Source organism: Plectropomus leopardus, chromosome 5, assembly GCF_026936395.1.
Source record: "Plectropomus leopardus strain MGB_pleo_1.0 chromosome 5, ASM2693639v1, whole genome shotgun sequence".
Classification (NCBI taxonomy): domain Eukaryota; kingdom Metazoa; phylum Chordata; class Actinopteri; order Perciformes; family Serranidae; genus Plectropomus; species Plectropomus leopardus.
The window spans coordinates 25,605,276-25,712,500 of NC_142180.1; the positions used below are offsets into that span (position 1 = coordinate 25,605,276).

The 107,225-nt window shown below is 41.4% G+C and overlaps 1 protein-coding gene across 1 annotated transcript; it reads right to left on the reverse strand.

Annotated features, from left to right (window-relative positions):
• Positions 1-10,671: 10,671 nt before the first annotated feature.
• On the reverse strand, positions 10,672-94,297 carry trabd2b (TraB domain containing 2B). The gene is made up of 7 exons (XM_042484051.2): positions 93,825-94,297; positions 90,730-91,299; positions 46,254-46,400; positions 37,268-37,442; positions 14,922-15,018; positions 11,806-12,090; positions 10,672-11,497 (listed from the first exon to the last, which is right to left on the reverse strand). Exons 1-7 carry the CDS (start codon positions 93,936-93,938, stop codon positions 11,263-11,265), a joined length of 1,623 nt encoding a protein of 540 aa, XP_042339985.2. The 5' UTR covers positions 93,939-94,297; the 3' UTR covers positions 10,672-11,262.
• Between the last annotated feature and the right edge of the window lie 12,928 nt (positions 94,298-107,225).

Genomic DNA, 107,225 nt, shown 5'->3' on the forward strand with positions numbered 1-107,225 from the left:
ACCTTAAAGAGTGTGCATGCATGCATACAGTGTGCGTGGCTTTGTGTGTGTGTGTATTTTGTGCACATGTGGATCAGCGCAGTGCATGGCTGTGTGTTTGTTCACTTAGCTTTTAGCCACAGTTAGCTGATCAGACCTCCGCAACCCTTTTCAGACACACACACATTCACTGTCCTATTAGCAGGACTTATCAGAGCCCATTTGACCTCCACCTTCTCCCTGACCTCGAGGAGGTGGAGGTCTTCATCCCTCGGGAGAGTGGGTCAGCGAGGCGAAAGTGTGTGTGTGTGAGTGTGTGTGACAGGATGGGGGGGCTGCTCTGCTGTCTGACTGAAAGCAAACACTGATGGTCAAACACACGGCCTCCTCCACCCCCGCGTATTCTCTCTCCGTCTTCCTCCTCAGCGACAAGCAGTGCATCCTTTTACTTCACTTGTTTTCATGCATCAAGTATATGTAAAAATTCACTTTCTATTGTAAATGTTACAGATACAGATCACTCCAGATGAAAAAAATCACATTTTTTCTCTATAGAGATTTCTGTCCTCTCTTGAATGTAATGAAACTAGATGGCCCTCGACGTGTGGTGTACAAGCATCACAAATTCATTTGAAAAACTCAAAAGTGATTTCTCTTCCAGAAACCATGACCCCGTAACTCAAGATAATCCACAGACCTTGTTGTGAGCAATTTCATGAAGGACGTATTTTCTTTCTACTGAACTATACCCACCAACCTTAACAGCCCCCACATACAAGGAAGCATGCATCTGCTACCAGCTCACCTAGCACCACTGAGCTAACGTTACAGCTCAGCCAAGGACAACATTATCATTGTTTACGTCTCAGACTGTCACAAGCTCGGGCCTCTCAATGCATGCTTCCTTCTGCATGGTGTTACAGCTACAAATGTAGTTATCTCTTTATCAATCCCTGAAGGATTTTGTGGTCTTTTTGGAGGATTGCTGCAGCCTAAAGTGCCTGTTTTTCTTAAAAATTGTTAGTAGTTTAGTTGGGGTTTTTTTTCCAATGAAATTTCAGGAAAAATTGCAAAAAAAAGTTGGGATTTGTTTGTTTTTTTTCATTTTAGAATTCATCAAGAATCAAAGATAACATGTTCTAAAATAAAGCCAAACTCTTCTTAGTTTATTACTCATACTACAGATATGGTATCACTAACCATGCATCTTTTAATCTCAATCACCTTGATTCTTTCAGCATGTGAAGTAGATCTGATGCAGTACATCCCACAAAATTAGAATCTATGTGGTTGTGAATCAGTGTGGTGGATAGTTGATGACTTTCACAAAGCCTGATGTTCTGCTATTCTACTTGCGTTCCAAGAGTGCGGTGCAATAAATAACCATAAAGGGTATATATATTCCAGTAGTGCTCGTCATGAACGGTCCAAAACTATAAACTATAAAATCAATACATGGCGGCAGATGTTTTAATTGTGTCTTGTCTGTTGTCCACACGTGTCAGCTATTCTTCAGGTGTGTTTTGCAGTAGAAAAGTTTGTCAAACAGCGAGTGTCTTGTGGTGTTCCACCACAACGTTGCACATGGTGCAACAAAACAGTTTATCCCCACTCTTGTGCAGAACATCAGGGAGTTGCCTTGCACGGTCTTTAGCAGCATTTTTTGTTGGTGTCTATGAGAAATCTGCATCATAAATGTCTGTATTTTCACAAACAGAAATAAGAAAATGAGTTTGGTGTCATTGTGTGGGAGACTGTGTTGAATGGTGAATCTTGTGTGATGCTACGGTGAATTTTTTGGGATAGTTGCTGTGACTGGAGAATTTTGCAGAATTTTTAGTGATTAGTTGAATTTGCATTACTTGGTGTGATTGTGATATTGCAACATCTCCGAGGGGCTGTTTTATCATGCCAAACTGTAGGTATCCCTACGATAGCTTCATCTAACATTTTTTTCCCATTTTAGCAACAGATTTCATACTGTCTGACAAAACTTGGCAACTTAAACTTGTTTTATAATATCCTAGCTTTGTTATCCATTCTTCACATTTGCAAAACACTGAGTTATGAAAACAACTGTAAAATTTAGTTTATACTGACAGGATCTGCTCCCAGCCATGCTGTGCTTTTTAAATCCTTCCTCCGTGCCATTACTGCTTCTTCTCCCTGTTTCTCTCATGGGACGTCTCTGTCTTTATCTGCAGAGAGCACTAGCACTCCAAAGTCAAATTTTCCCTCATTCATCTCCAACAAACAAACCTATTGCCAAATTTACCATGCATCCAAGTCTGCCCCGCTCACCAGCTTCCAGCACAATCATACAACCATTTCCTTTTTTCAAAACAGTAACTGACAATATATCAAGTTGTGGTCCCTTCCCTTGTGAACTTTGATTTTGTTTCCCTGGGTAATATCTGAAACTGTTGGAGCTTGACTGGAAAATGCAAGCATATTCCTCAAATTTCCATTGTGTAAACTTTAAACATAATATGTTCCTTTTAAATCTCTTACCTCCCACAATCAAGTTACCAGTTTTTCCACAAATGGGGCTTCTGAGGCGTTGGATAGAGCCAAGTGTTTGTGCTGCGGAGTCAGTTTTGCTTTCCAGATTGGGTGAATTTCAAATCAGGAAAAAATATCTGCTGCAGCAAAGAAAGGGGCCTAAGTTAGAGCCACAGAGCACAGCACATAGAGAACTCTCTTTGGAGGTCTTTTTTTCACACTCCTCCATCCTGTGTTCTCCAGCAGACAGGGTCTTCTATTGAAAGGGAACAATAGGCTTCTTAATCAGCAGACCTTTACCCCCTCGCCAGTTCCTGGGTCAACTGATGGCCCATGTTGCTTTGTCGCCAGTGAACGGAATAAAATATATGTTTATGAAAAGGAGAATTAATCACAGTGGGTATCTTTGGATAAAGTCATATTTGTTGTTTTTTATACCCTTTCTCCAGCTCTGTCTAGGAGGGCTTTCATGTGGCTGTAATTACCATATTTCATTAGCGTGTGGAGTGTCACCGCTGGAGCATCAAAGCGGTTGGCTCTTCGCATGTGCGGCAACCACTGCCAGGGAAGTACACAACTATCTGTTTTTTTCCCAGAATAAATTCGCCCGCGCCTGTTTTTGAGTGCACTCTCTCCCTCAAGCTGCTGTCGATATCAAAGAGAACCCATTCCGCATGTGAAGTGCCCCTTGTGCAGAATAATAAAGCAGTGCATCATGGCAAAAAACTGTGAAACACAACACTCTCACCACCATCCTTCAATGCACAACCAGGGACACACACGCACATATACACATGGACACACAAGCACACATGGTATTCCTCTCTCCTTTGTACCTACTTTGCTCTCCTTGGTACACATTCGCTCCTTCTACCTCTGCACTCAAAAACAAACTCTTTTGCCTTGCTGCATGTTGAAATACAGAACCAGCGGTGAAACATATCTGTATTTACTATCCATGTACTTAATTTGCAAGTTTATTTCCAACACGATATGCGTACAATTTCTACAGTGCATAGAACTGAATATACGTAATCTTTGGGGATAATGCTGGAATTATCTTTATCTTTTTATTATTATAATCCCATTACAGAAAGACAAAACCTAAACACAGCCTGATACAGCTTACGCCTCTGTCCCGTTTCCTATAAAGTACAAAAACTCTTTACTGCAAAGACAATGACCAGCTAAGCTGAGGAAGTGTAAACATGGAGCTTTGTCAGCGAGAATGCCTGGTGATGTCCTCTAGAGATTACAAATGCAGCGACAGAGTTGTTTCAGAATAAACACCAGTCATGTTCATTATGATGAAAGAATGAGTCACCCAGTGCTTCGGTGTGGTCCTTTTATGTGCCCTAAAGGGGAGCTATGCAAAAATTCATACATGTTATTGATATGGACCAAGACAGTCCATGAGTATTGGTAAACAAATCCAACATCCAAAAACTAGAGTGCTAAAACTCAAACTAAACTTGTGATGCCATAGCGTATGAAGTCAAGAGCAGCTCCATAGACAATAAATGGTTAGGGACAGATGAGTGCGGCCAGGGGAATGTTGTGAGTACATGGACAATTTCTATTTCAGAGAGTGAGAACATAACAATAGAATAAAGCTCATTTTGTATTAAAAAAAAGAAAGCAAATATTCTGTGGGTTCACAAAATCAGTTTCCCACTCATTGTCTGTGGAGCAGACTTTATACCCTATGACAACTTTGAGAATTTGTTCTTTGGTTTCTGGATTTTTAGAGAGAGTAGCTCATGTTCTCAGATATTGATTGAACTTTCTTAGGCCATGGAAATAACATATTGGGATTCTGAATACAAGTGGTGTTCCCCTTGACCCAAATTACTGTGACATTTCACTGACAACAAGAGTCACTTCTGAAAACAAGACAACTGGCATTTAATTTGAATTGCGAGGATGTGTGATATGTGTGAATTGTGAAGATGTGTGGTAATTTTAAAGATGTGTGATATAACAAAAAAAGAAACCAGCTGTATCATTTTGAGATATGTAGTTAAACACAGTGGTTTGAAATGTCTGAAGTACTGTGTTGCTTTGCTAGCGTCTTTGATAAAACTGGTACAGAAGCTATACAATTTACTGCTGTAGACTGAGCCACAGCAAAACAGGTTTTAGCCACCTAAAATAAAAAGTGTTTTATGTGGCATGTTTTCTTCGTGATACCTTACACAGTAACCAATCCAGGCAGTGGTAGACCAGCATTTGCAGTGTTCTGCTAAGTAAAATGATTGTTTTTTTCAATGGAGTCTGGTGGCTTTGAGATAACGGCCTCAAATCCCCATTGGAAAAAGCTGTCTGACGGCAAGGTGAAGCGGTGAAAATGTTCTAAATATAGCATACACTTTAGCTGATATTAATTTTCCCTATAGGTTGGACTTTAGTCGGGAGCGGAATCACATGAGGCCCCTCGATGTGATATTATCACGATACTTAGGTCACGATACAATTTCATATTGATTTTCAGCAAAATGTATAGTGAGCTAAAGAAGCATTTGCAATAATGATAATTTATATCATTTTTTAAAAAAGTAAATATTTGACATAGGTGAATCGATACAATATTGCCATGCAAATTGTCATGACACTATGCTGTACTGATTTTTTCCCCCCATTCCTATATTTTAGGTGGCTTAAAACTGACCAAATGAGGAATTGTTATTTTCTCCCTGGAATTTATTGTAAATTAACATTATGATTCGGTCTATACCTCTTGGATAACATTAGCATTAAATGGCATGGTCTTCCCTATGTTAGGCTGTAGTTATATAGGCAAACTTGCTATGCAATAATTAAATGAAATTAATTGCTGGTTTTCTAAAGGCAGTTGATAAAATTATGAACAATACCAACTTTATCTTTTAATCATTGGCTCTTCAAGCACAGGCTAATTTCCACAGTAAATTTAATTACACAAAACCAAAACCCAATAGTGCAGCGTGATTCCTTTTATTGTGAGCAGAGCTTTGATATACCTTCTCCAGATGGTGTTCTGCCTTGGAGACTTGCACCTGACCTGTGTTAAAGAACCACAAGGCCACAGCTCAATCCTACGGCTCAAAGCCACACATCTTCAAGGGGACTCGGACAATGGGAGAGAATAATGTCTCAACCAGCACAAACACTGATGAGCTGCGAGTTAGAGGAGCTCACCAAACAGCACCGCTTTGCCTCTCACTATCAGCAGGATTATCTAAAGGGAGAAGAGCTATCTGCCGCGGAGCTAAACACACTTTTGTTTTCCCAAAGCTTTATGGCTGCCCTTGGCTAGACAGAGAATCAAAGCTCTCTGTGAAATGTGGGGTAACGTCCACCACACAGGACATGGTTAGGGTAGACAGACGCTCCCAGTAACTCATAATTACAGATCCAGTGTTGAAAAATGACGTTTGGTAAACAACCAGACAGAGATGCCACTCCTTTGCGTGGCTTTCAGTGCACACACATGTTGCCACAATATATCTGATTAGCTGAGACAGTGCGTCGCTGTGAATGTGTTGTGTTCGGCGATGTGATAACAAACTCCTCTATATGTTATTGCTGTGATCAGCGTGCGAGCTGTGGCTCAACAATCAAAGCGACACACACTTGAAATGCTCTTAACGGCTCCAGCTGCCTGAGATCGATGTTCACCTTGGCTCCGGTGACTTTCACTCTCTGCGAGGTATTGATAAAAGATGAGGCGAAGGCACAGAAATTTGAAAACACTTCTACACTTGTGTGTCTTTCACTATTCTTCTTTTTGTTGAGCGATAATTTTTTGTGCCACGTGTCGTACACATTGTAAAGGAGGATGTGACAATAGCTTCTAGGCCCGAGACCTTGGAGGGAAGATAACAAATGATCCCTTATCTTGCTCCCATTTCTTCCTCTCCATCATGTCAGTGACTTACTGAGAACACCTTAACGTCCTCTCGGGGCAAACACAGCAGTTTGATTCTTAATCCTTTAACCAGAGGTGATTTTTAACAACTTCCTGGTCCCCTTTCAGTCAAGTCAATGGGTCTGAAGACTGATCCACTGCAGGCTTCCTCAGGCCCAGTAAGCCTTAACCTTGGACCCCCCTCCTTCGCCCCAAGAGGCCCAGGCCAACAGGGAAGGAGGTGGAGGGGGGGGGCAGGCCAGGGGGTGGTGGAGGTGTGTGGAGAAACCAAGGACCTGCCACATTATATGCTTTAACATGACTGGCAAATCCAGCACGGTTAAACAAACTTAACCTTCATTTGTGAAACGGTGCAAATCAAAGGGCAAAAACGACTTGTGCAAGTAATTACCACCGGGGAGAGCAACAGGGCAAAGGAAGGATGGAGGGAGCGGGGGTGGGGGTGGGGTGGGGTGGTGGGGGGGTGGTAGGTCTCAGGGACAACAGCTAGGCATTAACAGGTTGAATGGAAGGAAATGGGAATCATTTAAGGCGAGGGGCATTTTTAATGAGTTTGCTCAGAAATTGATTTTCCACTGTAATCTTTTATTTATATGCGGCTGGCGGCGTGTCCCCGGCAGAGTGAGGGTCAGCCCTCAGAGCGCCCTGTCAAGGCCCCCACTCCTTCAAACAACACCCCAAAGTCCAGGGAAAATGGTATTCTAGCTTAGGCAAATATTGTCCTGTCTTGGCTTAAGGGGCGAAAAAGCTGTTTGTTCTAAAAAACTTGCTCTTCACCACCTTTTTCTTTTTTCACCATTTAAGAGGAGGCTCTTTGAGAGGTGATGTCTCTCTTAAAAGATAAGTGTAAAGTTAAATTTGAAACAAAATTTGCTCTGTAATTATTTATACAGTTTAATTAATATTGATAAGAGGCATTTAATTAAAACATCTTAAGAGGTTTTGGTCCCATCTTACCAGTTTAAAGCTGAAACAAAATTACTGCACTTAAGATATTGTTAACTAAGGTATTTGGTTTATTTCACTTTATTGTACTGATTAATATTGTCACATAAATAAGTGTACAATTAAATTAGTTTAATCTACAAAATATGTTTTAATTATGGGGTTGACTGAATTCATTTTCTCTGCTCTTTTGATACATTGAGATGGATCTTTTAATTTTTTAATTGTTTTTTGAAACTGCTTGATTAATTCATGCCAAAGCCACACTGGAGTCAGGAAAATGTTTTTTGATTTAATCCTAATCCTAACCACAAGGCAGTGTTTTCTGATAAATTTAAATGAGTTATACACATTTTTAAAACTGCTGTTTATCCCATATCATAAAAGTGTCAGTAAAACAAACCATAATGTTCTTTCAGTTTTATTGAGTTATTGCACAAACATAAAATACAATTTGTTGTTCTGAATCTGCTCAGAAACGTTAATTGATGTTAATTGATAAATTGCATAAAATACAATATAACACCACTATAATACATTTTAACACAATTTAAATTGTCACAATAATGTGATAAACATTGTAAAATATGTTTGGTTAATTAAAAAAAAAAAAAAAAATTTCAGTAATTTTCATTCAATTGAAATTGGGAAATCAGAAAATATATATAATTGTACTTCTGTCTATAGTTTTGCACTGATTTTAAAATACAATATAAACACTATATAAAAGCTACGTTGACTCAGACTGAATCAGAAAAGGACGTCCAGTGTTCATTGGCTTATCTCAAATGTGCAATGAAATATTATTTATCAGGTTGATTATCACGTGACATTTTTTTGTGTAGGCTATTTTCTGGTTCAATTCTGAACTTTTTCAAATAAGATATAGTATCCAAAAAGCAAAGCCTTCTTCTGTCTCTGCTTGTCTTCAGTCTCAGTCTCTGCTCCAGAGGCCTGTCAGCTGTTTGAGGCAGCGGCTGTTGTGTGTGAGCCGTCACTGAGGTTTTTGTGACTCTAGCACCACTTAGTGGTAAAAGTGCTAACTGCAGAAATGCAACACATTTTTTAGCATTTTAATTTATATTTAAAAGTTAAATAATTTTTGCTTAACCGATGTAATTCTGTGTGTACAACCAGAATTTTCTGCTTTTAACCTTTAAATAGTTCAGCTGAAGCAACGTGGGGTTAAGCACAAAGGAATCTGACTGATGCTTGTAACCGCTGAGCGCTCATCTTATGCTTTCTTAGTCTGTATTTTTCTTCAGACTTCAACAGTGGCTGCTTCTCTCCTGTAGCTTCTCAAACTTGTAGGCTGTATTGTGGATGTTTAGTAGTCACATTTGCTTTTTTGTCGTCATAATAAGGTTAATTCTTTAAAGTAAATATATCATCTCTTTTACTCGAAGAGTAAAAAGTGATGTTATGAAAAGCATCAGGCAAATGTTCTGGAATTCTTCTTTTGGTGCCTTTAAACTAAAATCTGGAGGGTAAAATTATGCTTCTTCTGAAAATGAACCGACCATGACATGCAGTATGTCAAATGAGCGTGTACACACACTCATTTGGGGTTCAGACTAAGATTATTGCATCAAAAGAAAAAAACTGTCTCTGCAGAAAGACTGAACAAGATCATAGCAGCAAAGCCCTCTACCTTTCACTGACAGTTTAATATACAATTAATCAATCAGCTGCCCTCATGCCCTCAGTACGCCTTCGATTCATCTTGTTTTTGACCTTGAACTGTTGAATTGTTATCAAAGCACAAGATTCTTGAAAGAGTGTAGGCAGCCAGTACGTTTGTAGTGGCCCCTTTGAACACTTTCAGTTGGTTTGAGAGCTCTTCATTGAATAGATTAAGTCACCTGAAATTGCATGGAAGAGCAGAGCATTATTGCCATTTGTTTGTGACTGATATTATCTTCTGTAAGTAGAAACTGTCATCCATGCTTTAGTTTTATGTGACATCAAATCTTAATCTCCTTAAATCCCTGTGCACTTGTCTTAACCTGTCATGGAAAAGCTGCAGCCCTCTGACTTTACATGTGCCCTCCTCCACACGCCATTTTTCAAATCAAATCATGTTGATAAACGATCCCACCCAGAATCTCTAGAAAGCAACTAACAAATCGAAAAGATATATATTATTAGTATATAGAACATTAGAGAATAAAATATCTTATAAAAGAGCAGTAAAGCAATATAGCAGTACTTTTCAGAAAAAAAGTAACTAAAAAGCAGATCCTTAAATCAGAAATACTGTATTGCAGGTGGATGGATGATTATGGTGAATTATGAATTTGAATGACATTTGTCGTAACCTTTTCCCTCATGAGATCTGATGTTTTTGATTTTGTGTAGTACCCTGACTGGTACTTGATTCAACTCTAGTACTATTCGTGAGGTCTCAAAGCGAGTGTTTTATTACTTTTAGCCAGCAGGTGGCAGATTGAGCTCACCTGTTGCACATAGACTGCTTTTTGCATTCATGTTCAACTAACTGCTGCTTACTTTCAAGCTACGTTTTTAGGATATATTTTATGGGTATTTACTGTAGTCACGAGTTGTTTGACTGACAGTTTAAAATACATTTTTTTTTTCATGTTTATCTATTTACAGTCCATAAAAGCATTAGCATGTTAACACTTTAAAATTCCTTTAAAATATTGTGAAAAAAAAATAGCTGCAATAACATAATTTTTCTGAGGAATCAACTGTGTTCATAATTATGGTAATTAAGTGTATAGCACTTTTAAATTCCTTTTAAATAATGTGGAAAATTTAATTTTTAATAGTGATCAACTTAAAAACATGTTTTCATAATAATGGTAACAGTACATAACACTTCAAAATTCCTTGTAAATAATGTGAAAAACCTCATCTTTATGAGGTATCAACATAAAAATGTGTAAATATGGCAGTTAAATACCTTATTACCATAATTATGAACACACATTTTTGAGTTAATAACATACACCAGTTAATTTGTTCCAGCTAGTTTTTTCGTTTTATCTAAAGGAAATTCCAAAGTTTTAATTACCATATTTCTGAACACACGTTTTAAGTTCATTACCCATAAAAATTGTTCCAAAGGGAGTTTTAAAGTGTTAAACAAAGTATGACACATCTTAAGCTTCATAAAGTGACATTTGTTTTACATACACACATTACTACATTTATTTAAATTATTGTGATTAATCAATATTTCCAAAATTAAGCACATTGATGTTTCTCTTTGTGGCCTTAATTGGATTCTATTTTGCCTCCTACATTTGGCCATGAATGTCTGGTCGAAATCCTCTGTCCACTGAAAAAAATAAATAAATAAAAGAAACACTTCATTCATTTTCAAAGTTTATTTTTTGTATCCTCAAAAAAAACAAGAAAATATACTCTTTTCTTCCAGAAATAATAAATATACAATATTTCTTTATGAACAAAATGCACAATTTACAAAAAAAGTGGCAACTGAGTGCTCCACCTCCTGCATTCAACTCATTTATCACAGAGTTACAACTGCTATTAGTATGTCCTACTCTCATTATTAATGTCTTATTTTTTTCTACACAGTATTACAGATTTCATTAGGTAGAAAGTTCCACCACACAAACTCTTCAAAATTACAGGTCTTCATTGTGCTATGTGTTTCTTATTCTACCGTAATTCTTTCACGAGGTTTGAAGACTCTAACACAGTCCACTTGTTGCTTGTTTCGTGGCTGAGAGCTTATTCCACACATTTTGAGACATCTTTGTGAAGACTTCAGCTGGTTGAAGATGATCCTCCCTGTAGGTGGAGGCTGACAGCAGTATTTGTTCCTCGTCTTTTTTCTGCATGTGCTGATGGTCATTCCTTGTTTATCTGGTGCATTCCACTGCTCTGGTACGGACGCAGTAGTCTCTGTTTGTCTGTGAGATAACGCTGTCTTGTGGTCAGGAGGTGAACAGCATGTGTGATAATAGCCAGGCTAAAATACAAGACAGTGTGAGTGTGCTGTGGACCGAGGCCGGCTGGGCTGAGCTGGGATTGGGCGGAGTGGAGGAGGCTGGACTGGGATGTCGCTCTGCGGCGGAGATCTCCATCCGTCTGTGCTGCTCTTGATGGGTCAGCGGAGGCTCCACTGTCACATAGCCGTTGATTATCCTCACGTTAGGCGGTGGAGTGGTGCTGAAGTAAAGAGGACACAAGAAATCAGGCTTTAGCTCAAATATGTTTGTCACTTGTTACACAAATGCTCCAACACAGTGATCCAACTGGTCTGGTCCAGATTTTCTTCTTAGTCCCTAGTTTAAGGGCAACACATTTTTCTCAGTGGAGTCTGGCTTTGAAGAGAGCGATGTAACACCCTCATTTTGCCGATACCATAAAGATCAATTCAGAAAATCCAAACTGTCCATATAAGTTACTTTATAAAGCTCATATATTTTAAAGACCTTAAAGTCACTACAGGAAACAGATCATCATGGATATCTCACCTATCTCCGATGCGAACCCACAGGTCACTGAAGAGGCGGGGCCTCCCGTGGCCGCGGTGAGCTTTGCGAGGCCGCTTGTGCCGTCCGAATTCCTCCAGCTGACTCAGGCTGTCGGGGAGCAGAATGTGAGGCAGCTCCTCGTCTCCAAGGCCGGGCATGTTCTCTGGGTCTTCCAGCTCCACCTCCATCTCTGGTGGAGTAGTTGGCCAGCTGTCTGGAGACGTCGTGCTGCTGTCGGTGCTCTCCTCGCTGGACCACACTGCGGGCTCTTCAGCTGGTTTGCTCCTGGAGCAAGAAAAAACAGATATGGAGTCAGTTTAAACTCATAAAATCTCACTCAGGATTTTTTTTCACTGTATGAATCGTGTGTATTCAAAGGCATCACTGAAACGTTTGACCTACAGATGGAAAAATGTGCCTGAGATGATTGTAATTGAAACTACAGAATGAGGCTGTATAACTTTTTAAATGTTATTATTTGTGGTTTCTGACCACTCCATTGCTTCCCACTTACATCTCTTGACTTCAATCAAAGACATGGACGCTACGTCTTGCCCCATAAACACTGCGCTGAGCGGCATTAATACCCAGCAGGCACATTAGAGGAAGTTGTAACTCTTATGGCCGCACTGTAACATCAAAACTGACATCTGCCCAAAGCAGACCACCCAGAATCGTCGGCCTTTCCTCGAAAACTTCTGCCATGCTCCTCTTTCGTCCTCCCATTACTCATACTTTCTCCCCTCTTGTACTTTTCCTGACAATATGGCTTGCATGTGATTTTGTGTTTGACGGTGGGACATCAAAAAGAGCCAACTGTACTCATCATTTAAAGGTCCAGTGTGCAGGATTTCGGGAGATATATTGGCAGAAATAGAATATAATATACTAAGTATGTTTTCTCTTGTGTATAATCACCTGAAAATAAGAATGTCATGTTTTCGTTCCCTTAAAATTAGCCATTTATATCTACACAGTGTGCCATGTTGCACCGCCTTGTTTCTACAGTTGCCCAGAACGGACAAACCAAACACTGGCTCTTGATAGGGCCATTCGTTTTTCGACATCTGCCAGCATAGTTAGCAGCCCCTCTGCAATGAGCAGCTTTGGAAAAACACACATTTTTAATGTGAAACTGCTTTATTCAGTGTTTTTACCAGTTTAAATCACTTGATCTGTTTGTTTTGGGGAGGAAGAAACCTCTGTGGATTACTTCGCTCCTGGTAAAAACCTCTTGAACATGAACACTGAAGGAATCCTAACCGGGAGTTAATGCTTGCATGGGAGAAGTTTCAGCTGGTTGCAGTTTTGCAAATCTCACCCCTAGATACCTCGAAATCCTACATATTCCAACTTTAAGGGAGTTACACAGCAGTAGAGAGTACAGCATTTCCTATGCTCGTGTTAAATTTGATATTACAATTTCACATTGTTGAATGTGAGTGATATGATGGATCGTAGAATGAATCTTAGCCATGATGTCCTCTGCTCACTCATAATTACCGCACTCATTTTGTTCCTCCGGTGATCATAAATCTGATGGTCTGCACTTCTACTTTTACAGACATGAAAACCCCCCTCGGTCATGGTGATGATAGCTCCAGGCCTGCGGTCAAGCTACTGTGGAGCCAAACCCACCTCCAGTCTGTCTGTCAGTCATATAATCGCTCTGTAAGACCTTTGGCCAATCGGTCCGTAACACTCCAGGTCTGAGGCTGTCATAAACACCTCTCATTCAACCATCTCGTGGTGTTTTTCCTCGCCCGTCATGTCACCTTGTATCAGGGAGCTCAAAGTGTATGTGCACACGTGTAAGTGTGTGGTCATGTGGTCGTGTGTGTGCAAACGTACGTAAGTGTTTTGTGACCACAGTAAGTCAGTCCACTTGTCAGCTTTCAAACCAGAACCACTGGTTGAAGCCCACAACTTTGCAAACAGGGAGATAGAGAGTTTACAGCTGCAGTGTGCAGAGAGCAGTTTGTAAAAGCCCCGGATGGCTGGTTAGGTGGATGGATGGAAGGATGGATGGATTTATTGTTTTTAAAGGGATGCCCCTTGTTGTTTCCATTATCAGCCTGATTCAAGTGGCTTTTGTTCCTATTTTATGGGCCCATGGATCAACCCCCTAAGGTGAGAGGGGAGCTGCTCTGTGCCAAGGAATGGGCACACACACACTCACACACACACTGAGATATTAAGAGGGATTGTGGAAGTTTTTGTGGGGAACTGCTGCAGGACGCCAAGCCTCTGTGTGAGTTTAAGTGTGTGTACAACCCTGCTCCTTGGCACTGTGCATCTCTCCACTCACCCTGCGTACACATGCACACGTGTGTGTTTACCAGTTGTACCAGCAGTGGCTGCTGAGAACAGGCAGAACCACCGCTGGCAGCTCGCCTTTGGCAGGGTGGGGGGGGGGAGGGAGGGAGGGAGGGAGGGAGGAAGGTGAGGGAGTTGATGAGGTATCAAAGGATTCTTGCATAGCTTAGCTTTATTTGTTACAGAGCACAATTTGGACCATATCTGCTTTGCACTTCAATAAATCTACTGAGGTTAAATAGCTCGACTCTGGAGAGAATAAGACGGATGCGGACTGGCTGAGTTTCACTCTCTTTTTGATGGGCTCTGTTGATGGATGTCCACATGTATCTGCGCGCCTGCCAAAAACTAAATGTGCACAAATGCTTTGTTTCACAGTCCATATTACCATTACATTATTGGTGTGATGCTAGCACAAACTCTTTGTCTTTTTCCATTCATCATCTTGTCAAGAAGTCAACTTTAACCTGCGTCTGATTACTGCGCAAAACAAAAATAACACATCTTTTCTACTGTATTATCAACCATGTCAGATTCAGTTATGTCAACCAATATCAGTAATCAGTCATTTTCTCATAAATATATATATATATATATATATATATATATATATATATATATATATATATATATACACACACACACACATATCCACATGTATATATTAGTAACCCAAGCAGTCTTTTGCTTTTTCTGTTTTTTGACAACAGTTTTTTGTTTGTTTCTTTGTAACCGTGGCACTTAAATCAAATGACATGCTCTGTCATCTGTTCTCTGTTCCCATTTCTCTGCTTACTCACTCTGTGACTGGCTCTTGATGATCAGGTGGCATGTGGACAATCTCATAGCCCTCCTGCCTCAGGATGTCCAGCACACTGTGGTTACCCAGGAAGTGACCTAGCAGTAGACAAAAAGGCCAAATGTCACGATTAATATAAGACAAGCGATTCAGAGTTAAAGACAGTTTTTTGCTGAGCATGCCTTTGGTCTGTATGTCTAAATATAACCTGGAAAAAAACATTTTGATGCTGAGAACAGCAACTTAAAGGGACAGTTTACCTCCAAATCAAAATTACATAATTTCCCTCTTAGCTGTGGAGTGTTGGGGATATAAGCCCTGGAGATGTCTTCCTTCTCACAAATATGTAAGGATTAGATGGCACTCAGCTTGTGGTGCTCAAAGTGTCAAAATGCATTTGAACTCAACAGCAGTGTCTCTTTTCAGAAATCATGACCCGATTACTAAAGATAATCCACAGACCAGTTTAATGAAGGAACTATTTTTTTTCTACCAAACTATGCCTGCTAACTGTACCACAGTGCGGAAGAAAGCGTGCATCTACTCATAGATGAGAGGCTCACGCTCATGATAGCATAAGATGTAAACTTTAATAGCATCCTCCTCGGCTGAGCTGTAACTTGAGCTGCTAGCTCAGGTGGGCTAACTGGCAATGCTCGCTTCCTTCTGTGAAGTGATACGGTTTGTGGATGTAGTTCTATAGAAATAAATACATGAAAGTGCTTACAACAAGGTCTGTGGATTATCTTGGGTAACTTTTGGTTTGGTAAATTTTGGAAAAGAAATTGCTGTTGAGTTTTTAATATCTTTTTTTTTGGGTCTTTGAGCAGGATAAGCCAAGTGCCATCTAGTTCCAGTATATTTGAGAGCAGGCGAGCATCTCTACGGTTGATATCTCCAACACTCTGCTTGATAAATGGCACTGCAGGTAAGAGGAAAAATAAACATTTTAATGCTAATAAGAGCAACCTAAGAATATTTCTGAACATACATAAAACTTAAGTATATCTTTAAACATCAGACATTGGATTGACATACGTATGCACAACATTCAGTAGAGCTCCCCAACCAAAGACAACTTTATCCAGCCACGGTTTAGGGATTGTCATGCATTATGGGAGATGCAGTGCTGCTGTCAATAGAAGCAAGAAGCAGCATTGTGAAGGATCTGTGAGACAACAGAAACTTCATCTCTTCATCGACTAGGCCCACTTGTTGCTCTGTAATGATGTCGACACTTTACTTCCAGTGCCCTCTCCACCCCTCTGTCCTTCACCTTGTATGCGATTCCTTCAGACTAACATCAAACATGCGGGCCCCAGCCCCACGCTGATAAAAGCTTTTCTTTCTTTTTTTTTTTTATTTCTCCCATCAGCCGATAATCCTGTGTGTCACTCAACCCAGCAATAAGCTGTAATGTAGCTTGACATCACCCCCTCTACACACACACATACACACACTAACAGAGGAATTCATATTTGAGCACATGCAAAAATTTGCACACACGCAGGAATTCGCACACTCACACACCTCAGCTCTCTCCTGCAGCTTATTAACAACACGTTGACAATATTCAAGCCTCTCGCTCGCTTTTTTTTTTTTTTTTTGTCAGGGCCTTCTGCTCCCACTCAGCTCCTCACCCCCCTGCCAATTTTATCATTATAATGTTCCTGATCATTCCTGAGAGTCAAAGAAAGAGGCACGCGGTGTTACACTTTCTTGGCAGCCGAGTTCAAAGGCAGCGCTGGGATAGGCTGCGGAGTGAGAGGAGGCTTCTAACAACAGAGTGTCGGCGAGATCAGATGGGATTACACAGAGGGGAGAGTGTGAGTTTTTGTCTGGGTAAAGGTGTATGTGTGTGCTTGCGTGTGTGTTCTTGTTTTGCTATACTTGTGCAGACTTAATAGCCTCACAAGTGTGTTTTTCTTATCCTTGTTTTTTCCAAGACCTTTTTGTAAGGTTTTGGTACTTAAACTGAAATATAAGATAATTACAGCTACAAGTGATCTTATCAATGCAATGAAATGCAGAAAACAGAGTTCAAACTCAGTCCCTTCAATGGAACAGATAACCTCGTGGGTTTCCATAAAAATGTGGTGCCCCCCCCCACTTCAAGGGCCATCAACCGGCCGAATTTTCAGTTTGTACGACACTTAGGTTTTTTACCAAATACCTTCAAAACTCAAGACATTCTCATTCAGCTCAGCTGTATGAGTGTATGAAAGGTGGACGACATGTCCCCAATAACCCTCACTGTTTGAAAATGAAGCCAAAATATTATGGATATGGCTACCATGTTGCACTGGTGAGGTCAAATGGAGTCAGAGTCTGCACAGTAGCAAACGGGAACTGGAGCTGGGCTATAAAGTTCCTGCCATCCAAACCAGTCAAGAGCTGAGCCATTGATAAAAAAGACCTCCAAGGATCAAAAATCAAAATTTTATGAAAGATAGAATCATAACTCACCTTGATTTCAGTTCTAGGTGTCGTGTAAACAGTTTACAAACATCTCTTTTAAAATGGTGGTCAATGGGGAAAATGCTTTTCCACTGCAATACTGCAAAGGGCCCATGGTTATGACCTCTGTACTACAGCCAGCCACCAGAGCGGGATGGACATTTCTTCAGTTTCACTTTTGGGGCGCTGTCATGCCGTCCATCTTTACATACAGTCTGATGCTAATTACAGATGTTAGCATATAACACATGATGGTGGTCATGGCAAACATTATATCTGATTATCATCCGCATGTTGGCATTTCCATTATTAGCATCTTAACATGCTGACATTAGCCTTTAGCTTGAGTGCAGCCTCACAGAGCCACTAGCATGTCTGCTCTGTGTCTTGTTTTACTATAAAAATACCATATTTGGCATTTTATAAGTGTCTTGTTTGTGACGTCATGCTTGTGGAGAAATTGCAGAAGCTTTACTCTGTGGTTGATTTATCTTATACCATAACATATACAGTAAACCATAGCCTATAATAGATTAGATAAGATTAGATTAACTTTATTAATCCCAAAGGACATTGAATGGCCAAACGGCTCACGGTAAAAAGAATAACACAAGACAATAAAAACAACAGATAAAAAAAACGCAAACCTAGAAAACCCTAAGGGTCTAAAACCTAAAATAAAATTCAGAGGTCAGAGGGTCAACAGTAAAAAAGACTGAGGATAAAGCGCATCATAAGTGCTTCATTCCTGTGCAAATTAGCCTAGTCAAGCTTTACTCTGTGGTTGATATATATGTTTATGTTTTATATGTTTTATAACACATCATATATACAGTAAGTCATAGCCTATAACACTAATGATATATGTGAAAATGCTAAAATATACACACTCAGAAAGTACCTCTGCACAAATACCTATTTAATTACTACCAATAATGACTCTTCTCTCCTCTCTTACATTCTTCTCTCTCTTTCTTTCATCCTTTTCTCCTGACAAGACTCTGGGGGCCAAAGTCAGCTCATTCAGTGACCACACGCTGACAGATTCAACCACCCTCATATCTGTGTCAGGCAGCTATTTCATTAATTTCTGCAGGCCGGGGGCAGAGAAGAACACCTCCTGTGTGTTCAGCTGGGTGTGAGGTCAAGCTGACTGTTTGATGTGCTGACTTGATTTCCTCTGCTCTGCTGTCATGCAGAACACACTCAGACTGAGCACTGTGTGTGTGTGTGTGTGTGTGTGTGTGTGTTTGCGGGCGCGCGTGTGTGTTTGTTTGTTTGTTTGTACGACTTAAATTGTAGTTTTCCTTCGCAGCCTGCAGTGAACCACATGTTTTTCATTTCTGAGATACACCTGCTGTAAATCTGACATTCTAAAAGCATTCAATCTGCTGCGTTTCCCCTCCAGTTTGTTGTTTTCAGGATTCTATAAACACGCACCCACTCCTTAAACAACCGACTGTATCCACAAACAAACAGGCCAGCAATGCAAACACTTTTGACTGCAACACAGGGCTAAAAAAAGACACGGATAAACTACAAACGGCTACAAACATACTCTTACACACACATGCCTCCTCACACACACAAGCAAACTGTCATTCTCAGGTTGAAAACCACCACTTCTCAAATGTTGGTTACTCGATGTTTGAACTTAAATTGAGGGATTGCACAGTTCCCCATGAGTGGGCACAATTTGTCAAACAAAAACAAAAGTGTTTATTCGAGTTCCTCAAAATTTTGGAAAAGGCTTATTCACAAGCTTTTCATCTTACAACAGTGGCATGTGTATTGTTTGTCTCTGCGTGTTTTTGTGGTTCATCCCTGTGTGTGGGTGAGTGACTGGGTACAGAGATAATAGCTCTTTCCATACAGATGAATGTGTGTGTGCGTGCGTGTGTGTGTGGGAGGGGCTGAGCAAGTGTGTTTGTTTTTGGAGTATCCAGACAGTAAACAGTGTGGTGCTTCTGAGGCAGGGAGCGGGCCCGACAAACAGCTCCATTAGGCAAGACGTAATGAGAGGTCAGCTGACTCCTAATTGCTTTGCTCTTGCATTGCACTGGTAGTACACTGTAAAACATGCCACTGCTGCTGTGTATGAAACTCTTACTTAAGTTACTTATAGCGCTACTCTTTGAATATGAAAATTTCTGCTACCTCTTTGTTTTTCTGCTATTTGCTCCTCTGCTTAAGAAACTCAATAGTCCTCCTCCCTACTCCTGCAGTTTTTCACCGCAGGAGCTCTTTTAAGGGCTCTAAGATGCTTTGTGAATAATTTTATCTCATCCAGGACCTAGTCTTAACTGTTAGAGGAAATAAATTCTCAGAAAACGACATTATTCTAAGAATTTCCTTAGAGTTTTGTCACAAGGAGGCCCCTGATGTCCAAAAGGCATTTCATAGTCCTCTAGGACACAGGACATCATGCACTTAAATCAAAAGAAAGACAGAAACCAAAGGTGCAGGTTTTGTTTTAGCATTTTAGGGGACATATATTGGGGAAGGTCTGGGGATGTTCCACCAAGAAATTTTGACTGATCTAACACTTCATTTCTGGCATTCTGGTGAATTTTTATGCACCATTTATTTCTTTTGTGTATCAGTTTGGTAATTCCTGCTTCAACATTTCATAGCGGCGTCCTCTTCTTTCTGTTTCCGTGGCAATTGCAACTATTGCTTTTGGAGGTCTTGTACTGCTGCCACCGACTTCACCAGAGTCGTCGTTACTCTAGGCTCATGTCTAATGTCACGTTTACATGGAACCAGGCAGAGAGTAGAAAGTATGTCGTGGACAAAACGTTTGGATGGTGTGAGAATAAAGAACAAATAGTCCATCGGAATGGCAGAACATTAAAATAAAGCATGCATGTGAATGTGTTGCAATGGTGATGTTGAATTAGTGACAAAGAATGTAATAGATTATATAGAAATGATATGAAATAAAATGATTACATGTTCATTATGTAATTTTTTCGAGAAATTGCCCAGATCACCCTCATTTTCTCCTTGTGTAAGGGAGCCGTGTAAAATCTGTTTGTAAATTTCATCACGCAGGACGGCAAAAAGTTAAAATATTTTAACTCCATGTGAACAAAATCAACATCCTCTGCTACTTTCATGATTTTTTTGGCTTACACAAATGCACGTTCTAAATATTGAGAGGACCATGTCCCCTGTGCCCCCCCCCAAAAAAACAACAAAAAATCTATGCCTATGACAGATACAGTAGCTCATGTAAAACCGTTAGAAATCATCATGAACAAAGGGATATTTGATACAAACATGTATGTACTAGTATTTGCTAAATGTACTGTATTTTTCTGTTTTCCACTAACATACTTTAATTATACAGTGACCACATGACTTTGAAAGGCCTCTGCCGATCAAACTTAACGAGAGGGCAAAATGTTATTCCAAATATATAATATTTATTTTTTCCTCATGCTGTATCACCACGAGCATATTGTTTTAATATCTTGCAGCTGTGAGCAGTTCCTCTATTTCCATGATTAATGTTTTTTTGGTTATGTTCAGGCACTCGCTCAGAGCCCCTGGTGACAGTTAGGGAGAGATTACGGTTTTGATTAAATGCTGAAAAAGTAAAAAGGGACTTGAAGCATGAGACAAGATGTGTTAACTTACTCATTAATGTTTAATAAAGACCACAATCTTTCCCTAAAATTAATCAAAGAGAGTCTGTTGTCTGAGTTTAACAGGCTGGACTCAGGATGCTTTGATGCTCTGACAGTCGTTCAGAAGAACAACATATCTTCAAGGAGACAGTTTACTTCCAAATCAAAAATGCATGTTTTCCTCTTATGTAGTGTTATTTATTAGTCTAGAGTGTTTTTTAAAGATTATTTTTTCTTTGCTTTTTGCCTTTATTGTGATAGGACAGCTGGAGGCGTGAAAGGGGGAGAGAGAGGGATGACATGCAGCAAAGGGCTGCAGGCCAGAATCGAATCCATGCCCGCAGCGAAGACACATCCTCTGTATATGGGGCGCCCGCTCTACCAGGTGAGATAATTGATGCCCCTGGCCCCCTGGTTTTGTGTTAACTGTTTACACTCCTGGATGCTGCTATGGTGATGTCAACAAATGAATGAAGCAGCACGGTCCCTATGTTCACACAACAGCGTGGACTGTCACAACAGTGGGGATTACGCACCAAAGTCACAGATGGTTAGGTTTAGGCAAAAGAGGCACATAGTACGGTGTTGAAAACACACACACACAATTTCTGGCGTGATTTCTGAGTGCAATTTACTTCCATTTTATTGGAGAGAAGGCAGACATTTCTATGGCCGACATATCCAACACTCACACCAAAACAATTTAGATAAAGGTAAGAGGAAACTATGTATAATATATATTTTTGAATTTGGGGTGAACTGTTCCTTTAAGTACTGGCTTTTTCGACTATACTTACCTGTTATTGTTCATTAACTATATTCAAAACTTACTTGATATGTAGTTTAGAATTAGAAACAAGGTTCAGTCTTTATCAGCATGTACATCACCGTGTTTAATCTGCAGAGAGATCTTTGGTTTACTTTGACACAGAAGCAACATAACTTGTGGTAATGTGGCTTCAGACCACTTACAACCACTTTCACATATCACCCTCCGGTCTTTCTTGCCGTTTGGCTGTCATCGCTCTAATAAAGCAGATATGTTTTAAATATTTTCTTTGCTCAAAAAAAAAAAAAGCTTCAGGAGCAACCATGACTTTTTGCAGTGTGTGCACTACCTTACAGGGTGTTTCCCCTCCTGTGACTCCTGAGAGCAGAGTTAATGACCCAGTTACTTCTCTGTTTAATAACCTTTCCGTCCTGATTTCCACTTACAGTAGCGACTTAATGTACTCCACTTCTCCCCGTCTGTCTGTGTTTACTGAAGCCACCTCTTGTCTCTGGCCTATCTCTTTATCTGTCTGGCTTTCCAGACTTAATCATGTCTTTTTAAAGCGTCCGTGCTCGTCTGGTTGTCACCGCAGCTCTGTCTCTCATCCTCTGTTTGACTTTCTGTCTGTCAGTTTTTCCTTTTGGTCTCTCTCCATGCACATTTGTGTATAAAGGCATTAGTGTTTGTTGCAAAAGGAGGTGTTGCAGCATGTCTCTCCCTCTGTTTGCCAACTGGGTTCGACTCCAGCCATGTCAGCACCTCTTTACTCACACGCAGCCTGCACTCCTTCTATCTCTCTAGCCTCTTCTCCCTCTCTCCATTACCATGCCTCCCTTTATGTCTACTCATCCTTTCCTTTCTACGTCCCTCTGGTGCACAGACAAGTTGGTAGTAGTGCAGGAGAAGAATGGAAACACAGAGCCAGTTAAGCATTGGAGACTGGTCCAAAAAAAAGGAAGAAAACTCACATGAAGAGAATAATGTTATTTTTCATTTTTTGCACAAACAAATGTGTTTGCAATTACACTGTGTAAACAATGGATCAACTGATGTGCGCTTGCGGTAAAAAAACATCCCACATGGCTTGCAAGCAGACCACCTCCTATGAAAATTGCAATCAGAGCACAAACAGTAAGAAAACCAAGAGGGAAAACATGAGGGAGGACAGCAGAGATGGGCATTTTTCTAGTGGATTGAGTGAATATGTTATGGGCAGAATGGACAGATTTGGAGAATGGCTTTAGGGAGTGAATGGAGGACGTGGAGGAGGATTGATGGAGAGTGTGACCAGAGGGCGAGGATTGCACTGACGTACATCCTCCACCAGCCAGAATGCATGCTGGGTGCTGTTGCTACATTAAGGTCCAAACAAACACAAGCTGGTGCCCTCCAGCCGTTTGAACAACAGATGAAAGAGTGATGAGAATATGATGGAAAAGAGAGAGAGAGAGAGAGAGAGAATACAGTGAAGAGAGAGGAAAACTAAAATTTACTTTATAGTTGACAGGGGTGTGTTCCTCTTTAGATTTGTTTGGAAATGCGTGCCAGTGTGTGTGTGCGCAGGCTGAGGTGATGGGGAAAATTCCTCTCATCTCTATGTGTGTGTAGGTGTCAAATGGGTGACGAATTGAAGGAAAAACTAACATGTAAGGTGTTGGACCACCGTGAGCCACTAAAATTGCGTCAGTGCTCCTTTGCATCAATTCTCTGAAATCTACTGGAGCATCGAACACCAATCGTTAATAAAATAGGCCGTCATTTGGTGTTTTGGTGGTGGAGAATGCTGCCTACCGTGTCAGTCTGAAATCTCCTTTAGTTTTTAATGTGACCCGTTTGCTAAATCCAGCCCCTAAACTGAGACTGTCCAATCATAACTTAGCAACTGTATCTCACTATAAAATCCTGCTTTGGGTTGCAATACATCCTCACTCCTTGCTTGTCAAATACCAATACTTGGTCAGTGGCCTTAAACATGAAAATATGACGTGCTAGCTATGCCTCCTGCATTAGTTTTGTATGCTCAGGGTCAATGTATGCTCATTAATGCATTTTGTCTTTACAAAATAAATTTTAATTTTCATATGAAATGCACAGCCTCTGCTCATTAAAGCTATACAGTCTCTTTTCAAAATAAATTTAGAACATAGGTTAAAAAATTTAAGTTTTTAGGCTTACTTTTGTAGGTTTAGGCAACTAAAGCACGTGGTTAGATCTACAAAAAACTAACTTTACATCTCTAAAAGATGGACATACAACAAAAAAGAACAAAACATGACAACATCCACCAACATTGTTTGTTTTAGTACATTACTCCAAAATGTAATCATTTGATATAATCATAATGTAACTTGACATGTATTAAAGGGGGCCATGGTCTCGAGGTAATCCTAGAAATGTATGTAGTGTTGCTGACAAGTCATATTTTGTCTTCATGAAGTTTGTTACTAATGTAATTTGACATTACCTGGCATACGTTACATACCTTACGTGACATACATTTCTAGCATAGTATACTACACAAACTAGCACGTTATTGAAATAACTTGATTGACTTTTGGTGTCACACATGACAGGAACAGCAGGCTCCCGGGTGAATGTCCAAGGTTTGTTTGACCCATTCACCTTCTCTCCCACCTGCCCTATGCAGACTGTCTCGTTTGCACGGAGCACCAAAACGTCACTGCCCAGTTCATCTCATACTGCCATTAAAGAGTGCCATGTTGCATTGGTGTGTGACAGGACACCACCACAGGGCCACCGTCCAAGCATTGCTTTAAGATGAGTTGGGAGTGAGGTTGAGTTGCTCTAATTGCCCTTCCAAAACTAAAAACTCTACCAACTAGTATTAGTTTACCAAAATCAGTAAAAGAAAGGGGCAAGTCTACATTGTTAGGTGGGGTTACAGGTTACATTAAAACAATACCTGTTCAGGACTAAAATAGCCATCCTGTGGGATAGAAAATGCTTCTATAATGAGTTTAAAGTGATAATAACATCTCTTTCCTCCCCTTTGACCTGTTTTGGAAGCTTAAACCCCAGCAACAGTCAGTTGGAAATACAGGGTCTGCTGTTGTATATTTCTGTGTAAAACTGAAGACCCATTGTTTTAAAACATACTGCACATTCTGAATTGTAAATCTGCTACTATTGACATTGTTAAATGCATATGTGCCATGAGAGAACAAAAAGCTTCACAGGACTAGTGACTATAATTAAGTGTGATGGGGCTAAGAAAAGAGTTGGGACCCTCATTAAGAAAATTTTACACCATGTTTTACAACATTGTTGTTGAAAAGCTGATTAAAAGCTAAATTATAATCAGATGATAGCCAATTGGCTTTGAGATTGCATTTTGGCCAATGCTTTCTGCATGTTCTGCTCTCCCCAAAGAAATCCAAAGTCTGCCCAAACACGATCGGTCAATACTACTCAGACTATAGACAGAAACCAGAATGTTTCTCATTCCAAAATCTTGTCCTGTTGCCTACTGATTCTGCAGACTTATGCAGATATCTGGGTATCTTACAGAGATTAACTGAGTTGAGAGCTGGTGGTCATGAAACAGTTAATTGACTCGTCATGCCTTGTACAGAAGCATCTACAGGTTTTATGATTCCATTAAATTATTTGTGCTTTTCTTTAAATTCCTCTCACCTGTTAAATTGGTTAACCATTGTTGTTGTCTACTTGTAACAGCGGGTGCACATGTGTATTTGTGTATCTGCATTTTGGTCAGAGTCTCTCTCACTGACTTATCCTGCGTAGCACCGCAAATTCTCTCCTAGAACAACATATGAGTAATGCAACAAAGATTTTAATAGGCCCAGCATCCCTGCGCCTTGCTGTGCATTTCCATTTCCAGTTTTACAATACTGGGATCCCTCTATAAATCACACAGCGGCCTTTGGATTAACAGAGCTGAGCCGGAGAAAACACTGCCCACAGCTCTTCAGAAATACTTGAACCATTGCCTCGAAAACGGAGCGCCGCTTTCACTTAATGTGTAAATCTAACAAGGCAGGATGGTAAATTCCACCTCTCAGCTCGGCTTTGGGGGAATAATGACAATCTGGAGTCTCCCTCCTCACCCTCCCACATCTCACTCATTCCTCATCTCCATAATGACTTCACTTCCTATGCATGCGGCACGACGTCTGTCTGTCTCCTTGCACCATACTGAGGTGACAGCTGTTGACGGTGGTGCTCAAGTCCAAGTTATAGTTGACGTTCTGGTCAAATATGAAGATCAAGAGAGTTGGGGGGGATCGGATCCAGAGGCTGACTGCTGCATGCGGTGGGCCTGACACCGGTCCATGTCAGAAAGGCTGGAGGGCGGGCTCAGTGGTTCAGTGTTAGAAGCTTTAAAGTGATTCCCCACGTTTAAATATTTAGACTGTGTGAGCTGGCTGCTGCAGTCTGCAAATCTCTCATGGTGGGCAGAGAGAAAGTGGAGAAAGTGAGGGAAAACAGAAGGGTGCAGAGAGAGAGAGAAAGTGGAGCAGGAATACAAAAGCACAAAGAAATGCAGAGAGGAAGGGAGGTGAACTGAGTGCAGCTAACAAAGTTTAGTGGAAATTACCCCCATTGTTTGTTTTTGTTCCCGTCAGCTGCGGTCTTTACCATCTCTCCCTCCTTGGACGAGCGTATAGGGAGCAGCTGGCCAATAGTGGAGAAAGACACACTCACACGTGATGGAAGAAGTCTTGGTATCTTAACAGAGCTCTGTCTCATGGCGGTCTTTATCTCTCTCATCTCAGTCTTGCTCTATCGGTTCATTTCCTCTCCTCCACCCTTCACTTCAAGCTGCAGTTTAGAAGGAGGCATATTAAGTTTTCATGTGAGCCAGTAGATTTCCTTTCATTACAGAATACAAATGCTTACATACATATCATCTTGTTTATGCGTTTAAAGGAGGACATATTTGAGTGCATGTGTCGATGACTTGGTGTGTGTGTGTGTGTGTGTGTGTGTGTGTGTGTGTGTGTGTGTGTGTGTGTGTGTGTGTGTGTGTCTGTGTGTGTCTGTGTGTGTGTTGCTGGCATACATTACACAGATATGCTGCCCAGCAGGCATGAGCTCAGAGATAAAAGTGAGTGTGTAGGCATGTAATTGTGTATGTAGCTCACAGTATGTATGTGCATGCTTGTGTGCAAACGTGAATGTGTGTTTTGAGTGTGCACTGCTGTCTGCCCTGGAAAAAAAAACAACCTTAAGCTGTTTCTCAGGACCAGAGACTGGCTGGTTTTCATTTATACCATTTAATCAGGGTTTGCATACACCTGGTGTCCCAGGTGTATGCAATTACCAAAAAGGAAAACCAGCATATCAGTGTTATAGATTGCAGGAACTGAGCTTTGTAATTGTTGTTCTTTTGCTGTATGCATGTAAGACAATGTGAAAAAAGGTTAAAGCAAGCAAGACTCAAGCAGCAATGTGTTTGTGAAATGTAGCATTAAGCTTATTGGCTCTAACAAGGCTATGAGATATTCTTTCGGTTGCTGATTAATGAATGATGTAATATTTGAACAAGTTAATGAGCTGTGTTGATTTCATTAGATGTAGGAGTCCAAGCAGTGTTACCATAAGATGTTTTCACGCAGTTACATTCCTGAACATTTACAAGATGACATAAATTTACTGGGGTACCACAATAGAACTAATTTTGTTGCTGCCCACGTTATGTGTGCTTCCACCGCAAATCAACTTTGCTGACATTGGGAAAAACAAATTGGATTTATTTAAATATTTTCTGAATATTTTGCAAAAAGTGAGAATGCATGAAAGAGATTGCTACCATTTTCAAGGGACGTACAGTTTTATCAGAGAGAAAATCTCATCTATGCAGCAAAATCATTAAGGAAAAGGGTAAAATGAATTGTATCAAATACTACTAAATGACCGTTAAAAGATATACTATGGAAGATTTTCATATATATATATATATATATATATATATACTTCCTCATTCAGTGGCGAATGTGTTCATGAACAGTAACCATCAATCCTGTGTAGAATTACATTACATGTGTAAAAACAGCACAATGTGTTTGTAGATGATGCACTACATTATATTAACAACCCAAGTGGTTCAGTTTAGATGCATATACTGTACTGTATTTGCTTTAGGCATTCAAAAGATGGCAAAGTGAATATGTTTCTTTGCACATCATTTAAAAAAAGACAATAATGTTCACCTTCATTTATTTTTCAAGTTAATTTCAAATACATATGCACAACAAATCACTGTTATTGCCATTCTAAATGTATTTGCGAAAATGATTTTAAAAAGTTCTTTAATTTTTACTGTAATTTACTGTAATAAAAAAATGACTGTATAGGCATGTACAACATTTGGCAGGATAATTTAAAGTATACACTGTTTGTAAACGCACTGTGGAAGCTGAAGCCAGACAAGAAAAAAAGGCATATAGCATATTTCTGGGCTATGTTTTCATTTTAATTACTTGGACTTAAAATTATCTTTTGTGTATGACACAGAACATTCATGAATGAATATGAATATAAGGTTTAAATTCTTGTGGATAAGAGGGACTTAAAAAACACTTACTTAGACTTAGATTAGATGAGACGGGTGTATTACTGCTGGGAGGAACAATTTCACAGTGGACGTTGAGGACAGACAGAAGTAGCTCTATGTTAGACCAAAGACACATATAGACATACACTATCACCACGCAGCAAACAACAGTGGGTTCTAGGCCAAACCGCACTCCATTTGAAAATACATTTAGATGAGTGCCAAGTCCAAACTGTCAGTAGAAAAGCGCTAATATTATCTCTCCATCCCTCCCTCTCTATTCGTCTTCTCCACTGAGCAGAAGACAACGCATGACGCACACATGTGGCATCTCTGTCACTCCATAAAATGTTCCTGCAGAGGTTAAGCCAGCATGAAGCAGAAGAGACGGCGCAGTCAAGAGTGGCGTCAGTTTAATAAAGACGAGACAGCAGATGGACCAGAAAAATATCCAGCTCAAGACAGACAAACTGACTGGCAAGACAGGGAGACAGGTAGAAAGATGGAATTAGAGCTTAAGACAAGCTGGAGCGCAGGCAGCATACAAATGAGAAAAAGGGCTGAGAAAAGCAGATATGCACTAAGAGAGGAAGAGCCACGGAGACAAAGTGACATGCACGCCAAGCAGGCTCTCTCCCTCAGTCATCACTTCAACACCACAACACCACAAGCGACTGCAAAACACATGGGACCGCTCTGCCTGCACAATGGGCTATTATGGGCCTGTGCAGCAGAACATACGCACAAAAATCAGCTTTTAGCACACAGGCCCAAAGTGGCTGAGACTTCAAAACAAACAATGCTACATGTGTATTTTTGATTGTAACTACTCTTTTGGGCGATAAATATCTCTGCAGATCATCTGACTTTGTGTCGCAAACATACACACGTGCAAGTGTGTGTGTAAGTGCGTATGAAGTGGTGTCTAGGCCGTGGCAGCGTCAGGAAATTCCATGGGATGTTTTCAATAAAGCCGGGTAGCGGCAGCCAGAAAACTGGCAAATGAAAACCTGCTGAAGCACACCACCACAGAACTCCAACAACACACTGCGTACCCTCGCAGCGCTCATCCACTCTTCAGCACAAATGATAACTCTGCATGTGCTCAAAAATGACGAGTGTGCGTTTGTTGTTTGCGTGTGATAGAGGGAAAGGGCCACTGAGAATGCATATTTTGCTGAGTGAGTGATGGAAAAATTTCATTGAGGCTTGTATCTGTTTACAATAGCAACAGAACAAGTGTCCAATGTGTGTAAAGCTTGTCTGCGAGCATGCTTTCCCTTTACTGCTATCATCTGGTGCTGCTGTGTCACTCTGTCCACAGGGGAAACAGTGATGCGCTCACTTGGCCTCACTAAGGCCGCTAACGTCATGCTACGGTGGGTGCCTTTGGTCCCCATTACATAATACTGATAGCGAACAGCAGTTACCACAGTGGTGTAAAGGAAAAGGATGAGAGACTGTGAGGAGACAGACACTTTGACATTTCCCCCCATCTCCAGACTTTAGGCTGCTATTAATATCTAATAGACAGCTATGACAGTGGTATCAGTGTTCTCATCTAATGGTGCATTCTCACGCTCCTCGGTTTGCACAATTTCCCGAGTTGGGAAGTCGTTCGTCCAACTTTGGCGTGTTCAGCAGCTTTAGGAGGTAATGTGGAAACAACCCAGACACTACAAAGAAGATTGTATTTTATTGCTCGGAGCATTTAAATTATAGCTTTTTCCAGTATTATTGCTTAACCTGACTTGTTATCAGGATTAATAGTAATAAATAACTTTTTTAACTATGTAGGTCACTCCAGGTGGGAAGCAGCTAATGATTACAACTAGGGTGGAGTCTTATACTTAAATAAAACAACTATCCGCTACAGATAATGCACTTTTTACAAGTATGAATAAAATTTGTAAATATCCCTATATCCCTAAGGAAAAATCCTAATTTGGTTATGTGATAAACTTGCGATGAAAAATGATCTGAAAGTCCACTTTGGGATTGTTCTATAAATAATTTTCTAAATATAATAAATATAGCAACTTCTGATCAATCTAAATTACTGTCAGGCTTACTAAACATCAACTTACAGGTAGGCCACACCCACATCTGATTTAAAGTCAACCCAAGTTCAGCGTAAACCTGCTCATCCAGAATAAAAACACAGATACGGATAATTAAGTTGGTTTAACAGATTCATACACAGATAATGGTGTAACTGCTTAACCCTAGTAACAGCCCCTACCATATCATAAATTACATGTGAGCAAAAAAATGGATATGCAATATGTGAATCAATAAAAAGTTCCTTGCCATCAACCCAACATTTACTTTTTATCCGACATGTTTCTGCGCAATATGACGTCAACCTAGCAGGACATATAGCCTACCGAAATTTTATCTGACCTTCTGAATCGTTGTTTTCTGATTTGAGGGGGGCATTCACATGAATTTTCTCAATGGGGAAATTATTCATCCAATTATTCAGACATCACATCTCAGCAAGGATGCAAATGAGCTTTTTTAGCGGTAATTTTATTTTCACCTTACGATGTTGTTCTGGCTAACATGTTAACAAGCCGTTTCCATGCAGCAGATACAGAAGAAATATCATTTGATGTAACGTTATTGGCAACTCAACAAATATCACTGACAGTCCAATATTCAGTCAATAACAGTTTAAGCTCTGTTTTTAATTAGATAAATCCTGCTAGCTTTTTAACAAGCAAATTACTATTTCTTGTTTGTTCCTAGGCTAGTAGCGCACAGTGGCTATTGCTGAAGAAACTTTTGTGACTTAAAACTATAAACCAATTTACTTTAAATAGTTGTACAGCTGTAGGGTTAAGTAATAAGGTTCATAACTGCAAGTGATGTCTTTAAAATGAAAGGTCGTCATTTGATCCAATGGCAATAAAAAATACTGAATAGCGGAGTTTTGCTGATGTATTGTAGGCTTAATGTACGCTCACTGCTTAAGAATTCAACTATTCATATTTTCTGCATCGCTGACTGAAATATGACTGTAACATGTGAGACCGGGAGAGTCCAGTTGACTGAGTTGCTTCTGTGGACCATCTATATAAAATCTTGGCCCAACAGTGAGCTCTGGTGAGGGAGTAATACTGCTCAGTCAGTCTCTTTTATACTACCTGGGGTAATTCAATTATGCCTGCTGGAGCTCTTTCCCGTCTGTAATTTGTATTAATAACCTGTTGGCGAAAGTGAAGAAAATAAAGAATGTCTGTTACAACATGTGTGTGCATGCAGATGTGTGCAGGATGGAGGAAAAAGAGAAAGTGCTTTAGCAAGTACAAAAGCATACATTTTGAACATAAAAGTACTTATGCTACAGGAAGGTGTAGGTGTACAGTACAGCGAGAGGAAGAGGGGGAGGCTGGGAAGCAAGGTGGTGAGCTGAGCAGAGATGGATTTCCTGCCTGAACCACTTTATACACACGTCGTATAGTTTAATTACCCTGTGAAAAAACTCCTGGACCGGACTACGACATCGGTAACTCTAGAGGGCCTTGACCTGAGCGCTGCCCCGGCTCTTTCCCGACAGTCCTGTTTTCCTTCTGCGCTCTGGACAAGGTTCAGGCTGAAAGTGAGGGGTCCAGAGGAAAGGCAGCTAGAGGGGCAATTAATATTAATCTGTTGTTCGACAGAGACGCAACCCGATAAACACAAAAACAGCATATATAGACACAAATAGAGAAATTACTGTTCTGTCAGACAAAGCGCACAGGATCATCACAAGCTAAGACTATTCCATTGTATAATCCACAAGAATAGGCCATGTACTGCGCCTGCTGCCTGCATATACTCACGTCATGTTAATGTGATTTTTGAGATCTGTCCATAAAGATTGGATTTTATGTGATCACATTATTGTACGCCCACATTTGGCTTTAAAAAATAGCTGTTCTACATCTCCCAGGGCTGTATTTATTTTAAAATATGTCTGGACAATCTTAACCCTCACACCTCCTACTCTCTTTCTTTCTCTTCATCACTCTAAATATGCATTGTGGTTAGATTGTAATCAGACTATAAGCCTTTCACAAAGCAAGCTGACCACTTCCAGAACTACTTCTTAAAATCATGAAGTGCAAAGTCAGATTTCTGGGAGTCCAGGCTGTCACTTAATACGTCCTGGCATCATTGGATGATAAAATTTCATGGCTGGTTACAGCCGCTGGGATACTGGGACCAACAGGGACAGTTACAGGACCGTAAAGACATGAGTCAGCGTCCTAAAGACAGAAATAAGAGATGCGAGAAAGGAGGCTTTGTGATTAGAGCATGGGAGAGACTTTATTAAGCTTGATTTATTGAGCCTTTTTGCATCCTGTTTTTGGTATATCTAGAGAAAAGTGTGTCAGCTGAGCCAACCAATGGCGCCCCCAGAAATTTTTCATAGGGGTGGCAAGATGGGGCCAGTGAAAACAATTTAGTGCTGCCGCTGTGCTGCTTAGAGCCTCTGATACTTTATTGTGAGTGGTAAGTCACCAAAAGAGTCTTAAAAGTCCACACTGTTCATAAAACATTCAGGATGCTCAGGCCACTGCTCCTTTAGCTTTCAGCCACCCTTGTTTTTGCCATGCGTACTGGAATGACGCCATTATGTCAACGAATTGAAATATTGTTATTATTACGACACTAATATTTCTTATCGTATTAAAAATTATAGTGGCATTATCGTGGATGATAACTGACAACATCATTTGGAGCCAGCATCTGCGCGGTAGCGATCTCCATGGCATCGAGTTCACACTCATACACCAATTGCAAGTAGTGCCATTGATGGCGAGCACTCTGATTGGGACATACAACTGTCAATCATGTGGGGATGTTTTGGTTATGCCGTTGAGAATCATCGTCATGTCGTCCATCTTTATATATACGGTCATATGTTAGGCGATGCATTATTCTTCAAAAAGCCTGCTGCCCTTTTCCTTAAAGAGAAAAAACCCAAATGCACAGCTTTAATTTGAAGGTGATAGTTAGGTACAAAACATTTACCGGGAACAAGCCTTTTTAAGTTTAGGGGAGACTGCTGGCTAACTATAAAACCTGTTTTCATTCAGATATCTTGAGGTGAGAGTTCAAGGGATCCCTTTGAGAATGGCCATGCCAGTTGTTCCCTCGCCAAAATTTGTCCTAAATTTGGGGTGTTTTTACACCCCTTCTCGAACATCTATGCTAAAATGGTTGCAACAAATAGATGCCATAAGTTGTCTAGTTTGAAAAAGTAGCACTGCCTTTGTGCTAGCTTAAAAAATGAGTGCGCCACAGCCTCTTAAATACAGTGATATCAACCTCCAATTATTTTGCTAGTTGGGGGCCAGCAATTGTACAGTGAGGGCCATGGCCCCCCTTTGATTGCTGCTTGGGTGCACTTCTTTTGGATGTGCATTTTCAGGAGGTTAGAAACTACTGGTGGGAGACGCGATGAGTGTGGTAGACAGATGTGCAGCTGGATTCACTGTAAGAGCAGGAACACATTTGTGCTGGTATATTAAGTAAACGTTGTGGTGAAAAAGATTTCGTTTTAATAACCTGTATTCGAGATCTGCAGTGAATTAGTGACAGGTTTTAACTGTGTGGTCATAAAATTTGAACTTCACGTGGCATTGGTGAAAGCACTCAAGACATCACAGTGAGTAGCCTACATGGTTTTGAAAGCCTTTTTTTCAATTATTTCATCTAGTTTCCTTTTATAAAGTATGTTTATGACTTCCATTGCCACAACTTTCCAAACCTCTAAAAATCATTATCATTTGATCAGTATTTCAGTAATAGTTTAATCGCAGTCTTGGTAAATGTTTTGAAATGCTCTAAACATATTGTAATCGAAATGTATTTTTTTATTACCAGGTTTTGATTTCCTTTTTTAGCTTCAATGTTCTCCTTAAATGAACCTAGAGGGCAGCCCCAGTAACTAGTTGCGTAATTAGCCTGTAACGTAGTAAATCAGAAACTAATTACATGCAGATTGTGAGTGCAAAATTGAATGAACGTGCTGCACGGATTTTTCCCGTGCTCTTTCATGTACGTAAATCTGGCCCTCATTGCCTCTGCTTTCCCGAGGCCTTTTCTGAGTGTGCTGTGCTTACTCTGTGCGTATGTGTGTGCTTGTATGTACGCTATAAAGTATGCAAATTACAGATATATGCGCACAAGTACTAAATGCAAGTTTAAGTATGAACCCAGTGTGATCATGTGTGTGTGCGTGTGTGTGTACAGAGCAGGCTACAACTGTAATGGTTCTTATCACTTCACACTAGCTGTCAGTTCTCTCTCACACAACGCTGCAGCCTGTTGGTGACCCCACACACATGTTCACCTCCAGCAGGCCAGCTTTGGAGGACACAGTGGAAAGCTACTACGTAGCCGCCGTACTGACTGGCAACCTCTTGGAAAACATGAGGCTGCAACAGAGCAGATTTTTAACGGTCAGATATGCCTGCTTTATTCGGAAAAATGTGTGAGTGATGCACATGTAAAATTTCAGTTTATTGTAGATTGGTCTGAACACTGTAACATACCATCATATCGCTATCTTTTCCAAGTTGAAATGCTTACAAGGAACTGCTGGTAGTCTGTTTAATGTAAGCTGACAACGTGTGAGACTCAGGCACATACACAGTCACTTATTTATCCACACAGGATTTCTTGGCTGAACACCGTTCTTTTTCTCAGCACTGCCCTTCTACACATTTAAACAGATATACATATTCATATCCAGGAAATGCCCAGTAAAACAATCAATGGGAATTTATACTTAAGTGCCTTTTTAGACTTAGGCTCTCTCTATACATAAAATAGATGTTATGGCTTCTTGTTAAAATGTTAACTGTTATGTCACTAAAACTGATATTTAAAAAAATCCCTCTAAGGTGCAGATATTTAAAACTCTGGTTTCTGTCTGTGCAAGTGGAGAAGTCAAACAGAGCTTTCTATTTGACTTCTTTTGATTTAGAGCATCTGCAGTTTGAAATCTGTCAGAAACAGCGGTTTTGGATCGGACCTGGTCAGACCGGAAGATGGTGGGACACGTTCCAGAGTGGGAATGTTGCTGATGAGGAATCAAAGGTAAAACTTTAGCACGTCCAGTACACTGCGTGTATGTTTGATAGAGCTTCTTTGTCCTTACAGCAAACAGGAATAAATGGTGATGAGATCTCATGTAGGTGTTTTGAAAAAGGTAAAGCTAGCCTGTACCCTTTTCTACCTGTAAGATGATTTAGACTGCCTAAGACAGCAAACAGCGGCAAGCATTTGGGGTCATTTTTGTGTTCTTGTATGGAGGGAGGTAGTTTGTAAAACAAAGGTTGTTTGGACAGAATTCATTTTTTTAATGGAGAGGAAAAAAAGTTTAAAAACGATCTGTATATGTGTAGACAGGGCCTAAAGCACTTAGACTTTTCACACTTGGAAAAATTGTTATTTTACCATCTTTATCTGAGGGGATTTAGTCATTTTTTTAATTATGTAACTCCCATTCACAAGCTCAGTTTGGCGTGTCTGCTCACTTGCTTGAACTGAACTCTTACACAATAGTACAGTGCTGCATCAAAGCTTTAACTTTTCCTTAATAGTATACAAATCATACAGATGCTATCCTGCAAATAATCAAGTATAACATATGACAATAACATAACACCTCTTTGATCTCAAAAGTAACACTCAGTAATTTCAGCTTGCTTTCAACAAAAGCCAAAAAAATGGTCTCCCAGCCTGTGGCCACAGAAAAATGCTGTCATATCCGACCCATCCTTGTGCATGTATTAAACAATGCAGAGTTGTTAACAACTTGTAAAAGGAAATATGACTCTCCACTTCAACTTTTTAGCCGTAGGAGCTGGACTGAGTTTGTGGACTTTCTGAGGTTCACATGATTTTGATTGTTTCAAAAACACAGTGTGTAACATGAGAGGATTATCATCAGCCCTTATTGCTTCATCTATGCACACTTCAGAAAAACACTTATTTAAGTAGTATTACACAAATTCATTCCTTTATCGCAGTCTTAACTTACAGTGGACACAGAGAGAGAGCAGCTGGATGGTGCAACAGCAGCCTTATCCAAACAGCACAAAGAGCACAGGGAGCAAAAAAACTGCTCAGAGGGAGGACCTAGGCATTTAACATTAATCATACACTGTGGCACACACACACATGCACACAAACACACACACACATGCACACCCTAAAGGCGGCACCACCCATTTTCAGATGCACAAGCACAGACACACAGTCATACAGTAAACAGACACCCACCCACCACCTGCTTTTGTGGGCAAACACTTACATGTGTACACACACAGACACACACACAAGCGCACACTCCCCTCAGGTCACACTACACCATTCAGGAAACATTAGCAACATTAGCCAGGAATGCTAATTGAAACAAACAGCTCATGGTTTCTTCATTTCTGAGGTGGGAGCTGGCTGTAATTGAGACTTCTGTGTGTGTGTGTGTGTGTGTGTGTGTGCGTGTGTGTGTGTGTGTGTGTGTGTGTGTGTGTGTGTGTGTGTGTGTGTATAGACACCCAGTTTTTCATGCCAGAGATCTGGGAACCATTGTACACTATTATTGTCCTGCTTTTTCTCCAGCTTTGCTTTCAAACACGAAAGAGAGCAAATTATTCACCATAAACACACATTAGTGCTGACAGATTCAGTGTTCCAAACCAAAGCAAACCTGATCTCTCTTTCACTTCACAATTACATGCAAACACACACTCTCAGCTCCAATGAGAATGTATTTGGAGAGACCTCGTTTAATGCAAAATAGAGATTCAGGTTGGAGATGGAGTCTTATATTGTTTGGCTGTTTAGGGAGACATCCTATAATCAGCAGGGCAAAGGCTAGCCACTGTGGCCTATAATCCTGTACCTCACCCTAAACATCCGCCATGATATATCTGATCTTCTCTTACCTGCACCAAATGCAAAAAAGTACGTCTGGTTGGGATTTCTCTGCAGCAAGGCGGATACACGGCGAGCCATTCGCTCATTGCGTTTGTAGATGAGCTCCTGGCGGAAGTAGCTGTCGATCTGCAGGGCCGTCATGCGGTCATGAGCTGGCAGGGAGCTGTTGATGAAGTGAGGCAGCTGAGAGAAAGAAGAAAATTTGAGTTAAAGAACATTCATGATGAAAATCCAGAGCAGAATAAAAAGCTCATGAATCATTTGAAGCACACATCAAACACAATAAAGAAAGAACTGGTGTTAAAGAAATTGAGAGGGATAGAAAATGAGACGGAGTGAAAGAAGAGGACGGTGTTGGTGACAACCTAGCAAATGTGCGTGCCTGTGTGAGTGTGAGAACTGGCAACCAGGAGCGTTCGTGACATGACAGCTTGACAGAAAATGACCAATGCAGCGCTCAGGCTGGTTTCTAAATGAGACAGCATCAATGAATGGAGGCGAGAGAGGGAGGAGAGAAAAGTGTCAACACCGTGAGTGTGTGTGTGTGTGCAGGCTGTTGTAGCACATTTTTGTATGTCACTGGGAACACTAATGTGTTTACATATGTGTTGGTGCACGTTGGGCTTGTGCTTGTGTGCATGAGTGAGTGTATCCACCAGTATGAGTGTGTGAACGTGTGTTTAATTGCTGTGTGATTTATTAAGAGCCAGGCAGCCAGAGACAGACCATGCTGGCTCCACTCCACTCTTGGCTGCATCAGTGGATTCAACAGGCTGTTAATCTGTGAGGATGAGCGAGGGTCTGTGGTGGGGTAGCTGGGGTTTGGCATCGGGGTCTCAGCTGTCCAACACAGAGACACACCTAAACACACACAGTCTGCATTTCTCTTTCTTTAGTTCTTTCACTTCCTGTCAGGGTATCACTGTACCTGTATTTGACTTTTTCTGGCTCTTATTTTTGATATATATGCAATAAAAAATGAAATATTACTGATAGGTGAAATCCCAGTACACCAAAGTACGTTTCATTTGGTCTGTTCCTTCTTCCTGGGATGCTATTTGCTGTCTTTTTTTGACCTAGGACTGTTTTTACTATTATGGTGCCGGAATTCTTTTCTGTGTGAAAATGACTTTTTTGACCTTTTTTTTTTGTTTTTATGCATCCCTGCTGGCAATAGCTGCAGTTGGAGGTCTTATGTTCTCGTGTTGCCCATCCGTGTCATTCTCATCAACGCAATATCTCAAGAACACCTTGAGGGATTTGTTTTCTCAAATCTGGCAATTTCAGGAACTTAATTTCAGGAATGAACTGATAAGATTTTGGAAGTCAACGGTCACTGTGTTTTGCAGATTGTATAGATCCTCTGTGCATTTGGGGGATACATGTGTGACCATGTTTTTACAAACATGGATGTAAACTGTGAGTGCATCTTGAGTGGTAAGCAGAGGCTTACGAGTGCGAGGCAGTACTTCTACTTTTTATCAGAGAATCAGAATGAGAAAGGATTAATTGAAAGCCAAGTAGGTTGTTACCTACAAGAAATTGCTTTTTGGTGCAGACATAAAACATAGAATAAACATATTAAGAGGAATAAACAGAAAACAAAGTACTGCAACACTCAAGGACACAAATATAAAATGGAAAAATAACAATAAAAATATGACAAAGATATTTCAAAAAGTTCTACCAAATATGTACAACATAGCTATTTCAGAGTCAGTATTGACCAACCTGAGGATAGAAGTGTCATAGTTATGATCCATGCTACCTTTGGAAGCATTTACAAGATTACAATAGAATTTGGCCTTGATATTTACAGTGATTTTGATATTACATCTAGCACTTAATTCAGATGTACACTTTGACCCATTACATGTTTAAATTCATATCCAATTTTTTCTTTTTTTTTGTCACTAGTTTTATTGAAAATCAGGTAAGGGTGCAGTAGGTTTCACTGCCTTTTACTCTGTATTTTCTATCCTCCAAACTGACCTCTGAGCAGTCCTCCTCCCCTGGTACTAATATTTCTGTTAGATCTCTGTTTCTGTCCTAACTTTGGCCATCTTCCTTCACTGGGCTCTCTTGTACAGTCAGGCGTACACGTGAGGCTACCTTCAGTCCAAGACAGAAAAAATTGAAAAGATGGAGGGGTCAGAAAAAAAAAGGTTTTTGTGTTGCAGCGTGTACTTGAGTCTCAATTGTGCATTTAAGTGCACATATGCAGATGTGTTAAATCTGGAATTGTATTTGAGTGTGACAAGAACACATGCATACATAACAGTTGCTGTCTAAAACTGAGTTACAATTTGACACAACAGTGGAACAGCTGTGAACGGTGCATAAATCAGTGTGTGTGTGTGCGGTTGTGTGTGTGTCAACGTGTGGTGTCTGAATACTGAATACATGGGGGGATTTATTATACCACATGTGAACAAGGTGCTGCTCTCCAGCATCCATCCAAAATCTGTTTCTGACACATTTTCTCTCACTCCCTCGTCCGCGCTCCCACAGTCTGTTTCACATAATGGTTGAAAGGTTCCTATTCACACCTTCATCAGATATTTATTTCTGTCATTTGTGATGAGCATTAAAGGGGAACTCCACCAATTTTACACTTCAAAGTCAGTTTACAGGTCTTGGGGAGAATTACTGAATACTTGACTCAGCACTGGGGCTAAAGACTGAAAGTCTGAAGTTTACTGAACTGCTGTAGCCCGTTTATCTCTGCTTAAGGCGAGCATAAAACACCCACACTTCTGACACAACTCTTGGCGATTGATTCGCATCGTGGGTTATGTGGGCATCAGGTTTTGACCATAGCCTTTTTTCCATCACCCACTGGTTTATGGACTACCGTTTGGAAGTCTCAATTTTGGCATTTTGGCTGGTGCCATCTTTTTTTTTTTTTTTGCTTGTTTGTTTTGATTTTAGCCAGAAGGGACTATATTTGGATGAGAGGGTTGAGCTGGGGAGAATACAAATTGCTACACCTCTATCCTGGTTGACAGGTCATTGTGTTAGCTTCTGGTATTGTCAATCACAAGTAACCAAGTCCTGAAGCGTACCCTGCTTTATCATCTGTTTTACTCTAAATGGGACTATAATTTACAAAATGAACATCATGCTGTATTAAAGAAGACTTGACGCTGGCAACTGAGATCATAAACTCATTAGGAAAAAGTTTAATGAGGTAATAAATCAAGTGAGAAGTTGGGTTATTTTCTTTTAGCCTACAATCGGACGTCTTTTTGCAACCAGTGGAGTCCCCTCTGGCTGGCCGTTCGAAAAAATGCAGGTGTAAGGCACGTCTGCATTAGCTTCACTTTTCCAACACGGTCTCAATCCGAACTCGTCACATGGTGACGCTCGATCAGTGACCTTCCGTTTCAACCTATGACGTTTTAGGTATCCCTGTGCGTCAGCTGTTTATGCTCTGGGATGCCGCTACAGTTCATTCATTCATCATGAACCCGCTTGTCCTTGTAAGGATTGCGGGGGGTTGGAGCCTATGGCGAGAGGTGGGGTACACCCTGGACAGGTCGCCAGACTATTGCAAGGCTGATACATAGAGACAGACAACCATTCATGCTCTTATTTGCACCTATGGGCAATTTATAGTCCCCAGTTAACCTGACCTGCATGTTTTTAGAATGTGGGAGGAAGCCAGAGAACCTGGAGAAAACCCACACAGACACGGGGAGAACACGCAAACTCCACACAGATGGCCCAGGATGCTGGAAGGTGACATTTTGTCAGGGAATATGGGACAGCCTTGTTGTCTGCCTTGTTGGGTTTCCAAAAAAAAAAGAGAACTACATCTATCTACTACATTTATCTTTGAATTTCTCACAAGTTTTGGGGAATTGGATTTTACATTTTCTATAGGATGAGCCTCTGCAATTTACAAAGATAAAACCATGTATGTAATTCCTCTGGAATTCTGTGACCATAATGATTAAAACATGATGTTATCATGATGTTATCTGCCACAGTGATTTTTATTCACATTTGGCAGGTTTGTGGTTAATTTCAAGACCTGTTCAAATCCAAATGGTTTGTGTGACATAAGCCACATTACTCACTTATTTTCCCACCGTTAGTCACTAAATGAGGAAAGAAAACCAGCAGGATAGAAATTCCCACAGGTATCTGTGGCCTGAAGCCTTGTATTGTCTGCCTGTGATTTTTCAGGGTCAGTGACCCAGGCTCATCTGGATCGACAGAGCTTCCTGATTCATAAGTAAAATGAGGCGGAGCTGGATGAATGAGTTAAAGAGAGAGAGGTGGAAAAGGAGTGCTTCATCATTGCTTTGATGAGTGGGAGATAGTGTGAGTGTTTCATGACAGGGAAAAAAGTGTCCGGTCGGAGCGGGGTCAAGGTGGGAGTGTAGCGGTAAATGCAGATAACTTATCACAAGAAAAGCCCATTAGCTGCTCTGTATCCCAACCTGCACAGGAAATGTGGAGTGACAGCGAGATATTTCCTCCCTTCCTCACTACTGGTTTCGCTCTGCACTCACTCGCTCCGTCTGTCCTGCCAGCAATTTACTCTCCATTTATTCTTCCTTCCTTTATGATTTGGCTTTTTTCTCTTATATTCTCTTTTCTTGTACTCTCCCTTCTTTACCTCTCCTTTCTTTTCTCCCAGCGTCAAACCATAGAAGCACCAAATTTTCATCACAACATTGTGGCACAGAACAAGTAGTTGAGGGAACAAAATCCGCTCCTTTGCAAACATCAGATCAAGATGAATAGAAGAATAATGTAGAGATAAGATCTGGACAGCTTCATCATGTCGACTTTTTATCTTGGTCTATCTACAGCAATTTTAAAGTGAACTATTCAATGGCAACATTTTTGTATTGAAATAACAATTAAATTCTTTGTAGTGGCTTCTTAACTTGTCTTTTGCCATTTTTGCGAGTGACTGATATTACCAAGGGACATGGTGATTTAGAAATTACCCCTATCTCCCACATCTGTGTTTACTGCAGCACATTTGCACACGATATTACATTTATCGACACTGTCCCCCAAATATGATGCACACAGTCATTTGTAACTCCACTCTACACCACACCACTAGCACTGAAGTACAGTGTTAACATCTTTTATTTTATTTTATTTGTTAAAATGTTGGTTAAACAGAGTTGATTCTGCCACAGATTGTCACGTGTCAACCATTTCATAATCTTTCTCGATTTTGCTCATCTGATTGATTTGAGCTTGCTCTTTCTGCGAATGGTTGTCCATGATGTGTAGTGAGATGAGTCTCCTGCACCCAAAAATCATGCATAATTTCCAACACAGCTTTGATAATTGTCTACTGGGAAGCGGATTTGCATTGATAGCAAAGAAATAACCCACCCTAGTCTCCCTGATTGGCCAGTTCTCATTGTCTTTGTTGGTTGGATTGGTTAGGTTTATGCAAGAGGAGTGAGATTGATTAGGGAAAGGGTAAGCCAATCAGAGGCAGAATGAGGCATAATAGAGCGGGTCATTCTTTCGCTGTCCTAAACGTATGCTTTCTACCAGGGGAAGGGGCAAAAGGAGGCACAGGGAAAAAAGGTAATTTGTGGTGGAATCTTTTTCTTCAGAAATTATGGACATGGCAGATTTGCGTGGAAAGATCACAGATGATCTCTTCGCAATTATTACAAATTTCCAGAAGTCCCTAAGCAAGCTGTGCGAATACTTTTGCATTTTTTAAAAAAATCTAAATCGTCTGCCTTTTGCTTATGTCCCTGTTCTTTCTTATCTCTCTCGATGAGTCTGTCTGTCTTTGACTTTATAATTGTGATGGATCTGGGACCAGCTGAGTGCTGAAAAGCATTACCCCGTCCTGCACCGCACCGCTATGCTATGCTCTGAGGCCCATCATCAGCCTCTTTCTAATATGAAGAAAACTGAGCCGGGAGAGCATCAGGGGTGTCAGGAGCCTCTGTATTAGGTCCAATCTATCATAAAACACCTGCTCTTTTATGGTCCTGGAAGTTCACACAAACCTGCTATAGATCACCAGGCTGCAGAGGAAGGCAGCACAGTCAGGCGTCTGATTGCTCTAGCATGTGCTGGCGACTGTTAATACATGTTATTATGACGGAGCAGGGGTGAAGTGGTATGATTTAAAGCGCTCATGCAGGAGACGACTGTAGCCGCGACTGCAGGTGAAGCTGTGGCTAACAAGCTCTTCATGGCTCCCACAGAGACAGAGATGGACAGACAATAGGAGGGGAAAAAAGGGAGATGTGTGTCTTTTCTCAGCGCTTAACAAGAGAGGCCTAGTGAGATGCGTCTGCATGCTTTCTCTCATTTTGTGTGTCTCTAGTGTAAATAATGTGGAATCTCTGCAGTTGAGCGGTGAGTTGAGGTTACATGGTGTGTTAGGTTTAATGAGACTTGAGGATCAGTGAGAGAGCTTGACACGCCATAATTGACTTATGAGGAGAGCTTTCGAGTACATCTGCATTCAAGGGTGAGCGAGAGCTACCGCGCCGTGCATGTGTGTGTGCTATATATTGAATGGCCTTTTGACAGCTAGCAGAGCCGGGTGTGAAGACCGATGAAGAGGCCATCGCTGAAGGAGCAGAGGCTATGTTAGGAAACACAAAGTTAGAGGAGGTCAGATGGCGTGTTTACGGCAGAGTCCAGAGCTATTAAAGTGCCAGACTATCAAGTAACTTGAGGCTGAGAGGGATTAAGATGGCAATGTGCAGTTTTGCGGAATTGATGTGCAAGCCTAAAAGTTTGAGGTGACGATAGCCTAATGGCAGAGAAGTGGGTATGAGAGGGCTGCCAACTCAAATCGAGGGTCTGACAGATTTGGGTTTTTGAATGCCATTACAGATGTTTTTGGACTTAAGCTGCAAGTAGCTGGAAATGTGTGTGACTATTTTATTATATCAGAAATTTGACCAACCTTTTGCCCAACAAAACAAGGCAAAAAAAAGTTACAAAGATTAATTTCCACTCCTATAACTATATTCTTGGCAGACAAAAACTCTGCCCTGGTTGGCCCTGTAAAGTGAATACAAAACGGAAAGTAGAATTTTATTTCATACCAGAGGTGTTAAGATTTTTTGAGATGGTCATTGAGTCAGATTGAGTTATCACTGAGTCATAAATTCTTGCTGTGACTCGGCCAAAAGACTTGGCAGTCTACCAGTTGGACCCTGACCAATCTGTAGGGCGTTCTGTGCTCCATAGAAGTTATCAAATTGGGCCTTAGAGGACAGATCAGGCACATCGCTTGTCTATTACAACAGTATGAGCATAGATTGTATAAATAATAGATGTAGTTACCATTACATGACTAATTGGTTTGTGGACTGTTTTAAAGCCTGTTTTAAAGCCTTGAGTTAGGCATATTGGCTGTTGCCATCGTGTTTTTTTGTAGTCAGCAGTGAAAATGTTTAAACGAGAGGTTGGAGTTGTTAAGGAGCAAAAGGTGGATCTGACTGAGACAATGTAGCAACAACACAGACAGCCTGCCACCCTTAATTATGTGTAACTTAATAAAATGTAGAGGGCTAAGTTGTAAAAAAAAAAAAAAAAAAAAAAATAAAAAATCACCCCTCAAACAGCTGTTGAAAGTATTGTCAGTAGCTATTGGGACCAAAATGCTTTTTGTACCAGGCTGTAAACATGTTTATTTCTTCTTAAAGTTTGGCATTTTAACATGGGGGTCTATGGAGCTGGCCTTAAGCAGCCCAGTGATGAGCTGCAATTTTTGGCACTTGTGCACTGGTTTCATTTTTTAGCCTCAGAGGTTGCCACTTGAGTATGGCACATTACACAGAATAAAGCAGTGTTTTTGTTCCTGACACAAAAGAACCAAAAAAACCTCTATCAGCACACATGTTTTTAGCTCCAGGTTTTTCTTGAAATCAACATGGACACGAGAAGGTTTCATGTACAAATAAAAACCACCTATCCATCATTTCAGCAACAAATGTTAGTATACAATTAGATAACAGTGTGCAGTTTTTTATGTGTGTGTGAAGATTATTGTTTACCAGCACCTGCAAAAGTAGACATGGAAGTGAATGATTTATGATGCGTATGATGGCGATTGCTCTTGTTTTGCTCCTGACAGCCCGTGTCTATCTGGCTGGTGTCTGTCTGATATCGTGCAGCCTGATCCAAGCCTAAAATGAACTTAATATGTAATGCGTTTTAGTCATAACTTTATGTAATCTAAAGAAACAGCTTGTTGGGAGCATAAAGGCAGCAAGACCTTGCCTGCAGATTGTTGTTGGATTATGTAAAACTTTGTAATGGGGAAAATATGGGAGATAATATGAAAAATTTGGGATGTTTGGCAAAATAAAATAATGGCATCAGATCTTTTGTGTTATGCTTGGCAGGCGGTTCATTCTCCTTTTATGGCTTTTATATTGCCCGTTTTAAAGCCAACTCTTGTGATTGAGTCTTTTAAAGAGTCAATCTTTATTTACGCATACTCAGAGCATCGACCGGATACGGTTCTCATCATGGAGGTGGCTGAGCCATTGGTGAACACTGCTCACTCCATAAACAGTTATAAACAACTGCAACAGTGCTGACTGAGCTGATAGTGTTAAACCGGGAGGAGGATCAGAGAGTGGGCGCCAGCTTCTGCACTGTCGCTATGCTGATATCAGCAGTAACTGCCGTATGAACTGCACAGATGAGCTAGTCAATGGTATACGCACATGCACTAACATGCACATGTGGGTGGACTGGCTTACCACAACAAATCCCAGAGAAACTTGGATTACAACACACACACAGGTAGCTCGACTTTGTCTCATTTTGCCGTTACTCCACTATATCTTTACCTAGCAAATAGGGGTTTGCTGCTAATGCTCTGAATTTCACATACAGGACATTTAATGAAGCTGCAAGTTATCACAGTTTTGTAAATAGGGAACATATTTGGATTTAGGAATGACTCTTTAAGGAATCATTTTTTGCAGGTGATAGGTAATCTAAAATCAGATGGAGTAGACCAACCTGTGAGGTGTCATGGTTGAAGATGATGGAGCTGAGGTCTCCACAGTTATAGTGGGTAATGAGGTCCTCAGTGGTGTAGGAGCCCTGCAGGCTGCCTGCTCGGACGCCCTCGTGCTGCAGCAGCGTCTGGTTCAAAGCAAACAGCACCTGCAGGGAGAGAGACACGGAAAGACAGGAAGGGCGCTGTTACTTTCTGCATCCACAAACTCAGTTTTCTCCGCTCTGCGCTCGACAGGAATTTGCCACGAAGGGGGAGAAATTGTGCAAGCGTGGCCAGTGTTCCTCTTTTAAAATATAATGTGACCTTAATATACAATGAAGCTGTTATTCCTGAGTGTCGGCGAAATCTAAGTTGTTTTGCAGCGTTTTCATTTCTTTCAGGATATTTTCATACACTTTCCATACAGGCTGACTACAGGTAAAAGCAGACCGCAAGAGACATGGCAAAAATCCACTGACTTTCTTGTGAAGGAGGGAGAAAACAGGGTAGGAAAGGGAGAGCTGAGGAGAGAGAGAGACCCTTTAAAAATAACCCTTCTTTCTTTTCACCAGGCCAGGGTGCCGTAAATTTACAGCAGCCATTAAAATCAAAAGTAAACCCTCTTTAGAGAGAATTTATAGCGTGCAGCCGCCAGCCAGCCCAACAACTCCACAGCTGTCCTAGACACCAGGGGTTAACCTAGCTGCTCCCGCCCTCTGCAATCCCACGCCACCTCTGACTGGTCTGGCAAGCGGGACTGAGTTGTCAATCATTGTTAAGCTCCCTTACAGGAACCAGAGGTGTGTTACAGCAGTTTTGTCTTTGTGAAGCAGATTTTTACATAGCTTTACATTGCACCTATAAGACAGTTACAGTGGACTTGATTAGACTCAGCTCATCATATCTTCAAACACCACCAAACTGATCCAGGTCTATGATCCTAATTACCCAGAAACCTGAATAGAGCTTCGGAAAATACTACAGGGAGAACGTCAGCATCCAGGCCCACATGATTTGTGGAGCAGCTTAGGGCCGATACAGCTGCACAACTGATTGAGCCCGATGTCAAAAGTCTGGGTCGTAATTCGTGCAATTAACTTATGCTTTCGCAATCATAAATGCCCATATCGTGCATATTGAATGTTTCAACTCCAGGTAACCCCTACGCTGGGATAATCACATCCAAGCTCTAAGCTCAACCTTGTGACTCCCTCTCTCCGTCTCTCTGAGGTCATTGTGTTTGCTAACCAGTCTTGTGGGTTCCTTTTTGCTTTCGTGTACTTTTTTCCATAATGCAAAGAGACAAGTGATGAGCTAACGGCACATATAACGCTCTCGTTATCCTGCTTTCTTGTCTCTCTTTCTCCACTTCCACTTCAGAAGAGATGTGCCCATCCTCTTCTCGTCTCTCTGCCAGCGCCGGATCCCCGAGTCCTTCCTCCCACTCTACAACCACGGACTCCAAGAGTCTGATCTTATTTATTCTTTTTGACATGTTTCATCGAGCATATTTTCTGCTGCGCTCAGCGCCGCCGTGTCGCCCAGCCAGAGGTGCATAATCTCGATCAAACCCGTACCCATTTCAGCCCTGAAAAAATTACTTTCATGCTTTTCTCAGCTCATATCTCAGCACCAGACTTCCAAAACCCAGAAGCCCCCCTGCTGCTTGAGTTATGACACTATACCTCATTTCACTTTCTATTTCCATCTCATGTAAGATTATTTTATAGCTCTAAACTAAAGGTCACGCTGAGGTGTGATGCCAGGTCCAGGGAGGCCTCTGCCTTGTGGCTAACTAGCAGTAGCTAATTCTGCTTCTGCAGATGCTGATTTTGTGCCAGTAAGTTGCCACTGCCCCAAGTCCTTGACCCACAGGGCGCTCTGCCACGTCTCAAAGGTTTTTCCAAGAGAAACAGCAGAGCGGGCCCTGGCTAGAGTCAGGGGCCGGAGCTGGCAGAGCAAACACACCTGCCAGGCAGTTTGTAACGCTGCCAGCTCCGGTAGTTTCCCTTAACACGGCAAACTGCACCAGACACGACAGACAGGAGGTGCTGAGGAGGATACACAGTAAGAGTGGAGTGGTGTGTGTGTGTGTGTGTGTGTGTGTGTGTGTGTGTGTGTGTGTGTGTGTGTGTGTGTGGTTGGTTGTGTTGTTAAGGGAGTTGTTATTTCAATATTGTCCGTCTCCGGGGGAAAGAACATCTCTGCAGCTGTAACCATGGCGCCTGAGTTTGTGCTGGGCTGAATGAAAGAGCACGTCAATCACTGCGGGAGAGGCTGAGGGGGAGAGAGGAAAAATGCAAACATTCTCTGTTTGTGTGTGTGTGTGCTTGCATGTATAATGTGTGAATATGTGTGTGTGCATGCACGCACGTGTTGGCTGACAGAGTGGGTGTTCTCATGCTGAAGTGGCCCACTCACTTTGACAGACTGGCTCTTTTACAGCCAGGCCTTTTCAAAGTAACGAACATTGACTCTGCTCACCACACAGTTTACTACTGCAGGTCTCTCTTCTCTCTCTCCTTTTTCTCATCTAATACATGCGTGAGAAACTCCCATTGTAATTAAACGAAAGCTTTATAAGTACAAAGCTGGAAGGAGCAGAGCACACGGATGGTCTCAGCGCAGCACTCCAAAAATTCATTAGCGAGCGTTGGAAAGAAATCAGAAAAAAAGGGGTAGGGCAGGAGTGGGAGCAACATTTAAAAAAAACACACAAAAAAAAAAACAAATCAAAGAGATCTTTCATGTTTCAGAAAATGTCATTTATCAACATGTGTGTGCATTGCAGCAATTGACCTTGAAGTGCGTTAAATCCTGGCTGTTTGCTAGCAATAGTGTTAGCTTGTTTGAAGGTTTTACGGGTCTGAAGCATGAGTAGGTGCCGATGACAAGGAGCTGGAACTGAGGGAGCTCACTCTTGTCGACTACATCACTCCCCTATTATACCTCCTTAAATCTGAATCGGAGAATGTGAGTGATGGATAGTGCTAAAGGGCTTCGGGCTGCGATACAACAGAAGGAAGTGTCAAACCGTGGAGGCCAAACGTTGAACTCTGGCAAAGAGGAGAAAATACAATACTCAGGATTGTTTTTTACTTTATGGCTGTAGGAGTTGGTAAAAGCAAATGAAAAGCACACATCATTAACAGCTGTAAATTCAAAGATATATCACTGCATCAATCCTGTCTGCTTTAATCTTTTATCCCTCCCTCATGTCCGCTTTCCCCAAGCCACCCTTTTAATTTCTCAATCCATTACTCACTTCATCTCTCTTAGATGTCTAAAACAATGAGACACTATTTCACCATCCTGCAAATTGACTGAGAAAGAAGAAAGAAAGAACAAAGGCAGGGAGGAGTGACAGCAGGAGGAAGACGGAGAGCAGAGAACAAATGCCGGAGAGAGTTGAAAGTGTGAAAGAACGGTATAAGACAAATAAAGCCTTGTTCTCTATGCGCGGAGCATGTGTTGTACAGATGGAGGTGATTCTTCTCCGTTTGCGCAGTGGAGAGTTTGGGTTAGGTGGTATACACATGTGTATGGGTGTAACCCTGGCATTGGCACCGGCTATAACGAGGCAGTCAGGTGCATGAAAGCAGGGTGGTGTGTGCCAGCGTCCGGCAAGAGATCTGAGAGTTTGTTCCTTCACATCTCCTTCTCTCTGCTAAGCTACTTCTCTCACTATATCTGTTCATCTCTTTTCTCCTCCGTGTTTTGCTCGCTTAATTTCTGTCCTCTCAGGTGTTAAGTATAACGTCATGACATAAAAAATTACCGCTACTTTATCTCCTGATCAGATGTTTAAGTATCCTGGGGTGGCTTTTTGTAATGGTTTTCAGTTAGAGTGAAGCCTTTTGCTGGCTGCTCTCGCATTGCTGATTATCTGGCATTTTTCCGCTCTATGCACGTCTGTTTTTTCGCTGAAGCCTCCTGAATGCCTCAAGTTAAAAAACTTTAACTCAGAGTGGAGAAGCACGCAACCTCAGTGGCGTTTTTTTCCCCCAATTGTCCAGTCTGATGAATTGAGAGATGGCCCCTCTGTGGCGACAATGACAACAATTGGTAGTGGACATGATTTTTTGTTAAGCCAACTTTAGCTCACTTTCACTGTTATCCGAGGCAAGCTGCAAAACATATAAGACAAAATTAGTCTTGACTAACTTCTGTCATTTTATCAACGGTAAATAGGCTTGATGATTGACAGCAGATTGTCAAACTGTCCCTGACTCATCCTAAAATAAGCCTTTAACAGGTCATCACTCAAGCAAAGGTCCTGGAACAGCTGGTGGTTCTCCATGTGATTTCTCCTTTTTTTCTGAGGGTCTCATGTAGCCACCATAGACTGCATCAAATATTGGACTTCTTCTTGGATTGGTTGGCTGCTGTTTAATTGCATAACAAAACTTTATTGGACGATCAGTGTATGCAGACCAGTGATTGGATTTAAATGATATGACTTAACTTGAGATGTAATGTTGCGTTATGGGACCCATGGGACTCAATAGCAGTATCAATAAGCTCAAACCGTTATCAATTTTCAGGTTTTGAAAAAAAGCAGAACCGGGTCCTCAATAGAACCGGGTGTGACTTTTGCCCTCAATAAAACGTAAATAGGTGAGTTATGAAAAAATCTGTCTGACTGGGGCAGGAATAAAAAAGGAAGTGTGCCTTGCCTTTTATTGCACTCTGAATGATCGGGGCCTAGATTGTCACATCAGCTGCCTCTGTGGGAAATCAGATGGACTATTTTACTGCAATAGTTGTGCACACAGTGAATGGTCCTGAGCCTCATGTTGGGAACCATTGCTTTCCTTTTCAAACATTCAACAATATGGAACAAGTAAAGTTCTACTATTTGGTGTTTTTTGTTCATTTAAAAACAAGCACTTGTGGAGCCAAAGGAGGAGGGACAAACAGCAACATTATCTCTGTGACAGAAAGCCCAGCAGTATTCTGTAGTACCTTTGAATACACACCATCCAAGCAGAGTGGTAATGCAGCTCTTTCTCTGTCTTTACGTCTGGTCATTTAATCAGCCCCTTGATAAAGAAAACAGTACAAACAGTTTGAGGGTGGCGCGTTCCCCTCGACCGCTCTCGTCTCCCTGAGAGCCGCTTATGTTCCATCGCCTGAGAAAGAGAAGAGCTAGACCCCTGACCCAGGACACGCACTGCTGGGTTCCTCTGGGCCGAGCCAGCTTCCTCTCTTGGGCTCTGGCTTCAGACGGCAAGAGGGGATTGGGTTCGCAGCACCCTGGGGTGACTGAAGGGAAGGAGGTAGGGAGTTGAAATAATATCCAGGGCAACCCAAGAATAGGAGACGTGCGATAGCTCATCCCTGTTCCCCACAGAGCAGCCCCAAAAAAGGGTGGAGACCAAATTTGTGAGAGTGTACTTTCCCTTTCATGGCCACAGTGGAGAACCATAAGAGACTCCATAAAAAAACAGCCTTGTGTCCATTTTCTTTTAACCTGTGCTATCTCAGTATGACTTCATGCTCCAATATGCATGTAGCAGTGGTGGGGGGATTTTAAAAGCCTGCTGTTGTCTGACCTTTTAGCCCATGCTAGCTCTGAAAGGCACCTTGAATACATTAGAGTGGAAAGATGGTGTCACACAAGACCACATCAAAGTCGTCTGGACAGTCTCACATGATAGCTTCCCTGTTGTCTCCTACAGTTTTATCAACAAGGTCCTGTTCTTTCTTATTTCTCTCCAAGGGAATCATGTAACCTGTCGAGGGCTTTAAAGGCAACATTCGAGCATTAAAAATGCCTCAAACGCGACCTCCAACGTCAAAGCATTGCCAAAATTGTTTTATGGCCCTCCGGCGCCTTTCTGCGTGTATCGTTTGCTTATTTGAAGGTAAGCAGCACTTTCAACTCGTCACATCTGGCTTGAGCTACGACAAGCCAGAGCCTCGATTTCTTCCAAATCTTTATCCCCGTTAATACCCATGATGCATGCACACTCACAAACACATATACAACCACCCATTAGCACATACGCTAATAATTATACACATCACGTTACTTTTTGAGCAATACCTGCACTGTTAAATATGACAAGTTGATTTTACTTTTGAAAAATCTATTGTGAGTATGTAAGTAAATATAACTATTAATCTTAATTGTATGCTTACTTTATAATTGTTAAGTTTACTTCAAAGCAAGTTATATTTACTTAATTTTGTGAAGTTGTTGCAACTTAAATATGACAGGTTTAGATAAACCAGTCTCTATAAGTTTTAGCAACTTCAGTAAACCAAGTTTACCATGCTATATATCTATATTCTGCTGGTTGCAAACTAGTCAATCTTATTTAGATTTTCTTGAACATTTTAACAAAACAGAACTAGTAGATTTCCTGACTTCATCATTGGCAAAATCCCCTCAGTAACAATCAAATCAAGCCAGACCAACTTGGTTTTTTGTAGTTGCCAAAACTTAGAGAGAACAAGGTAATTATATTTGCCATTTTTAAGTTGCAGCAACTTCACAGAATTAAGTTGATACAGCTAACTTTGAAGTAAACTTACTATTTAGTATAAAGTAAACATAAATTAAGATAAACAGTCATATTTACTTTACTTTTTCTAAGCAATCAGTTTCCAATATTATTTTATGTCAGATCAACTTGTCAGATTTTACAATGTGTATACAAATCCTATTCTGCAGAAAATGAAAGAGGAGACATTTCAGGTCTCCTCCACTCAGACAGCGCCAATATTTTCTCTTTTGTCTCTGCTTTTCTTTCTCTTCCCACTTCCTTTCTCTTCTCTCATTCTCTCTCTGTCTCTGTCCCACTAAGTCTCTCGCCCTGCCTGGTCTACCTCCTGTCTCAGCCTAGGAAATCCAGGGATTACCAGAGGGACAATCCCAGTGGCAGGGGCCTGCTGCTCCCAGCTTCCACAGAAAGCCCCCTATTCTTCCCCCTCCTTCTTCCTTCCATCCTGTCTTATTTCCTCTCTGAGGCAGGGGGTGAGGGTCTAATGATGGGTGATATCCCTCTCTTAGTTTGGAATGGTAAAAATCTGCTAAACATCCACCCCCTCCTTGTCTTTTCTTGCCCTTCCTTCCTCTGACTCAGTTCATTTCTCCACCTCCTCTACTGTTCTCTCTCTGCTTGCTCTTCTTCGCTTGTTTGTCCTCTTCTCTCCAATATAACCAGACCTTTAGGCATCTATACAAAAACACATACTGTATACATCCCTCCAGTCCCTAGAGCAGTGATACTCAACTTACAACCCATTGGCCAAATCTGGCCCCTAATAGGGTACTGGGTGGCACCCCAACCATTTTCTAATTCGCAATAAATATAAAGTGATTCACACCGGGAATTGTTTTTGTACTTATACAGTACAAAAGAGTACAGAGTGCACAGGGCAGCATCAAAAAAGAGCTTTAGAGCTCTTAGAGTTTATAAAAAAAAATTGCCAATGGAGGATCTCTGCATCTCCAACAGAGGTCCTAGCTAAGATCATAATGTCCTAAATCTTAGAAATGTCCAAAAACTCTTGAAATGTCATGAAACCCTAGAAATGTCCTAAAATCCTAGAAATGTCCTGAAATCCCCAAAACATCCTAAAATTGGAGAAATGCCCTAAAATCCTAGAAATGTCCTAAAATCCTAGACACCTCCTAAAATCCTAGAGATGTCCTGCTATCCAAGAAATGTCATAAAACCTTAAAACTGTTCTAAAATCCTAGAAATTTTCTAAATCTCTTGAAATGGCCTGAAATCCCAGAAATGTCCTAAAATCTGACAAATGTCCTAAAATCCAAGAAATGTCCTGAAATCTGAGAAATACCCTAAAATCCAAGAAATGCCCTAAAATCCTAGAGATGTCCTTTAATCCAAGAAGTCTCCTAAAGTATTAGAAACATATATAAGGCTGCTGTGTCCGGCCCATGGCCTCCTGTCATATTGTAGAAGTGGCCCAAAACTAAGGCAAGTTGAGTATCCCTGCCCTGGAGCCTCCTGTCCCTCCTCTTAATAAGAGTTTCCAGTGAATGGGGGGCTGGGTGTCACCCCTACACTTGTCCACAAATAAACCCCGCTGTTTGACTTGGCAGCACTGCTGCTGCGCCAGTCATCCCAGCTTTCCTGCCTCCCCGAAAACAGAGAAAATAATAAAGTATCACTTGATCCAGACTGAAAAAGCTCACAGCTGGTCCCTCACTGTGAATGCCCACAAGCAGAGGGTGTGAAAGAGTGGTGGAAAATTATGGAAGGAAATTGTGCTAATTTTTGTTTTCTTTCAACATCAAGGGGCCCGGAGCTGTTTAACAAGAATAAGTCTGTGTGTAAATACATGAGGACAACACAGCTGAACATTACGGGGGTTAAAGTTGGTAAAGGCGACAGAGGGAGAATGGGAAAGATTCCACCCAAGTAAATAATGATAAATAATAGCTGCACTAATCAGTATTTTTATATAAACAACAGATCAAAATGACTGTGTGCTTTGAATGACATCACTCATGACAAACCCACCATGAATTATCTCCAACTCTACAGTTCCCCTCTGCTGTATGGAGTGTTTTGGCGTCTTTTAGCTCATTGTGTCTTTTACAGCCTATAACAATCTAATGTTTGGGTTCAGCCTCACCAGTTATTAGCTTTGCTTCAAGCCTCATCAGGCAGTTTTCAAGGTAAAAGCTTAGCCCAAAACAGCAGACAGACAAGGTTAGCAACTAACTGGTGAGCACAGTTGAGCTAAATAGCCAGATGTTTCTCTGAGCAGCTTGTGGAGACCAAAACAGAGCTAAAAGAAAGTCAATATTGGACTTAAATTCATCAAGTGGCCAAAAACTCAACTCTGAGGACCTGATACATCATAAATAGTGTTAATATTAACAGATGCTAATTATCTATGGCGGTTATGGTATTATCAAAATGACATTTGCCGTATCTGACAGAAAGATAGAAGCTTGCAGTGTGTTAACAACTTTAAGTTTGATTCCATCAATCGATCAAACAAGTAACTGAGTAAAAAAGAAAACAGCTTCATTAAAGGCCATTACTCTGTACTGTAGGCTAACCTTAGCAGCCTGTGCTCTTATTCATACCCTGCCAGTCTGCACTGATGTAAGAGGTGCTGTGGAAATATGTCAAAATGCGCATCTGTCATACACAAATCAGCAATGACAGTGTATCCACAACAATGAAGTTAGCCAACAAAAAATCATCCCATCACTAGCAATTTCTTTTGTTTTGCTCGTTATAAAAAAAGACTGTAATACATTAAAATGACATTTAACTAATACAAGGGGCATCGTAATTTTTCAATAATGAAAAAAATTCAGTAATGGCTTTCTTTTGTTGCTTGTGCAGCTGTATTGCCAATGACTTCTCATCACACTTGATTATGAGTGTGCCTCTGAAAGACCCCCATTTGGAGGGCCATGTAGCCCAAACACCTCACGCTACCCCTCTATCCCAACAGCAATCAGGATACCCTAAACATGAATGTACAAAATGTGCTCAGTGGTAGGCGCAAGGGGTATATTGTGATTGAGTCTAAATCAATGCTAGTGTCAGCCCGTTCTCAATCCAAACTCGTAAAATAACGCCGCTCTGACAGTGCTTTTGGAAGCGCTGCCGGTAACGGATCCAACAAACCTCTGACTTTCATGCAGGACCCGTTGTTCACTTCCCATCTGAAATTGATGTTTTTTTTCTACACCTTACCATGTGCCTCCTTCCCATAATCCTAACAATCCGTGACTTTGTTGCCTAAACTAAACCATCTTTGGCATGTGCGTTTGTTGACGTCTTGGTGTCGGTTTCCATGTACTGTTGTTGTTTAAACATAACCACGTGCAGCGTAATCCCACTATTTGTTTGTGTTGACATCGCGGCATCCTGGAATGCAAAGAGCAAATGCAGAATGATACCTAGAGTGCAATACGACGGCACAGAAGTCCACTGCAAAGGGGCAATATGTGACTTAAAAAGAATTTTACAAGTTGTAGCACTGCCAGAAAGTTGCAAAAAAGTCAATTTAATTAAACGTTCTTTTTAAAAAAAACTGCAAATTATTGCAACTTTTATGACATGTTAAAAGTACAGCCAGTACTTTAGCTGTTAGAGTTGGTAATATTATCCCTCGTGAATCACAGAAAACTGAAGAAAAAACCGTCATTTCCATCGCTCTTAATAGGGTGATTCGCTTTATTTCATAGGATCACTGAAATAAATAAACTGCATATGAGGCAAATGAAATGATCTCACCCACCATTAGATCCATCAGAGTTCTTCAGCTGTTTTAAGGAAAAGAAGATTAAAGCACTTGCTATATCTGCACTCGATCAGGTCACTCTAACCTTATCTCCCTCAAAGCCCGCAGTCCACCTCTAACATAATGGCCTCCACTAATCCTAACACATTTTACAGTCTGCTTTTTTTTTCAAGGAAAAAACTCTCATTGAATTCCATTGGATTTATCCAGCTCTTATTATGATGTGTGATGCTATCCAAACCAGATGAGCGGGGTCTTCTCCGCTGCATGAGAAAGAAACAGGCAGAAACAGCCGTGTATGTTTAAAACATGCCTCCCCGGCCCCTAACCAGGGTCCAACCACTCTCTCTTATCTCCCCCTGCCTGCTTTGGTTGGACTAATGGCTTTAGACAGAATAATTCCCAAAGAATGATTTGTCCTTTGCAAAGTCCACATCTGAGGTCCGGCTGAAACATGAGAGCGGCACATAATATGCTGCATGAACATAAATTGTGTAATGGAGGAAAAACCGGATCCAGATTGAGAAACAGGGATTGTCTAAACTGTTTGTAGGAGCGGGTCCAGGTGACTGAATTCATTTCTGTTAAAGCCAGGAATCCTTGCAGAGGTTTGTGTGCGTGCCTGCAAGTCGAGCACGCATCACACATCACTGTCATGATGTTCGAATGATGTCAAACTGATATTTTCCTTCGTGAGTTTCTGTGTGCACCTCAGCAAGCATCCAAGACTGAATTGTTCTTGTTTGCACTGTTTGACAGGCAGATTGGATTTCCCCTGCAGTGCAGTGGACACTTTTGTAGCATAGAGTGTAATACAGCGGACCATAGCTATAAAAAATAGCATTTTTTATTTCAAAGGGATATGATTTAGAGGTTTTATGTATGGGTTAACATCTGCATGTTGTGCATGTGCATTTCAATAGAGGGGTGGAAGGTAAATGGCAGAGAAGGAGAAAATAAATTAAGTGTGAAAGATGGGATAAAGCATGAGAAGAAAAGAGGGAGAAAGAGGAAAAAATGGACACAGTGGGGGGGGGTGTAACGTAAAAATACGTAAAAAGACAAAAAGGCCAGATGTTTACAGTTAACCAGGAGAGGTAGAGAGAAGGGGAGGAGGGAGCAGACCTCTTGCCCCTCACCTCCTCCTCCTCCTCCTCCTCCTCCTCCTCCTCCTCCTCTGTCTAACAGGTCTGGAGCACAGCTGGGCAGTTTTGTCCTCCACCTTCTCTCTTCTTCATCCTCCCAAAGCCCCTCCATCCTCAGCTCTGTCCCCATCCCTCCAAAACTAACTCTTCATCTTCCATCAATTCTCAAACCCCTCAATCACCAGCCTTCTTCCCTTTCCCCACCCAGGTTATACGCTCTCAGTGACAAATCTCTAGATTATACAGTTCAGCAACAAGCCCTTCATCCCTCTCCCACCCGTCCCTCGTTCTCTCTTTTCTTTCATTTGATGGCGGCTCTCCTTCCACCACTGTCACTGATCTCTGTTTATTTAGCTTTCATGTCCTTCCTCCTTCCTGTGTTCCAGTTCACACACACACTTATACTTTGTGTGTGTATGTGCATGCATGTGGATACTGTGCTTGTATTTCCACATGTGTCTGTCTTCACTCCGGAGTTTGTCCAAATTGCACAGTGCTCTGACTGTCTAATAGAGTGGAGCAGCAAAAGGAGGAGGACTAAGTGGACCAGACTTCCTCTCCTCTCCTTCAGTCACGGATCTATTAGACTCGATGCTGAAGCTAACGCGGTGTAATCCCACACAAGCACACCATTTCACGGCAAATCAGCGGGAGAGATGTTCAATTTCATGCAAGCATATTGAGCCTGCAGGAAAACAGAGAGAGGCAGAGCAAAGATCGTAACGTATACACAGCGACGGAGACTGTGAACAAGCAGGATACATGTTTGAGCGAGTGTTGAATAAAAGTTTTCAGGGTGGGGGGATCACAATGAGTGAGGGTCATGCTGTCAGCACATCCGTGAGGAAGCAGAGTCCAAATCATCTCCCAGATGAAAACAAGCTGCTTTAGATGAAGCGTGGAAAGAAACACACAACAAATGTAAACAACCCTCCCAAATATTGCCTACCGAGGTTTGCCAACACTTAACAACTGTGGGACCACCAGAGAGACTTCTGATGTGTTTGACAGATATAAAAAGTATTTTTAGTGTTGGAAAATGTTTATTGGCTGCATCTTTTCTTACCGTAATGAGAGGGAGATTAACCTCCTGCCATGCCATACAAAGTCATTTTTTTGTGTGCGTCTTTGTGTTTTTTTGTCTTTATGCATTCAGTAGAGAGACCAGTCCAGGAAATATTCTGTAGCCTCCGCCAAAAGAAGAGAAACGTACCATCCAGTAAGTCCTAAGTTGTATTTTTTCTGCATGCTGTCTCCTTATCTGGCTAGCTGTTAAGCCCGCACTCAGGAGCCAGCTGGGTTTTGTTCAGAGAGTGAGGGTGTGTGAATCCTGCAGAGTGCTGCGTGCCGTCAAGGTGCTTAAGCTAGTTGTGGGTGGTGGTCATAAATGCATCCTTAGGTTACTTATTTTCTATTTCTTTATGTGTTAAATAGAGAAAATATTAAGCATAGAAGGTGTCTTATTAGATCTGGGCTGGGTAACAGAAAGCAATTTAACAAGCAATAGTGTGTCCAGACTTTTTTTTTTTTTTTTTTACAGGGGTAACCCAAGTGGGGCACTGACTTATGCAGGGGTGGCATGAAGTATGAGTGCTGCTGTGGGCATATGCATCAGAGTAGCTTTAATTTACCAATCACCAAGATAAATGGACCCACCAACCACAACACAACAGAGTGACACCCCACAAATGTAATATACGTAACACTTTTATACTTTTTTTTTAACAAAATTGTTCCTCCAAAAGTAAATAGTAGAATAGCAAGTTTAAAGTGCCAGCAACTTAAACTGCCAAAAAATAAGATTATACGTCTGTGTTAACAAACTTTTTAAGCTGTATCAATTGATTTAAAATTTGTCAGGCACTACTCAGGCACGTTACTGCCTCTCAGGTTTCAGACTAAATTTCACCTATGAAAGAAAATTCAGTGTACAGGTGAAACAGTTCAAACTGATTGGGCAGATTTCCAATCATAATGGAGCGGCACCTGCGGTGGCAAGGTTTTTTTTTGTTTTTTTTTTGTGATTTTGTCAAGTCTAAGTCATGTGACTTGATTGACACCTCTGGTGCTTTGTAAACAAACCCAGTATTTGACACACACGTATACACCATATGAGACGACCTTTCTGTGCTGCCCTGGTTTCATTACAGATGTGATGCAAACTCCTTCCTCCTCTCTTTCTCAATCTTTCGCTCTCCTCTGTTTCATTCTCTATTCTGTATGAATGAAAAGCAGATGAAGAGAAGACTAACAGTGAGTCTACCAGATTTCATGTCCTGGACTGAGTGTAGAAATCTTAGTACACTTGAACACTTCTTAATCCACTTCCACAGTACTTGGACTGATTATATGGAGCGATATCACACGCTCACACAAAACTCAGCCATCCTCACTGAGGCCTTTAAATGGCAGCCAGCAACCTTCACAGAAAAGTGAAAGCTCAGCTGGTGACTAAGAAGGAAAAATAAGGAGAAATGCAATATGACAGCTGAAGAAAAAAGGCAGGAGTGCATTGAAAATTAGGAATATCGAGGTGGTGTTTACATGCCCATGGCGTGCATACGGATTGCCTTCAAAATGCAGCATTAATTGTTTACGTTCACAAAATATTATTTTAAGCCCTTATTCCCAGAAAAAGACTATATTCATACTAAGCTGTTAACATGGCTAATGAAGTGTATATTCCACTGATATTCCTGTTTACATGCAACCGTTCATACTCTGATCAACGTGGCCTAACATGTTGTTCATCACCTCAAAAATTTGGAAAAGCGGAACGGCTGGAGCTGGTTGTGTCATTGCAATGCATCAAAGTAGGATTTTCACAGTTTTCCACTGGTGGCTGACTTTTTGGACTGTGTGAACACAGCCTCCCTCTTTTTTTCCTTCAACCACCTTCTTGAAAAGTTCACACTGCAATATTTGCACATATCAAATATCTGTTGATAGGTGTGTGTCTCCTTCTGACCATAAACTGGGCTTTTCTTTTGGACATGCATCTCTACCCCACACCCTTGCAAACTGTTGTTCTGTGTTCAACACATCCATGACAACAGCACACAGAGCTGACAGGCAAGAGACCATGTGTAACAAACTGCGGTAAAAACACCCAGAAGAGATGCATATTCTGAATGTGCTGTATACGTGGCCAAAGAATGCTGCTAAAACTCAAATGATATTGTCATGTCTCATATGTCTAAATCGGAAAATGCTTCATTTTGCACTGTAAAATCTGGCAAGTTGATTTTATTTTTAAGAAAATCAACATAAGTAAATGTAACAGTTATTCTTAATTAGTTTAATTAAATATATCTTTCTCAAATTAAGCAACTTGTAAACTAAGTTTATTGTGCTATGTATCTGTAATCTGCTGGTTGCAAAGTAGTCAGTCATATTTGCATTTTACACAGATAATTAATTTTACAACGTAATTAATTATTGGCAAAAAATGTTCTTGTCATGATCAAGTTAAGTCAGATTAACTTGGTTTACTTAAATTGCTAACAGAAAGGTAATTTCACTTGTCATTTTTAAGATTCAACAACTCCACACAACTAAAACTTAACAATTATATATGAAAGGTAAAATAAAGAAAGATGCATAGTTGTATTTACTTTACTTTTTTCAAGCCAGTTGGTTTCCAAGATTATTTTAAGTAAGATCAAATTAGACATAGAATATTGTCATATTACAAATTTGCCATCCAATTCAGAAGACAACAAAAACAAGAAAAAAAACAAACCATGGATGCACTGGAAATGACAACTTAGTGAAAAAATGAGATTTATGGTCTCAGGACATCAGCCAAGAGGCTTTCAGCATGCTTCTCTTAATTACTGTGGTTCATAACTTTTGGCCTCACCAGGCTGCAATTAATTAAGAAAACCTGCTCATACTGACAGCTGAAGCAGACATCGGGCCTGTGCCGAACACCGAACTGAGGAGGAATTAATCATTTTTACGAGCAGCCCGCAAATGATTCTGCCTGCATCATCAGAGCAACTAATCAATGTTGGAGGAAGGAGAATTGGAGAAAACAACGATTTGTGTACGTTTGTGTGTGACAGACAGAGAAAATAGAGTTGTGTGCCTGTGTGTGAGAAGGAGCAAGGCCAGAGAAAGAGGCAGCAAAGCCAACATGGAGACAGAGCAAAACAGACAAACAAACAGACAGGAAAACTCACAGAAGCAGCGAGTGGGAGGCGGTGAAGGCGGAGGGAGAGCCCAGTGATAGGATATGGGAAATAACTCCTCTGTGCTGCCAGTGGTTTGGAGGTTGAAAGCAGTTTCTCGACGGCATGTGGTGGAGGGGTTACAGGAACACTGGCCATAGATTAGTAGCTCTTCCTCATGCTGGCCTTGACTGGGAGCCGCGTTGGCCGTCACATCAGAGACGGGGCATTTAACTGCCCTCATAAGACTCTCATTATTTCATAAATCTGCAGTTTCGGCGCTCAGCTCTGTTGATTTGAGCCTACGCCAACTCTTAGAGAATGTTTTTACAATCTCCTTAATTTATTTACAACCTTGATTCATTTTTGTGTGAATATGTGTGTGTGTGAGAAAGAAAGAGGTCGAGAAAGTCTGATAATGGGAGCAGATGAAGAAGGATCCTGATGAAAGTGATTGAGCTCATTCCACTGTTTGCTTGTTTGCGTGGCCACCACCTGCATAATGTGTGTGTCTGCATGCACCATCCAACAGGAGCTAATGTGATCATTCTTACGCAGAGGAGTTAAATTACACCCTGTCTGGTGCACACATGAATATATTCCTTCATGAATCGGTGACGCATATTTCTATGACCAGCTTTATTTTGCTCTTGTCACATTCTTGGCTCCTACTTTATCTCTGAATTGTCTTTGTTATCAGGACTCTGGTGCTGTTACTGCATGCTTTAAGTCTGACCTGAAGCCTCTTCATGTCTGGAACCCAACAACTGAACCACAGCTTAAAAAACAGCACTACATTACTCAGAATTATCTACAAATAGATGTAGACATGGTTCCCATGGTCATGGAAAACCTGGAAAGGTAATGTAATTTCACAGTCACATTTTCTAGGCCTGGGAAAGTCGTGAATTTAGTAACAATAATTGAAAGTTTTGGAAATATCATGGAATTTTGCAGCTACAGCTACAGACCGTTGCTCTTGTGTGTCTGTGCAACGTAACCTCATAGAACAGTTTGTATGATATCCTACGAATTAGCACCCCACAAATGATGTTAAATCCTTAACTTAAAAGTGACAGTGGTTAGTTAAAGTTAAAAGAAACATGGTGAGGATGTACATGTAAATGACTCAAAGTTCACATGGTTCGAAACATGCAGCTGCCCCATTCTGCTCGGGACCTTCTTTACTTCCATCAGCGCACTGGTCAAATCTTTGCAGCCTTCCAAAATAAGTGTGTTATGCACAAATTACTGGCTCATGATTGGGTGGGATATGTACACATTTTGCCGCATTACACACAGCCCTAACCCTTTTGTTGGGGGAAACATGATTTATGAGAACAGCCTTGTCTGTGTGACAAGGCCTTGTTTACCGCCACTTAGGTTTCTTCATTTTCGCCCTATGCTCCGTCTCCCCCTTCATCTATGCCCGCTAGCTGAAATTCTATTTGAATACAGATTTTTTTCATCATAAGTCCTTAAAAAGCCATGGAAAGGTTTGGAAATGTAGTTCATGGGAATGTGTGGGAACCCTGTGTATATTGCTGAAGTGAAACTATACTTTATGTTACTGGCTTGTTTGCAACACTTCCACATATATTCAACCTACAACCACCCAGAGCTTTCAGCCCTGTAGCCTCCTAGGGAAAGTGCTTGGTATGAAGAAATCCAATATGATTAAGACTATGATTGCTGCCTCTAATAGTTTTAGCACCCATACCCTCTATTAAGGAAAACATTGGGTTTGGACCACAGCTCAGCACAGGCTTCTGACAGCAGGGATCAGCCTGTGGGAAAGACCCATAATTCACTGTTTTAGTGTGTGCATGTGCGTGTTCAGTAAGTGTAAGTTGTACATATGTGGGCACGTACATCTGTCTGTGTATAAGTATGCTTCTGTTGGTGTGTGTGTGTGTGTGTGTGTGTGTGTGTGCAACCCACAGCGGCTCAAGGGCAGACTTGGTCAGCCATGCTGAGGGTTTGTGGTCACCCCGACCAACAGATCACAGGATTGTGGCTTTAAATGGGCCGCAAATCATCAAACAGGCCACACGGATGGAGAGGAATGCTGGAGCAGACGGGAGGAGCACTAGATAAGCAAGATTACAACTTCTGTAGTTTGTCTTTACTGGAAGGCAAGGAATAAAACCCTTCGGAGAAACAGCTATTAGTGTCATTTACTGTAATAGGTCTATGGAAAGCTATAAAGAAGATATCAGAATAGTATATGGTTAGCTTATTGTGTGGTAGGGTGTGTTTTTTTTTTTTTATCTGCCTCTTTCCTTATGAAAATCATTTATTTATAGATGACATAATAGTGAAGCTCTAAGTTAGCAAACTCTTGTTAGATTAGCTTTGTCAGTAATGGAACAATAACGTGGCTGTTTATTCAAAAGGCTTACTTGTACCGTCAACTCTTGTCTGCAAACAGTTTCTTTTTTTGTTGAACAGTTAATACTCTGACATAGGAGGTTGAATTACAGTGAATGGTGCAATATTCTCTGATTACCTTCTCCATTTTGGTCTCTCCATCCCCTCAAAGGTCAGCATCAGAGCCCCTTCAAAGTGCAGTGGCCATTCAAACCAAGTTTCGTAAAGGCCAGACAGTGGAATTACATCTGTCACATGATGCTCTGTGGCTTAAAAAGATTTTTCTCCAGTGAACTCGGCTACATAGCGAAAGAGAGTTCTGTGAATCAGGGTAAGCATTTTTTGAGCATCACATGCCGAAATGACTTGGTTCACTCTCAGTCTAAAAACTTTTGGAAGGTCTAAAGAAGAGCCACACAATTGAATCATTTATCCCCATTTAGGTTAGCAGAGTGCTAAACTGTAAGTAGCCAGCTCAAGCAGCATGAGTCTCTTGTGTGCCTGCTCTGTATGGATGCCACGGAGGCAGTGCCGATCAGCTGGGTAATTTTATACACGGCACTTGAGCTTTTTAGTAGCTTCATGCGTCACTGAGCAACTTTTGTAAGAATGAAACTGGCCCTGCCTCTAATGCTGTACCCAGTTCTCTTAATACAGGAGCACATCCATGGTCAGCACTGTCAAGATGGCTTGCCATTGGTCAATTGCACATATTCACTGGTTGGATTTTACAAATATTAAATCGGTGCAAAACATTTGCATGGATTTACTTTTCCTATGAGCGAATCCATTAATTTTGGTAATTCCACTGAAATGACTTCAATCCACCATGAAATTTTGCCATTTTAAATGACTCTGCCTTTTAGTTTCTGCCTTTCATCTTTGAAACAAACCTTTACTGTTACATTTATTCTACATGTGGACAGGCGATGTTCCAAATCTGAGTTGGAAAACTGGAGCTGGTTTTGTGTTGTAGGAAAACACTAATTAAGAACTCGAAGTGTAGTTCCTTTCGGAGGCCAGTGTGATGGTGCACAGACACTGAGCAGTTGTTTGGATGGAAATGACCTAACATGTGCAGCCACAACTCACTTCATGTGAGGACAGTGGCCATATGCACACACACACACACACACACACACGCACACACACACACACCGTCTCTGTGACCCTGGTCCAACCTTTGCGTTATCTTGCTCTTAATCACGGCCTGAGACTTGAGGCCAACTGTCTGCCTGAACTGGCTCTGGAGCCACAGACACACAAATGAACACATTCTCAAAGTCCCACATACACATGTATGCACACACACACACACACACACACACACACACACACACACACACACACACACACACATCTCAGCTTAATTGTCCAGGTTTCACCACAGAGGAAACTATTTCTATCAAAGCTGCTGTGAGTTTCCAGAGCTGTTTATTGCAGGAGATGATGTGCCTTCTATGTTCTGAGAGCTATAAAAAATGACCTGTGTTACACCAAACTGAGCCTAATCTTGGTGCATTAACATTACGTCACCATACCCCTGTTGATTTATATGTGCATCACTGGTGGTATTGTCTAAACATACAAGCTTTTTTTTCCACGCCAAGCTCTCAGTTTCCATCTCACCACACTCCCTGCTGGGCCAAAGCCTATATTAATTAACACTGGGATTTTACTAGATCACTGTTGGTTTAGTACCAGCTACACATCAGCTGTGACAGTAATTAAGAGCTGAAGTCGAGGTTGAAGCTCCAGTGTGTTACTCAAAATGAGAATGTAGTTGTGTGCAGCAGTGGAAGAAGTATTCATATTCTTTACTTAAGTAAAAGTACCAATACCAAATTGTAAAAATACTCTGTTACAAAGTAAATAAAAGTTAAAGTACCAAATGAAGAAAAATCTCAAACAAACAAACAAAACACCCCCAAAAAGTTAAAACTGTAAAAAAAAAAAAAAAAACAACCCTAAAGTACCTCAAATTTGTATAATGATAAAATACTTGAGTAAATGTACTTAGTTACATCCCACTACCGAGTGTGTGCATGATGTTATCGACCGGAGGGTCACTGAAAACAATATCTGTCAAAGTTGGTTGAGTTGAAATGGAGCCACATCAAGCAGTGCCACAATGTGTGTGTGTGTGTGTGTGTGTGTGTGTGTGTGTGTGTGTCTGTGTGTGTCTGTGAGTGTTTATGTGTTCTCCTGCATGCATGAGTGTGTGCCAGTGACCCAGTCGGCAGTGTGTGGTTACGGGTGAGTAGCCGTGGTTTCAATGGCTCCACACACACACACAGAGGGGCTCACTGACTGATGCCTTACACAGTTCAGGGTTACTGGAGAAGAATAGAGGAGAATGATTGTACTCTGCAGCTCCCACAAATAAATACCCCGTCCACCACAGCCATTGTTGTGAAAATACCATAAAGGAAGTAACACACAATTAAACACACACTGGTATAAACATGCATACACAAACAAACACATGATCGACCCTAAGGATTAAAAAAAAATCCACAAACACAAACCAATGTTTGAAAAGCAGGGACATTACCTTTTGAACAACAGGAACAAGCTCAAGAATGTTTACTCCACCAAAACAAAACTCTCTCCTCTTTCTTCTCTTTGACTCAGGTCACCATCCCTTTCTCTCCACCTCATTTCCTCTGCCTCACTGACCCCCTGCTCTCTCTGTCTGCACCCCCACCCCCACCTGGTTCATTTCAGGCCAGGCTGACAGTGGCCATGGCAACTCTCCAAGAAGTTGGTTGAGTCAACAGAGAGCCACAGAGGCCCGTCTCTCAACCTCCGTCTCTGGGGGCGAGAGGGTGCAGTGAGGGCACCTCAACTTTTTACTGCAGAGATCCCTGAAGGAGAGGAGAGGAGGAGGTGAAGGGGACTGATGAGGAGAGGAGAAAGGTGTAGAGGAAATGAGAGGGAGGACAAAATAATGTCAAAACTTGAGAAAAAAGACATTTAACTCTAAATTCTCTTGATCTCAACAGCAAACACTCCTACAAATGTGTGTCACATTAGGTTGAATGTCAGTAGAATTTGTGCTATAAAAGAAGTCTGGAAATCCAGACTTATGTTATTTTGATTTTGGCTCGTGTGGACTCTGAGTTTTGAAAGCAGCATGAGCCAAATAAGAAAGCTCTGAAGAGGCCAAGTCATCTATGCAGGTGCAAATTTATTCAATAAGTCAAAATAAACAGCCCCAAAAGTTAACCTCAGTGTGCCAAACAAACAGACGTACAGTATGTGCTGGGGTTTAGTCATAACAGAATTTATGATGAAGAAAAGTTGATGAGGATTCACTCATTTTAAAAAGCTATTGGACATAGCCTCAGCCTGTTCAACAAATCTGTCTCAGTGACACAAATACATCTGAGACGTTGAAACCATATGGGATGTTGTTTTAAAGAAGCTGAGGGTGGTAAGAGTCTACTCTGAGGATGGTGTTAAGTGCAGTACTTTTCCTAAAAGGAGTGGTATGCAACTGGCCCTCAGTGCCCTTAAAAATAGTGAGGTCCAAAAAATGAATGCTGCGCTGAGAGTAATCAGTGGAGAGCTCAGTACTGTTAATCAAAGGGAGGCCTTTTGGATCCATCAGCTGGATGCTTTAAGGTATCCTGGCCTTAATGAGGACATTGATTTCACATGTTTCCTGTCTGATTTGTCTCTTTTTTATTCACAGTCTATGTGTTTTATGGATATATATACAAATATACATATTGTTTTGTGGGGGTTTATCTGATTTTATGTTCTCTCTCTTTGTTTTGTGGTTTGTGATTTATTCTGTCATTTCATCATTTGGGTTACGTGATCACTCCCTTTCGCTCTATAGGCCATATCCATAATGAATACGTTAATAAGTCCTGACGAAGATCAGTAGTGGTCAAAACATGTTGACTTTTTTAATGATTTAGCCACTGCAGTAAAGGCTTTTTATTGTAATTCCTCCTTGTGTTTCACGTTTTTAACACTTTCCTAGTACCTAGATTTCCCTCCTGTTTGATCCCGTTTTCCAAGAGCACCTGATAAAAGTTTGCGAGCTACATTTGATTGTAGTCTACAGAGCAACCAGTCACCCCTCCTTTTTTTTACATCTCAGTGTGTCTGTAAAAGTACATAGGCCTGCTATTGTTGAGCATTATACACATATTGTATGTGATTTCGGACACAGCGTTAGTTACTTCAAGGCTCCTATCTCTAGGTGTTTCTCTGTAATTTTATCCACTCCCTGTGGGTCAAAGTGAACAGTAAGTTGGAGGGAGGTGAGGACAGGACTAAAGGAGAAACGAGGAGCAGAGAGGAGAGGAGATGAAATGCTTTGCTGTCTGGCTCTAGTGTTGTTTCGAGGGTGTGATGGCTTTTGTCACTTAACACTCATGCGGTACGTTTCTCCTGCTGTTGCCGCAATGGTGGACGAGGTGTCGTGTCAGAGTGTCTGTAACGGTGAACAACGCAGACGCACAGAAATAGAGCAGAGTCCTGGGATGGGCGACACAGACACATGTTTATCATTGAGGGGATTGGTTGGATTCCTTTCATGTGAAAATGGCTGACTGTTCCCTCGCTCCCAGCCTGACCCCTCAGCTGCCTTTATCTCCCTCTCGCTCTCTGTCGGCCTCTCACTTTCTCTTTCTCTCTGACCTCTTTGCCTTCTCCGTCTCTCTCTCCCTGGGCTATTTCTCTTAAGCACTTTCACGTCTCTCCAGTCTCGATGTGACCTCTTAGCCTTCATCTGACTTTACACCCATTTTACTCCTCTTCATGTCTCTCTTCCTGTCTCTCTTTCGCTCCCCTCTGACCCATCTGCTTTTCATCTGAGCTCAAATAGACGGAGCGGAGAGAGCTGGTGGTTAGAACCACGATGAAGTTAGGTGGGGAGACGCATCCTTTAGATTATTATTGCTGACTGATTGATGCGTGCGAACAGCGTGTCAGCCCGATTGTGTGCAATTTAACACTCACGTGTGCTGGTGCGGGTGCATTCCTGCATGCAGTGCGTGTGAAAAAATAAGTGAGTTATTAAGCCTCACCGGGGATGTTTGCCTTCTCATAATAAATGCACACAGATATTTGGCACGCTCCGACACCAACCCCCCCACCCAAACCCTCACACACACATTTACACACAGCAGTTCTCAGTGCGATGAGCTGTCAGTCCCTGTTAAGCTTGGCATTCTCGTTAGCACGCGGTTTGGATCCCCTTTCAGAGGAGCTAAACTCAGGACCTTTTCCCCCTCAGCATTCCACAGAGCAGCGAACAAGACGGGAAGAAGACAGACAGCACCGCTCATGACATCAGAGATTTTTTTTATTTAATCATTTGTTGAAGTATCTCCTGGCCTGCATGTTTTTTATAACTCACAGAGTTTGCAAGGCCACCTTCACGCCACCTCTTATAATCGTGTCTTCGTCTAAACTGCTGCGTGATCACCCTCGGGTATATCAAAGGTCGCCTGTGTGGGGAAAGAAATCAAGCTTACCAAAGCACATTTAGCTTATGAATAACTTTACCTTAAGTTTCAGTTACATTCACTCCAAATGAGGCCCCGAAGAACCCACGGCTGATTAAAAGGAATTTATTTGTGTTTCTCCCGGAGCGAAAGTGGTATAGAGTCGCTTTTTACAAGAGCCAGATCAGCAGGTCCTCCTGGGTGGGCAGTGCTGCCCCAGAAAAGCTGAACCCAAACCAGACATCTTTCAAAATGATTTCATCCACAATCACTGGTGCGCTGACGACTGCAACCAATCCAAGAAAAGCTTTTTTGTTTTTAAAGAAAAGCGAGAAAATTGCTTAAAGTGAAGGGGAACTTCCACCATTTCAGCAGACATGCCCCGAAAATTTCTCTAAAACTTGGCGCCCTCCCAACCAAAAAACTCCCGTCTCGGCAGTCTGCACCATGCCAGGTTAGCCCGAGTGAAGACGGATGGAATTCCTGGAACATCTTGCAGACTTAAACCAGACTTCACACTTTCTGAGTCTTTTTTCTTTGCTTCACAGAAGAACCTGCTGATGGTTTTGACAAATACTCTGTCTGTGGTTGGGGTGAGGTGTGACGAGGAGCAGCTTAAATGCCATATTTGATGCCACAGGGTTTAATGGTTTAGGGGCTTTGGGCTTTCGGGCAGTCATTTTAGGATTAAAGGGAAGGAATGATATTTGTATACATGATAAATTAGTCAGAATTTTCTTGCCAAGCTTGCCAGCGGTTCATATTAACCAGACAGTACTCCCTACCATACACAAGTATCGGAGGAAGTAACTACTTCAACAACAATTAAACAGAAATGTCTTTGAGAGATACACATAAAAGTATAATTAGACACACAAAGAGAAACTCAAATGAAGACATTCACGTATCTTCCGTATTGTCGGACTTCTCTTCATCGATGTTCATTGAAATACAGAGGACCATCTCTTTGGAACAACCTACTTCCATTACTGCAATCAGTATTGACAATATCGTTATTTAAAACTACATCTAAAAAGGACTCTAATTTGCAAAGACTAATAGCACTTCATTGACTCATTTGTGTCATTTGTACATTTATGAACTTTGTATTATGGCTTAGTCTTGAAATTTTGATGTTATGCAATCTTTCCTTTTATCTTTTTTTCTTTTTACGAAAGAATATAGTTATTTGATAGGGGAGGTATCTCCATAAGCCATTTTTGGCTTTTAACCTCTCCTGTACAGTGTTAAGAATTTTAATTTTCTTTTTCTGTCTTTTCTATACATGTGTATTTGCAAATATACCAAACTTAAGCGAATTTAACAGTTTATCAGACATCTCAATCTCAAAGTCAGTCTGCGTTGAAAAGAAGCTACACGACTGTGTTTCACATGAAATGTAAACCTCAAAGTGAAAAAGCACTTTTTAATTTCTTGGTTTGTTTTCTTTCTCCTCTTTCACCACCTCCTGTGATTTCTTTCTCTTTCTTTCCCCTCCTCATCATTCTCATCTTCTCTTCCCAGAGTTTCCAGGGAGCCTTCCAGCTTTTGTTTGAGTCAGGGGCCGCTTTGTGTAAACAGCAGCCGGGTTGAGGTAAGATAGTGAAGTTTTTGCGGTTTATATGACCTGACCAGTTTCTTACATCAGTATTCCTCCTCTGATAAACATGATAAAAATGGATTCTGGCTTTCTGTGGCTTTCTTTTTTTTACACATTTGGAATGATACAATACATAGCTATTCATTACATATGCTGAGTTTTATGACCCCAAGGCCAATGAAGTGATTTACAAAATCTTCTGTTGTTCAGTCATAGCATAAGTACTCATTTATTGAAACCTTTTGGACATGCAAGTTTGCTTTTTCAACAGCAGCAATAGACTGCCTTTATTTGGCTTAACTTGCTTCCTTGGCATTGCAGCGCAAAACTAATCCATTACATGCAGGGAGTGATCCAACACACAAATGATGTACTGTACTATTTGTGAAGCATGCCATTTTTTAAAGCCTCCATGCCGGAGACAGTCCTGGCTGAGGGCATTATGTTTTCGGGTTGTCCGTCCATCCTGTTCTTGTTAACGCTATATCTCAAGAACACCTTGAAGGGATTTACTCAGATTTGGCGCAAATGTCCACTTGGACTTAAAGAAAAACAGATTTGGTGGTCAAAAGTCATTGTGACCTCACAAAACATGTTTATGGCCATAACATAGGAATTCATACGCTCATTTTTAGTGCTATCCCTGAAAGTCGGGGGTTTCGATTTATCAGTTGGAGACCCCTCAATCGACTAAGAAGCCTTCAAGTCGAGCAGCCGAAGTTTGTTTTGGTCAGTCAGTGTGCAGTGAACTTGAGGAAATGTTTCGGTCCCCAGATTTAACTGCAGAGTGAGTGCTTCTAGCTTTCATGCTATTATCCAGCACAGGCAGCTGCAGACACAGAGATAGATTCCTGGTGGAGGTTGTTCCTGTACAGCCTCCAAAATAACGTTCTTCTGCGTAAAAGTGGTGAACTTTCAGCTCATAGCAACATAATACCATACAGTCTCTGGCTTTTATTTGATATCTAGTGTCAACGAAAAATGTTGTTGCACATTTACAATCCAATTTTATCATAGTTATCTTGAATACTATATAACGAGAACGTCACTTTCACACTGAACATCCTGATGATCCCTGTTAAAACTCACAAACTCTATATTAAAAAAAAAAGGAATGAATGGTCGAATATTCATATCGAACAGCCAAATCTGATTGAACTGATATTATTCTGAGCAAAGAATACTGGTTTGGTTGAAAGAAACCCTTAAGTCACTGAGTTAGATGTGAAAATATGCTGTTTTCCCAGTGGACAGAAACACACACACACACACACACACACACACACACACACACACACACACACACACACACCATTGCCATTAGTCTTTTGAATAATCACTGATGCTCACACAATAAACAGTCATACCATATGTACCAAATTCTCCAGAAATTGGTTAAATGACAAAACAATGAGAGTAATTTGTGATAATTTTACTCCTACGCCTTCCTCTAACGTACAGACACATTTTCAGGCGTATTGAGTTTCAGACAGCGCTATTGTGCTGAGCGGCTTTTGTCTCGAGGCAGCTGTAGGAAAATGTAAATCAGCGCTGCAGTCATAATCAACTTTGTCAAGGCCAAGACCAAACAAAAGTCAGCTCCAAGTCGTTTTGAAGACAAGCCAGTGCCTTCCTTCTGACCACTGCCACAACGGGGTGCAAATTTGTCAGGATTGTTATTGATAGTAAACTGGACTTTGTATCATACTTGTATTGGACGGAATTTCTCAACAGCATATAAATCCAATTTGAGGGAGCGTGTAATCAGTAGCCAGCTGGACATTCATCTATAGACAGCGGAGCAATAAAGGCAATTACGCCTGTGATTTCCACATAATTGAGACTTCATTTGTGTCAGTCTCAGGCAAAATAACAAGACCTCAAGAAAAATACTGAGACAAGACCAAGATAAATGAGGTTGGAGTCAGAGAAAAGACCACAGCTTTAGAAAACAGTGATTGCTAACAGCATGATACCCAGACTGCACTCGGGTCCGGCAGCAGGAGAGAATACAGTGAGGGCAGCCACGATGCAGCGGTGGTCAGCTGGGACCTCGTGTCCAAACATTGCCGTCACTCTCATCCTCTCTCCATCCCTCTCATCCTTTGCCGTATCCCTTCATCCATCCTCCCATCCCACTAAATACCCCGGCTGTTAGCAGGCATTAAAAAGCCATTCACACTGCTCTCATGTGCTTGGGTTGGCCGTCACCAGAGCTGACTACAGAGGCTTTGAGGGGGCCTGGCCTCTCTCTCCGTCTCTCTTTCTCTGCATCTCTCATGCACTCTCCCCCTCGTATTTTGGCAAGCTGATAAAATAGACTTGTGTTTCCATTCCAATACTCACTCGCTCTCTGTGAGCTTTTCACAAAGATCTAGCTTTTGGCTGTCAACAGTGGCACGCACGCCTGCACCGTCTGTCCGTCAGGCTTCTGCCGGACGCCTGAGGCGTTGACACTACTACCTGAGAGAATCAACAGCAGAAAAATCTATCAAAAACACGGGATTTGTTCAAGCCAATGCAGAACATTGCTTGGCTCACGCAGCGCTCAGTCCATATTTTTCGTATTATCAGATACTGTAAAGTTGCAGCGTGACATAAGACGCTGAGGGTTACATCCGTTAGAGACCAGTGGCAAGGAAACTCTTTTCACCGCTGGCGGGCACTCCATCAAGATAAAGTGTGGAACAACAGGGATGGATGCCATGTTTGGCAAAAACCAAATTCCACTGTGAACTCCGAGGATGCAGCCAGACAAAACCAGTGGAAAAGTGCCCTCTTAAAAAGTCATTTGCAAACTTGACTCACTTTGGGACCACACGTGTTTGAAAATAGAAACATTTTGTTCAGTTTATCATTTGGATCATCTTTCTAACAGAAATACTGTAATCTTTTTAAGTGTACTGTGGGCCCTTCCTCAGACAAAATTGAGACATTTGGAGCATTTATTGTGTTATGTAGCCTATAATGTTGCCATGGACTCATCCCTGTTTTGCCTGTATACGTTTCCATTTTGGCACAATTAAAAATTTGCCAAATTAGCTCCTGTTTGCAATGTAAGCAGATTTAGATTTAGACAACTTTATTAATCCCACCGGGGGCAATTTGTTTGGTTTAGCTTGCCCTGTAATCATACTGTGGGAAATTCTGCAGAACTAGAAACTGGAAGGTATTCTGCGTAATGTCAAACATTTACTGATAATCAACACAAGAGATAATCAGTTCAGAAAACAACAGGGAAATAAAGCTAGAGTCATGAAAGGCTTCCGCCAACTCACTGATGGCCTAAACTACAAACTAAAACAAAAATTGCAGCATCCAACATGAAACACAATGTTATGAACAGGCACATTACTCACACATTCACAAAAAGTGCAGTTTGTATTTTAGAAAATAAAACAGCAACCTACAAATGTCTTTGTCCAGCACTAGGCATGATGGGAGCTGTGAGCGTTGCTACAGTATATAACATAGAGTAACATGTAGACACATAAATAGATGAGTAATAAATAAAAATAAAAATAGAATAAAAATATGCTGAGGAGTTCAGTGGAGTAAAGGAATATATAAATGGCAAAAAAGTTAATAGTTAATCAATAAATAATATTTTAAAAAAAAACTGTAAAAATTGTAAAAATGAATAATAATGTGAAGTGTGGATGTACACACATGTATCTCTGGATTGCTCTGATACTGTCAGTTTTTAAGTGGATTTCTGGATATTTACTCGATGGACTTTGGCGATAACAATATCTTCGAAAAGTGTAAGTCACACTGAATCTAAAAATATGCGCTTAAGGATCGGTAATGATTTTATCAGGGCCATTCAGGCATATGTTAGTGTTATTTGAAAGAAGTCGTACCAAAAAAACTTTCACTATTAAGAAACTGTAAGTCTTTATAGCTTGTACTAGAAAGTATCTCAAATGTGGCCCAAACTGAAAGCCTGAAAATGACTCTTTTTTAACAATGAAAGACAGGCATGAAGGGGTTGGAGTATTTCAGGGCACAATATGGTTGCCATTCACATTGGGTGGTATATTATGGGATGCTGTTACTAGCCGAAGGCAGGTGGTCTGGCACAGAGCTGACAGGGGCATCAGAAACCAATAACTGTGTCTGCTTACACACCGACTTTCTTCTGCCAAGTTAAACTCACATATCTGTCTGTTCCCAGAGTTGACTTTAGCTCAGAAGACCACTGTTAGTTTAACGGACAGTTTCTTTCCCCTCTATTCACTGAATACCTCAAAGAATTCCTTTGGGAATCCCAGGACCCTTAGAACCACACAATGTGGGTAGTTTGTGTAAATGAACTGCAGTAAACCTCCCTCCATCTTACCAGTGCCCAAATCTCTCTGCTCATGTCTCAGCTCAAATCAAAGGTTGAATTAAGAATTTTGCTGGAGTCTTGTTCTTTTGCTCAAACTACAGATTGTACTTCCACATGTTCGTATGCCTGCCACCACGGACAAAAAGAGTGCAGACTGACACTCAATGGTTAAATATAAACCAAAATTCTGTTATTATATTGCCCGCTTCTTGCCTGAAATGTCTTCAGAAACATATTTTATAGCACTTTTTGGTTTAAATGTGAGTATTGGTAAACATGATGTAAATGCCATACCGTTTCCTGTATTGCTAAAACAAAGCCTAAAATCCAACGGTAAAACTAAGTAATGCTGATCAAATATGAACCAAGATTCTGTTACGGTTTTCTACTGCAGTTAGAAATTGATCCCTACCAGCTAGCTGCCATATTGTTTCCTGTGTCAAAACAGCCAAGCTCTTTTTGCGCCACCCGCCAGCGGGAGCGTCTCTAGGTCTGCTGTAGCACAGTGCATTCTGTGAGAAATAGTTTTTCTTGAGCAAAAGTGAATGCCACAGTCCTTATTTTCTGTTTTCTGTGGTCATTTTGTACTAATTTCAAAAGTATTTGCTTCTGTCTACTGCACGGACAGCCCAGTTTTATGAAAAGACCTTTTTTTTTTTTAGCAATGAAATACTTTAAAAGTGAATGAGTGTATTTCCTAAGCTGTCAAACTATTGCTTTAAAACCATCAGTACCCCTAGTTATAGGAAAAAAAGGTTTAGGTTGGTGTGTTGTGTGTGTGTGTGAGCTACAAACACACCATGAGAGGTATTGGAAATACCAGATCACACAATGAACAGTGTGTTCAGTGCTGCAGCTTAGCCAGGCTTAATGGCAGAAACCAAGATTTGTATCCTCAAGTGTCCTAAAACCACACTAAACCTCAGGAATATGTGAGTGAAGTGCAAACATAATTTAATTTAGCAAATGCAAATGAAGCGTTGAAAATCCGAGTATGGATGAATATGTTCAATATCCATGTGTAACTGCGCAGAGAGACTTGAGTGGTAGACGTTCCCCGCGTGCGCACGACAACAAATTTGTCTGCGACAAACTCGACTGCCCCACCTGTTCACCATTAATAAAGGTTTTACTCCATCAAACTGTTTCCCACACAGTCCCACATCTGTAATTCACACAACACACACATTCACCTCCTTCAGGCTGACATGTTTCCCTGCTAATCTGTTTGCACAACTCTGGTGTGACCACAGGCCAATTACACATCGTCACATGATGCACACCCACAAGAGGGAACCAAGAAGAAAAACGAGCTAAGAGCCACCCACTGAGAGCCCCTCTTTTCTGAACTTCTCCCCATCTCAACCCTCTTTTCTCCCCCGTTCTCCCTCTCCTCCTGGCTCCCTCACTCATCCCCTCCATCTCCAGCTCTCCCACTCAGTTTGTGGCTGTAATTACAGCTGCCCATCATTTAGGCTCTCCCTAAACAACGGCACCCCTCAGAGACCACGGTCCCACCACGACTCTCTAAGTAAATTTGATTTCTCATCTCATTTACGTTCCATAAACTCTGCCATATGTTGGATATTATATTTAAACTGTTGCAGTGGATGCCAAGAGAGCGTACGCCTTGGGAAAGGTAGAAGAACTGTGTTGGAAAAACTGCGCTGCTGAGTGACAGGTGAAATTGCCCGTGATGCAAGAAAGAAAAAAGTCCAAACCAAAAGAAGAGAGAGAGAGAGAGAAAGAGAGAGAGAAACTTCACAGCAGCATCTTTTGTGTTTTTTCATTGTTGTCTTTTTTCATTTGGCAAAGAGGAAACTGTTGAGTGGAGAAAGTGAAAGGTTTCCTCTGTTATTGTTGCTTTTGCTCTCTCCCAGTACCACCAAATTGAACCATTTTATTTTCCTCTCCTCTTTTTCTCGTCTTGCCTGAGTGGCGTGGGGGTTACTGCACTCCTCCCCGCTCCATGCTTGTCCCTGTTCCTCCACTTCTCTTTCTCATAATCCCTTTTTATGTTTCTTTTTTCTTTTGGTCCTTTCTCTCATGCTAGGGATTGACCAGGTCACATGTCAACGGCAGGGCAGCCAAATTCATCATTAATTTTTATTCCTTTTTTGTGGCAGATTGATTTGAGTTTTCACATTAGACGAGTGCCAAAGAGTTCAGTAAAGTATTTGGATATAAGTGTACTTTTAGTCACTAACTTGAGATAGTCAACTCACCATGAAGTGTAAAAAATACACAAAAGAATCTCCATGCACTCATCCGTATTCACTAAACCGCTTATGTTGTTAAGACCAAATTTTCAGAAACTAATTGACTCAGGCCTGTGTCGTTTCAAGGAACTGACAAAGTCATGTTCAACAGCAGTGCAGAGGGGGGTTGGGGAGGGGGCGACTGGGGCTTCAGCCAAAAGGATGGGGTCGTCCAGAGGGCAAGGACAAGGGCAACTGGCTCTCTCCGTCAATCTGGCTCAGGGAAGTCCTAATTTGAAAGGTGAAACAGAGGCCTGAATGCACAAATGCTTGAAATCCCATAAGCTACTAAGGGCAAACTATTGACCAGGGACTGCAGGGTTTAACGAATACTGCAGGAACATACATGCAAATGCATAACAATAATGTGCATCCACATTCATTTCTATGTGTTTCAGTCAATTGATAGATCCTTCTGCTCTGTTACAGGGAGGAACTTGGCCGGCTGAGTCTGCAACGGGAGGACGAAAGCACGCACAGACGGTAACATTTTTCAGCTTGGTGACTCAGTTCGCTTTGACCTGTGAGGTTCTGTGTTTGTGTTTTCACTTATCTGCGCAGTAATCGATCCCTGCAAAACTGTTTGTGCTGGTACCAGAACATCTGTGTCTGAAGTCTCGTTAATGGCGCTGGAGCCTGTCTCCTGCCTCTTCGTCTCCCTACCTGCTGTCCTTTCTTGCTTTCCCCGGCTGCCTGCTGGTTTGTCCGTCTGCCTCCTTCGATTGAGAGGTGTGTAATGGGCGTCACTCTACCCAGATAGATGTAACAGGATTTATGTGCTCCCAGATACATGTTAAAGTTAAAGTGAAGCCTTTTTTCATCTTTGCTGCTTTGAGTATGTTTTATGTAAAGCTTTTTTTCATTTACTGAAGTATTTTTTATTCATTTATTAATTTGTAGCAGAGTATCTAAACACCTTTCACACTATTTCTGCCTTTACTTAAAGGTCCAGTGTGTAGGGGGATACATTTGCAGAAATGGAATATAATATAGTAAGTATGTTTTATTTAGTGTATTAAGTGTATTAGTAGTGTATTTTCACCTAAAAATAAGGATTATTTTGTTTTTATTACCTTAGAACGAGCTGTTTATAGGAAGCATTTTGATGTCAGCCACTGTTGTTAGCAGCCCCTCCAAGACAAGCCAAGCAACTGACTTTTAACGTGGAAAATCACCATGTCTGTGTGTTTTTGAGAGGAGGAGACCTCTGCAGATAATTCGGCTCCTGTTAGAAACTCGCTGAATGTCTGGATCTTAAGTTATCAGGGAAAAAAGGTGAGCACACATTAGCAGGTGCTGGCTAGCAGCCCGTCTGCAAAAAGCCAAACAGCGTCAGAGAACAACTGAAATTTAACGTGAAACTGCTTTATTCAGTGTTTACGCAGGCTTTGATCAACCGATCCATTTGTTTTGGAGAGAAAGATTCTTCTGGATATTTGTCTCCGGGAAAAAACCTCCTGAGCGGTGAACACTCACCGTGAGATGCCACTAAATCCTACACACTCCTCCTTTAAATAAAAGATCTGAGCATTACTTTCTCCCACCACTGGCTATATTTCTGAACATGTAAGAAATCATTAGTTTACAAGGCCAAACAGGAATATCGACTGCTTCTTGACAGACAAAATGTAATGTTACTCCGGCTCACCTGTTTCATGGCCTTTCAGAGAGGTTTATGAAACTTTACTTTGGGCCAATAATGTCAGTGGTTGAAGCCTTTATGATTGCTGGGAATACGGATCATGGGAGAACAGTATTGCAGGCCGTGCCTTTAAAGCACTGCCAGTGCTTATTGTTCCTCTCAGCTCCCCCCGTTTGACATTTGCAGGGTTCAAGTTAAACGATTGATTGATCCCATTATCGTTATCCTGAATAACCTAGGTGTGACCCAGATCAGCACTTTTTGAATGACACCACAAAGTTTAAGTGTTTTTCCAAGTGTGAATATGCACCACCTCTGTGTGAACGTGTGACACACGGTATTAGCCAAGAAAATGACGTATATGTTCTGCACAAGTCTGACTGGATAAATAAACATTAAAACGCAGAACTGAAACATAATTATTTGACTTGCAGGTGAATGCAAGTACAAGGTAAATGCTGTGAAAGTGAAAATGAGCGTGAAAATGTAGGTTTTTTTAAGAGGGCGGGTACAGAAAGGTGAGAGGTGTAAGCAGAGCTGAAGTGCTCCGCTGAGTTGTGTAAAATGGGGACAAGGCGAGGGGGGCAGAGAAGACGCATGGGTCACATTAAATGCGGGTTCAGTTAGAGGGCGCTGCTAATGCTACCTAATCCCCGACAAGCCTGACTCAAACAACACACACACACACATACATGCAGTTGTTCTCTTGTGGCACTTATTTATGACTGTTGGTCAATGTGTGTGTGTGTGTGTGTGTGTTAGAGGTGTGGCAGTATGTGTGGCTGATGTCACAGGCAGGCTGAGACGCTGAGTTCATCTCGGACCACCGAGCGTCCGACATGGAAAGTTGCATGCCATGGCGTCATGGCGATCTTTTTCCATGTTCGCCCACGCTGGCCGATACTGATACGCCACACCGTTAGGTTACTTGTCTGGTGCTGCTCTTTCACTCTTTCAGTCTGTTAGCGCAGATATACTGTATTTTTATGGCCATTGAGCATTTTGATTTGGTTCCTTAGTGATTTTCAAGATTGATGGTGTGGGTAGAAATCAGTTCACGGTACTCACACGACTTTGTCCCATTTAGCACCAATTGTCTGTGTCTGTTTATGCCTTAAAAATTTCGCTACTGCACTCCTGAGGAAGAAGAACTCAGGATTTCACACTCATAAACAATCATAGCAGTACATGTTTGGAAGGCCCTGGCCACATGTACACCGGGGTATTCGAAGATAGCACTTTTTCTATCCATTTTGGCCTTTTGTTCACATGCAAACACATGGATTTTTGGTAACTTAAAACAGACATTTTGAAAAACTTTCCAGGGTGAAGATTGTCAGAAACACAGTGTTGATGTGTAGACAGGGAAAACTGAATTTTTAGCTTGTGACATCAAAGTGTGCAGCATTATCTCCTTGTGAGGTGTCACAAATGAACATTGGTCATTTTGTGCAATGGCAGACGTGACCAAATAGTGCTTGCTCTAATGTTGCTAACAGGACTTTTTTAGAAGTTTACAGATAAATGTAAAGTAAATTTTCCATCATATTGAGGAACAGAAGCATCAGAATACGCTAAGGAGGTCACTGCTCCCGGTACCCTTCTGGTTGGTGTGTTAGAAAATATCAATAGACTTGAGTATTATATCACTATGTTTTGTTACTATGTTTGTTACTATTACTATGTTTTGTTCTGTATTGATTTTTACCTGTTTATACTTTTTTCTTATTTATTTAAGAATTTTGCAAGCACTTTTTTAATTATTTTTTTTACTGATATAGGTAAATGCTAATTCCTTTGCTAAAACTGCTCAAAAAGTAGAGTGATGCTGTCGGATGTCACAGGGACTGTAATAAATACAAATGCTGATCACACTAATAACTTTTTTCATGCATTTGTTAATGCGTTCTTTATACTATGACAACTGTATACTTGAAATAAAATTTAAAAAAACAATACATCGCCTTGCTTACAGTATTGCAGTATATTGCAATATACTGAATCGTAATCCATTTTTTGATTCATACTATATTGCCAGATTATTGCCAATACACAGCCTGACCTTCCACGAATAGCTTTTTTTTTCAGGCCTCTGATTGGCCAACATTTTGATTTTCATCTATTTGTGTAGCTTATGGGTTATGCTTACATTGTCGGCTTTTGGTTTGGCCTGCTTTTGACAGCACTTCGATTGTGTTTTTGTATTTTCAGTTGGATGGGGAATTTTTTATTATGTGTATGGATGGAATTTATTTTTAGAAAGAAAGAGGGCTAAACCCCATTCTCATAAATTCCCGTGAATGTGTGGCCTCAGACTGTCCTTCAAAGAAAAATGACAGCTTCAGACATTTCAGCAAATGCCAAAAAGCACCATGTGTTTAAATTCAAATGAATTTTGGCTGTTGTCTGTTGGGAGCAAACGAGGACATAGTGTGACAGTCTATAGCCAAAAACATCTGCAGAGGCAGGAGGTCGGGCAGTTTGAGGGGTGTAAAAAAAAAGGGACTTTTTTTTGTTGATACTCCCAATAGCTTCATCTGCTTCCTCTGACACTCTGCCTTTCCATTTCCTGCATTATGTGACCCACTGGCTACCTTACTAAATTGCTAGCCTCAGTGGCCTCTAGATGTCTCTAGATGTGGCGTCCAGATTGTCGTTGCCTGGCAGCGGTGCTCACAACTTAACCACTTGAATGCCAAGCATATCATCTACACGGCTTCCCATTTCGTAACTATGAGCTCATTAGTTCCATTTGAATGCAGCACTAGTCCGGACTTTTGTGAACCATCCATCACCCCAACCTGCCTCCTTACAAGATCGCTTGGGACTGCTTCTTTGTTTACTCCCATAGGCACACTGGTGACGTGATTGCAGGCTTGCAAAAGCCGTGGAACATGTTCAAGATTTTGGTGCTTTTCGTATGAGCAGTTTGTGAGAACAGCCTGACTCAGCAGCCACAAAAACGATGGTAATATATTAAGTGGCTGGTAGATTTTGGAATCCACAAGTCTGAGTGGCAGGTGGACAAAAAAGTTAATTTATTTTATTTTAAGCTGCATCTAAAATTAAAATTGGATAAAAACAATCAGAGAAGAATGTAATATTTAGTGTTAGGACCTAGAGAGAAGCACAATCTTAAGAGGCGCGCATCACATCACAGATACATGCAATGATCCCTGGTTTTAGCGAGGCTAACCTGGTTAAACAAAGGCTATAGAACAACAACGTCCCAAAAGACAACAACATTCCAGAGGGGCCAAGCGTGGGTCTCTGAGGAAATCAGTCAGTCACATTCCTGTCTGTGATCAATCAGCCCCTGGCCCAGACAACCTGAGATTAACCTCAGCCGTCCTGGAAACTACCTGCCCTTCCCACAGAAAACAACCTCCAGCTCTGTACAATTTACTGCAGTTTCCCTTGTTGTGATGAGCAAATATGTAACACAGAAATATAATGTGTGTGTCTCTGAGACAACCTGCCTGCAGGACAATACTCTCAATCATCATTCACTGCAGTTCCCACTGTTGGGATGACAAAATAATTATACAGAAACAGGGCGCAGTAAGTGTGTGTGTGTGTGTGTGTGTGTGTGTGTGTGTGTGTGTGTGTGTGTGTGTGTGTGTGTGTGTGTGTGTGTGTGCGTGCTTGAGTAGGCGTTACAGCTTCGGCCCTAATGTGAAGGGAAGATGAATGTGGAGTGAAGATGGATCCACAGTGTGACGTGAGGCCGTTTAAGCAGAAAAGGAACGCTCATTCTCTCCACCGAAGGGAGAATGTGGGCGAGGGAAGGAGGGAAGGATTTGGCACATTGAACGCTAAAGTATGGAAGAGCGTTCCGACCTGCCACGCTTAACTCACTACCTCAGAGGCACTCAGCTCAGTGACAATGTGGTGGAGTCATTACTGCAGGTCTCTTAGGTACAGTACTCAGAGTGAGGAGGGATGTGACCTCGGTTGGATTCACTGGAAGCAGCGGGTTTATAGAGGAGCGCAGAGATTACAGCGAAGTTAATAGTTCACGGAAGAATTCTTCAGAGTGAAAGAAAAAAACTACTTTCCCTGCATGTTTTACTTCAGTTGCTCAACTTAGCACCTTCAACTTCACTTAAATGAGTGAATGGAGCATCTATCAAGAGTCATGATGGCCGTGTTGACTCGAATACCCTAGTTAACCCCTAAAAACTCAAACAAATTGGCTTTTTTTAATTCAAAAATAACGAAGACTGTACCGATTTAAGATGAAATAATCCAAATGAGAAAGAAAACAGTAAAAAATGACCAGAAAAAAAATTAGAAAAAAAGAGGAAAAATAATAAATAATAATAATTCTCTCTCTATATATATATATATACTGTACATGTATGTGTGTTTGTATTTTTCCTTTAACATTATTTTAAATATTTAATTACAATAGTAATGAATATAGTTCTCTCTCTCTCTCTTTTTTAATATAATTTTTAAGAGATCCCTCGCTATTCATCTCTTTTTTTTCACCCTTTACAAATTTCTTGCAAATTTTGCGGGGGCATTTTTTGCCAAATTGCTAATTACCTTTTCCCCCATGATTTTGACAGAAAAAAACAATTTGTTCACATATAAGGTGTTTAAATGCATTTAAAAGGCATCTGAATGCAGCAAAAGAAAACTGATGTCGATCCGGGCTTCAAAGGGTTAAGGAATAATCCAAAATTGTTGCGCTTTGTTTAAGTGGAACATTTCTTGTCTCTGCACCGCACCATTTCCTGCTTTCAAACTCAATCACAGCTTTAACAGTATTTTTCTCACATTTTTTGCTCACAAAATATGAATCCAGAAAAAAGAAATTTTGATTCATTCCGCTGCCCCTGTTTTCACAGCGTCCATATCCAGCCTCTCTGCCTCCCTCCGCCTCGCCGTCAGCCTGCAGTGTTCTGGCCAGCACATAATTGTCTAAGTGCTTCTGGATGGCAGCGGGCTATTTGGTCATTAAGGGGCCTATTAAGTCATTAGTGCAACAGTGGGACTGCCGTCTGCCTGCCGACAGCACCAGATGATCGGCCTGATACGTGTTGCCTCGCAGTTTTCCACATATTTGCGCAGGTAATTATAGCTTAGATGTGAAACACCCTCAGATGTCACGCTTAAAGAGGGGATACATGTCGCCAGCACACTTTAAAGGTAATCTCCTCCTCCCCTTTCTCCATCTCCACCTCTTTTTCCACTTGCCGTGTGTTCAGATGAGCAATAGGTTAGCAACGGGACACGCAGAGCCTCGGGACATGTCAGGGAGAATGATAGGGAGCGAGAGGGAGGGATCCAAAAGGAGCCAGGAGGTCAAAGAAAAGAAGAGCAGACAAAGAATCGCTTTTTCCATCAGTCAGACTCTGTGGCCAACACATCGCTTCAAACTCGCACACCCGTCACGGAATGTAAATATTTGGATATGGGTAAGGTTGGATGTTACTCAGTTCCTCTCTTTAAAGATGTCCTGTTTAGGTGAACACTGTCCAAAGAACACAATGCAAAGTATTCTGCATGATTTGATACGACGCATGAGATTCTTATTTTGATTTTAGTCCCACTGTTACTCTTAGCAACCCCTGCCCGGCCAGGAGACATTCACTACCCTGAGCTCACAATATTACATTCACCGCTTACCATAAATGCTCATCAAAATAGCCGCCATGTACAGCCAGAAACCTCTGGATCCCAACACAGTAAGGCATTCCTTCTGGATATGTGCTGTATTTTACTTTTACTGTTTTAAAATAATCAAATCACTCATTTGTATCCTAGGGCCATATACTTTATGAGGGCCAATCTGAATTGGAAAACCAAACACAAATACAAATCAAATTGAATATCATATAAAGTAATAAGGGCTTATGGGAAACACAGACCGCGCGGGTCTAAACACAGTTGAAGGGAATTTCTCTGGTCCAGACAGACAAAACTTTCACTTTATGACCACTGTGTGTAAATTTAGTGGTTGCTCTCCCAGCGCTGTGCACTTTTCACTATAGATTTTCATGCATATATTGGAAAAACTAAATGTCGTATTATTTTACCATGAAGAAATACATTGTTGTGATAGTTTAGCCACATCTCCAGGCCTGAAAGTGCCCCACTGTAACCGCAGCATGTGTGGAGCTGCAGCGTCAGCACAACACAACGCCTCAGCCTGCCGCCCCCGCTAGAGAAGGGACGACACAGGAGGTTAACTGATTGAAATAGACATGTCAGGCTGTCACTGAAGCTGTAAACAGAGGACGCCCTCCTGCTGAGAGGAAACTGGAGTCTGTCACCTACCACCCGCCCATCCCTTAAAACCTTAACCTGCTGCCCTCTCTTTCTCTGAAGCGACAAAACTGGGGTGTGCAGACAGTCCGCCATCTCTTCCTCCTTCTCCGTGGCCCTTTTTAACCCAGAGACCCTGAAATACTGCCAGGGCAAAGAACATTCATTATGCTGCCTTTTTTTTATGCAGAAACAATCAGTCCTGGCATAACGCCACCCCTGTGTGTGATTTTAGATAGCATGCTGGCATTCCAGAGGCAAAAGAGGCATGATGTGTAACACAACAGCGTCACTGGCATGGTGACATAATATACGCATCACAATGACTTAATATGGCAACATTGAACAGAGGAAGGTCTGTACGCTTCAGCTTCCTTTACAGTTTTTTTCAGTGAGATTTTTTTTGTGAGATACTCACAAAACCAGTGACATTTTGAGCTACATGCTCCTCTTCAGACATTTTGCGTTAACATGGCAACAACAACTTACCAACCTTATAGTTATATTGCGGTTGATGCTGTTCTCTGCTTGTGGGATAAGGAGCCTTTGGACCTCATTGTCTCCCCAATTTTCGGTTGTTATTCTTCTTCTTTGAGTTAGCTGCAAACTGCTGCTAACCGCTTTTTAAATGTGTTAGCATTGTCAAAATATTACGCTTGTTCCCTCAGCTCACACTTTTTTGCCGGCGTAGCTTTTGTTTCATTATTGGGGGGGGACACATATGAATTGAGGGGTTTAGGGGTCCTCCACCAGAATTTTTTTGCACGTCAAACACTTAACCTATATTGCTTAGTTAATCTTAACCTACATAACCTTACCTAAAACATATTTCACGAGTATGTAAACCTTTGAACCCTGAGCAAATTGGAAAAAAAAATGCAATGAGCAACTTGGCAAGAAATATCCCGCAAATGGTTGTCATTGTCTGATTGACATGATTATATGTTTAAAATTATTTTTCAGAATATTTCTAATTTCTTCAGCAGTTTTTTTCAAGTCATTACCTTTTTTTCCTTAGGTTGCTAGTTGCCTTTTTTAAATTTATCTTTTTAAGAAATTAAGCCAATTTTTCCAGGTTTCAAAAGGTTAATCTTCTGCATTCTGGTGCACTAATTTACAACTTTTATCATCAATTTGTAAATCAATTTTATTTTGTCAAAGTAAAGTCCTCTTTTCTAAGAATAACTTTTATGAATTTATTGGGAGGGCCAAATACACAATATTTATGTCCCTGTGTTGCCTCCAGAATCTATGCCTATGGTTTTAGCAGTGTTATTAACCAGCCTCAGCCTGGTCAGGGGTTGGGCCAGGTACTCTATGAGACCGGGCGCTGCCTGCCTGCTCAGCAATGCTCAGACTGACCCCAGCAGACTGCCAGTCTCCTTACCGCTCTGCTGCTCCGCGGCTCCGCTACCACCTCCCACTGTGACCTTTGACCCCTGCCCAGGAGACAGGCGCCACTGATATGATGTAATTTCTCTCCGACATGGGCCAGTGGCCTCGGCTGCAATGCGACCCAGGGAAAATAAATATGGGTGTTTATTTGGTGGGAGTGAGAGAGGCCCACAGGCTGGAGCCACGCCAGAACCGTTTGTGCTCCACATCTTAACTCCAAAAAGTATCTAGGTGTAAATAAGCCATTGTGGTTTGGTGCTGTGCAGCATAAATACATGAGACCTTTTGATGCTGAGACTTACGAACCTGCTCAGTTTCATTAGATACAAAAGCACCTTGAATCGTCTGATTAATTATTACCTGATGAGTCATGATGGTAACTCACTGATCCGCTCTTGAGGGAAGAGGCTGTGCAGGAGTCACCACTTGGAGCTGTGCATCCTCAGAGCCGACTAAGCTCTGGCCAGCCGTTCCCACTCGCTGCTCAAAGCATTCACAAAGACATTGGTACTGGCCAGCCCGCCCAGCTGTCAGCCTACATTGGCCTCCAAAGAACTGGAGAAAAACCATGCACCGTAACCCGCCTTTGTTTCCACAAGCTCTAAACTGCCTCTCACAGAGACATCCACACCTCTCTGTGATCTAAAGAGACCATAGAGAGGTCTCAGACAGACAGAGCTCTTGTTAGACCACAATGGTCTAAAGTGGGCTCTGGCACACTTAACGTCTCTCCGACACTCCCACGCTGCCACCAACATCACCACTACAAACTGAAGAGCATTGAAACACCAGCTCCGCCTCCTCCCATCCAGGAGAGAATGAGGTCACAGGTACCTCAGTAAACTCAGACCAGTGGCTTAAGACCACCCGTCTACCTTGTGGCTTGTCTCACTGCACTGGCACCACTGGGACCAGGTGCCGATGAGAAACCGACATTGTTACAGATGATGAATCACCAGCTTTCACCTTTCTAAGAGCCTCTTGGTGAGCTCAAAGTTACAGGATATTGTAAGCAACTGCTTTTATTGGGAACAAATAATATGTGGCCCGTCAGGGTTTGGAATCTTTCCCAACTCCCTTTAAGCATCGCTCATGTTTCAGATTAGTGTTAGCGGTGAGACGATGCACATCCCTACATGTTCAACCCCGCCGCTGCTTTTTGCACTTCTTCTTATTCCCCAGTCGGTCTCTATCTCTGCCTTTCTCTCTCCGAGTCTTACTTCTCTTCCTTCTGTCTCCCGCCCACACATTCTCTCTTCAACTCTCTACCCATTCTTCTGACCTCATCCTTGTTACAGTCGAGCATAGAGGGAATCAATCAACCATAGTGTTCAGATTAAATCACAAATTATTATAATTGAGAATAATGGTTTCCATGTCAGTTTCAGTTCAGCTCTGAATTGTTCTCATGCATATCTGGAAACGGAGGGGGTTGGAAGCTCGGGAGTCCAACGCCGCCTTCACTCTAGTGGGGTGAAATTCAAGTTATCCATGATCAAATTTTGACTGGATTTCCATGGCAATAAAACTCTTATCTGAATTTGAACACCTGTCTTGTAAAAATGTTATCATCCACTGTAAATTCAGTGCTTGCTCTTTTCCCTGAAGACCAATAGCTTATGCTTATTACAGTGCAATAGAAGTTCTCAGGAAACGTAAACACAGCTTTCTAAAGTTGGACACTCCCCTGCTACTCAATGCTGTTAGGATGAAATTTAAAACAGTGTTGTTTTTAGGGGCAACTGCCGAGCAGTGCCACACTAAATACAGATCTGTGTTAGGGACTGTTGGACTGCTTTACAGATGGATAAAAGGAGGCATGAATCCCTTTAAGATAACAGAAAAACAACACGTCTACAGGACATAACAGACTATGCAGATTGCAAAACCCTCCTAACAGCATTAGCACGTCTCCTTTTTATTGCTGAGAGGCACGGTGAGCCTTGCAGAGCTTATTTCTAGGGGCAGTAAAGCTTCCAGGCATGTGCAGGGCATGCAGTGGGACTTTGACAGCGTAGTTAGGAGGTGCTGATGAAAGGGGAGAGGCTGGGAGTCCACTGCCTCTCAAATTAGCCCCGTAGCCCTCCGACCTGTCACATGGAGGCTTAGGCACTGCCAATGTGCATGTATAGAGCTTTGCATGCGCGACTTCGTGTGTGGTGTGCCGTGCATGCACAGCACATGTGCCTGGTTGTGAGTTCTGCATAAATACTGAGATGTTTTTCCCTCCTTAATGTAGATCAAAGGTTGCATCTGAGCATAAATTAGAACCGAGCATCCTCTGCGTGCTGTCGAGACTCATCACAGATTTTTGTGGGACCTCCCACAGTTTGAAAAATGGTCTCCAGCCTCCAACTTAGGTGACCTCCAAATGACTAATTCTTTAAATAGAAGCATGTTCCCTTAATGTCTCTATCATCACACCAGATATTAAAGATGGATACACTCCCCATGTTTTGCTCATCAAGTAATTAGGTTATTTCGTTCATCTCCCAGTCTCCGATTACAGCACTAGCCCTGCAATACCACAGAGGGCCAGACAGTCAGTCTGCATTAATGAAAGAGAGAGCTCTCTGCTCTTCTCACCTTCTCTAATCTGTTCTGCATGTGCATCGCTCAGCCTGACACCCTCTCTGCAGATTCAGCTGTTGAGTGTTTGTTTAGTGAGGTGGATGGACATCCATAACCGTAAAGCTGTCTCCAGCAGAAAGGTTTTAATCACTTTTTTTCCACCTTATATTGTCCTCTCCCAATTTCTCTGATGCTTGTCACGTTGCAACATCCAAAATCTTGTACTGTGGTTTCTAGAGCTAACTTGTCTGAAGCGCCACTTTACTGTAAGAGGAGTGGTACAGAATTAGGCATGGGCGATATCACAGTATGACGATATACCAGGGTATTTAGAAACCCTGACGGTGTGATTTAAAATACCAACAAAAATATGGACCCTCATCTTTCTATTAACTTCATACTGGAGAGGCTGTATTGAGGATGTTTTGCATGCAGTGCGCATCACATGCCTTGGAGATTATGGCCACACTGCATGTGTGAGCAGTGTGTGTTCACATTGGCAGCGTTTGTTGTTGCAGCACTACTAAAGAGCTGCCTACTGTTATAACTACTGTATGCAGCCACTGCATTGATAACAATATGGTCCTGCACATTTCACAGTAAAATGCCTTGTTTCAGCAACTGAGGGGATACTGTCGACAGAAATGTTGTCAGGGGTTTTTTTTGGGGGAAAAAAAAAGGAAAGGTTGAGTAAAGTAGATAAATTTGTATTTCCTCATGTCTGTGACGGATAGAGACATTGAAACTGTGATAAAAGGAGGCATGGAGTCAATATAATTATATTAAAAGCCGTGCATGTAATGTGGAAAAAATCCAATTCAAAGCGGTGCACTGGTACTGTCATATACCGTGTATCCCAGTGAAATTCCAGGAAGGTATGAAAAAACAAATACCACCCAAGCCTATACAGAATCTTACATCTACTCATGCCCCCTCTAGGCTTGTTCTTGCAATTTCCCCAGCTATTCCAACTGTGCACACACAGGGAATCAAATGCAGAAAGGAGAAAATAACCTCCTCTTACCTGAGAGAAGTTGAGCCCGTTGAGAGGGTGACACTGTTCCTCCACCCGCTCCACCGCCCCTGTCGTCTTCCCCATCCTCTCTGCCTCTTGAGCCAAGAACAGGTCCAGCACAGGCGTCCCCCTGGACCGAACGTCCCACTCCGTCAAAGAGTTCACCATCAGCATCACCCACACTGGTCTTTTCCTCTCCCAGTTCCCTGCAATGGCGTTGAACAGGTAGTCAGCGTACAGGCCTCGGCCACGCTGGTCAGCGGTCATCCAGTAAGGCATCATGTGTTTGACGTAGTCCAGGTGGCGTTTGAGGCGGCGGTATAAGTCTCGAGGTAGCAGCGTCTGCAGGTTCTCCCCGTGGGGCAGCAGCTGGCAGCTGGTCAGCTTGGAGATGGTCAGCGGGTCTGTGAGGTCCAGCTCAAAAAACACGTTGCGGCTGTTGTGAAAAGCCTGCTTGGACCTTTCGGGGATAAAGTCCCAGACTCGAGTGTAGGGCACGTGGATGGTACCGAATAAGTAAGAAGGTGGGTGAGGAGGCGCACGCTTTACTCTCCACAGGAAAGAGTTCATGTCGCTTTGCTGTGGAAGAGGCAGAAAAAGGAAAGAAGAGAGGGAGATGAAGATTTTGAGAGCAAAAGGAAACAAAAATACCAGAACCATCATCTTAGAGCGATTCAACTATAGCTGACACATTTTTCCTCTATTGTGGTTTACTGGCTCATGGGCTCGGGTCAACAAGTTAAAGATTGAAATACCATTTTGAGATGACGGCAGGGGAAGTCTAGTCAGCTCTGGGCTGTGCTGCGAGGGCTTGCCGCTGTGGTGCGGGCAGGGGGTTTATAGAGGGGCCTCCGAGGCTGTAAACAGACCCCCGTGTATTGTTGAGGTGCATACCTCAGTTGCCAAAGCCTCATTCGGCCTGGGAAGCATTTTGAAGGCTACAGTGCAAATATACTGCACTGGAGCTCATAAAAGCCAAAAGCTGAAAGAAACCTGCTCTCCATTCTGACCCCACTGTGATACTTTTGTTTGTGAACTTTTTTACACCAGGCGGGGAGATGTTGGTGCTGACAGCCTTAAGTACGGCACTGTTTTTGTCCGCTATATGGTTTATATTACAGGAAGTGTTTGTCTAGTGCGGTTATCTTTATACAAAACAATGTCACAATGGATATGAAATAATCACAGCCATTCTAAATGAGCGTATTTAAAATATGTTTCTTGTTAAGTGCTCTGCAAATGTGCTGCCCATGTGTCACGACTTTGATGTTGGCATTATTCAAATATGAAAAAAAATTAACTTCTATAAACAATATCAAACTTCTGGCTTCTGAGACACAGTGTAATCAGGCATTTGAGGGATGAAACCCATTACAGTAAAATAAAGTTATTCTTAGAAAATGTTTACTTCTTAAATTTAATCAAGATTTCCCTTCAGCTGTGTTCCAATTATGCTGCGCGCTGCCAGCGCTGCCTTTGTCAAATAAAACGTTTCTGCCAAAACGCCAGTGAAGTCGTCTTGTGGGATGTTCTGTTATCATCCTAATTAACTCCACTGAACATGCAGTAATTTCTGGCGCAATCTCTCTTTCTAGAAAATAAATCGAAAGTGCTATGTGTGATTTAAGAGCCGCGTTTCTTCTCTGTAGATGCACCGAGATGTTTAAACAGTTTGTTTCTAACTCAATTTTCACGTTGGCAGTATGCAGCCGACACTGCACGCTGACGGGAAAGCGTTGGACGGCATTAGATGCATTAGTGCATTATCCGACATATTTCTGAGACACGGAAACTTAAAGTTTATGTGTGCATGAGTAGCATTTTGTTAACTTGCACGTGTGCGCTTAGGCCTCCCTCCATAAATGAAGACTCTCTCGACGTGGAAAGTGTGGTCGTGTCCTGAGGAGAAGCGAGATCCCCTCTGCTAAAGCTGCGTGGACTTTTCTGGAGAGCCTTGACGCGCAGGGCTCCTTTTTATGGGGGTAATTACTCTTAACAGAAAACAGAGCCCACTGTACTGACGCATTACAAATCACATGAAGCGAAGGAGCACGAAGTCTTCACTGATCTCTGACAACAGATCCATTATCCGCCTATGGGATATTGCGCACTAATGAAACAAAAGCTTGTGATCTCTAAATGGCTCCCTAATGATATCCGCACAGCCATGCGCACAAGTGTCATATATTTTTTTAAAAATTGCTGACTTTTTTTTCCGGGGGGAAACATGTTGCATGTGATGACTTTATGATTTTAATTAACTTTTTCCCCTTTGTGTCGAGGATGCATCACGGTGGGAGGCAGACGGACAGACAGACGCACTAAGTGAGCTGGAGTTTGGCTGGCTGCTCGGCACTGCTGCTGCAGTTCCTCACAGTGAGAGTTCAAGCCACATCCGTAATTTTACCAATATGGCCCGATAAGTGTTTTAATAGGCCGTGCGTTGCGCTGAAACACGACGACGCCTTTAAAGGTCAGTGAAACTTTTCCAAATGAAGTCAAGTCAACCGTGGGTGTTCCCCACTTGCGTTTGTCACATAAACAGCCACGAAGTTGGCGAGCTTTAACAATTTCTCTTGGCAACTATTTCTAAGGCCCGGATCTCTTCTTGGAAGTTATTGTGGACCGGATTAGAAATAGGCCTACCCCAACTCCCCGTGTCTGAGGATAAGACATAGCGTTGACCTTCAATTAATAATGCAAAAAAAAAAACAAAACCCTGAAAATCTATTATTATATTTTTTATTATTCTCATTACATTTAATGTTATTATCAGCAATATCTTTTATTTTTTCTTTCATTCATCTGACTGCACATCACTTTATCAATTCTCAGTAAAAGGTATTAAAAAGTTTGAGAAGTCGTAACCTTTGGCCTCATTATAGAGCAGAATTATGATAAATGATAAACTATATAAAGCCCCCCCCCCCCAATCAAAAACAATATCCATCTAGTTCACTTGGATGTTGACAACAAGTGTGCGCATCTTAACGGTATCACCCTGTAAGCGGTATAACGCTGTTGATCAAATCTTATGTGTCACGCGTCTGTGTCGGGAGAAATTGTGTGTCCTTGACTTGATCAAGTTCCCCAACGCGACTCACCGACTTCGGTGCGTCGCACTGCCTCGGTCTGTCCGGTCGGTGTGCGCCCCAGGGTGCCACAGTGTGCAGGAGAGCGCTCAGGAACACCCAGCTGAATCCCGGCAGACAGACCATCGTGTCGAGGTGACAGGGGACTGTCCGGACAGTCGGCTCTCTCCTAGATGTCTCTCCCGTGTGCTCTCTTTTCACTGCCGTCTCCTTTGGATTTTTTTTTTTTTTTTTTAAAAAACGTTACCGGTGGCCTCTTGGCTCACATGTGCTGCGCGGCTGGAGGACCATTCCGCCCCTTCGCCATTCCCGACGCTCTCCGCGGCTCAGTTTAGTTTGTCTGAAACTTTTTTTTCTGTCTCCTTTCACCCGGTGCAGTCCTGAAGCACGAGCTGAAAACTCTTTGGAGAGTTTCCGTGGTGCGCTCCGAAAGTTTGGAGCGTCTTGACTGGGAGAGAGGGAGGTGGGACGACTTGAATACCCCCCTTACCCTAGCCCAACACACACACGCACACACACTCCTGCTTCTTTTAAGAGGAGGGAGCGCAGGTTCAGAGAGGGATGACAGGTTTGCGTGAGTAAAGCCCCAAAAGACAGACCCGAAAAAAGTGGAAAATGTTGAATGAATGCTCTTTCAGCGTCCTCTAGTCTGAGTTTGGGAGTTGTTTTATTCAGCGTGGTCGTTTTTCTATGGCATCACTATAAGGTTGCATTTCATGGTATGCTTGACTATAACGCGAAGTAGTGATATGGTTGCTTATTATTTATGACCCTGTATCATATTTTTCTTAGTTTCCTATTCAGTAACTACAGTGTTTGTGATATTAATTGTTAAACTCTTTAAAATTGTGTCTTCATAGTTAGACTAAAAAAAGTTATAGGCTACTCAAGTCCACCTCCTACCTTTTTCTACAGCTTTCAGCCTCACCTCACAGATTTTAGTCCGCACATAGAAAGCCTGATGTCTATTCTTTTTATGTTCATTATATTCTTGCATAAGTCTCACCACTGTGCTGTGACATTTGTGTGATATTTCCTCAAAATGTACAGTATAACTGAGCCTGTGTAGCTCTTTACATAAGAGTAGCAGTGTTGAATTCACCAAGGAGTTAAATTATTGTCAGAGGTTTCTTTCTTTCTGAAACAAACGTACCAGTTGATTTAAACTTGTAAAAATACAGAATAAAAAAGTTTCACGTTAAAAATGAAACGTTGCAGAGGGCCTGCTAACAACATTGGGCAATGTGAAAACGCAGATATCCCTGTCTGGAACCGGTGAATGGTTTGTCTGTTCTGGGCTACTGTAGAAACATGTCAATGCTACATGGTGATCTCTGTGGAAGAGGATCTGCTCCCTATAAGCAGCTCATTCTGAAGTAAAGAAAACTATTCTTATTCAGGTGATTATACTCTAAAGGAAACATACTTATATTCAATTTCTGCCAAAATATCCCCTGAAATCCTAAACACTGGACCTTTAAATAAAACTCCCAGTCAAAAAAACCCGCCTGGAGGTCAGGTGGCATACACAGTTCTGGCAACCCAGAGGTTTGTTTAGTTTGCTTTTCAACAGAGTCATAAGAGTCAAGATGTAAATGAGAAATATTTCACTTGTGTCATGTGCTTCCTCTTCAGGAGGATTAAATTTATCTCCGTCCTTCTCTGTTTGACAGCCCTGCAGAATATTTTGTATGAGGGCCTTGCTGCGGCCGAGAGATTCAGACCTTATATGCATGATTAATGGCCACAAATAAATAAGCCCAAGTAGAGACAACTGTGAGAAGTGTTTTATTTATTTTTCAGTCCAGCGCTCTTCTTAAGATGTATTAGTCATGATGAGGAGCGGGCGGATCTGAAATAAACGCTCGTGTTGAGAGAAAGTGTCCCCCTCTCTGTGCAGGTCCGCGATGTCAACGCTCGACTACTCAGCTATGACCTCAGTTATTGTCCAAGTGGCAGACAGTGTGACAGAGTCAAGTAGTGGGAAATTTATCATGGAGACCCCTCAAACAAGTGGCACCGGGCCCCTCCTTGCAGCCCGATGGCAGACAGACCTCGGACAAGCAGCTCTTTGTCCTCGACCATGTTCTCCACTCCTCTTCTCACCACTCCGCGCTCACTTGTGTTTCTGGGCGGCTTTGTTAGCAGCCGACCGTCCCTGTACGCTCATTGTATTTTCCGTTCAGATGAGGCGGACTGGGCGTTTCTGGCGAGTGTCTTTGATCAGCTTGTCTTTTAACACAGCTTCACATTGTAAAACTGTGACATTTGTGCCCTTTGACCCTTCGACTTCTTTTATTGGGCGCCATTCATCAAGCTTTGAGAATCTGAAAGGCTGAAGAGTCAATATTTCTTTTGTTTTTACACATCTGCACTCAAACGCAGATGTTTTAAGATGCATATAACAGGAATAACACACCAGAACCATGCTGATCTAATCAAATCTTTTTATCCTCACTACTCTGTTTCTTCTCCTCGCTCTGAGACAGGTGTGGGATTTCAGTTAGCGGTTTCATCTGCTCTAATATGACCACCTGTGGACTCAGGTACTTGCGTTAACCACACCTTGCAGTGGGCTTCTCTTTGAAGGAGCTTTTCCACATTCTTGGCCGGTTAGGAGAGGGCTTATGAGCGGCTGGCTGCAGGAGATTCCTGGACGGGGGCCAGCGCTTACAGCATAGCGCACATATAGCCGGGGACGAAAGAAGACTTTAAAGTTAATGTTCTGTTAGCAGACCACAGAAACGCTCGCTTACAGAACGCACATCTGGGGAGGCGTTATACAGAGAGGCTGAGAGAAAGAAATTTTGTTCGAAAGGTATTTTCAAAACACTGAAGTGTACCTACAACTGAACTCACCAGTACTGATGCTTTGCACAGCTTTCATCGACTTTCTTGAATGTGTGTAGACTGTGGCACCCCGTATGGACAGATGGGAAAAAAGAGAGTGAAGAGACCTTGTTAATGTTTGTGGCCCCGCAGCTCTAAGGATCCTGTGTCTACTTGTCCTTGTGGCTCCACGGCTGCCTGTCTGTGTGATGTTGTGCAGAAGTCCAGCCACAAAACCCCAACATTTACTCGCTGCCTCAGCATCATTACTTGTCTATTGGTGTGTAATGATAGAGGTGCTACTTCTATTACCACCACATGAAGAGGAAATGTGAACAGAGATAGTAGTAACTGAGGCTGTGTGCTTTTGTTTGTTGTGTACACAGGGACCCCTAGTGGTGTGAGCAAGAATTAAAATCAGTGTGGACAAAGGTGAAGACATGAGAGAGATGGTTAACCTGAGGGCGGAGAGATAGTGCTTCAAAGAAAATGTGAGTATGATGAATATGAAGGAGTGGCTCATAGCTTTAGGCAGCCATACTTCAAACTGACTGCGAAGGCCACACTGAACTCCGTCTCTGTCTTTTGGCTCTCAGCTGGACTGCAGACACATAACCTCCCTCACTATCTCCAGCCGTCTCTTGCTCCGGCTCCAATATCCTCTGTCTCGCTTTGAAGATGTCGAGGAATAATATTGACTGAGTCTCTGGTAAAATGTTATTGTGGTTTCCCTTTCCGGACATCCCGGGAAAAGGAGATGGTAGAGAAGGAGGAGGTTAATGTAAGGGGTGGAATATGTCAGAGAATGTCAGAGGCATCTGTTTAAATGCAGTCATACATAAGAACAGGTAAAGAGACTAAATCAGCCAAAGTCTGGCTTCTGAGGCTTTTACTCAGTGTTTGCAGAAGAAGTGATTTAGATGGTGTTTAGTGACAGCAGGTCTGTATTAAGTTGTTTTCTCCATGGTCCCTGCAGTGACATCCCCCCTTGTAGCGTGTCAACACATGCACTGGATGGCTATCTGTCTATCTTCATCATCCAGAATGAGCAAAAGCAGGAGGGGAGAGATGAGAGGAGGAGATAAAGTGACAGGGGTCATGGTCAGGGTTGTTTTCGGGAAGCGATGTCTCAATATTTTTTCTTTTTATTGTCATTGTTTCGGGGTGATGTAAGGAAAGACGAACATGAATCAGAGCTGCATAGATTATAACATACAGTCTGTGGTGAAAATAATTCAGTTTGATCAGATAAGTGGCGGTTTATGTACAGTAGGGATGATGAGGCACTTTATTATGTTAAAAGGTGACATTTACAGCATTTAAAATGGCAACAAGCCAGTGAGCACAGCTTTATCTCTGTAGCAGCAGCACTAAGACTTTCATGTACAACAAATCAAAAGAAGCAGTAGGTCTTGTTGTTGAACAGTTTTCATTTTAATTACATTATATCCCCATCAGCACAGACATGCAGAAAGCCTCACCACCTCTCCTACCTATTGAGGCATACATATAGCTAATTAGCTTCTATTTATTGTTTTTTGCATTACTTTATAGTCGTTATGCATGTCTTTGTGGTAATTTTGTGTCTCTTTGTGGTTATTTTTGTGTCTCTTTGTGGTTATTTTGTTGTTGCTTTGCATCTCTTTGTTGCTGTTTTCCCCATTTTCTTTCCTGTTGTGAGTCCCTTTGTGTCTCTTTGCAGCATTTTCTTTGTTGTAATTTTGTGTCTCTCTCTGGTCTTTTGGTTTTCTCCAGTCATTTTATGTTTCTTTGTGGTTATTTTGAATCTCTATTTGGTCAGTATGTTTTAATTTGAGTGACATTTTGTATGTGCAGGCCACGGTGCCTTGACAATTTGGGCCCATGGGCCTGTGCTCAGCAGTTCCTCCATGCTTACACAACGTAACTGTTAACCGTTACAGCAATTATAACTCTGTGTGACTGCCACATCGGATAACAGTCCCATTGTTTCTTGAAGTAGTGAGCGGCGCATGTATGCAAGCATCAGTTCATGTAAAAAATAGAATTTCCTCGACAACTGAATGTATATTTGCATAATGCAATTAATTTAACAGTGTTTATACAAAGGGAATATAACAGATAGCTCCCAGCTGCTGCCAGATGTCAATATTATGTCAGAAAGACTTTGGGCTCTTACGATACGACGATATTTTAAATATCTAACAGCATAAGAATTTCAAGTTGTGAGGTCTTCAATATTACAATGTTTTTTTCATGGGGTTGGGTTTTGTTCTCCAAACCTCAAAACTAAATGTCATTATTCTATAGAAAGATGAAGATGGCATGAGGAAACCATCAAAAATATCAACGTCAGTTGTCGTCACTATTCTGCATCAATAGGCGTTGGCGTTAGAAAATAACCTGACATTGAATTTTGGTTATCCCACAACCTAATTAAAACCAAATATCAATCAGTGTCTAACAATATTGGGAGGCAGCTGGGTTTAGATTTGCACATAGAGTGGAATCAAGGAAACAGCTGGTCTGCCTCATTTTCACACCGTGTTTCTTGTACAGAATAAACAAACAAAATATAACATGTTAGTACGTGAGCTTTTGATGGTCTGGCAGTTAGATTTTTTTAAGCTTTGGACAGAGTCAAGCTTACTGTTTCCCCACGTTTTTGTGCTGAGCTAAACCAACTGAACATCGACTATGGCGTCATATTTAATGAACAGACATGAGAGCGGTATCCATCCTTTGATATGTCAGCCACCTGTAGATGACTTTCCTTTTAAAGGTACAGGAGGTCTGCTTTGTTAGTCACAAACATACTCCTGGCATTGTCTGTGCTGAGATTTTAGACAAGCAACAGTTTTCATCATAGTGTTTATTTTGGCTCTTTGTGCACAAACACACACATACCTACCGACTCCCCTCACAGAGAGCCATGTGTTATATTTGTTTTCCAGAGCTTCTAATGCTTTCACATCAAAGGCTGTGCTGGCACAGTCACCCCATGATGCATTGTGTTCTCTCCCACTGATCATTGGTATTGTTAGTAAATGTATTATCCACATCGGGAACCCCCCTGCTATCTTCCCTCTCATTCTGCCCCATTTACCCCTGAGAGCCAAAGCAGGAGAGGTGGAGGAGTGAAAAGACCCCTCCTGCTCTTAAGCAGATCTACCTTTTGGCTGCTCGAAAGAGTAAAGACTAAGATATGGAGGAATAATGATGTTTCCCCTCTTGTCATTTCAACAATCACAGTGACGCCGCTGCAAATCTCAGCACTGGACAATAGATGTATTCATACCATAATATTATGGAAATACAATATATATATAGTTATTGTTGGTCCATATAATACTCTTGGTGTTCATTGTTAATGTCCTGTTTGCGGTTTGTCCAAGCAGGGGTTCAACAGAGGCTGCCAGCTCCAAATAAGGCCTTTTACTGTGACTAGAAACACAGTATAAACAGCATGTGTTATGATACCATTAAATCAAAGCCTCTGGTCCACGCTGGTGTGCAGGAACCACACATGAATCCCAGGCTAAAGGATCAGATGAGCTCTTCTTTAAGTCGAGAAAAATCTGGATTTGGACTTGACCTTTTTTTGAAGATGGTCATCTGCTCTAATAAGGTTCTTTGAAGATTATCTCATTGTTCACGGAGCTTTTATGCTGCATGTATAGTAAACTCTTTGCATCAAAGCTCACCTCTGTGCAAGGATATCATGCATAAAGAACAACAGAGATGGGGAAGCATTGCTTTAACCACTGTCTGCCCACATTGTTTTCATACACGGTGCTCTTCCTTGCTTTTGTAATGCGAGTTTCCAGGACTGAGCAGAGAAAGCAAAGTCTTGCCCTGCGTCTGAGTCAGTGCAGCCTCCGTCTGCTCGGATGTAGAGAGTTCAGTTTGGTGGCAGTGAAACGCTAACCGTGTTTATCCTACATTTATCCATGGTTTATTTGGTGTATGTCTAGCACATATCTGTCTGTGATGGTATTGTATCCTGGCTGCTGTGGCCTGTGTTGGATGGGATTATGTTTGAGTGGGTAGTCTTAGTCATAGTCTGTCTTCAGCTTTGTTTACCCACATCTGTGAAGCCAGGTGTCCAGAATACCACACAGCGTGTATGTAGCACACAGCAGCCACTCTCTATGAAATTAAATCGGTGGCTATTTTGGAGGGACATGTGGCTATAACACAACTGTGGAAGTATAAAAACCCTCCAAATGCCTCACCTGTATACTGGCGTCCAGAGGTGAGGACTCGAGTCCTAGACTAGGACTTTAGTCACAATTTTGATGACTTTAGACTCGACTTGACAAAAAAATACAACTTGCAACTCCACTTGGACTTAAACACCAAAAACTTGTGTCTTCACTTAGATTTAAGCTCGTATATGGAAAACACTTAATTTTGACTCCAAAGACAAGCTTAAGAAGTATGTGTATCATTTAAAACCTGTGCCAGGAATCTGTTTATTTCCCTCTTATTTCCTGAATCGCCTATAATAACACTGTTCCTTTCCAGTAAGTCAGCATTTTATTCATCACTTCAGTTCTGTTTGAACCAGTCAGACAGCATACAATCAAGTTGCAGAGGAGAACCACAAAGAATCGATTTTACGAAAAAGTTAGGAAAGTTGCAGTTAGAAAAAAATCATACGAGAATTTGGTCTTCGAACATAAAACTCATCCAATCCGGCATCCAAAATGTACATTGTGAAAATAGAGACCAAGATGCACAACTTTCAACTTCATTTGACATTTGAAGTTGCACAGAGAGTTGTAAGATGAGGCTAATATTAACATAGTGAGCTAATTTTAACATTAGCTCAACAGCTAAATAACTTTGTAACAAACTTGTAACAAATAAATACAAATTTTTAAAAGCATTCATGGTTTTTGAAAGTTTAACATAATATTATTCTGTTGTTAAAATGGCATTACATTGGGTGAAGAGCACGTTATGACTTGTTTAGGACTCAAGGCCACATGTTAGGATTTTAGACTTTACTTAGAACTTGTCAGTCTTAACTTGAGGCAAAGGGTTATAGCGGTATTCCAGTTTCAAGGTATACTGTGGTGTGAAAATTGACAGTTAAAATAGATCATACCGGATCTATTTTTTTAAAAAAAGGCAACCAGTTGGAAAATCTTTCCTGCATGTTTCCTTTTCTCCTGTCAAACTTTTTATACATACTTCTATTTTTAAAAATGGAAGTTTCCGTTCAAACAAATAAAAAAAACAGCCTTCTGTTTTCATGCCTTAAGGGTCGTTGTAACTGATAATGGTAAGAGTAATTGTGTAATAACGTGATGCCCTGTAATATTTTCTGATATGATTATCACACTGTAAAAATCTAAAACTCTTGCAACCCTACTTTGCACCTGACTCTGGACTTGCCATATTTACTTGGGACTTGAATGCCAAGACTTGAGACTTACTTGTGACTTGCAAAACTCCTGTAGGTAAAACGGGAATACTTTAAAAATTAGCACAGGAGGACAAACATCTTGACTCAGCTGCCCTGTCAGAGAGAACCATATGATGTCTTCACAAGCTCTTCGATCTCTGGTGATTTATTCTTCTGGACTTCGTCGGTGAGGTCAGAACCCGTGTAACGCCATGGGAGAGACGGGATGAATAATGTGAAAGCCCCTTTTTTTTCCACCGTGTGTGTAATGTTGTTTTGGTAACACAATATGACATTTCATGCTTCCTCTCCATCATCCGCTCTTTTCTGAGTCTCTTTTTCTGTCTTTTTCCCCCCACATCTCCTTTTGGTTTTCGGCTCTGTTTATTTTCAACATCAATGCGCGGTTCTGTAACACTTGGCTGGTCTGTTCCCCCAAACCCGAAGACTTGAGTTCATGTGTCAGCGTGGATACACAGTCATCTAAATATGAGACATGAAGGGAGGAGAGAGAGAGAGAGAGAGAGAGAGAGAGAGAGAGATAGGGAGCAGGGAGGAGAGGGAAATTAAAAAACTAGAAACACAAAAGAGAAAAAAAAGTGGTGATGGAAAGCAATTGATGTGAAGAGACGCAGGGATGCCAGAGAGAAAGACGATTAGGTTTGATTGATGACTCTTCATTGATACAGCGCAGACATAATTTATTGCTTTAAAGAGCATATTTCAAGTGTCTAGAATTAATGGTTTGTAGAAAGAGGGCAGAGGAGGAGGTGGCAGGAGCTCTCAAGATCTGTCTCCATAATAACAACCTGGCTGTGGAGTCAGATAAACACACAGGCACGCATAGACAGCGGCACAGGTACACACACACACACATTCACACACTCCAGACTTCTCTCTGCACTCTGGGCATCGTTCCTACAGCTACTCTTCACTCACACATAGAGCTGTTCTGGTGCTTGACAGGGAGCAGAGGAGCTGTCAACAGGCCCGGAGCCTGTCAAGAAGCAGGCTGTGCTACCACGCTACACTGATACACACACACACACGCTGATCTAAACACAGATCCATACGTGTACGTGCAGTTAAAACATGTCAAACAGCATGGCTTCTATGACAAAATACACACAAACACATGCATAGCAGGTCAGGAGACACACATTAATGAACTGTAATACACAGACAAAGAACTGAAACGCATTAAACAGCATGACCTTCATGACTAAACACACAAACTCACACTCGCAGAGAAATATACAAACAGTCCGCACATGAAAGGTCTAGAGAGGTAATTTTCTGCCTCTTCAGCTGATCCTGAACATGTGTCGAGGTTTATACTGTAATCTACTGTAAGAGACTGAGAAAAGAAAATACACCAACTCTCCTTTCATTTCTAGATTTATTTATGCTCTTGCCTGGAGCTCTGTTTGGGCTGCCACAATATGTGTGTGTGGTGTGTGCGTGCTCTCTGTGTGTGTGTGTGTGTGTGTGTGTGTGTGTGTGTGTGTGTGTGTGTGTGTGTGTGTGTTGCTCTGCCATGAGTGTATACATACAATGATATCATTAACCGCTTAATATGACTTAACTTGGTATTAACTACTTCACTGCATCAGGCAGATAATCATCGTCTTTGATAGGTTCCCAGAACATTATCATCTTATTGAGTCATGAATTTCCCCGAAATGAACTCTTATAGCAAACTTGAAAATATCAAGTGTCAATTAGTGTTAAGTATTTATCATTGCTGTTTATTAACGAATGTTATGCTGTTTTTGCAGTTACTTGGCTATATGAGTAATCTTGCTTGGTGACTCTAGTTGCTGGGAGGCAGTGCTCTGACTAATGGACACTGTATACAAAACCAAAACTGACATTTCATGCACTCTCCTACGAATACTAGGGCATTTTGTTTAAAAGGGTCCATTAAACTAAATTGCATAGTTTTGTTTGTTTTTGTCTGTTTATTTTCCTTGCATGTGACTTTTTTGTACTATATTTTGTTATAATTCTGGATCACATAGATGTACATTGTAACCTTTTTTTAATTTTTTTTTTTATTTTTACTTTTTTCTTTCTTCCTCTCTTTTTTTTTTAGTCTGAACTACAGTTTCTAAATAGCTTTAATTAACCAAACTAGAATTCTTCCCACCCAAGGTATTTTTGCTGTAATTCAGTGTCCTCCAGTGTGAAGTATTTGGTAGCTTGCAAAGCTATGCTTTCAAAGTAGCTTCCCCTACACTGAAGATTGAGATAAAATGCTTAATGTGGACCGAAAAAATTGACACAATCCTGCTACTTTGCTACAGTTTTTAATGCTCAATTCTGATAAAAGATTGCTGGCCCTTGAGACATATGATAAATTTCACACATTTATATTGGCATTTTTTGGCAAATTCCAGTCATTGCATTAATATCAGACCTACTAGTCTTAATTAAGTTAATTTTGCAGTATATGAACTTAAAAGCCTTTGGTCTGTAGCTCTCTCATTTGTATTGAATGATCTGTTATCAGTTAATTAGTTTATTAAATATCCTTCACAACTTTTTTAATCTTTTGTGAAAAATAATGAAATCACTTTCTAAAAAAACATGTCTAGTAAAAGCAAAATAGTACTACATTTTAAACTTCGGCTCCCTTGCTTTCTTCCAAACTTTACCTGCTGACTAACACCAGTCATGCACAGACATGAGGTGTATTACAAAGAGAGACTCTAGCCGTGACCCTGTTGACCACTTTTTAGAGGCCTGATGAGAGCAACCCGGTCTGACTGCAGAGGGTTAAATCAGACGGTACACTCTGGGGAGTTCAGAACTCTGCAGCCGACTCGGAGACAGTCGGTTGATTTATGAGCCAGAGCTGAGCCTAGCGCAGTCTACTGGGTCGTGGCACGGCACCATGATTGAAAGTCACATCCAAGCCAATGTATCGGCCACTCACTCAGCACGCGGCACACGCCCAGAGATAACTGTGTTCTGTTTTGATATCGTTTGGTCTCAAATGAAGTTGACAGAGCAGCATTTACAAAGTAATTTGAGCACACAGGATACAGAATCTACTGTTCTTGTAAAGTGCCGCTCGAATTTTTGTCCCTCGTAAGTTTCTCTTTCTCTCCCTTCCCTACAACTTGCTGCCATTTTTCCTTGCCTTTCCGTCCCCTCACCCCTGCTCTCTCCGATCCCTACATCATTAGATTTATGTAAACTGAATTTCATACCAGCCATTCATACATGATTCAGTCCTACAGCAGCAAGGCGTTATGTTATTTGGTCAGACTGAAATATTTCAACAACTAGTGGATTGATTGCCATGAAGTTTGTACAGACATTCATAGTCCCCAGAGGACTGACATTGATCTTTTGACGTATATTTTTGTGCCACCATGATGTTCAAAATTTGTTATTTTGAGTTAAATATCAAAAATGTCTCACATAAGCCAATGACTGTTGTTCAGTCTGATTTAACCCACACTGGATATAATGTTTTACTGTCAGTGCTTTATTTTCATTCACACATGACCAACTGTTATGTAGCAGCTGTCTTGATAACATAAATGCTCACAAGTTGTTACCATGGAAATATTTTGTCATTTCTACCGTCCATTCATCATGACATGAATTCAGCATATGTATATCCTCACAAAGACCTTGTCATGGCTTTAGATTCGTGGTCTTTTTTTAACACTTTTGCTGCAAGCAGTAAGTCCTGCACTTGATGACGTCAAAGGTTTTGGCATTATCTACACGTATGAAGATATATTTTGAAAGCAAATTTTTTTCCCCATCTGTTGAAAAAAAAGTTCTGTCCACATGACCCTTGTTTTGCAAAATACATGCGTCCACACCAGAACACAAACGTTACTACAAACACTCGCAGGTGTTACAAGTCTATAGCAGTTTCCCCTAACACATGTAGTATAGTGTACAGGCTAATGTTACCTTTTTCAAAACACCCACTGAGGATCTCATTACTGTTGAATCCCCTTTACAATATGGACGAAAGGAGCTCGCTCAAAGATACAACCTGGACATGCAAAAGTCTTTTATTCCTCATCAGCAATCCCATTCTCAACATTGTCCCACCATGTGACTATGCCTGATGATCTAAAACAGTCATTTCAGGTGGACTTCCTTCATCCGTCCGTCATGCTCATTATACAGAGCAACAATTAGCATGCGCGAATTGAGGAGTTTTGAAAAATCTTCATCTTTTATTGACCTAAAACTCCATGTGTGTATGGACAAGAGGCCAAAATGTAGAGGAAAATATCTGTATACAAAATATACGTGTAGTCAGGGCCTTTATTTCATGACAAAGTACCACATGAATGCATTGCTGTGTATATGAAAGTCCTGGATCACTCTGCTCCTGATCACCGCGGCATATCCTAATATCTTAATGCTCGCATTTCTTTAGTGAGCTTGTGAAACATTGTGTTTGGATGTTGTGGCTGCAGATCATAACTGCGGTCAGCCAGCAGTGTTTTAGCTATCTTACAGTGATAATGTCTCAGAAAATCATAAATGGGATGGCGTGTTTTCAAGCATGCGGTTTTGCAGACAGAATATGGAGATAACAATAGCTGGGTGATGCGGGCTTCAGCAAACCACTTCGACTGCAAACAGAGCGATCCAAAACAAAAGATTTTGCAACAGCAGTGACCAAAATGAGAAGCGTTTTGTGCAGTCAGTGGTTAGAGCCTCATAACTGTGTTGAACAAATATTGCAACTTCAGTAAAATTTCACTTACCATAATGTGGCAGTATTGCTCGTTTCTTTGTATTATTTTTCCTTTTTAAAGCAATAATCACGGAACAATTTCCTCAGAAAGAACTGGATCAGAGATGGCTGTTGAGAGAAAATGATATTGTAGGTTTAAGACATTGTACACAGGGAAAATTAATTTGGATTAACAGTAAGTAGGTCACTCAAAGGAAAAAAATATATAATCGCTATCATTAATCATTTCACAATCCAAATTATATTCATTTGACATTTGTTTTATTATTCTATTCTCAGTTCAGCCTCATAAAATGCTAATGGTGTAACTTATGACAACCAGTTGGCTTACTTTTATAATTATTATTAGTGCTATGCTTCTGCCAACTATTTTACCCAGTTTTCTCATGGATTTCATTAGTTTCTACTACTGTACGTTAAACTGTTGCTTCTTTTTCTCTCACTGATGTTCATT

Excerpts from the sequence above, each read along its gene's own strand:
- trabd2b (XM_042484051.2), bottom strand. The coding sequence starts at position 93,938 with ATGGTCTGTCTGCCGGGATTCAGCTGGGTGTTCCTGAGCGCTCTCCTG. Across the intron at positions 91,300-93,824 it reads AGTGCGACGCACCGAAGTCG|CAAAGCGACATGAACTCTTT; the intron begins GTGAGTCGCGTT and ends CCTCTTCCACAG. Across the intron at positions 12,091-14,921 it reads CATCAAGAGCCAGTCACAGA|GAGCAAACCAGCTGAAGAGC; the intron begins GTGAGTAAGCAG and ends TTCTTGCTCCAG.